This window comes from Cherax quadricarinatus, chromosome 38 (assembly GCF_038502225.1).
Source record: "Cherax quadricarinatus isolate ZL_2023a chromosome 38, ASM3850222v1, whole genome shotgun sequence".
In the NCBI taxonomy this organism is placed as follows: Eukaryota; Metazoa; Arthropoda; class Malacostraca; order Decapoda; family Parastacidae; genus Cherax; species Cherax quadricarinatus.
In genome coordinates this window covers 12,752,584-12,895,083 of record NC_091329.1, presented here as the reverse complement: position 1 = coordinate 12,895,083, position 142,500 = coordinate 12,752,584, and the positions used below count along the sequence as shown (strand labels likewise).

The 142,500-nt window shown below is 39.8% G+C and overlaps 3 protein-coding genes across 7 annotated transcripts in view; 1 reads left to right on the top strand and 2 right to left on the bottom strand.

The window, feature by feature from the left end:
• The window catches only part of LOC128693013 (serine-rich adhesin for platelets), a 118,238-nt gene extending 98,736 nt beyond the window's left edge, over positions 1-19,502 (bottom strand). Inside the window, exon 1 of the mRNA XM_053782460.2 lies at positions 19,078-19,502. The gene's annotated coding sequence lies outside the window, so the exon portion shown is untranslated. The remainder of the gene's footprint in view (positions 1-19,077) is intronic.
• A 35,707-nt stretch (positions 19,503-55,209) lies between these two features.
• Vha44 (V-type proton ATPase subunit Vha44) lies at positions 55,210-80,557 on the bottom strand. The gene is made up of 10 exons (XM_053782459.2): positions 80,432-80,557; positions 76,692-76,851; positions 74,764-74,917; positions 72,761-72,947; positions 70,120-70,218; positions 65,739-65,900; positions 63,447-63,540; positions 61,417-61,514; positions 57,609-57,738; positions 55,210-56,569 (listed from the first exon to the last, which is right to left on the bottom strand). Exons 2-10 carry the CDS (start codon positions 76,827-76,829, stop codon positions 56,471-56,473), a joined length of 1,161 nt encoding a protein of 386 aa, XP_053638434.1. The 5' UTR covers positions 76,830-76,851; positions 80,432-80,557; the 3' UTR covers positions 55,210-56,470.
• Positions 80,558-89,847: 9,290 nt separating this feature from the next.
• LOC128693011 (rhomboid-related protein 4) lies at positions 89,848-114,549 on the top strand. Of its 5 annotated transcripts, none has more exons than XM_070092107.1 (8): positions 89,848-89,926; positions 92,738-92,790; positions 94,924-95,074; positions 100,938-101,125; positions 101,296-101,435; positions 103,006-103,164; positions 106,123-106,272; positions 110,246-114,549. In XM_070092107.1, the coding sequence occupies exons 3-8, from the start codon at positions 94,958-94,960 to the stop codon at positions 110,320-110,322; spliced, it is 831 nt and encodes a 276-aa protein (XP_069948208.1). In that variant the 5' UTR covers positions 89,848-89,926; positions 92,738-92,790; positions 94,924-94,957; the 3' UTR covers positions 110,323-114,549. The 5 variants fall into 5 exon arrangements, with proteins under 5 accessions (XP_069948208.1, XP_069948207.1, XP_053638433.1 ...); XM_070092106.1 differs by having other exon boundaries at positions 89,856-90,081; XM_053782458.2 differs by lacking the exon at positions 92,738-92,790 and having other exon boundaries at positions 89,856-90,081.
• Positions 114,550-142,500: the final 27,951 nt, after the last annotated feature.

The window sequence follows — 142,500 nt, the reverse complement described above, 5'->3', positions numbered from 1 at the left end:
TGAACCTCATTCAGGAAGTTCCTCATTCCTGTGTAGTCCCCTTTCCTGTAGTTTGGTTTCATTTGTCCTGGCCTTCCTGCTTCCCCCTCCACTTGTAGCTCTACTGTGTATTCGAAGCTCAAAACCACACGATCGCTGGCCCCAAGGGGTCTTTCATATGTGATGTCCTCAATATCTGCACTACTCAAGGTGAATACTAAGTCCAGTCTTGCTGGTTCATCCTCTCCTCTCTCTCTTGTAGTGTCCCTTACGTGTTGGTACATGAAGTTTTCCAATACCACCTCCATCATCTTAGCCCTCCATGTATCTTGGCCCCCATGTGGCTCCAAGTTCTCCCAGTCGATCTCCTTGTGGTTAAAGTCACCCATGATCAGTAGCTTTGCCCTGCATGCATGAGCTCTTCTGGCCACTGCAGCCAGTGTGTCAACCATCGCTCTATTGCTCTCGTCATACTCTTGCCTTGGCCTCCTGCTGTTCTGTGGTGGGTTATACATCACTGCAATTATCACCTTGGGACCACCAGAGTGAAGCGTTCCCGCTATGTAATCACTTTCTTCTCCACTGTCTCCTCTCTCCAGCTCATCAAAATTCCATCGGTGTTTGATCAGCAATGCCACTCCTCCACCCCCCCTGTTCCTTCTGTCTTTTCTCAGGATCTGGTATCCCGCTGGAAAGATGGCATCTGTTATTATACCTGTAAGCTTGGTTTCTGTGATCGCTATGATGTCTGGTGATGCCTCTTTGACTTTCGTGCCACTCCTCCCACTTGTTTGTTATTCCATCAGCGTTTGTGTACCATACCTTCAGTTTCCTTTCCAACACTGTGGTTTGGGGGGCCTGTGGGGGTGGGAGACCTGGTAGCATACTGTGGGATTCTATGGTTGGGGGTTGGGTGGAAGCTGTGGGTATGGATTGTATTGTGTGTTGGGATGGTGTGATAGGTTGTGGGGTTCTGAGGATAGTTGTGTGTGTGCTTGCCCTTGCTGCTCTGTTCTGCTCTGACTGACCTCTGCTGGTTCCATCCTTGTCTCCTTTCCTAGCTCCTTTCGCTTTTTTGTCCTCTCCCTCAGCTGCTGTCTCTCTGTTCGTGTTCTGTCTCTATCTAGGAACACCTTCTTGTACTCTTCCGAGCTTTTCAACCGTGGTTTCTCTTGGAGGATCCTGTTCCGCACTGCTTCTGTCCTGAGAATCAGCTTGATCGGTCGGTTTCTCCCCTTCAAGTACCCCCCTATTCTCTGAAAATTTACAATCTCATCCATGTCTTCTCCCCCTATTTCCGTGATGATTTTCTCAATCTCCTTTCTTTCTTCCTGCCGTCTTTCAGTGTGTGTCCTTTCCTCTCTCTCCCGAAGCCCATGGATAATCACTGATTTTGCCCTTTCCTCCTCCCATTGCCTCTCCCTCTGTGACTCTGGTTCCTGTCTGTATGTGGTCATTTTCTCCCTTGATTTTTCCATTGGCTCTTGGTAGCATGGTTGTGCCTCAGCATTCAACCTATCTCCCTCTCCATCTGCACCCATCTGCTCTTCCCTTTCACTCCCTGGCCCTTCTTTGCAGGCTGATATGACCTTAGCATAATTCAAATCTCCTTCCTTCCTGTTCAGCCTCTCAGCTTCGTATGGTATGTCTTCTCTGGTTACTACCCCTGAGACTTGCTTCAGCCTGTTTACCTCAAATTCTAGAACCTTTACCCTGGCTACTGCAGTTTCAACTTGTGCCTCCCAATTCTTCGTCTCCTTGTCCAACCTCTTTTCCCATTTCACAGAGAGCTCTTTCTCCATTTTTTCAGAAAGCTCTCCTAATTTTCTCTCCCATTCTTGCTCTATCCTTTTCCACTGTTCCTCCATCCATTCCTCCCTACCAGTACCATTGTCATCTGATCCCTGATTCCTGCGAGTCCCAACTATTTTTTTGTTTTAGTGAAAGAGAGAGAGAAAGAAAAAAAGAAAAAGGGGGAGAGAGTGAGAGGGAGAGAGAGAAGGGGAGCCTAGAAGGAGGGGAAAAGAAGGGTAAAAAGGGGGAGAAAGTGAGAGAGAGGGAAAAGGTAAGAGAGAGGGGAAGAGTGACAAGGGAGGAGAGAGAGAAAAGAAGAGGAAGAGAGAGAGGGAGAGGGAGAGGAAGAGAGAGAAAGTGAGAGGAAGAGAGATTATGAGAGAAAGGGAGAGAGAGAGAGAGAGAGAGAGAGAGAGATAGATGAGGGAGAGAGATGGGGAGGAAAGGGTTATAGTGTCACTTCACAGGAAGGTGTGAAATCCTGTATATATGTGTTTGTGTGTGTGTGTGTGTGTGTGTGTGTGTGTGTGTGTGTGTGTGTGTGTGTGTGTGTGTGTGTGTGTGTGTGTGTGTGTGTGTGTATGTGTGTGTGTGTGCTACAGCTATTCAATTGCCTAACAGCAGAGTTGTTCTCACCAAGTGTGTGTGGATATGTTTATGTAAATAGTCCTTATTTCCCACGTATGTACTACATATGTATTGTATATGTACCCAATCTCTTGGTTCCCACTGTACTCTTATGCGTTTAAAATTACGTTCAAAAATAAATACACTAGGCTTCGCCTACATGCCGCTACCTCTAAATTCTATTATATACCAGTAAATGCTGCTTATTCTAATTCTGATAGCTCGAGGAGAGTGACCCCCAATTCCAGCTAGAGACAGGTACTATTGACCCCATGCAACTCAAACTAGGTGAATATTACTTGCGGCTGGCAGTGGAGTAACGTTGCTGGTCTGTCCTGTCTCCCAGAAGTTGAAGAAGTTTGATGCTTCTCGATAATTTTTCCACTAACTTCCTGTATGCACTATAGTCTCTACCTCTTCTAATTTTTTCACTCACTCACTGTATTTACTGACACATCTATACATATCTCTTATCTCCCTGGTCTTGAGTCGCACTTATTCTTCAAATACCCCACTGCGTTATTATGGCAACACTATTTAGGCCTGACACAACCGTTCACCCTTCCAACGGCCCCCAATAACACTCAGCCACTAATTTCCTTCGTTTTCTTTTCTGTGATCACTTATATTTCCTTTTTTCGGGGCTTAAGTGATTATATGCACTCTTATGCGTGCACACACCTATATCCCACACTCTATTCCTTACGGCACAGTCTGAAATTACCACCAAAACACGAGCTCAAACCGCGTGACTCCTCCACGAGTGTGTGTGTGTGTGTGTGTGTGTGTGTGTGTGTGTGTGAGAGAATGACTGAACGAAGTAAAATATATATCAGTGCAGGTATCTCCCCCGAGAATCATACAAGACAACCACTTGGGAAAATAACATTACTAGAACTACAATTTATCCGTGTCCCGTGTAGTGATTCCCAATAGTGTGCTCCTCGCAGGCTCTGGACAACCCAACAAGGTTGACATGTGGTTATGTTTCGGTTATTGCGCGGTCCACGCTCAGACCTTCCCCACAAACTGAAGGTAATTGTAGGTTTTGTGGGAACATTCTGAGCACTATGTGCACACACAACCAGGAATGACGAGATGGAGAACATGGATAAGCAAGGATAGTAAATGGCAGTAAGAGAAAATCGAAGAAAATAATTAAGGAACGTAATAAAACAGAAAAGTAAGAAAGAAGGAAGTACGAAGGTGGTAATGGAAGAGCTCACTGTTGAAATAAAAAAAAATATTTTTTAATATAACGGAGGATCTCGGCGAAAATGTATACCGTTTAAAAAAATATTCACACGTGGTGTAAAAGCTAACAGAACTTCACAGACAACGTAATAACTCAGTATCTAAGATATAACGTAATATTTACAACCTATATTTAAATAAAGGGAATTGGATAAATTCATCAAGACAGTTCCTTATCAGCCGAGTTGTGGTGCCTACGTTGGACTACTTGTGACCAAGCACCAATATCTTGATTATTTTAAGGCCGTCAACCGGGAGAAAAAATGGCACCGAGGAGACACGATTTTTTGGGGAGTGGTGAATCAGCAGGGTGAATTAAAAAAAAAAGGCGGCACTGTACTATATTTTGTGCTACAATCCTTAGAAATTAAAATTATATGATGAAATCAGTATGAAAGCAAAGTAGTAAAGAAAACTGCTTTGCCCCGTAGCTACAAATACGCACTCACTGTCAGGTAAAACTTGTCACAAGAGCAGGAGGAATAATACACAAGGATCCACGAAGGCCAATTACGAGGGAAGCAAAATCAAAGGCAGTCCTAGGGTTTCTCGATTTCCTTTATCTGTGACAATCCTAAGTTTTCTTCGATGGCTATTTTCCAATCCAAACATAATTTTTAAGTAAATGGACGCATACATTTTTAGAATCCACAGATTTGATCCTTTTCAAAAATAAAATCTCTAGATAATGAACCTGAGTAGAATTGTCTAGGATATCTTTTATGTTAACTTTGATATGTTCGGAATGGGTTTCTTGAAATCGCCTATGTATAAGTAGTTAATGTAAAAACAACGTTTTTTTCAAGAGTTACAAAAATCGTATATATACAAATGAATGTAGATATCGGCGCCTTTTAATACTGTTAATTAACATAATTTCAGATGAGGAACTGCAGTACGTGCTTCTCCCGAAGGCTGAGAATTAATAGTTGTGCAATATTAATCGCTTGATGAAAAGCCGCGAACCCTTCCAGACATAGAATAATAACAATCATAAATTTCCCACTTAGCGATACAGCATAAAGGGTGGTCAGGTAGCGACACTACATATAAGTTGGTCAGGTTCCTATGCTGCCCACACCGTCAAAAAACATAGAACTTCGAGAAGTTCCGTTAGAAAACGGTTTGGAAGTAACTCAGAAGAATTTGAATATGCAAGGTTCTGTCAACTACAAGCATGCTGCTCACAAAAGTACGATAACAGTACTGGAAAGTAATGTTTTAGATGCAACAGATTTCCAAGATCACTGCCAGATTGCCACCCTTAAATAAACTCAATGTCATATATATATAGGTATTGCAATGCCTACATATTTTAAATAAAATATATGAAGAATTGAAAACTTACAATCATACATATTAGTCATTGTGGATAAATATGAAATTTCACCATTACTTAACAATGGAATCTATTTAATTTTTTTAATGCATAGGCTCTCATTTATGATTATATGTTAATCTGAAACCTCGCAAATTAAATTACTGAGAAGAAAAACATTAATAGAGCAGGGCAAGTGAATGGCAGTCAGAGAAATGATAAGGAAATTATACGCTTAAAGTGAAAACAGACTTCAGTCTCTATAACAAATTATTGCTCATTGCGATTTATACCTACTGGTATAATCACAATGAAAAATATGTGAAATTGGAATAATTTTGTGAAAATATAGCAACGCAAGAGCAACGTCAAAAAGTACAAAACTAGTGGGTGGGGTTACACGAGCCGATGCACTTCGTGTTAATGCTGCAATATTTGATTATTTTGACGCTTCATGCAGCATGCTTGATGCCGTGGCGAGCACGGTTCTTGGGTAACACGGTGCCGTGGTGGGAGCAGTTCTTGGGTAACACGATGCTGTGGTGGGTACAGTTCTTGGGTAACACGATGCCGTGGTGGATGCAGTTCTTGGGTAACACGATGCCGTGGTAAATACAGTTCTTGGGTAACACGATGCCATAGTGGGTGTAGTTCTTGGGTAACATGATGCCGTGGTGGGTACAGTTCTTGGGTAACACGATGCCGTGGTGGGTGCAGTTCTTGGGTAACACGATGCCGTGGTGGGTACAGTTCTTGGGTAACACGATGCAGTGGTGGGTGCAGTTCTTGGGTAACACAATGCCATAGTGGGTACAATTCTTGGGTAACACGATGCCGTGGTGAGTATAGTTCTTGGGTAACACGATGCCGTGGTGGGTGCAGTTCTTGGGTAACACGATGCCGTAGTGGGTACAGTTCTTGGGTTACACGATGCCGTGGTGGGTACAGTTCCTGGGTAACACATTGCCGTGGTGGTAACAATCCTCTGTCATTATCACTATCACAACCCTTACAAATCACTGACTTTGTAGTATACACAAAATATTACTCGCGTTTGACTTTCCAAGGATCTTCCTTGAGACAAATAAATTTTTGCATTTTCTCTTAAAATATGGTTAAAAAGATATTAACAGTTTGTCCCAAAGCTCCTTCAGAAGGACAAAACTGCATAAGCAGCTATAGTCCGCACACGAAGGCGGAAGCTATAACACTTAAATGGCAAAATGATCCTGTGGTTTTCCTAAAGAATTTTTTTGATGAAAAGGTCTTGAGAACCTGTGAAAAAAAAGGACTTCCGGAAATATATAAATTAAAACACTATACATCATGCAATTTATCATAGGTAATCTACAAATAACCTAAACTTAGGAGACTGAAACTTATGGCGACGTTTGGATTCGTCTTGTTAATGGTCCAAGTCGGACCGAAACGTCGTCACAAAGTTTCAGTCTCCTAAGTGTGAGTTATTTGTACTTTGTTCCAGCCACGGTATTGTGACTTATTCTATATCACAGGTAATAAAATGTAAAATATATTCGTTGCATATTTGTTCATTTACCTAAACCTATTGTTGGTATATTTATATTTATCATGCTCATGCAGAGCTGCTCCGGTCTTCATTTTACAAAATGTATATTAATGCACTGGATAATATGCTACGAAAGATAACGACGTTAATCCACAGTTTATTAAAAAAGCATTAAATGTCGATAACCTTGACCACTTCAAACACATTAAAGTGATCAAGGTTCCAGAACCCAAACGCTTAATAAAGATGTCCTAAGTGTCCACTTCCTTTTAATCCACTGTATAAGAAATCCTTCATATGAAGATATACCAGATCCCTGAACATGTACTCTCTCTCTCTCTCTCTTTCTCTTGAAAGGCGTAGCATGAGAGTTATTACTGAGGTATACACACGGAAGACAAGTATAGACATAAACAAGGTGCTGAGGATATCTAAAAGAAAAGAAAAGAAAACTCGAAAAATTATCTTTAGTAGGATAAATTCAAATTTAGGAATGATATAAGAAAGTACTGGTTTAAAAATAGAGTTGCAGAAGAGTGGAACAATGTTTCAAATAAAGCCATTGAACCTAGCACGGTGGCTTTAAAAATACGTTTGACAAATATGAGTGAGAAGAATTAGATTGAAGGAGTTGCCTAGCGTGTACGAGTAGGACCACTACAGTATTCCTTTATTCTTATGATATTCCAGATCGAGGATCAAGCCTCCTTGCCCTAAATGACCCACATGATTTTAGCGCTTCTCGTAATATAATAATCATAGTAATGGGCAAATAAAATTACCCTTCATCAAGAATTTCACTAGGAAGCAGCCTACGATACACAAATATCCACTGCCTCCGTATACACAATCCAATATGATCATTGCGTTAAGAGACAGGCAGAAGTTTGTTATTTACAACAAACTTCTGTGTGCAGCATGGATGACCTTAACGCGTTCATGGTCCACTGGAACACGAGGGACACTTGATGAATTGGGCCAACGCACATATACTCATCAAAGAGATAGATCTCAACAGACGTCATTGTTTGGAAGCCTCTTTGACTACCATAAAAAACACGAGAGCAGGGAGTTACAATATCATTAACACTGTAGCACACATGATCATCGATCAGATGTCACCCCCGCCCACAATCAGATACGGCCGTCAGGTGAGACACCACTAAACCTCACGTACATGCATTTTCTTTCCTGATTATATAAGCTTATACTTTGTTACTTTGCACATCTGTTCTATAATGCTTGCATTTGTATGTTTTCCATTAATTATCGCGTGTTAGCCGCTATCAATAAAGCTAATTTGTGTGCGTTGGGAAATTGCAGCTTTTAATGTTTCTTTTCCAAATAAAATTTACATCAAAACACAACTGCCATAACACTTTTGACTATTTCGCTTGTAAAGGAACTTTCACTGTTGAGCATATGTGCATTATGTGTGTGTGAGCGTGAAGAGTCGGCGTTGCTTTCAGCCTCGTCAGCTGTGTGCTGCTGACGCTGACACTCTCAAGGTGTTTGAAAGCACAGTATATACACGAAGTGGTATACATGTATATATATATATATATATATATATATATATATATATATATATACATATATATATATATATATATATATATATATATATATATATATATATATATATATATTTGTATATATATATATATATATATATATATATATATATATATATATATATATATATATATATATATATATTTATATATATACATATATATATATCTAGGTAGTAGGTTGGTAGACAGCAACCGCCCAGGGAGGTACTACCGTCCTGCCAAGTGAGTGTAAAACGAAAGCCTGTAATTGTTTTACATGATGGTAGGATTGCTGGTGTCCATTTTTCTGTCTCATAAACATGCAAGGTTTCAGGTACGTCTTGCTACTTCTACTTACACTTAGGTCACACTACACATACATGTACAAGCATATATATACACACACCCCTCTGGGTTTTCTTCTATTTTCTTACTAGTTCTTGTTCTTGTTTATTTCCTCTTATCTCCATGGGGAAGTGGAACAGAATTCTTCCTCCGTAAGCCATGCGTGTTGTATGAGGCGACTAAAATGCCGGGAGCAAGGGGCTAGTAACCCCCTTCTCCTGTATGTATTACTAAATGTAAAAGGAGAAACTTTCGTTTTTCCTTTTGGGCCACCCTGCCTCGGTGGGATACGGCCGGTGTGTTGAAAGATATATATATATATATATATATATATATATATATATATATATATATATATATAGTATATATATATATATTGCAGAGAATTCGTAGTGTGGAAATCAGGTGTGGAGTTATTATAAGTATTAGTCAGAGGACTGAAGAGGGGCTGTTGAGGTGGTTTGGCCATTTAGAGAGAATGGAACAAAGCTGATTGATTTGGAGAGCGTATAGTGTTGGGGAAAGAAGGCGAGGTAGGGGTCGTCCCCCAGAAGGCTGTAGGGAGGGGGTAAAGGAGGTTTCGTGGGCGAGGGGCTTGGACTTCCAGCAAGCGTGCGTGAGTGTTAGATTGGAGTGGAGACGAATGTTTTTTGGAACCTGACGAGAGCTGTTGGAGTGTGAGCAGGGTAATATTTTGTGAAAGGATTCGGGGAAACCGGTTAGCCGGACTTGAGTCCTGGAAATGGAAAGTACCATGCCTGCACTTTAAAGGAAGGGTTTAGGATATCGGCAGTTTGGAGGAACGTCTAAACTGCCGTATCTGAGCGCCTCTGCCAAGACAGTGATTATGTATAAGTGACCAATTTTGACTTGCACCTCTAGGTGTATATGCTCTAGTTCCCAAGAGTGGGATGCATACATGATGTCAATCGCATCATGAACAGGTGGTAAGTACTGAAACCATTATTTCAGCTTAAACAACCATAATGCCGTATTCACACTGGCTGCCGCAAACTTTTTACTTAAAACTGTCTGTCACCCACCCGGGTGCCCGACACAATGCTCTATCCCCTACACCACTATCAATCAACTGAAATTTTACACTATCGTAAAATACAATTCCGGACTCATTATCAGCTGAAAATAACGAACACAAAATTATCTACAGATAAAATACCAGGTACCTGGTAAGAGGGCCAAGATTTTTAAATACCCTCCTTTCATACATATGGGAAATTACCAAGAGATTTCTGGCTATCTTCATGACGGAATTCGAGAAGTTCCTAAAGTCAATTTGTATGTTGCACTGAGTGCGGCCAACAGTAACAACCTGCGTGATTAGGCCTTGATTCACTAGGTCTGGTCTGGGACCGGACCGCGCGGACTTTGACACCTGATAACATCTTTCAGGTATCCTTCAGTTACACCTGATGAATGTCTCACAAGTCTAGCTGCACTTGGAGGTGTTGGTTACCTGAAGACAACCTGACAATGCACCGAGACGTGGGAACACACTCAGGAAACTGAGAAATAATCATAATCCAGGAAGGAAAGCAGAGTTGGGAGGGTGGAGCAGGGAATGAGGTCAGAGGTCACAAGATGGCCCGAGACTTGCTACCCTAATATTCGGGGCTCAGGATGAAGGGCCACTAGAACAAGAGGCCCAGCAGTTCTAGTGCCAGAGTATATATATATATATATATATATATATATATATATATATATATATATATATATATATATATATATATATATATATATATATATATATATACATGGAATTCGCAAGAGCAGGCGAAATATACACAAACACTGATCTCTGGCTGAAGGAGACTCGAACCTACGAACCTTGGGACAAGGTACGCAGTGCTTTACCAATCTACCCACACTGGACAATACCTTGGCGTGTAGCTAGCGCTACACGTTTGATCCAAGGCAGCCAGCTTTCAGGGAGAAGGCTTACAGCTTTTCATCTCATCCCCTGCATGCATCAGCCTTCCTAGAGATATTAACAATGCAAGGAATTCGCAAGAGCAGGCGAAATATACACAAACACTATATATATATATATATATATATATATATATATATATATATATATATATATATATATATATATATATATATATATATATATATATAGTGCATAATGCATTGCGTTCATGAAGTGCTAAACTCGTGTAGATTAAGAAAATAAAAAGAACATAATATGGCCAAGCCAGAAGGTGATCCCAACCAAGGATATATAATAATAGATTAACCACAATGTTCAAAGAATATATGAGCAAGGTTCACTGCGTGCCAACAGTAACAGTGAATTTTTAATTGAAAAATAGAGCAAGAAATTACTGAAAAAGAAAGAACGAATATAGCATGACTAATTTAGATAATACTATACATACCAAATGAATATTGCATAATTTTGGCTAAACTTGAAGGCGTTCGTCTAACGGGGTCACCTGTGGAAGGTTACCTGGAGACACCCCTGACAATGCACGGAGACGTGGGAAAAAACACTGAAGAAACAGAAATAATCATAATCCAGGAAGGAAAGCAGGGGTGTGGGGGAGGAGCGGGGGGGAGGAGGAGGTCCGTAAACATTGGTGTGGGTGACCCAGGGAATGAGGTCAGGGGTCACCTGGTGACCCAGGACTTGTCACTCTAAAATTCAGTGGCGGAGGACCAGGGCCACCAATGATATACCAAGTGTTCAAGACTTCAAGATGTGCCACGCTCACAAAAGATTTCTTTCGGGCATAAAAACGCTTCTTGCATTGACGGTAAACAGTGTTCACAGTCCTAATCTTACACAATGATTCAGCTTTGTTTAATTAAGAAAATAAGTATGACGTGGACACTACGCTTGATATCTCTGACAATCAAATTATCGAACCTGTAGGAACACTGCGGTTAATTCCTATAGAGCGTTTTTGTTTAAATAAAACTGACCTGAAAGACGAGATGGCAAATTACTGAAACTCGAGCATGGGCAGACGGAGAGAGACGTGATAGGCTTGTTATTATTATTAAAACCGCAAAACCTGTATGGGTTGTTCAGCATTGCACGGCAAGGGAAAAACGTGAAATAGGCGGACACATTTCTCAGCTTATATTATAATAATCTGAACATCCCTGACTCTTGATACACCATTCTATTGTCTTGCTCAGTGTCTGAGAGGATCTCTGATTATAAAAATTCAGAGCAGGAGATGCGACCGTGAACTTGATAACAGCCATGGAAATCATACAAGACATTTATCCATCACTGATGAGGCTTACATTACCCCCTCCTTCCTAAGGCTCTGAACAGAGAAGCCTAGCTGCGGGATTAACGTTTGTCTCATGATTCGGGGACGGAGGATCGAGTCGCCACTCCATGCGCTGAATGACCCCCACTGATTTAGCCTTTCACAGAAGCATAATATACTTGATCCTTACAGCCATGCAGACTGCTCACCATGCAGACCGTTGCCAGCCCAATTAACTGCAGTGGTGATACTGACAAAGACAACCCTCACCACTGCCGACACCGAACACTGCTATCACTTATAGATCTGTTCTCAGGGCTGTGTCTTGTGGAAAAATACTTGGTAGTGGTGGTATTTTATTCGTCAGGAAAAAGAGCAAGTACCTCCAGATACAGGTCTTTGTCAATACACATATAACCTGCGCATATGAGAGGAAACTTTATGACAACGTTTCGGTCCGACTTGGACCATGGCTCCTTAATCGGTTAAGCATCCACTGGCCTACCGAAAAAAGGTTTTCACCCAATAAAAGCAGTGACCTATGACAAGATTGGAAATCAATGCATAAAACTAAATAAACAAATATAGTACCCAAGGAAAATATATGCATGAATATCAAAATGCAAATTTGATATAAAGTCTTAAAATAACATTAACAAAAATAACTAGATATTTTTCGATGGGATTAAGGTGATGGTAGGGAGAGTGCTAGGTAGTCTATCCTAGTTTCTCACCCGAAAATATGTAACTATGAAAACTAAATGCGCCCCCCCCCCGAGTCCTTCAGCAACCCCGCACTCCAAGAATCCTTCACCAGCCCCCTCTCCACGAGTCCTTCACCAGCCCCCTCTCCACGAGTCCTTCACCAGCCCTCACTCCAAGAGTCCTTCACCAGCCCCGCTCCAAGAGTCCTTCACCAGCCCCCCCCCCCACCAAGAGTCCTTCACTGTTGCAACCCCTGAATGGGTTGCAATGATTATTATGTACATATATAATTATTATTTTTTCATTTAATTTTATATTGCTTATATTTGCGATAATAGCTAAATCGTAAATGTATTGCTTTATATTGTTATTTGACGTAGTTTCCTTTGTTAGATAGGATGTAACATATTATGTGCTCAGTTCAAGTCTTGATTGTCTAACTACTGTAATTATCGCTCTTTACTCGTTATTCTGCCGGCTTCTGTTGCTGGGCAGTACTGTCCACGGAGCTATCACGTGATCGAGGGGGAGTGTCCTCACCTCGCCTGAAGTATTCAGTCTGCTGTAGACTCGCTTGGTGGTTGGATAGATTGTCTGTCTCATTATTCTTGTTAGTTCTGTAGAACTCTGTTCACAGAACATTGTATAGACTTAGTGATTTTCGACGTTGTATTGAGGTTGTGTGTCGCATAGACACTCTAAACTCAGGTCCTGAACTATAGCTTATGACCTAATTTGTACTGGTTTCTGTGTATTATCACAGTCGGGGATTTTCTTATGCTGAACTTAGATTCAGTAGTATGGGAGCTTTGTAACTTTTGTGGAGGATCTGCTGATGGTCCCTACTTAGTGTCGTTATATTATCTCCTTGTTCCTGATTCTGTGTCGCAGTTGCTTGTTGTATTGCTATTGGGCTTTAGCATTCTTTTTGTTGTTCAAGCAGACTGTTCTGGTTGCCAGTCGGTCAAGAAGTTAGTTTATTAGAGGACTTTGTCAGTCACTTGTTTAAGTCTAGTCGAGTCGTGAGACATAACGAACTACTTAGAGCACTTACACGCATACACAAACTTACTTGTACATATTTGTAATATCTTATTAAATGTTAATGTACCAGACGGTACTTAAGAATTATAAATGTGATATGTGCTTTCAGCACAATAATATTGTATACGAGAGAGATTAATATTTTGATTACTGTGATTAATTTAATTTAATTTGATAATATACCTCTAGACTTAATAAATTTATTAAATTTTAATTTCTCAAGTTAGTAGCCTACCAGTTGTAATCTGAAGCACTATTGAATAATACTGAATTTTAATGGATAATTGGACAAGGATACTGACTACTTGTTACGAAAACCCAGTAACAGGCTGGATGCTAGAAGGGCGGTCCTTTCTAGTATTCACTGGAGATCTCGAAGCTTTTAGAATCGCGTTTTTTGTAACATTCACCAACCCCTCACTCCAAGAATCCTTCATCAGCCCCCTCTCCACGAGTCCTTCACCAGCCCTCACTCCAAGAGTCCTTCACCAGCCTCGCTCCAAGAGTCCTTCACCAGCCCCTCCCCTCAAGGAAGGTTCCTTGATGTTGGTGAGGGGCTCTTGATTTAGGGAATTGGATCTGTGCTCCAGTTCCCCAAATTAAGCCTGAATGCCTTCCACATCCCCCCCCCCAGGCGCTGTATAATCCTCCGGGTTTAGCGTTTCCCCCTTGATTGTAATAATAATAATAATTCACCAGCCCCTCCCCACCAAGAATCCTTCAGCAACCCCTCACTCCAAGAATCCTTCATCAGCCCCCTCTCCACGAGTCCTTCACCAGCCCTCACTCCAAGAGTCCTTCATCAGCCCTCACTCCAAGAGTCCTTCACCAGCCCCCGCTCCAAGAGTCCTTCACCAGCCCCCCACCCAGAGTCCTTCACCAACCCCTCACTCCAAGAATCATTCATCAGCCCCCTCTCCACGAGTCCTTCACCAGCCCTCACTCCAAGAGTCCTTCACCAGCCCCGCTCCAAGAGTCCTTCACCAGCCCCTCCCCACCAAGAGTCCTTCAGCATCCCCTCACTCCAAGAATCCTTCATCAGCCTCCTCTCCACGAGTCCTTCACCAGCCCTCACTCCAAGTCCTTCACCAGCCCCGCTCCAAGAGTCCTTCACCAGCCCCCCACCAAGAATCCTTCAGCAACCCCTCACTCCAAGAATCCTTCACCAGCCCCCTCTCCACGAGTCCTTCACCAGCCCTCACTCCAAGAGTCCTTCACCAGCCCCGCTCCAAGAGTCCTTCAACCCCCACTCCAAGAGTCCTTCATCAACCCCCACTCCAAAGAATTTCATTAGCACTAAATGTTTATCAATTAAAAAACACTGATCATGTGCTTCTTCAACTATTTGGTCGTGCTCGTTGATGTGTTATTCTGGTTTCTTGTGCTCTTGATCCAAGAAACTGGAGCTACTCTCTCCATGAATCAAATCTGACTGCCTCCCATTCCCAGTGATGTATGACTCTTACGAGTTTAAGGATCTCCCACGAGTGCAATAATTATCCTCAAATTATCGTCCGGAAATGGGTTTGTATTTTTTAATAAAGGGGCTAACACCTAAGATATTCCTGCCAATGATACCAAAGTAACTAATATTTTTCACTGGATGGAAGCGTTTGTATCGCGGTTAGCAGACGGAGGATCGAGCCTCTACTATTCCATGCGCTGTATGTAAAGATTACAGCATATGTACTTTACGAATAAATTTTTTAATACATTATAGAGTATTTATAATTCACAACGTAGTACATTATATAAAAGCTAACCGTTCAGCATAATTCATAATTTTTCTTACCATTACAATTTTTTATAGCTATGATTATGGTTGTATCACTTTTACTTACGTCAGAAGTACCATCTGTTTTTGGAAAGTTCATTACCCTCCCACCTGTGCTGCAAATGACCACATTTAATCTGAAATACAATGGAACTACTTTTTTTTTTTTTTACACACAGTTAATTCACAACTTAGGAGGTAAGAGCGAACTGTGGCGTTTCCTTCGTCACTACACGGGACTTTGACGATCACCTGAAGCCAGGCTTTTTTTTTATTCGCAGGTTTTCGCTGCATTTAAAATACTAAAGATCACTGCATAATAGATTCCTAGGAAAATTCCAGATCTCCAAAAGATGACAATCAGGAGGGTTTTGTCCCTAGTAAGCTGAAAGCATTAGCGATAGCAATGATTTCAGCTTAACCCTAAGGTGTATATGCTACCTTCAACAGGTGAAAAGGGAAAACAGGTGTCAACAAACTCCCATACCTCTCGCCCTGTCTGTGAATCAAACTGGGTCCCTTTCATTGTAGGCTGAGAGCTCTACCACTGAACTACAAACTACAGCCACTCTCATGATGAGATAACTTCAACTGCACATACTGTTATGATGTAAGATTCTTAAATGATGCAGGTGGCTTAAATAGCTGGTTATAACTCAGGCATTATGGTATTATGTCAATCATGTTATCTCTAGCCTGGCAATATCGTTATTTCTTGTGTACATTTTTATTTTGAGAGATAATAGCAAATAAATATATTTCTACAATAGCGGAACTTTAGAATTAATCAACCGTTAGTATCGAGTAGTGTAATGCGCCTGACAAATCACAGCAGCGTAAGCAGAAACACATCGAACGTAAACAGAGGCACGCCATTCCCATATCTACCGCTAGCGGAATAAGGTTAAGTTACGTTAGCTTATTCTAGGTTGGGTTTCCGCAGATTACGTTATGTTTCTTACCATTTTCACAAAATATAACTATGTCCATGCCATAATATTGGACATTGTAAGAAATTAATTACTGATCAACTCAGATCAGGACCTGAGCTCAATAAATTTATATCAATTGTTGTATTAAATTAACTATCACACATTATCTAATTAATAATTGCTCAACTTATGGATATCTAAACAAAAAAAGTAGGCTACATCAAAATTCAGCATGTGATATAGGTTGTTTCATACTGTTAAGAGGAATGTTTACATAACAATGAGAGAACATGACTGTCAAACACATGTATGTACCTAGTATACCCTCACTAACAGGCTGAAAGCATCAGAGGTTGAGCTGATTAATTAGGTTTAAAGCCTATCTGGCTGTAGGTCACCTACTCACCCTCAATCAACAATGCTTTAATTACTAAAGTAGGGATTAAAGCAAACTCTTAATGTATATACACTGAGAGACATATACCTCTCAGTGTATATACTTCTCGATGTACATATCCTGTAGACGAGGGTACAAACTTTTACTGGGACAGCGTTTCACTGTGCAGTTTTATAACTTGATCGAGCGAAACCTCAATAAAAAAGCTTGAATTGTATGTCTTCGTATGTGGGCAATATGCTATTTCGTCCACTATGGCTAGATAAATTAGTGACTAAAGAACGGAATGAAGTATCAGAACTGTTAGACCTTACGAGGTGGTACCTTGATGAAGGGCTCTGATCCAGGCAATTGGAGGTACCCTCTCTTTCAGTGGCGGCTCCAGACTTTCTCTACAGGAAGGGTTTAGTGGTGACCATTTGGTTCGAAAGGGAAACTAGAGGGCTTGGATTAAAGCTGAGTTTTTATTGTTTTTTACTTGGGGCATAAGGGGGATAATGGAGATTATGTAGGGGTTTCATAAACCTCCTTCCTTCTCGCCGCCGCTGCTTCCCTGTGGATCAAGATTGACTGCCTCCGATTCCCTAGAACCTGTACGACCCTTACGGTTTTAGCGTTTCTCCATGAATAATAATAATAATAAAAATAACAGTCGGCAGGTACAGATATTTAGGGGCTATCATAAAGTTCCCTTCTTGGTGGGAGGGTAGGGGGATGGGGAATGACCTGATGCTGCCGAGCAATGGAGCCAAATAATTGGACCTATTATCCCCTTTATTGGATCAAACCTGATTAACTCCCATTCACCACCCGTCATAAGACGCCTAATGGTTTAGCGCTTCCTCGTGAATAAAATTATAATAACAGCGTGACAAATACATGAGGTGTAGCAAGACACCGTGGATACACCTATGCAACAAGAATAACCAATTCAAAGTCTTATTGTGTCATCACAGCTAGGTGTTATGTAACGCTCTATGACCCATACGGATCTGGCGCTTACTTTTTTATATATAATAATGAAGGAAGGTATTAAAATATAATGAACAAAGGTGTTACAATACACACTAGTATCCATGACACGTTCTATGTTAAAAAAAAACGCATAAATTCAAAGTGAACAGCTCTGATGCTGGAGTAGAGCTCTTGATGTATGGAACTACATCGCCCCTTGTCTTCCTCATATAGTCTGATTATCCTTCATTTTCCCGGACTGTATGACCCCTCCCCTCAAGAGAGGTTCCTTGACGCTGGTGAGGGGCTCTTGATCTAGGGAATTGGATCTGTGCTCCAGTTCCCTGAATTAAGTCTGAATACCTTCCAGATCCCCCCCACATGCGCTGTATAATCCTACGGGTTTAGCGCTCCCCATGATTACAATAATAATAATAATGTATGACCCCTATGGGTTTAGTGTTTTCAAGCGACTATAATAATAAATAAAACTATATCACTACTAGTCATCCAAATCAAAATCAATGTCAAATTGTTGACATTGCAGGTCTAGCAATCACTCGCTCAAAGTCAAAGAAGTAGAAGTAAGACCCCTAAAGTCTCTATTATCATTATATTTGCGGGGAAGCACTAAACTCATAAATGTCATACAGCGCCTGAGGAACAGGAAATAAAATCTGTTCCATCCAATTCCTTGAATCAAGAACCTTCAGCAGCCGTATCAGGGCCGGATTTCTGAAGGGTTGGCATGAGCAACTAAACTGTTTTGAAGGAAAGTTGACAACCACTCACCCGATTAGACCTCAACGCTACCTAAGTAGCGACATCAACAACCTGTCTCAAAACTCCAGTGGCTAACGCGACGGTCTGGAGTTTTGAGACTCTCTGATCGCGGGTTCTATCCCCGCCCGTGGTATGGTTTGTTTGCAATCGTGTCATTACGATTTCGTGAATCACACGACTCGCTGGCTCAGTGAGATAAACAGTTCCTATAAAACCAATGTCTCCTGAGTGTACACTGGATTATGTTGAGTTATGTTGAGTGGGGCTAGGGTTGGCTGGTTGCAATAGTTAAACAAGTTTTTTTTTTCTAAATATTTCTATTAAGGACAAAAAAAAATAAAATTGTTTTTCCAAGTTGTACAAAATAAAATGAACTCCACTGCATAAACCCATCAATATTATACACATTTCATTATCAATTTTCGCAAAACTCAATATTTACCACATAAAACTTATTGTCCCAAGGTTACAAGGGATCACACTGGACAATGCATTGCGTTGTTTCCCTCAATAAAACTGTTACTGCCTTTTTCTGTTTGAGCCTGCCATTCCTCGCACACGCGCACACGCGCGCAACCCGGGGTTGTGGGTTGCAACTCTAAAATATAATAATAATAATAATAATAATAATAATAATAATAATAATAATAATAATAATAATAATAATAATAATATAAAAATTATTGGATGCCTTCTTGAGACATTATTATTATTCATAGGGAGTGAAAACCCGTAGAAATCATGAGGTAATCAGTTCCGATCCAAGGAAGGGGAGGTCATGGCCAGTTCTTTGGGCCAAGAGCCTCTCCTTCGAGGGTTCTCGAGATGGCAAAACTTACCAGTATTCCATAGGAAGTGAGAGTTGTGGTCATGTTAGAGTGGTGTATGGTTCTTATGCTCCCAGCCTGGTATACACATAAACACTTGCAAATACACTAATACTTCAAAAATCTCTACACCAGATACAAGTTCCCCTACGCCTCGTCACACTTTCCCCTCACTGTGGAGCTTGTCCAAGCATTGCGTCCTGGGATCCGTAACAGCGTTGTTCATATCACAACAGAACCAACGGTTGCAATATACGAAGTTTAGATGAGTAGTAATCACCTTCACTCCCAAGACCCGCCACTTCACTATAATAACCAAAGTTTGAGGGAGGCGAGCGAGCAGCTACGTATATATCTGAGCGTTCGCGCGAGAGGAGTGATCTCAACTAAACTTCTCTGTCTGGGTGTTGAAGACTGACTGGCGTGGGTGAGGTGGGGCCCGGGGTGGTGTCCCCAGAAAGCCAGCACCACCTTCCCCGGGGTGGTGTCCCCAGAAAGCCAGCACCACCTCCCCCGGGGTGGTATCCCCAGAAAGCCAGCACCACCTCCCCCGGGGTGGTGTCCCCAGAAAGCCAGCACCACCTCCCTCCCTCCAGCACCGGAAGCATCCTACTCCTGGCCTGGTCAATCCTCCTCTTAGGCTCCACCTCCAGTAGGATTTATCGATGCTGAGGTACACTTTTATTAAGGAACGAGCTATCGCAAACCTCGCTGAGACGCAGCAGTAAGCGTATTAACCACAAAAGTTTAACGTAAAAGTGAAATTATATGATTAACCACTACGCTTCATGGGGTCCCACTCACACATAAACACTCTTATCACAACAAACACCAAATTTAAAATTTCCACACAGTATAGTTTTTTTGTGATTTGTTCCAGTCACGCTATTGTGACTTATTCTCCATAAACAGTTTTGTGTGGTAATGAGATATTAATGCGGAATAAGTGTGTGTGTGTACTCACCTATTTGTGGTTGCAGGGGTCGATACTCAGCTCCTGACCCCGCCTCTTCACTGACCGCTACTGGGCCCTCCCTCTCCCTGCTCCATGAGCTTTATCATACCTCGTCTTAAAACTATGTATGGTTCCTGCTTCCACTACATCACTTACCAGACTATTCCACTTCCTGACAACTCTGTGCCTGAAGAAATACTTCCTAACATCGTGTGTGTGTGTGTGTGTGTGTGTGTGTGTGTGTGTGTGTGTGTGTGTGTGTGTGTGTGTGTGTGTGTGTGTGTGTGTGTGTGTGTGTGTGTGTGTGTGTGTGTGCGTCTGTGTGTGTGTGTGTGTGTGTGTGTGTGTGTGTGTGCGTGTGTGTGTGTGTGTGTGTGTGTGTGTGTGTGTGTGTGTGTGTGTGTGTGTGTGTGTGTGTGTGTGTGTGTGTGTGTCTCGTGCCGAATAAGCCAAACCGGCGAGTTAAACGTAAAACGCAAGGGTCTTATTTTGCCGAATAAGCAGAGTGAATACTTAACTTACGCCGTAAATCTCCGAAAATCAATCTGGGCATTCCAAAAATATATATATCATTGATTTTAAGTAATATTAAATTAATTTAATCTGACCTATGATATTAGTAGAATTTGGCTAAAAAAAAATTACGTTAGATTAAGTTACATTATATGAGGCTTCTAAGTTATGTTTGGTCCGAAAATCAACTTTTTTTTACATCAGTTTCAATGAATATATATATATATATATATATATATATATATATATATATATATATATATATATATATATATATATATATATATATATAAATGCTACAACTTTTTTTTATAATTTTTACTACTACTACTACTTATGTTACTAAAAAGTACTCTACACCTGAACACTCATAATAACTAATAAATATGAAAATATGACAATTGTTGAGCATAATAAAATACTAGATGCCCAGAATAAATAACTAGAAAGTGCAAGTAAGCTATATCAACTACCCTTAGCAGCACAATAAACACAGCCATTTAGATGCTTAAAAATGTGAAGTGGGAGGAAGACAGCCCCAGCTGGGTGTACGAGTCTATACGACCTCACTAACTACCATAGACACAACATTAACCCCCCACGGGCGATGACACAACCTCCCATAGACGACGCTACACTCCCATGAAATGCCACCGAACCTCCCACAGGCGATACTAAAACCTACGGACAAAGTCACCACACACTGGTGACGCCACAGACGCTATAACTTTTAAGACCCACTTTTCTTGTGCCTCTCATTTTTTGGTAATGAACGAATCAACCGAGAAATAAAACACTTGGTGAATAAGCGTTTCTCTCTCTCTCTCTCTCTCTCTCTCTCTCTCTCTCTCTCTCTCTCTCTCTCTCTCTCTCTCTCTCTCTCTCTCTCTCACACACAGGCTGGGGGGCAAAGACTGCAAACCTCACTCAAGGAAAAGGCTCTTGGGGTGAGTATCATACCTAGCACATCTCCTGAGGCGCACATGAACTAAATAACTGCTTCAGCATATAGGCGCCTGGCAAACCTAAGACATTCAAGACACTGTATACCGTGTACGTCAGGCCCATATTGGAGTATGCAGCACCAGTATGGAACCCACGCCTAGTCAAACACGTCAAAAAATTAGAGAATGTGCAAAGTTTGCAACAAGACTAGTTTCGGAGCTAAGGGGTATGTCCTACAAGGAGAAGTTAAGGGAAATCAACATGACTGAAGGACATGAGGGGTAGGGGGGCATAACGATTTAAAATACTGAGAGGAATTGACAAGGTGGACAAGGACAGGATGACTCAGAGATGGGACACAGCAGCAACAGGTCACAACGGGAAGTTGAAAACTCAGATGAGTCACAGGGATGTTAGGAAGTATTTCTTCAGTCATAGAGTTGTCAGGAAGTGGAAGAATCCGGAGAGTGATGGAGTGAAGGCAGGATCCATACATAGTTTTAAGCTGAGATACGATAAAGGGAGCAGGAAGAGAGTGGACCAAGTAGCGACAAGCGAGGAGGCGGGGCCAGGAGCTGTGAATCGACTCCTGCAACCATAATTGGTGAGACACACAAACACACACACACACACACACACACACACACACACACACACACACACACACACACACACACACACACACACACACACACACACACACACACATACACACACACACATGCAATCTACTGTATAAACGAGGCCCTCCTGTATGTAAATATATCTTCTCATAACAAACCAGTCGTATCCTACCGAGGCAGAGTGGCTCAAAAAGAAAAACAAACGTTTCTCTTTTTTTCATTTAGGGAATTATACAGGAGACGGGGTTACTAGCCCCTTGCTCCCAGCATTTTAGTCGCCTCTTACGACACGCATGGTTTGCGGAGGAAGAATTCTGTTCCACTTCCCTATATATATATATATTTTTTATTAACACATTGGCCGTTTCCCACCAAGGCAGGGTGGCCCGAAAAAGAAAAACTTTCATCATTCACTCCGTCACTGTCTTGCCAGAGGCGTGCCTACACTAGTTATAAAACTGCAACATTAACACCCCTCCTTCAGAGTGTAGACACTGTACTTCCCATCTTCAAGACTCAAGTCCGGCCTGCCGGTTTCCCCAAATCCCTTTATAAATGTTACCTTGCTCACACTCCAAGAGCACGTCAAGCCCTAAAAATCATTTGTCTCCATTCACTCCTATCAAATACCCTCATGCATGCTTGCTGAAAGTCCAAGCCCCTCACACACAAAATCTCCTTTACCCCCTCCCTCCAACTTTTCCTAGGCCGACCCGTACCCCGCCTTCCCTCCACTACAGATTTATACACTCTCGAAGTCACTCTATTTTGTTCCATATATCCTCTCTACGTGCTGAATAGGTAAAACTGGTCAATTAGCAAGAACTCATTTAAAATTAAGTCCTTTCTAAAAATCTTCTCTTATACGTTTAAAAATATATTTTTTTACTTATGTTAATGTAAAAGTTAATAATTTTGTACCAAAAGAACCTTAGAAAACTTACCTAACCTTATCATAACAAGCTCAATTTAATTTAGTCTAATCTAACTAAATACATTGTAGATAAGTTTACAATAATTTAATAATAAACAAACAGTGAAATGCATTTTTTTCACTAGGTTCAGAATGATTTTTGTGAAATTATTGCATACACAAATTTTTGCTTGCCTTATTCGGCCAGAAGAGCATTGCTATTTAAGCCAAAATCGCAAGTTTTACCTATTCGGCACGACATTATATATATAAATATATATAAATATATATATAAATATATATATATATATATATATATATATATATATATATATATATATATATATATATATATATATATAAACCATACCCCCGGCCGGGATTGAACCCGCGGTCATAGAGTCTCAAAACTCCAGCACTGGAGGTGCTGGAGGGAGGGTACGCCCGGGGCTGCTAGAATAATCCCCTGAGGCGTATCCCTTCTTACTACTACTACTCTCGTAATATCCCCCACCTGCACTAATATATATATATATATATATATATATATATATATACATATATATGTATATATTCATATTATATATATATACATATATATATATATACATATATATATATTATATATATATATAATACGTTTATTGTCTTCTCTGAGGATGAGGGTCCCCATTCCAGCTATAGAGGTGGTACTTCCCTATATATATATATATATATATATATATATATATATATATATATATATATATATATATATATATATATATATATAAAGATTATACACACACAACAGGCCAAGTATATATCTACAAATAACTCCGACATCCGGGTAACTAACACGCACACGCGCTAAAGCTTGTCACCCATGAACTTCGCAGTAAGCCTAGTACCAAGCTTGGATGCGCTTATCAACAGAATATCGACACCATGCCTAACCCTTCTAGGGTAGGGTAGGTGCCTGAGCCCGAGCCTTTAGCTCATAAGACTGTCATTCCCATTTGCCCCCTTGGGGCGGGGATGGCAGACCAGAGAGGCCTAGCTTGTGGCTAGGCCTGGGGACAGTTGGTCCCAAAGATGAGGAGGTACTTGTGCCTCCTCCCATGGGAGACTTAGGTCTCAGACACTCCCTAAAGAGGGAGCCAAGGCCGGGCCACCACTTGGAAAAGGCCCGAGCCGGGAGAATACCGGCTAATTTTTACCTAACCTATCAACAGAACATAGATTGTAGATGCTTAGTAAACTTAAAAATGGTTTTGTGTGTCTTATTGAATAATTTCTCTACATTGACAAAAGTCAGACCCGTCACTGAAAACACAGCAACTACCTGGCGTCTATACTTGATCACGTATGTACGATATTGTGACTTGAAGAAACTAGAGACAGCCCAGAGATTAATTAGTAACAAGACAGGTCCCGGGTAGATTTGATTACACAGACATGCTGTTTGAGACTCACAATATGAACAATTGCGCAAATAGAAAAAAATAAATGGTTATAATTGTCCATAATTTTTTAAAGAGGTGGACCGGTAAGCCAGGGGAAGGCCTCGGTCAGATGACCAAAAGCTCCAACGGCGGGTCATCAAATGACTAAGACCCACGACAGGAAACACTTAGAAGCGGAGGTCAAGAGATGATACTCGAACTCTATAACCCCAAGAAAGTGAAGTACTGGCGAACCTCAGTTGACCTCATGTAAACATAACATTCCTGACACAGCCATAACAAATGTACCCCTGGCTAGTCTGTACTATTATTATTCGCTATCGGCTGTTAAACTTATTTTGTCATGTTTAGACTGTCATAATACCGTATGACATTTTAAATTAATAATAAAATTCTGTTAAAGCTAATATCTATGTTCAATATACAGTAACAAACTTTTATTACTCAAAGTTAGTTTTTGAATTAGAAACTGTGATGAGATATTAGATTTTTCCTCTTGAGGATAAGAGGGGTAATAGTACCAGAGCGTAATATACTAATAAACTAATTATGATTTGGTTATTGCTTTAGGTTTAATTATACTAGAGGATATTTTGGAAAGTTTCAGACGCCGACACTCCTTGTTTCCGGTCCAATACCCTTTTTGTCGGGCCCACCCACTTACCTGTGTGCGACAGGAGCCTGCTGGCTAATGTTCTTACCTGTAGTTACTAGTTATATACAAAATACTTGACAAAGGTATAAATACGTAAAAAACAAAGTAATATAGTGATTATGAAAGCTAAAGAATCTTAAGGATAAATGTCGGAATCTTAAAGTACCGACAGGAAATTAGCTTAAAATCATATACCGTTTTCTGGCATGAAGATTCTCCTCGGGGATTGGTTGGGGGTTGCTGACGTCACGGTGATTTAGTGCAGGTGGGGGATATTACGAGAGTAGTAGTAGTAAGAAGGGATACGCCTCAGGGGATTGTTCTAGCAGCCCCGGGCGTACCCTCCCTCCAGCACCTCCAGTGCTGACGCCAACACTGCTATCACTATCCCCGTCGTTTTGACCATCTCTTAAATACATTCATCACTGCCATTATGATTGTAAGGTGAAGCCTGTGTAGATTCAGCCTGTGACAGAGAGGGGACACTAGGTGTAGGCTATCTGTGGCTCGCTGGTAGAGCACTTGACTGGCAACCGACAACACTATATGGGCAAGTCTCCTCACACCTGCTGTCCATGTTCACCTAGAGGAAAATAGGTACCTAAGGGTTAGTCGGCTGAAAGGTTCTTGATCCAGAGAAGTGGAGGTACTCTCTCTTTCCTTGGGTCGAATTTGTCTCCCATTCCCCAAAGCGCTGCATGACCTCTACGGGTTTAGTGCTCCTATAAAAATAAATGTGAGTGCACTGTACGGGAATACCCCATTATAAACTTTTCTTTATTGGGTTTTTCAAGGGTAAATAATTCTTGTTAAATACTTCGTCTCTCTACATATTTTTTCTTTTACTTTCCCTCCATCTTAAGAAAAGTTCAGTCATGTGGCTGCTGGTTGAGCATTATGAATGCAGGTTGAGTGTGGTTCAGGTACAAATAGAAGCCGCCGCCCACCTCACACCACACAAAAGAATTGTATATGAGGAAATCCAGACTTCTTTCCCTGGCAGAACAAGAGGTGCAGCAGCCCTATACCCCAGAGGCATGGCCGCCTTCCTGCTTACATCCTCTAGACCGCCCCCCTCCTTGCTGCCATCCCCTCCCCGCCCTACCTGCTTCTGCTGTTTATGTAATACCATCACCTGCTCCTCTTGTCTCCGTTATATCTACTACTTACTGTTGTTATGGTTAGGGTGCTGTAGGATCCATCGGGTATGGCGCTTGTTTTTGATAATGGTGATGGGTGGGGATACGCTACTGTTCTTCCACACCCCTCCCCTTTTACCTGCTGTTCTTCCACACCCCTCCCCTTCTACCTGCTATTCCTCCACACCCCTAATCTTTCTACCTGCTGTTCCGCCACATCTCTCCCCTTGCTACCTGATGTTTCTCCATGTCTCTCCTGCTACCTGCTGTTTTTCTATAACCCTTTCCCCTGTTATTTACTATTTCTCTACCTCCCCTGCTACCTGCTGTTCTTTTACACCTCCAGTTACTTTCTGTTCTTTTATACTCCCTGCCACCTGCTGTTCTTCTACAACCCCTGCTACCTGCTGTTGTGCATCCCTTCTCCTGTTGTTCCTCTATACCCTACCCGTCCTGGTGTTTCTTCAACCCCTTCCCTCGTTCCACCCGTTGAAATTATTGAAGAACAGAGTAGAAGGGTCCAGCTGATGCACTAACTTTTGCTTTAAAAATAGTCTCCTTTGCTACAAATCTTATAATGTCTGTTTCCGTTTTTTCTTCAGCTACGACAAGCTGTTGTTATTCCTGCCTAACACACTGTATCAACCATAACAGATGATGCACCAATAGACATGTTGAAGCAGGACACAATGAGGCGAGTCGCGAGCACCAGTGAGCCAGTGACTGATATTGAGTTCAGCAGGGGCCATGTCACAAATTTAGATTTAGATGGACAAATTTAGATTTAGAAATGATATAGGGAAGTGCTAGTTTGGCAATAGAGTAGTTGAGCGGGACAAACTTCCAGGCAGCGTTACTGAGGCAAGAATTTTGGATAGTTTTAAATGTAGGTTGGACAGGTACACGAGTGGGTGTACCTAGCATGGGTGGCCTAGCATGGGCCAATAGGCCTACCGCAGCGTTCCTTGTCTTATATTTTTATGTTAGGCAACCATCACCTTGTGAGAGTAAATTAAATATATATTCACATGAAAGAGTTAAACCAATAGGAACCGTACAGCACTTGGTGAACGAAACATAATCAGGTTTGATCAAGGAAAGGGGATTGTAGTTCCAGTTTATTGGAACTGTGAGAGTAGAGGGACAGGAGATGGTGAGTAGCGCTAGAAGACCACCAGTACTGATCCCGGCCGCACCTACACTCCGGGAACATCTTGGCCACCTGTCTAACAGCACAGCAAGTGCAACATATCTTTCCTCTGGTTCCTCATGAAAATCTCTTAACGAACATCCTCCAGAACGGCACACAAGAACCCACATGGAAACAATACAACTGAGTACTGTTATTATGTTTAGTCTTCACACTGAGGCCGTTTCCTGAAGAGGGTCTCAGTGTGAGGACTAAATACATAGCATTCATTTTATTTTCTGTTGTCGTCTCCATACAGGTTTCTTTGTGCCGCACTCGGTGTTTATTATACTTGGGCTCCGTAATATATTTATGCAAGGTGTTGAGCTGTCTTTCACTCGAGTCCACATTTTTCTCCCTCAAAGACAGCGCATTATTATTATTATTATTATTATTATTATTATTATTATTATTATTATTATTATTATTATTATTCATTGGGTTAGCATTACACCCCTAGGTGTCATACAGCGCCAGGGACAATGAGAGGCATTAAGTTTTGATCCAAGAAAGAGGAGCGCAGGTTCAATCCCTTGAATCAGAGTCCCTCTTCGACATTAAGGAGCCTCCCTTGATGGGGCCAAGACAAAATAGTCTATATGGATATAACATAATTTATGCAGGTTCAACAGTTAATTTTAATATTACATCATTGGTTGAAGTCTCTGCCTGGTCTGGGGAAGCTTCATCACTGTATAATTGGTTACCAATGGATGAAGGTTCTAACAGTTCAGTGAAAACTTTATCATTCTATCATTACATCTTCTACCCGTTCTAAGGTAAGTAAATTAGTAAAATGACAGACAGGGGGGGGGATCATAGCCAGGCCTTCCATGAGAGGAGGTAGACAGGTGACTCGCACCCAATCGGCGAAGGGACTCACGGAGATGCATGCGAGCAGAATGAAACCTGATGCAAGAAAGAAGAAAATGTTTCACCTTTATGAATTCGGCTGGTTGAGACGCCACCTACAGGTGGATTCAGCCATCCTAGCAACAGACTTGTCAAGGTCCCGCCACACTGCATGTAATACACTTTTCCTTGAGCAGACTTTCACAGCAAAAGCACGAAAGAGCATTTAAGAATCTTGCTCTTTTAAAAATGGATATTAATGTACAAATGTCACATGTGCACTGCAGTATATGCATATGTGACATTTCTCTACATTCACATATGCACTACAGTAAGTGCATATGTGACTGTAGGGAATCCCGACAATATCTGAGTTTGCAAAACATAGAACCGATATATAATAGCAAGTGGACTCCACAAATATTTACGTCAAAGCTTTAACAGTGATCAGTAACAAAGAACTAAATATGAGATGATCTAAATACTTGTATTGCAGTATAATGGCAGAGAAGGCCAATAAAGTGGTAGTGACAGAGTACACAGAGATGCAGACCTACATCAAATTATAGCAAAGATTTCAATTACTAGAACATGTAATGGAAAATAAAAAGCTACCAGGCACAGTACCAAGGTAAAAATCTTAAGCTTTTGCAGCTAACTTGCCTAAGCATAGTGTTAAGTGTTTATTCAACCATGCTTCTGAGTGCGATCCTGCAACAGTAGCAACAAAAAACTGTTTCAAGTACAGGAAACAGTAGATTGGATACATGCAGATTTATTCAACAGCGGTCGTAAAATGTGGGAGAGGTGCCTGGGGGAGGAACTACGAATGCCGAATTTGATATTCACTGCTCTTAGGTTCCTGACTCCTGGTCATCGCTTCAACACACCTGATCAAGTGTTTTCCTGCCACGCCTGACCTAAACACGGTTAATATGCGCTTTAATATCTCGAAACTCGTGAAATATTACGACACCCCTTCAAAATCTTTAGTTTGGCGAACAAGGGTAAAGTTGTAGAGGATATGTTCACATCCAAGACACAGAGGTGCGCCAGTGTTAACACACACACACACACAAACACACACACACACACACACACACACACACACACACACACACACACACACACACACACACACACACACACACACACACACACACACACACACACACACACACTTCAAGGTCCTAAACGGATCTGCATTGTACAAAACCTTGCTCGATCGTGAGCACATTATGCATTAAGAACATAAAGTGTACACCATGAACCCCGCACATCAACATACACGTCTCGGTGTTGCACGCTTCCAGAAGGGAGGGTACCTGCAGTTTCTTGGATGAAGAACCCATCACCAGCAACAAGGCACTTGCCTTAAGAGGAGTTACCAAGAGGACATGATAAACAAGGAGGGCTCCCCCCCCCCGGGCGGTGGTGTCCGGCACAAACCGGTTCAGTAACCCCAAGAATGGATCATTTCAACCCGGTATATTCACTCCAGAAGACAGTTGGTGCGGCGGAGTCCAGCTGGAACAGAGGCAGGCCAGCTGGTGCAGCGGTAAACTGACATTTTTTAGTGGCTTTAAAGCCTGTCGAGAGGGCGAGGGTCATTATTACCTGCACGTCATCAATCAAAATGCTTTAATCCCTTAAAATGAATTAAAGCTTGCGGTTTATATATACACTGAGATACATACACCTCTCTGTGTATCAACATATATACACCTGTGTAGAAATAAATATATATAGGCCGTGCCGAATAGGTAAAATTGGTCAATTAACAAGAACCCATTAAAATTAAGTCCTTTCTATAATTTTCTCTTATACGTTTAAAAATTATTTTTTTCATTTATGTTAAAGCAAAAATAATAATTTTGTGCCAAAAGAACCTTAGAAAATTTACCTAACCTTATTATTACAACCACAATTTAATTTAGCCTAATCCTACAAAAATATTTTAGATATGTTTACAATAATTTAATAATAAACAAACAATGAAATATATTTTTTTCGTTAGGTTCAAAATAAAATTCGCGAAATTATTGCACACACAAATTTTCGCTTGCCTTATTCGGCAACAAGAGCGTTGCTATTTAAGCCAAAATAGCAAGTTTTACCTATTTGGCATATATATATATACATGTATATATACATGTATATAATATATATGTCGTGCCGAATATGTAAAACTGGTCAATTAGCAAGAACTCATTTAAAATTAAGTCCTTTCTAAAATTTTCTCTTGTACGTTTAAAGATACATTTTTTTCGTTAATGTTAATGTAAATTTTTTTAATTTTGCACCAAAAGCAACTTAGAAAACTTGCCTAACCTTATTATAACAAGAACAATTTATTTTAGCCTAACCTAACTAAATATATTTTAGATTTGTTTACAATAATTTAATACTAAACAAACACAGTGAAATAAATTTTTTTCGTTAGGTTCAGAATGATTTTGGCGAAATTATTGCATACACAAATTTTCACTTGTCCTATATGGCAAGATGAGCGTTGCTATTTAAGCCAAGATCGCAAGTTCTGCCTATTCGGCACGACATATATATATATATATATATATATATATATATATATATATATATATATATATATACTGTATATATATATATATATATATATATATATATATATATATATATATATATATATATATATATATATATATATATATATATATATATATATATATATATATACTATATATATAATATATATATATGTATATATATATATATATATATATATATATATATATATATATATATATATATATATATATATATATATATATATATATATATATATATATATATATATATATATATATATATATATATAAATGTGTAAACACTGAGATACACAAAAAAAAACAGGCCAAGTATCTATAGGCAAATACCTTTGATAACTAGTATCACTTATCGTGGTTTCTAAGACCTTGTTGCACTGACTGGCTGCTGCTCCTCCACTCCATGACCCTCAGGGACCGCCGATACATCAATTATACTAGCGTAAAATTATTCCATCATTAATCAATATATATTTTTAAGAGATGTAGCAAAGAATCTCTTGGTGGTCCCTTTGGCCGAGGAGCTTATTTTTTTTTTACTTAACTTCAAGTACACTCGCAGTATGCGGCTGCCCTATTATATACCTGGAGTTTACCTGGAGAGAGTTCCGGGGGTCAACGCCCCCCGCGACCCGGTCTGTGACCAGGCCTCCTGGTGGATCAGAGCCTGCTCAACCAGGCTGTTGCTGCTGGCTGCACGCAAACCAACGTACGAGCCACAGCCCGGCTGGTCAGGAACCGACTTTAGGTGCTTGTCCAGTGCCAGCTTGAAGACTGCCAGGGGTCTGTTGGTAATCCCCCTTATGTATGCTGGGAGGCAGTTGAACAGTCTCGGGCCCCTGACACTTATTGTATGGTCTCTTAACGTGCTAGTGACACCCCTGGTCTTCATTGGGGGATGTTGCATCGTCTGCCAAGTCTTTTGCTTTCGTAGCGAGTGATTTTCGTGTGCAAGTTCGGTACTAGTCCCTCTAGGATTTTCCAGGTGTATATAATCATGTATCTCTCCCGCCTGCGTTCCAGGGAATACAGGCTCAGGAACCTCAAGCGCTCCCAGTAATTGAGGTGTTTTATCTCCGTTATGCGCGCCGTGAAGGTTCTCTGTACATTTTCTAGGTCAGCAATTTCACCTGCCTTGAAAGGTGCTGTTAGTGTGCAGCAATATTCCAGCCTAGATAGAACAAGTGACCTGAAGAGTGTCATCATGGGCTTGGCCTCCCTAGTTTTGAAGGTTCTCATTATCCATCCTGTCATTTTTCTAGCAGATGCGATTGATACAGTGTTATGGTCCTTGAAGGCGAGATCCTCCGACATGATCACTCCCAGGTCTTTGACGTTGGTGTTTCGCTCTATTTTGTGGCCAGAATTTGTTTTGTACTCTGATGAAGATTTAATTTCCTCGTGTTTACCATATCTGAGTAATTGAAATTTCTCATCGTTGAACTTCATATTGTTTTCTGCAGCCCACTGAAAGATTCGGTTGATGTCCGCCTGGAGCCTTGCAGTGTCTGCAATGGAAGACACTGTCATGCAGATTCGGGTGTCATCTGCAAAGGAAGACACGGTGCTGTGGCTGACATCCTTGTCTATGTCGGATATGAGGATGAGGAACAAGATGGGAGCGAGTGCTGTGCCTTGTGGAACAGAGCTTTTCACCGTAGCTGCCTCGGACTTTACTCTGTTGACGACTACTCTCTGTGTTCTGTTAGTGAGGAAATTATAGTTCCATCGACCGACTTTTCCTGTTATTCCTTTAGCAAGCATTTTGTGCGCTATTACGCCATGGTCACACTTGTCGAAGGCTTTTGCAAAGTCTGTATACATTACATCTGCATTCTTTTTATCTTCTAGTGCATTTAGGACCTTGTCGTAGTGATCCAATAGTTGAGACAGACAGGAGCGACCTGTTCTAAACCCATGTAGCCCTGGGTTGTGTAACTGATGGGTTTCTAGATGGGTGGTGATCTTGCTTCTTAGGACCCTTTCAAAGATTTTTATGATATGGGATGTTAGTGCTATCGGTCTGTAGTTTTTTGCTGTTGCTTTACTGCCCCCTTTGTGGAGTGGGGCTATGTCTGTTGTTTTTAGTAACTGTGGGACGACCCCCGTGTCCATGCTCCCTCTCCATAGGATGGAAAAGGCTCGTGATAGGGGCTTCTTGCAGTTCTTGATGAACACGGAGTTCCATGAGTCTGGCCCTGGGGCAGAGTGCATGGGCATGTCATTTATCGCCTGTTCGAAGTCATTTGGCGTCAGGATAACATCGGATAGGCTTGTGTTAACCAAATTTTGTGGCTCTCTCATAAAAAATTAATTTTGATCTTCGACTCTCAGTCTGGTTAGCGGCTTGCTAAAAACTGAGTCATATTGGGACTTGAGTAGCTCACTCATTTCCTTGCTGTCATCTGTGTAGGACCCATCTTGTTTAAGTAGGGGCCCAATACTGGATGTTGTTCTCGACTTTGATTTGGCATAGGAGAAGAAATACTTTGGGTTTCTTTCGATTTCATTTATGGCTTTTAGTTCTTCCCGCGATTCCTGACTCCTATAAGATTCCTTTAGCTTGAGTTCGATGCTTGCTATTTCTCTGACCAGTGTCTTCCTACGCATTTCAGATATATTGACCTCTTTTAGCCGCTCTGTTATTCTTTTCCGTCGCCTGTAAAGGGAGCGCCTGTCTCTTTCTATTTTACATCTACTCCTCCTTTTTCTTAGAGGAATAAGCCTTGTGCATACATCGAGTGCCACCAAGTTAATCTGTTCTAGGCATACGTTGGGGTCTGTGTTGCTTAGTATATCTTCCCAGCTTATATCGGTTAGGACTTGGTTTACTTGGTCCCACTTTATGTTTTTGTTATTGAAGTTGAATTTGGTGAATGCTCCCTCATGACTATTCTCATTATGTCGGTCTGGGGCTCCGCGCATACATGTCTGAACCTCAATTATGTTGTGATCTGAGTATATTGTTTTTGATATGGTGACATTTCTTATCAGATCATCATTGTTAGTGAAGATGAGGTCTAGTGTATTCTCCAGTCTAGTAGGCTCTATTATTTGCTGGTTTAAATTGAATTTTGTGCAGAGATTTAAAAGCTCGTGTGAGTGTGAGTTTTCATCAGAGCTGCCTCCTGGTGTTATTACTGCAACAATATTATTTGCTATATTCCTCCATTTTAGGTGCCTTAAGTTGAAATCCCCCAGGAGCAAGATGTTGGGTGCAGGAGCTGGAAGATTTTCCAGACAGTGGTCAATTTTTAACAGCTGTTCCTGGAATTGCTGGGATGTTGCATCCGGAGGCTTGTAGACTACCACAATGACTAGGTTTTGGTTCTCGACCTTTACTGCTAAAACTTCCACTACATCATTTGAGGCATTTAGCAGTTCTGTGCAAACAAGTGACTCTGCAATGTACAGGCCAACCCCCCCCCCTTTTGCCTGTTCACTCTGTCACATCTGTATAGGTTGTAACCTGGGATCCATATTTCGTTGTCCAAGTGATCCTTTATGTGGGTCTCAGTGAAAGCCGCGAACATTGCCTTTGCCTCTGCAAGCAGTCCACGGATGAAAGGTATTTTGTTGTTTGTTGCTGGCTTTAGACCCTGTACATTTGCAAAGAAGAATATATATGTTAGTTTCGCAGGGAACAAAGACTAATTTTTTTGTCATACTCCATCACACAAGATAAAAATTCATAGACGCCATCGAATACGATGGGTTGTATATATCAAGTCCTTACACAAATAACCCGTACATAGAAGAGAGGAGCTTACCACGACGTTTCGGTCCGACTTGGACCATTTACAAAGTCATTTACAAAGTTTGAGTGTGACTTTGTAAATGGTCCAAGTCGGACCGAAACGTCGTCGTAACCTCCTGTCTTCTATGTGCGGGTTATCTGTGTATCGTTCCAGTCACGGTATTGTGCCTTTTTTGTTATCAAGTCCTTTTCAAGCTACGTTACTGCATGCCTCAAACATCATTACTTTGTTCTCTAATCTATCCTTACCTTACCTATGATATTTGTATTTGGGAATGTACTACAGCAAATCACCTGAAGGAACTCAACAACAAGCTGCTGTACGACTGATCACTCTAAACAATCCCCAACTCTTCAAAAGCTTAAACTTAATCAACATACAGAACATTCAGTCTGCTGTACATACTATATATACAAGACAATCAACACAAATATAAGCCCAGCTCTGAGACGCTTTTTTTGGGGGGGAAGAGCTATACCAGAACTCATATAATATAAGACACAACCTGGATAAAAACTCTATGAACATAAAAGGTTCCAAAATTTGGAACTCCGCTAGATTATAAAGGTTCTCATATGCCAACCGCTTCAAGACTATTAAAAAATACACCTCTTTACCTTAATGCGATTCATAACACCGATATGCTATGTCAAACAAGTCTTGAAATCTGTTGTGTTCTTATCCATTATTCATCTCATTGTACTTCTTGTTTGTGCTGTTTTTATGCCCCTGTGTACTGTATATGCTACCATCTTTTCACTCTGACAGCTGATGTTACCACGCATCTATTTACAAATTGTCAGTTATTATATTTTATTCTTGGAAGAATATTTTAACATATATCTTAACTTTTTTTAAATCCTGTAAATTTTTTGTACAATACCCATTAGTAAAACTACGTAATCTTAGTTTTAGTCTAGATTGCCCCACAGGATGGATATGGCTTCATAATAAAGATACTGAACTGAAACTAATCTAGATTTGCCCGAAATGCTGCGCAAGATATGGACTTTTAAAATATTTTGTATGTTTTTACTTTAATTAGAAACAAAGTCTTTATCATTATAGTCATTACTGTGTGTACAGTCGGTACGGGAGTTTAAAGTTGGCTCCAGCTGAGGACGTTACACTACGAGGGACAGTGGAGTGGTGCATGATGGGGAGGATATAAGGACAGGGTGGATCGGGTGGATTATGGGTAGGGAATTCATGGGAGTGGCGTTCATTGCTGGGGTGTAGTTCCTTCCTACGATAGGCATTCGCTACTGTGCTGGCGTTCGTTCCTATGAGTGGCTTCTTTCCTGGGGTGGTGTTCGTTCCTGGGGTGGCATTCATTCTTAGGGATGGCGTTCGTTCTTGGGTTGGCAATCTTTTCTGGGCGATCGTTCCTGGTGTGGTGATCGTTCCTGGTGTGGCGATCGTTCCTGGTGTGGCGATCGTTCCTGGTGTGGCGATCGTTCCTGGGGTGGCTTTCATTCCTAGCGGTAGCGTGAGCGGCGTAAACTCCTCACGTCCGCCGGAAACATAAGAACATAAGAACATAAGAACGAAGGAACACTGCAGAAGGCCTACTGGCCCATGCGAGGCAGGTCCAAGTCCCTACCGGCTTAAGCCAATGCACCCAACCTAGTCAGGTCAGGTCACATTGACTTAAGGGAGGAACACGGCAACCGACCTGTTAGCACAAGCTATCAGGTCCAACTCACACCCACCCACATCTACTCATGTATTTATCCAACCTATTTTTAAAGCTACACAACGTTCTGGCCTCTATAACTGTACTTGGGAGTTTGTTCCACTCATCCACAACTCTATTACCAAACCAGTACTTTCCTATATCCCTCCTGAATCTGAATTTTTCCAACTTAAAACCATTGCTGCGAGTCCTGTCTAGGCTAGATATTTTCAGCACACTATTTACATCCCCTTTATTTATTCCTGTCTTCCACTTATAAACCTCAATCATATCCCCCCTAATTCTACGTCTTTCTAGAGAGTGCAGTTTCAGGGCCCTTAGTCTATCCTCATAGGGAAGGTTTCTGATACATGGGATCATCTTTGTCATCCTCCTTTGTACATTTTCCAGAGAATTTATATCCATTCTGTAATACGGTGACCAAAACTGTGCAGCATAATCTAAATGAGGCCTAACCAAGGATGTATAGAGTTGAAGAACAACCTGAGGACTCCTATTATTTATGCTTCTTGATATGAAGCCAAGGATTCTATTAGCTTTATTGCGAACACTTATGCACTGTTGTCTTGGTTTCAGATTACTGCTAACCAGAACTCCTAAATCTTTTTCGCAATCCGTAATATTAAGATCTACATTATTTAGTTTATATGTGGCATGGTTATTGTCCTGTCCAACATTTAGAACTTTGCATTTGTCTATATTAAACTGCATCTGCCACTTCTCCGACCACTGCATCAGTCTATTCAAATCTTCCTGGAGTGCTCGAATGTCCTCGTCAGAATGAATTCGACGGCCTATTTTGGTGTCATCGGCAAACTTGCCGATGTCGCTCTTTATGCCCTCATCTATGTCGTTTATGTAGATTGTGAACAGCAGGGGGCCCAACACTGACCCCTGTGGAACACCGCTCGTGACGCTTCCCCACTCTGATTTCTCCCCATTTATGCAAACTCTCTGCTGCCTATTTGTCAACCATGCCTCTATCCAGGAAAAAATTTCTCCTCCTATTCCATGTGCTTTAATTTTCCTCAATAGTCTCTGATGTGGGACCCTGTCAAAAGCCTTACTGAAGTCCATATACACAATATCATATTCATTACCATGATCTACCTCCTCAAATACCTTAGTGAAAAAAGTTAATAAATTCGTAAGGCAGGAACGCCCCTTTGTAAAACCATGCTGAGATTCGTTGATTAATTTATGCTTTTCAAGGTGGCTACGAACTGCCTCGGCAATTATTGATTCCATAAATTTTCCCACTATGGAGGTTAGGCTTATTGGTCTATAGTTCGAAGCTAAGGACCTGTCACCTGTTTTGAAAATAGGTATCACATTTGCCATTTTCCACTTATCTGGCACCATGCCAGTTTGTAGTGATATGTTGAAAAGATTAGCCAAAGGTGTGCTAAGCTCCTCTTTACATTCCTTTAGAACCCTTGCATACAGTTCATCAGGGCCTGGGGATTTGTTAGGTTTTAATTTATCTATTTGCCTAAGGACCATGTCACTTGTGACCCTAATAGTGCACAGTTTATTATCGTCCTGTTCTACATAATTTATCATTACTGGAATATCGCTGGTATCCTCCTGTGTAAAAACTGAGAGGAAGTATGTGTTAAAAATTCTACACATTTCCTTATCACTGTCAGTGAGCTGACCCGAGGAACTTTTGAGTGGGCCTATCTTGTCCCTGATCTTACTTCTGTATACCTGAAAGAATCCTTTTGGGTTAGTCTTCGATTCTCTTGCAACTTTAACCTCATAATCTCTATTTGCTTTTCTAATTCCCTTTTTTATTTCTCTCTTTAACTGAATATATCGATTTCTTAATTGCCCCTCTCCTCTTTTGATTTGCCTATATATGCCTCTCTTTTGACCAATCAGATATTTTAATCTATTGTTCATCCATTTAGGATCATTTTTGTTTGATCTGATTTCCCTATTTGGAACATAATTTGACTGAGCAGCTAGAACTATGCCCTGGAAAGCATCATATCGGCAACCATCACCACCTACCTGACCCCTAGTCAGGTCATTCCAGTTCAGCCCACCTAAGTAATTTTTCAGTCCTATGAAATCAGCCAAGCGAAAGTCAGGGACGGAGACTTGATTGCCATTATTAGGGGAATTCCATGATATGTTAAAACTGAGTGATTTGTGATCACTCTCCCCAAGCTCATCATTAACCTCAAGATTATTAATTAGTGTTTCCCTACTGGCAAGAACCAAGTCAAGGAGGTTATTTCCCCTAGTTGGCTCTGTCACAAACTGTTTTAAAAAACAATCCTGGATCGTATCAAGAAAGTCACCCGACTCTAAATTTCCTGTCAAATTGCTCCAGTCAATCTGTCTATAGTTGAAATCTCCCATTAGCACAACATTTTCGTATGTAGATGCCTTACGAATTTCGTCCCATAGAAGTTTACTGCACTCCCTATCAAGATTTGGGGCCCTGTAAATCACACCCAAAATTAGTTTTTCTCGGCCCTCGAGAAGCTGTAACCAAACAGATTCAGTGGCTGACGCTTCTAATTTAATATCTTGTCTAACACAACAATTTAAATTGTCTCTGACATACATCGCTACTCCACCACCTTTCCTGTTGACCCTGTCAGTGTGGAATAATTTATAGCCTTGTATGTGACATTCAGAGGGCATCTCTCTATCTTTCAGATTGAGCCAGGTCTCTGTTATAGCAATAATATCTATGTTTCCTGCACTTGCAATTAATCTTAGCTCATCTATCTTATTTCTAACACTCCTGCTATTAGTATAGTAAACCTTAAGGGAGCTAGTCCCTTGCTGCCCTCTGCTGTCCCCCTTAGTTTGCTGACCTGTTCTATTGTCTTTATTTATAACTTCATGCTGAATGCCTTTTATACATTTACTGTTTCCAACCCTAGTGTTGCAACCTGCTTGTTTCCCACACACACCCATACCTCTATCTTCCATCAGTTTAAAATCATAGGCATTTCACCAATGGCCTTCTCAATCGAGTCTGCAAGTGCTACCACCCCTGCCCCAGAGAGATGAACCCCATCCCTTGCATACATATCATGTTTGCCATAAAAGTTGTTCCAGTTGTCAATGAATGGGATTGCAAGTTCCTTGCAGTATCTGTCTAGCCAGCAATTTACACCAATTGCCCTAGACAACCATTCATTTCCTACTCCCCTTCTAGGCAAGATGCTACATATGATTGGGATCCCTCCCTTAGACTTAATGAAATCTATAGCTGACCTGTACTTATCTAGCAGCTCTTCTCTCCTACCCTTCCCAATATCATTTCCACCAGCACTGAGACAGATAATGGGCTTGTTCCCATTACCTGACATGATATTATCCAGTCTGTTGACAATGTCCCCAACACCAGCTCCAGGGAAGCACACTCTATCTCTCATCTTCTTATTCCTATTACAAAAAGCACGATCAACATATCTTACCTGAGAGTCACCAACCACAAGAATGCGCTTACCTTCATTAGCAGGGGCAGTAGTACCCTTACCTTCACTGGCCACTGAAGTACATTCATCCTGGAGAACAGAGAAGCGATTTCCTACCTTCAGATCTGCACTCTTAACTTTCCTTACTCTGATGCGCCTCCCATTACTGTGAACAACTCGCCACTTGTAGCAGGTGCTGGGCTGCACCTCACTGCTGGTAGCCGTTGCTACCACCCCACCAACAGCCTCCTCACAGTGAGAGACAGACTGCACCTCACTGCTAGAAGCCTCATTCCCCACATCTCCAACCACCTCACACTCTCTCCCAGGCCCATTGAGGTGGACCTTCAGCCTCCTAATCTCCTCCTGGAGAAGCAAGACCTCCTCCTTCAACTCTCCAACCTCAGCTTTTAAAACACTGTAGAAGCAAGCCATGCTTTGTAACCGTCCACGCTAATCCCCAAGCAGCTCAGGGTCTGTGACCTCACGTGACGACTGACTTGCTAAACTTTTTTTACGACGTAAAATACACACGAATGAGTTTCAGTTTTTACCGTAGAAGCCTCGCGTACTTAAGCAATAAAATAAGCAAATTATAATCGCTTTCAGACCAAAGGTTAGGAATCATGTCATCATTCTTCGTTTATAGTTTCTCGACGTGTTCACAATGAAAAAGATATTTTTTAATGTGAAATATTATTTTTGCAGTATTGTCGTTTTTTCCTCGTGTTTATCTCCCTAAAATGTTTTGCAGATTGTCAGAATTGCCAGTAAAAACCGAGTCAACATTAGTTGTTATACCGTAACAGAAAGCTTCCACCAAGTGACATGAAAGTGGAATGTGCAAATGTCGACAAGGTGGAGTAAATGGCTCCTTATATGCAGTGAATAGCTTTATTTATTAACAGGGCAAAAACATTGTCATTAACAAAGGTATTTACTGCGCTTCAGCTTTTTTTTACTCCACCAGGTACACGTACACATTAACCAAAAGCAAGCCATGGCAAAAAAAAAAAAAAAAAAAAAAAAACCTCACAGGCCTCTACAAATACGGCAAGCCTCTCAGCGCACCAAACTACACTTTTACAAAACTCTCATTCGTCCTCTAATCACTTACTGCCCTCTAGCTCTCTCTCTTGCAGCTAAAACTGACATCCTCAAACTGCAGCGCATCCAGAACAAGGCATTGCGATGGATGTTTGATGTCAGCTGGGATGACTTCATTACAAACGAGTCACTCCATGCCAAGCCAAACATCCCAGCACTGAACAGGTACTGGAAGATGCTCCAGCGACAGATAGATTGACAAACTAGAGACACTACATGACTATTGGACGTCTCTCCTTGACGAAGACATTCGCAGACCTGCCAACCCACACAATCTATTCTATTCCCTGCTAGCTCCTGATCCAAATCCCCTCTATAAGTAAATTTGCCTGCACTAGCCTGTCTTAACAGGCGTGGACCTTAAAAGACGCTGTTTTACTCAGACCCCACACTGGAGGTTCTCGCTGGAACCTTGCACAGTTGCGTATCGGCGTTCGCCTGCCCATACGCCTTATCAGTCATCCTCGCCAAGTCCAGCCTCCTGATCCACTATCGACCTAGCAACTGGGTTAAGTTCTGGTTCTATACCTCTCACTCTTCCTTTCGCCAGCCTATTCTTCCCCTATCCCCACTCACCCCACAAGGGTGAGTGGGAATAGGGGAAATTTATTGGGCAGATGACGGGTTAATGCTGGTAGGAGTATGTGACCTTAGTTTCGTGGCAACACACTTGCACCACCTCTCTCATGTGATCAATATTTAGAAAGCAATTTTATAAAAGAAATGAGAAAGAAGCATAAGGAACAAAATAAATTTGAAATTCTTGAAGTGTACATTGTGCAGCTATGTATAATCTAAAATTGTGTATGAAGTTTCACAAGCAAGATAATATGTTAACCTTAAATATTTTGTAAAGTTAAAGCTGAGGAATTTTTGGTAGTGAATTTGCGATATTTACGGTCGAGCGTTTGAAAGGCATCCATGACATGCCGTCTCACGCTCTATGGCGTCTGTATTGTTGTGATTATGTACCACTACAACAATGACTGTACCCTTTACAACAATCTTTCGTGAACCTTTATATATACGAGTACATTTGCTATTGAAATCTTACATCAATACCGAATATGTTGAAAGGGCCCTACAATGATATCTTCAGTGTATATAATACAATGATAGGTATTCAAACCTGAAACTAATTCCGTGTCTTTCTTATCTGTTTCCCATTTGTGAGAATATTTTCTTGGATAGTAAAATTCGTCATAAAAGCTAAATGTCATCTGCATAACGGTATCTATCATGAGAGATAGATAACCAACAACAAGCGATATTGTCATTCTTTGAGGGCCATGAGTGCATTTTTTTGTCAAGTGCAAGAAAAAGAAAATGCTTCCTCTTGCATCTTCGTATGGCTGCCTAGCTTGAAGAGTATCCTAAAATGTGGGATCAAATTTGATAACTCAAGAAGCACCAGTTGTATGGTACGGAAGATCTCTACTTACCCAATTATCACCGCAGATTATATAGATACTGAGTGATCTACCAGGAGATAACTGCAGATTGGATTACACCTGAACCAGTCTATGTACAAAATAAATAAATCCATTATTACAAAAACCTGAACCCGTCAACACCATCAAGACAACGTTTAGCAGGACACCAAGCCAGCAGCGAGCCAGTTGAATGTAGACTACCATGTTCAGCAAATAGCAAACAGTAAGCCTCTTGCGCCCATAAGCCTTTTGAGCTGCGAGCTTTCAATACTTCGTAAAAACAAAAAAAAAAAGCCATGCCTACTGCACGAACGTACATGTATATTGGTGCTAGGCAGTGCGGTATTCATGCTCTTCAAACTTCTCAATCACGAAATATGTATAGAACACACCTATTATCAAGTAAAAATCGAAGGTAGCTGGGCCACTTACATTTACTTGTCTCCAGTCCCCTACACCTTCATCCGTGTCCAACCTTCTTCCCCCTTTCTTACCAGGGTTCTGGTCCTAAGTTCCGGTTTATTAAAACTAATATAAGGATAATTATTACATGAATGTTAACGTGATTAACCTCTTGAATGGCAATTTCAAAGTATGCACCAGCTCCTATATTACATGTATTATTATAATCATGGGGAGCGCTAAACCCGTAGGATTATACAGCGCATGTGGGGGATGGAAGGTATTCAGGTTCAATTCAGGGAACCGGAGCACAGATCCAATTCCCTAGATCAAGAGCCCCTCACCAACGTCAAGGAACCTCCCTTGAGGGGCACCAGCTCCTAAATAATATAATGAATGATTATTATAATCAAGGGGGAAGCGCTAAACCCATAGAATTATACACCGCCTGTGGGGGAGGGATGTGGAAGGTATTCAGGCTTAAAGTGAATTCCATAGATCGGCATCAGGGAGTAACAGTTTGGTCTCTGATCTCCATAAGAGATGAAGATAATACATTGAAATAATAATTACTTACATCATTTAGTAAAGTTACCTGTTGACTTCATACATTTGGTACCTTTGTCTCCCAATATGATTTATCACTTGTTCATGTGCGTGTCAAAGGTGCAGGAGTAATAGTAGACTGTAACCACTTAACTGTCACATATAGCGGAGTGGTGTCTCACCTTTAGACATCTGATGCACATCGTTAATTTTGCTCGACAAATGTCAGTTCCGTGTCTCAAAACACTTGGTTTTTATTATTATTATAATCAAAAAGAAGCGCTAAGCCACAAAAAAAAAAAAAAAAAAAAAAAAAAAAAAAAAAAAAAAAAAAAAAAAAAAAAACTTGGTTTACAAATCGAATACTGTCTTTTGTTTCACGTGAATGTACAAACTTAGAGATTAAAGTTTATTTACTCTTTCCGAGTCTCCCAAATTTGGTTGCAGGGTATCTAAAATGTTTCAAATTCGATTGTATTTTATAATTTATAATAAGCTCTCACGCCTTACTGGTCAGATGACCATCATGGCCTGGGTGAGACAGTAATTTGGCCATATCTAGTAACTGGTCTACCTGGGTTCTCTTGCTATATGACCCTTGTGGGTTTAGCGCTTACGTTTGATTGTAATAATACCTGGGCTAAGTAGAAACTTTACATAAAAGACCCAAAAAATGGTCATCAGTATCAGTAGTTTCTAAACTGAATGTCCATGGTTTGATCCCCGGCATGAGTGGAAACATTTGGCAAATTTTCTTACATCTGCTTCTCCTGTTCACCGAGCAGTAAGTACTTGGGTGTTAGTTGACTGTTGTGGGTCGCATCCTGGAAAGGAAGGGGTAGTATACTAAATTATTATGGGGCTGGGCTTTTAAATGAGCTGAGGTATGATATTATTATTATTATAATCAAGGGGGGAAGCACTAAACCCGGAGGATTATACAGCGCCTGGGGGAGGATGTGGAAGGCATTCAGGCTTAATTCGGGGAACTGGAGCACAGATCCAATTTCCTAAATCAAGAGCCCCTCACCAACATGAGGTATGATAACAGCTCTTAGCCTGTGCTACTGAGGGTGAAACAGTTGTCAACAAGGGTATTATTTAGCATCCATCCCATTGTTTTTTCTTCCTCCAAGGTTTCTGTGCAATAACTTAAATTATTATTATAATCAAGGGGAAGCACTAAACCCATAGGATTATACAGCTCCTGTGAATGGGGGGGGGGGGGAGGAATGGAAAGCATTCAGGTTAATTCAGGGAATTGGAGCACATATCCAATTCCCTAGATCAAGAGCCCTTCACCAGGATCAAGGAACCTTCCTTGAGAGGCACTAACTTAAAAAGGCCCCTTCCGAATGGCTTCAAACTTCCAGCATTTGTGCATCTTACTTAGAGGAAGAGTCAGACAATTAGTAAGCTGTGTAGATATCAGTCTTATATAAGTAAATTACACAGTGGTTTTCATGTATTAACATGAAAACACCTTCCTTGATCAACCTCAAATGTTCAGCGCTGGTATAGCCTATTTAAAAAGTTCAAATTGTTATTGGAGGAGTGTCTTCTGACTGGATGCAACCTTTATTGGCTGATGCATCTAAGGGTTATTGGTATCCAGGTCATACAACTGAGAATGCCTCAGCTGATGTGCTTCACTGTCTCAGCACTGGTGTATTATGCTCAACCTAAGATTTTTATTGTTGTTGGGTTGTGAGAGCATAAATTTGTCAATTTTATTAGAAAAATTGGGGTACTGTACAGGTTTCCTTGCAATAACTGGAGAATACCTGTTCTGATCTAAATCAAACTTTCAACACTAGTATACCCTATATCAATAAAAGCTCATATTAAATTAAGTTTGGAGTTGTGCAAGTGCAAAATTGCTAATTCTTAAGAAGTAAATGGGATATTGGTTTCCATGTGATAACTACTGAATGGCTCTTCTGATTGGCTTCAAGCTTTCAGTGTAGAAATATCTTAAGAGGAAGGTTTTTTTTTTTTTTATTCAGTTGTGTAGATAACAATTTGCCTCATACCTTTGTCAATTTCATTAAAATTAAAATACAATTTTTTCTTACAAAATTGTAAAAAATTTAAATAGACTATTATGGTAATAAGTGCTAAACCCAAAAGGGTCACACTACACTGCAGAGAAGGATGTGCAAAAGCAGGGATGTTCGATGCGGGTGAGAGACGGGTGTGCAAGGGCATGGGTGAGTGGAGGGTGTAAAAGTAAAATTTAAAAGTTGGTGCAATAGGGTAGTTTCCATTAAAAACTCCAGAGTCTGCATAAAAGATGGGAGTTATAATAGAATACATTTGTGAAATAAGGAATTATAAAAATGAAATCTTACCTTTTTTTTTTTAACGCGTTGGCCGTCTTTCACCGAGGCAGGGTGATCTAAAAGACACATGCACACTTTCACCATCATTCACACAATCACTATCTTTGCAGAGGCACTCAGATAAGACAGTTTAGATGTCACTCCAAACAGCCAATATAGTTTAAAATACTGCAAAAAATTAATACATTCCTTTCATAAATTACCCCCCAAAAAATTAATATCCTTTTTTTTTATTTTACCATTCTGCTGATAAGTTTTAATTATAAGTTTCATTTGGTATCTCATGAGTTTTGGCCCTTATTCAACAAAATATGGACGCATGTAATATTTGTCTTCCTGCTGTTATGACTGAGGAGTGATACTGCATAAATATTGTGTTTAATTATGTCAAGTTCCTGGCCCGTTTAGGTGTTAGCAGCTCCTGGGCCTTGTTGAGTATATATTAACCTAATGGTGCTAACTTCTTAATTGCTATTATAATAATGAGGGGGTATCGCTTAACCTGTATAGGTCATACAGCACCTGAGAAATGAGAGGCAATCAGGTCTGATCTGAAGAAAGTAAAGATAGGTAAAGTTCCTTGGATCACGAGCCATTCAGATATATTTTTGATTTTGGCCTATTTTTGTTTCAATTTATAATGCATATCAGAGTCTGCATCATGATAAAAGAAATTTCTGTGCTCAACACTGGTCATTTGCACAGAATACTAAGGGTCTAGGAAGAGCAAACAATACCAAGACCAAGAATCTAACAGTCTACAAGTGTATTAATTTCTTAACCCTAATTCTAATGATAATGACACCCAATAACTGCCTATTTCACCCTGAAAACTACCTTGTCAGCACCCAAGTCAGCAATTTGGCCAATTCAGCAAATTCCAGTTTAAAAATGAAGCCCAAAATAAACATTTTAAACATTCTAGCCCCTAAAGCAACTTTTCTTCTGCTCATAAATCATATCTCCAGTCTTCTCCTTGCCCTCCATTTTAAATCCAGCAAACAACTGAAATTTTTATCCTATTTCCTGCCTAATAAAACCTAACCAAGAATGACTGATCTCTGTTCAGGCCATCTCAAAAAATGATGCAACCTAGAAAAACCAAGAAAATAAATTGGAGGGGGCTGAGGGGCTCCTACTCTCCCTCTGGAAAACTACTAAAAATTTAATACTTCCGTTACAGAGGCTTGTTTCAGGCCACTTCTTGTCTGAAACTGAAAAAAAAATAAGCTAGGATGTCTTCTGGTCTATCAACTGACACCAAGAATATCAAAACCAAGTGCTAAACCCGCTAGTGCTGCTGGGCAGGGGGTGTTACTGGATCAAAGAGTAGCAAGGGTAGAGGATAACAGAGGTAGAGATAGAAAGGTTTGTGAGGAGTGCTAAAGGGAGTATTGTCAAAGTTTGTGTAATAAATCGGTAAACAACATGAAAAGGCACAATACTGTGACTGGAACAACATAAATAACTGGCAAATGGAAATGGTCCAAGTTGGACCGAAATGTCATGTGCAGGTTGTGTGTGTATATTATTATTATAATCAAAAAGAAGCGCTAAGCCACAAGGGCTATACAGCGCTGCAGGGTAGGGAAGGAAGCGAGGGTATTGGATGGCAGAAGGGAGGAGGGATGATCAGTAGGTTACAGAAAACAGCGAGGCAGGGGATAGTACGGGGGTAGAGGGTAGCAAGAGATTGAAGTAGAAAGGGCTGAAGGTATCAGAATTTGTGAAGTAAATCGGTTGTTGTCAAAAAGTCAATGAGAGAGTCTGGATGAAAGGTGGGTCCATCAGCGAGAAGGGAAGGTAGAGAGAGAACAGCAGAGCGAAGACGACGATGGAGGTAAATTCTGCGTGCTCGTTGATAAAGTGGGCAGTCCAACAGAATGTGGTTGACTGATAATGGAACTTGGCAATTCTCACAGAGAGGAGCAGGGCTCCTCTCCATGAGATATCCATGAGTAAGACGAGTATGGCCAATGCGAAGACAGGAGAGAGTAGTCTCCCAACCTCGACACTGGTGATAAGAAGACGGCCAGTAACCTATACTCGGTTTAATAGATTGAAGTTTGTTGCCGAGCATAGTAGACCAACGTTGTTGCCAACGGGTGTGAAGTTGGGAAGATATTGCAGCAAAATAGTCCGTAAATGGAATACCTCTACATGAAACTGGTAGGTCATGTACTGCTGACCGCGCAGCAGTGTCTGCCTGTTCATTGCCCTGTACGTCAACACGACCAGGGACCCAACAAAAAACAATATCTTCATGCTTGGTAAAGATACGGAGTAGCCAAAGTTGGATACGGAGGACTAAGGGGTGAGGTGTATCAAATTTCTGTATAGCCTGTAAAGCACTAAGAGAGTCTGAGACAACCACAAATGATGACACAGGCATAGATGCAATACGGATAAGTGCTGTAAGGATGGCATACAATTCAGCAGTAAAAATACTAGCCGAAGATAGTAAATGCCCTTGTACGACGCTGTCCGAAAACACTGCTGTGAATCCTACGCCGTCAGAAAACTTAGAGCCATCTGTGTACACAGCAATGGAATGAGAATGAGAGTGAAAGTGGTCAAGAAAAAGAGAGCGGGAAGCGACCGTAGACAGTTGGGCTTTCGAGTAAGGGAGAGAGAAAGAACAGACTCGAACAGCTGGAACTTCCCAGGAGGGTAGGGAAAAGTGAGATGCTACATGTACATAGAAAGGTGGTAATTGAAGAGAAGACAAGAGCGGATGAAGGTGAAGAGAGAAGGGACGGAGTAAACAGCGGTGACGAACAAATAAAGAATGTCTACTAATATCAGTGACCATTCTATAAATGGAAGGATTGCGGAGATCATGAGAGCGTACATAGTAGCGAAGGCAATGGGCATCACGGCGATCGGATAAGGATGGAACGTTCGCTTCTGCATAGAGGCTCTCGACAGGGGAAGAGTGAAAAGCACCAAGGCATAAACGTAATCCTTGGTGATGAATGGGGTTAAGGCTAGAGAGAGTAGCAGGAGATGCCGCTGAATAGATCTGGTCACCATAATCAAGTTTCGATAAGATAAGAGTGGAATGTAGGCGAAGGAGGGTTCGACGATCAGCTCCCCATGAAAGATGAGCAAGGGTTTTAAGAAGGTTCAGCCGGCTGTGACAAGTTGCCTTCAGAAAGGTAATGTGAGGTTTCCAGGATAACCTACGATCAAAGAGTAGGCCCAGAAACTTGACTGTATCACGTTCAGGGATACGGGAGCCATAGAGGTACAAAGGATGATCGGAGATGATAGAGAGTCTAGTGAAAGTACAGTGGACCCCCGCTTAACGATCACCTCCAAATGCGACCAATTATGTAAGTGTATTTATGTAAGTGCGTTTGTACGTGTATGTTTGGGGGTCTGAAATGGACTAATCTACTTCACAATATTCCTTATGGGAAAAAATTCGGTCAGTACTGGCACCTAAACATACTACTGGAATGAAAAAAGTTCGTTAACCGGGGGTCCACTGTAATTTGGTGGGTTTTAGTGCTGGAAAATTTAAACCCACATGTGGTGGCCCAATTGGAAACACGGTCGACTGCATGCTGGAGAGAAACTGTAATAAGGTGACAGTCAGCGCCTGCACAGGCAATAGCGAAGTCATCAACATAGAGTGATGACCAAATATTTGACGGAAGACTAGAGGCCAAATCATTAATAGCAAGGAGAAAAAGTGTTGTGCTCAGAACACATCCCTGGGGGACACCTTCAGCTTGGATAAAGTCCGGGGAGAGCACATTATTAACCCGAACACGGAAATGCCTGTTAGTTAAAAAGTTCTTAAGGAAGGATGGTAGATTGCCTCGAAGGCCTAAGGAGTGGGCTTGGGCTAAAATATTTTACCTCCAAGATGTGTCATATGCCTTCTCAAGGTCAAAAAATATGGCAATAACTGAGTGGTTATTCGCAAAGGCATTACGAACATACGTATCCAAGCGTAGTAAGGGGTCTATGGTAGAACGTCCCTTACGAAAGCCATATTGACGAGTGGAGAGACTGTTGTGTGTCTCTAAATACCACACTAAACGTTTATTTACTAGGCGTTCCATCACTTTGCAAACTGCACTGGTAAGAGCAATGGGACGATAGTGGGAGGTTTCATGTCCCGTAGTGCCTGGTTTGCAGAAAGGGAGAACAATGGCGGATTTCCACAGCTGTGGAAGAACTCCTTGTGACCAAATAAGATTGTAAAGGCGTAATAGGACTGCAAGGGCTGACTGATGTAAATGTTGTAGCATACGAATATGAATGTCGTTGGGCCCAGCTGCCGATGATCGGCAAGCTGAGAGTGTTGCCTCCAGTTCTTGAAGTGTAAAAGGCACATTATACTGTTCTTCTCTGAGAGAAGAAAAGTCCAAGGGTGCTAACTCTCTGGCAGACTTTGAGGAAAGAAATGAGGGGCATAGATGGAGTCCCTGAGAAATACGGACCACATGATTGCCAATTTCATTGGCAACATCTAGTGGGTTTGCTATATCAACACCAGCAACCCGCAGAACAGGAGCCGGGTCAGGAGAATATTTACCACTCAGTTTTCATACTTTTTTCCAGACTGCACTCATAGAGGAAGCAGAGGTGATGGTGGAGACATAATCTCGCCAGCAAGTGCGTTTAGCGTCACGGATGACACGGCGAGCGATCACACGCTTCTGCTTAAAATCAAGAAGTCTCTCTGTGGTTCTATTGTACCGGTACCTGCCCCATGCAGCGCGTTTCAAACGTACTACATGAGCACAAGCAGGAGACCACCAAGGCACGCATTTCTGAGAATGCCTGCCCGAAGTTTGGGGTATAGAATGAGAAGCTGCGGTTAAAACGGAGGACGAGAAGAGGTGTAAAAGCTCATCGATGGAGGACGAAGAAGGAACCTCTCTAAAAACAGTTAGGTGTGAGTAAAGGTTCCAATTTGCCTGATCAAATTGCCAGCATGGGATGCGAAGAGGTGTTGAATATGAAGGGGAAGTAAGAATGATTGGGAAATGATCGCTGTCATGTAAGTCCGGAAGAACAGACCAAGTGAAGTCTAATGCGGCGGAGGAAGAGCAGACTGAGAGATCGATGCAAGAGAGAGTGTGAGTCCGAGGATCAAAATGGGTGTGAGTACCTGTATTTAAAACATGGAGGGGGTGGGTGGCAAGAAAAGCCTCTAACTGAATGCCACGGGAATCACAGTGAGACCCCCCCCCAGAGGAAATGGTGGGCATTAAAATCACCAAGTAACAGAATCAGTGGTGGTAATGACGAAACAAGAAAGGCAATATCCGGAATAGATAATGCCCGAGAAGGAGAGAGATATAAAGAACAGAGCGTATACCACCTATGCAAGTGGATACGGGCTGCTGTGTAATGTAGCGAAGTACGAACAAATAGCTGATGGTATGGAATATCAGTGCGTAGAAGAAGGGCACTTTCATTAAAGGTCCCATCAGGAAAAGGATCTGAAGAATACAATAAATTATAGCCTGAGATGGGAGAGATAACAGCAGAGTGTAATTTTGGTTCCTGTAAGCAAACACCAACAGGGGAAAACTGGGAGAGTAACATCTGAAGCTCACCCCGATTACCCCTGAGGCCGCGTATATTCCACTGTAAATAGGCCATGATTGGCAATGATAAAGATACCTGAAATCTGCAGGTAAGGGTTCCTACGGACTAGAGGGGTTAGAAAAGTCCACATGCGGAGGCAGTGGAAAACGTTCAAGCAGCGAAGGAACGGTGCGCTGTGAAGAAAGGAGTTGCGCAGATGGAGTAGAGGAGAGAGAAGGAGCGGAGGGTGGATCAGTGTCCATTGATGGTTTGGTCTCTGCAATATATTCAGAGATTGCTTCATGTGTTTCAGAATTCAGAGACGTCGTATGGGAGACAATATTGGAAATGGTAGGGGGAGGATGAGTAAAGATTGGAACTGTAATGGACTGTACCAAGGTAGGGGGGGGCGAAAGGGTGGAGGGAACTGGAGAAGCGTGGAAGGGGACAGAAGAAGCAGAAACCTGGGAGGTGGCAGAAGAGGAAGAAACTTAGGAGGGAACAGGGGAGGAAGGTACAGTACGAGGAGGAGGGTGAACCTCTACACTTGTAACAGAGCCAGTGAGAGGGGGAGAACCAGGTACAGAGACAGGGAAGGGAAAATGAGGAGGTGGAAGATGGGTAGGAGGTGTTAACGGACCTTTTTCGACTTTTGAGAAGTAGAGGGACGATTGGGAGGAGGTGTCATACGAGATCTCGTCGCTACTGAGGCTTGTGAGAGAGAACACGAAGAAGCAAGATCAGACTGAGACGTTGAAGTAGGGACGTCTGAGCCGAGGACAGCAAAAGAATTAGCTACAGGAGTGACTATGGGAGAGGTAACCACAGAGGTGGGTGCAGGGTGCAGAAGATGGGATACCAGAAGTGGGGGGACGTTTTGAAACACGGGAATAAGAAACACGAGGTAGTCTCCCTTGGAGGCGGAGATGAGAAACTGCCATGGCATAAGGGAGACCTGCCTCTTTGAGGTAACGGATTTCCCGCTCGTTTAAGTAGACTTGACAACGGCGAGAGTACGAAGGGTGAGCCTCATGACAATTAAGGCAAGAGAGAGGTCGATTGCAAGACGTATTAGAATGATCATCGGCACCACAGACTGGGCATTCGGCGATCGATCTGCAATATTTCGCTGGATGGCCAAATCGCCAGCAATTTCTACACTGTTGCGGTGTAGGGATCACCTTTCGAACTTGTAACCGATGTCCTGCTACATAAACTGAGGATGGGAGTTCACGGCTGTCAAAAGTTAAACGAGCCACATTGCTAGGGTATCGTCTCCGCCCACGGGCAGGAAGAACGTAAGTGTCTACCTTGAGGATTGGAAGATCTTGGAGTTCCAGCTGTTCAAGAATGTCAGTGCCACATGTCTGGAAATTTTGTTGAACTATGGTATGGGGGCAGAATGACGGTACCACTACAAGAATTGAGGGAATGATGCTTTTCAATAGTTACAGGAACAGTATTGATGTGGGAAAGACGAGAAAGCTCATGAGCCTGGGCAGCATTCTGTACGGTGACGATGCGCGTACCGCTCTTAAGAGCATGAAAAGAAATATCTTTACCAACATGGCGTAGGAGTGCCTTGCCAATACTGTGGTCAGAAAGATAGGCAGTAGAGGAAGTCGGTCGTAAAGTGAAGAATTTAGTCCATTGTGCAGTCTGAAACTGAGCGTGGAAAGGTAGTGAAGGACGTGTCGATCTTTTCTGAGAAGAACGAGAAGGTGGAGAAGTATCATCAGCAGGTAATTGTCGTTGTCGTTTAGGCGTGGGACCAGAGTTGGTCCGACGTGGAACGGGCCGGCGATTCGAAAATTGCCGCACCGTAGAGGGAGAGGCCGGAAGCATAGTCAGAGGAGAGCGAAGGTCAGATAAATCGAAGGAGTCAGTCGAGGCCTCAGTACCTGAAGCGGGTGAGGAAACAGCACCGGCAAGAGGTACAGAGGCATGAGGAGTGTCCGAAGAGTGGTCCAAAGACGAGGCGGGGTCAGAACAGGGTGCAGTATCAAGAAGGGGCCCGGGGGTAGCAGGTTCATGGACTAGGGCTGCCATGGTTAGGTTACTTCTTTCTTTTTGTTTTTAAGAAAAAAAAAGAAAGAAGAAAAGAAAATAAAAATAAAAAAAAGAATAAAAAAAGGGGGGACTGGGGAGGGATAGTTCCTAGGAGGAATGAAAGGGCCAGAAATCTCCCTCCGCGCCCAAGAGGACCTCAGCGCCGCAAGTAGTGCAGATGCAGCATGGAACCCGTGCCATACCCTACCCATCATACCAGTAAACCGGCAATCCGGGATAGCAACCTCACATCTGCCGAGCTACCTCGGTGGACAAAAGAGAGGGCGGCCAGAAATCCGCCACAAAGCATACCTCCTTCGGCCACCACCCCCGGAATCCGAAAGGTGGCTTCCAGAGATACACCCGTCGCCCGAGAGACACCCAAAGCCACCCTCCGGGATACCGGAGAGGGATCAGGGCATCCCCAGGCAATCCAGATTCCACGGCAAACTGCGCCACCGCCAAGAACCTCAACGGAATGGGATGGACCCCGGTATCCTTTCCCCTACCTAGGAACTAGCGTGCCTGTGGGGAAAAAAAAAAAAAAAAAAAAAAAAGGAAGGGCAAAAGGGAGGGGTGGGGAGGAGGAGGAGGAAAGGAAAAAGGGGAGGATGGGATAGGGAACGGGGGATTGGGGGGTAATTAGGTTCGGTCTGAGGAAGTAGACCGACAGGTCTAATTCCTCAGACCAAGAGCCTCTTCACCACGCCAAGGAGCCCCCCTTGAAGAGGTGGGTGTATAATAATTTGGTTGCTGTCAAAAAATAGAAAGTCAATGCAAGGGATTAGCTGTTTCCATCATGCAGTGTGTGAGGCCAGATTAGTTTTATACTGTGCACATCCACTGCACAGACCCATCCTCTCATGCTTAGGCCAAAATTTACCACAGCATTTTTGAGGACTCTGATAAAGTAGATCCAAGTGACACTGGCCTTAATGGCATAGATCACTGCAAGTGATCATGGACGATAAGGCACCTTCATGCCAGTGATGGGCTCTTGATCCAAAAAATTGGAGCAGTCTTCCCATTCCATGGATCAAAGCTGATTGCCTCCCATTTCCTGGATGCTGAATGATAGCTAAGGGTTTACAGCTTCTCCATGACAATAATAAAATATAATAATAAGTTTTGTCAAGAATAACTGCTCATTCTTAGTTGAATAAAATGAAAACAAAATGTGTACTATTTATTCACATGAAAATTATTTACCAATCTGTACATCAGTCAACAGACACTGTCACCCAACATTAAATATAACACCTGAAGCTTGTTAATTTACATATAAAATTCTAGTTATTGTTAAAGTGTGTATTATATCATATATTCAGAGCTCTACTTATGTGAGGTCAATATTTAGAAATGTCAGACTCACTATTTGTGTCAAATGCAGAGCCATTTACAATGCAAATACAGTCAAAGGCCTCCAGTCTGGCATTTCATATTACAACACCCACAATTAACTGTAAGGAGATATTAAGTTCATCAACTCATGGCACCAGTGTTTTGCCAAATTATATGAAAAATTACCCTTGCAATAATTAACTGTTGTTTCATATTATTATAATTAAAAGCTAGTGTTAAACCTGCAAGGATCATATAGCACTGTAGGGTGGGATGTACTCAAGAAGGAACACATAAAAGATCGAAGACCAGTGGGGGGTAGGCATGTGCAAGAGGCAGACTTAGTAAGGGTAGTGAAGAGTGCTAAAGGGAAAATATAATCAATGTTGGTGTAATGAGGCAGTTTATGAAAGTCAAAAAGGCAGTGTGCATAAAAGGTGAGGCTGTCAATGAGGTCAGTTAAAATAAGTATGTTAGGGTGGTGACAACGTTGGAAGAAAATTCTGTATGCCTGCTGATAGACAGGACAACCTAAGAGATGGTGAACTGACAGTGGAATGTTGTTTCATAGCACTGTACAGTTACAGAATTGACACCACCATCCACTACAAGCCTATCTTATGATTCTATGAGCTGAGTTTTGGTGATCCACCATAGTTCTACAACAGCTCCCTCAAGGGAACATGCCCAGAGAGGACAAAATAGGGAGATGGGGAGAAATAGGGGAAAAGAGTAGCAAGGGGAGGACAAAGATAACATTTCAGGTACAGTATACTATACTGTATGGTGTACTCTTACATATTCAGATTGTGCACGACACAAGTATGCCTTGCCAAAAGGCAACACTGTTTTCAGCTCATGCATTTCATTGGTACATGCAGAGATCAGGTGATTATAATTATAACCAAGCACTAAACCCATAAGGGTCTGCAGAGAGAGGAGTGAGATATATTGAGAGAAATAGAGAATGGAGAGAGGGAAAAGGAGACAAATATAAGTACTGTACATAATATGTATGATATATATTAACAAGTTTAAAGAAAAGTAGATTCTGATGTCAACTGTTAACTTTGAGTATCAAGGGGCACGTAAAAAAGATCAGGTTTTTCAAACTACATGTATATAATATCTAATCTGAAAATCCTGAGTTCTACTTTTTTTTTTTTTGGCACCATAATTTCCAGGCTGGAGAAATTCAGCTGTATATATCTATATATATATATAGATCTATCTAGATATATATATATATATATATATATAATCTAGTGAGGAATTCAGGTTAAACCCAAAAAAGTCATACACTGCCATGAAAATATCAAAAAATAAAATCTTATAATTTTGTGCCATTAGGGAAGAATATTCTCATCTATAATATAAAGTAAAAAGAATGGTTTAGCTGTCAGTATCTGGCTTCGCACATTTCACTACATGTAGTGAACTATTTTACACAACATTTATTACCATCTAATTGTTCAATGTAGCTCACACATTTAAAAATAAATGTTGGAATGAAAGAGTATCAGGAATGTGACTGTTTCCTCCAGAAACCTAAAACCCAGATGTACAAATTGAACTAATCTATTAAAAGAAAATGTACAAATGAAATATACAGTATTACGTTTCTTTCACTATCAATAAATAAATAAAAATTTGTCTCTAAAATAGGAATTCATAAACATGGAATATACTTTTACAACTTTACATCTGCATAAAGAGTTAATGAATTCAATGTCTTTGTGCATTACTATAACAAAATTCTTTTTTAACATGCATCTCATATATACACTATTTTATTTTTCAAATATTCTCGCCAACATATAGGTTTAACTATTATTAAAAAAAAAAAAAAAAAAATTTACTCTGACTATATATTACTCTGAGTTTTTCAATTTGGCAAATAACATCAAAAGCACTTGGAAATGATCTAAGCCCTATGATCGCCAATCATGTCCGTGTTGATCTTAAAATACACATAAGGAAAATATTCACTTGTATTGAAACCTAAGCCAGGGATGTCCACGATCTGAAAAAGAAAAAAAAAATTATTAGCAGGGTTCAAATCAATAACTTAGAAATAACTCACCTAGACAAATAAATTTTCTTTCACATGTTATCAATACAAGTGTGTCCAATAAGACTGCCAATTACTAAAATACTGTATATGTAATCCCATCTAGGATCTATCTTAAAACATTTCTAACAAGTTTGGTCCAGAATGTTTTAAAAATAGTGGACTCATTGTCCTCTAGCATAAATATCTAATGCATTTTGATCATATAATTTTACCATTTCATGCTAAGCAAAATGCAGTATCAGGTAAGGCTACTAAAGACGACCAAGTAAACAAAAATTTGCTAAGAATGGCATTAAGTACTGCATGAATGCCTTCATGTAAAAGAAAACTAAAATGGACAAGAGCAAAATGATAAGAATAAAAAAAAGTCTAAGCAATGAAAGATTTGATGACATTGAAGGGAGGGCATACAAAAGAAGTAAATGTACTCAGATACTTGAAAGTGGACATGTTGGAAGATGGATGTACGCAAGACAAGGTGGACCATAATATAGGAAAAACATGGTAGGTGGTGTGCTAAGCTGTGAAAAAACATTTATCCATGGAGGTAAAAAGAGGAATGTACTAGAGCACAGTGGTACCAACACTTTTAAATGGGTATGAGGAGGCCAGAGGTCAATGATGCCATGTTTGAAAGCAATGTATGATGTAAGTATTATGGAAAGAATCCAAAGCATAAAAGTTATTAGAGGGTGTGAGTTCACCAAAGATATAAATCAGACTGAGGTGGTGGTGTTGAGGTGGTTTGGACATTTATACGAGGATGGAAGGGACAGTATAAATCTGGGGTGGATGGGAGAGGGGCAGGGGGGTAAAGGAGGTTTTCAGTGCTAGGCTTTAGCATACAGCAGACTTGTATGGTTGTATTAGAATGAGTCTCTCCACCCTTAATGTTTACTTTGTAATATTTAGTCCTTGTGCAAAAATTTATAGAGTTAATCTCACCAATGTGGATGGACAGAACTCAGAATCCTTAAACTGTACTCACATCTCCTGCTCCTCCTGTTGCAGAGGAGTCCAGGTGAGAATACAGCTGATTGAGTGTATCACGCAGCCTTTTAACACTCTTTTTATTTGGGTGAAGAAGCATGGCTTGGAAGTTCACTGGTAACCCATATCTTGGATAAAAAATATATTTATCATTAAATAAATACTTAAAGTAAATGAAGACATTCCTGATCCAGAAAATATGAAACATCAGTATGATCACACAATGCTTAGACAATTTTACCAGCAAAGAGTATAGCAGTATATAGACAAATTTGAAAATGTGAGAAAGATAAAAGCAGGCTATTAAAATTAACAGTGAAGTCAAGCATATGGATTTTGAAAAAAGATTCACTGGCACAAAGAATGATGATGACTATGGTCATGTAAATTAGACAAGACTTATTAAATTAAACAAATAGTGTGATAACGTTGATTCCAAAACAGGAGTATGTTATTCTGTGGAGGAAGTTGTGACAACTTTGTGATGGGAAACAGAGCGAGACAAACATGAGGGTCAACTGCCGAGTAAGACGCATGTGCAATAGTAGGAGAGGTTTTGCCACAGTGGCTTTATCAATCCTAGGAAAGGTTGGAAGGAGGGGGTAAAGTAAGTTTTGAGTGCTAGGGGATTGGACATCCAACAGGTTTGAGCATGTGTGTTAGATAGGATTGATTGGAGGCAAGTGGTTTATATTATTTGACGTGCTGTTGGAGTGTGAACAAGGGAACATTTAAAAGGGATTCAGGGCAGCTGGTTAACCAGACCCGAGTCCTGGAAGAGAGAAGTACAGTGAGGACAAAACTGTCACAAATAGAAAAGATAATGAATGAGATTTTTTTATCAGGTTTCTTAAAGTGTATTTACAGCAATACAGCCCCATTGTAGCAACAAAAGAAACCAAGCTTAATGATGGCATAAAATGCTGGCATATAAATTTCAACATCAACTTCACTAGTACAATGCCTGCACTTTTAAGGAGGGGCTTGGGATATTGGCAGTTTGGAGGGATATGTTGTGTATCTTTATACGTACATGCTTCTAAACTGTTGTATTCTGAGCACCTCTGCAAAAATAGTGATTATGTGTGAGTGAGGTGAAAGTGTTGAATGATGATGAAAGTATTTTCTTTTTGGGGATTTTCTTTCTTTTTGGGTCACCCTGCTTCGGTGGGAAACGGCCGGCTTGTTAAAAAAAAAAAAAAAACTTCACTAGATGAGGATGAAGGTTAGATACTACAAAATAATGCTTGAGTATGTCATTATATACTGAATATTTTCTTCACCATAAGTTAATGTTAAATTTATTTTAACATATCAATTGTCTTCTACTGAAGTAGTGTGACCCCAGAATAAGAAATACATTCACTATGATTCATTCAGTTGTTGTCCTGCCACAAGTGTGCCAACAGCATTGTTCAGATGACCCTCTGAACTACACAAACTTCACCCCTCCTTTCGAGTGCAGGCAGCGTGCTACCCAACTCTAAGACTCGAGTCTAGCAAACTGGTTTCCCTGAATCCCTTTATAAATGTTATCCTGCTCGCCCCAACATGTCAAGCCATAAAAAAAAAAAACACTTGTCTCCACTCAGATCTTACACACACTCAAGTTTTTTTGATGTACAAGTCCCTAGGTCTCAAATCCTTCTCAACCCTCCTCCCTCCTTTCAGATCTTCACAGAACCCCTCCTTTCCCTTCTTTCTGCTCCAGGTTTATATTCAGTACCTTCTTAGTTATCCTACATATTCTACTCCATCCTTTCTAAATGCCTAAACCACCTCAACTCCTCCCCAGCCAGAATTACACCTTGATAACTACACATCTCCCTGCCTCGGTGGGATACAGTTCCGAATTCCCTGCACAATACAGCCTCTCCTCACTTAGCTACGTACTCATTTACCAACGACTCAGACTTATGATGGGCTCTCTGACCAGTATGCATACCTAAATAATGTATATTAGAGTAGATTTCCACTATTCTGTTTATTACAATATACAGTACAATACAGTGGACCCCCGGTTAACGATATTTTTTCACTCCAGAAGTATGTTCAGGTGCCAGTACTGACCGAATTTGTTCCCATAAGGAATATTGTGAAGTAGATTAGTCCATTTCAGACCCCCAAACATACAAACGCACTTACATAAATACACTTACATAATTGGTCGCATTCGGAGGTGATCGTTATGCGGGGGTTCACTGTACTGTATAAACAATTAAAAATATACCAGAAATGTTATAAATGGTGCAAAAGTGACATTAACCCCTTGACTGTCGCAACCCCAATCCTGAAGTGTCTCCTGGTGTCACAAAATTTAAAAAAAAAAAAAAAAAAAAATCTTGTGAAATGATAGAGAATCTTTTCCCGATTGTAATGACACCAAAAAAAACAAATTTGATGGAAAACTGACGGAATTACACTCTCCCAAAGTTAGCGACCTTGGCGATATTTACAAATCGGCAATTTCGCCCACTTTGAGCCCTATTTTCAGCTAATTCGATTGTTCCAGTCGACCAAACTCATAGCTATTTCTTTAGAACTCCGTTTTTTCTATCGATTGAGTACAAGAAACTGCCCATTTACCAATTTCAACTACCCAATAACGTGGTCAGAAATTTGCAATTTAGCCAATTTCACGAAAATTAAAAAATATGACAATTTCAAAATAATCTCCAGAATGAACAATGCAGACATTCCTGGCTCTAAAATAACATTTTCTTTGTTCATCAGTCATGTCTCCAGGCCCCTCTGATATTACTCTTGCTTTCTATTTTGAATTTTTATTCAAACAAAAAATAGATTTACTATTATGCAGACTACTCCAATACTGTAATAATTGTATAAATAACATCAACCCATTCATGACTGCATATCAGAATGGCTAGTTGGACACATATTGGACAATGATGTCATTTGTTTATTTTTGAACACAGGCAAAAATCAAACATTTCCCCCACTTTGAGCTCCATTTCCAGGTTCTTTTTATAGTAAAATCAATTAAAATCATCTCTTTTTCTATAATATGCTTTCCATTCTATCAAATGAGACCAAGAAAACGAGAATACAACCATAAATACTATACGAAAATAGACCACAAAGTCAGCATTTTAATTAAAAAAAAAAAAAAAAAACGGTCGGAGTTTTTTTTTTCTCATTATGCACTGCGTGCTCCAGGATTTTTTTTATGTGGTGCACACTGACCACACAGACCCATTTTCTCACATGTGGGCCTTCCAGCTTTCTCCTCCTTGATTTGAAGCCGCTAGAATTTATGAGTATATATACGTCAAACACGGTACCTCGTAAGACGTATATATACGGCCGCGACAGTCAAAGGGTTAAAACAATATCAAAGATGGTTGACACCAACCCACTACCAATATAGTATGCTCCTCACTTAGTGACAAATTCGTTTACTGACGTGGTCTTAGGAACGGAACTCTGTCATTAAGTGAGGAGAGGCTGTATTGATAATACGCATTGCTCTCAAACATGGCATTTTCCATGCCTTCTTTTCACTAAAACATTTAAAGCCCACACCTCACACCCATACAAAAGTGTTGACACCACTATACTGTGGTACATTACCACTCTTGGCTCTCTTTCCACAAATGCCTATCCATTTTTCATCATCTATTCTATAGTTAACATAGTTCAGAAGCCCAACTGTTGACACATTCACTCTAAAATGCCTGAATAGATTCATGCTAAAAATACAAGCTTTCAATTTATTACAATGTCATGCTTTTTCTAAATCCATTACTACAGCACTTTCATGGAGGTAAAATAAAATGGCAACCTACCTGAGTACTGACTCTACAAATACTCTTATTGCCTTTACGTGTATCCAGCATATGAAACATTCACTGAAGTTGACTTTCAGCCAGCGTACCAAAGGACCCTGTAATATATGATGAGCATCAGATATCATTATAAATATGAGTATGCATAATAATTTTAAGTGTCATTATCATTTTTATTATTACATTTAGGGGGAATATGATAAACCTGTAGGGGGTCACACAAAGCTGGGGACTGGGAGTTAATCAAGTCCAAACCAAGTTAAGAAGGATAAGTGACATTCCTTGGATCAAAAGCTCCTCACCAGCTCTGAGGAACCTTCACTGACTGTTTGCTGTCATTCGAGCATGTTCATGAGGAAAAATTATACAAAAGTTATATTTTCCCTGTTTTCTCTTAAATAATTCATTGATATTTTATAGTGGCTAATTAAATGACCATCAAACTATACATAGCCTCTGGCTTGCCAAAAGGAAGCTTGGAAAACTGGCACCCAGTCTCTCATTTCTACTTCATGTGATTGCTATGCGAGATAATCTTAGGTGTTTAACTATAGAATTTGGGGAAAGAAATCCTAAAGAAAATTTTTCCTCAGCTGCCTATGTATGCTGAAATAAATCTGATCACATCTATATTACATGATGCATGGAAGAACTGGCCCTAAAATAACCGTGAAGTAAGATCAAAATAGAGGGTTAAAAAATATTCATAGTTGCACACATCTGGTCATATCCTCCACATTTAGATGCACTGCAGGAACTTGTTCCATCATAACAAGACAGTATTAGAGTGAATGATGGTGAAGTGTTTCTTCTTTTGGGTTACCCCACCTCAGAGGGAGACAGATGGTGTTAAAAAAAGAAAAAAAACTTTTTATTGCAGATAATAACTTAAATATTAAAAAAAAAAATTTTTTTATCATGCTGTCAGTCTCCCACCTAGGCAGGGTGACCCAAAAAAGAAACAAATTCACCATCATTTACACTATCACTATCTTGCCAGAGGCGTGAAGATACGACAGTTTAGATGTCCCTCTAAACAGCAAATATCCCAAATCCTTTCTTTAGTGCAGGCACCGTACAAATATTTTTTTTTTTTCAACAAGTCAGCCGTTTCCCACCGAGGCAGGGTGACCCAAAAAAGAAAGAAAATCCCCAAAAAGAAAATACTTTCATCATCATTCAACACTTTCACCACACTCACACATTATCACTGCTTTTGCAGAGGTGCTCAGAATACAACAGTTTAGAAGCATATACGTATAAAGATACACAACATATCCCTAAAAACTGCCAATATCCCAAACCCCTCCTTTAAAGTGCAGGCATTGTACTTCCCATTTCCAGGACTCAAGTCCGACTATATGAAAATAATCGGTTTCCCTGAATCCCTTCACTAAATATTACCCTGCTCACACTCCAACAGATCGTCAGGTCCCAAGTATCATTCATCTCCTTTCACTCCTATCTAACACGCTCATGCACGCTTGCTGGAAGTCCAAGCCCCTTGCCCACAAAACCTCCTTTACCCCCTCTTTCCAACCCTTTTGAGGACGACCCCTACCCGTCCTTCCTTCCCCTATAGATTTATATGCTTTCCATGTCATTCTACTTTGATCCATTCTCTCTAAATGACCAAACCACCTCAACAACCCCTCTTCTGCCCTCTGACTAATGCTTTTATTAACTCCACACCTCCTAATTTCCACACTCCGAATTTTCTGCATATACTTGATAAATATACAAACAGGAACACATTAAGGAACAATTACACACACACAAAAAAAGTAAATCAAAAGGAAAGCCATCATTTCACAGTTTCCACACTGTAACATCACCAAAAATAGTGCCACCAAAACTAACAAAACAACATCTAAAAATATTTTGAAGTGCAAAGTGCTTCATGTGAATAGTCATAAACTTATAATTTACTTCCTCTCAAACTGTGTCCAGTCTAGTTCCCAAGGCCAACATATCACCAAATCTTTTGTAAGAAGAAGCTATACTAAATCAATTTAATATGCAAGACTTACAAAATGCCTCTTCTTGTCATTGATGAGCTTAGAGAGTTCATTCTTTCCAGCTGTAAGCTCTTCTTCATTGTATGTAAATTCCCGCACAACAAATCTAAATGAAGAAGCAGAATATTACAAAAGGATGGAGGCAAGATTAAGTACAACTATAAATTCATGATTCAAATCACTTAAAAAAAAAAAAAAAAAAAAAAAACTGGAAATCCATTCAATTTAAAAGATTTAATAATTATTTTTTTTTAACAAGTCGGCCATCTCCCACCGAGGCAGGGTGACCCAAAAAGAAAGAAAATCCCCAAAAAGAAAATACTTTCATCATCATTCAACACTTTCACCACACTCACACATTATCACTGCTTTTGCAGAGGTGCTCAGAATACAACAGTTTAGAAGCATATACGTATAAAGATACACAACATATCCCTAAAAACTGCCAATATCCCAAACCTCTCCTTTAAAGTGCAGGCATTGTACTTCCCATTTCCAGGACTCAAGTCCGGCTATATAAAAATAACCGGTTTCCCTGAATCCCTTCACTAAATATTACCCTGCTCACACTCCAACAGATCGTCAGGTCCCAAATACCATTCGTCTCCATTCACTCCTATCGAACACGCTCGTGCACGCCTGCTGGAAGTCCAAGCCCCTCGCCCACAAAACCTCCCTTACCCCTTCCTTCCAACCTTTTCGAGGACTACCCCTACCCCGCCTTCCTTTCCCTACAGATTTATACGCTCTCCATGTCATTCTACTTTGATCCATTCTCTCTAAATGACCAAACCACCTCAACAACCCCTCTTCAGCCCTCTGACTAATACTTTTATTAACTCCACACCTTCTCCTAATTTCCACACTCCAAATTTTCTGCATAATATTTACACCACACATTGCCCTTAGACAGGACATCTCCACTGCCTCCAACCGCCTCCTCGCTGCTGCATTCACAACCCAAGCTTCACACCCATATAAGAGTGTTGGTACTACTATACTTTCATACATTCCCTTCTTTGCCTCCATAGATAGCATTTTTTGTCTCCACATTTACCTCAACGCACCACTCACCGTTTTTCTCTCATCAATTCTATGATTAACCTCATCCTTCATAAATCCATCTGCCGACACATCAACTCCCAAGTATCTGAAAACATTCACTTCTTTCATACTCCTCCTCCCCAATTTGATATCCAATTTTTCTTTATCTAAATCATTTGATACCTTCATCTTTTCTATGTTCACTTTCAACTTTCTACCTTTACACACACTCCCAAACTCATCCACTAACCTTTGTAATTTTTTTTAGAATCTCTCATAAGCACAGTATCATCAGCAAAAAGCAACTGTGTCAATTCCCATTTTGTATTTAATTCCCCATAATTTAATCCCCCCCCTCTCCCCAACACCCTAGCATTTACTTCTTTTACAACCTCATCTATAAATATATTAAACAACCATGGTGACATTACACATCCCTGTCTAAGACCTACTTTTACTGGGAAGTAGTCTCCCTCTCTTCTACACACCCTAACCTGAGTCTCACTATCCTCATAAAAACTCTTTACAGCATTTAGTAACTTACCACCTATTCCATATACTTGCAACATCTGCCATGTAACTCCCCTATCCACTCTATCATATGCCTTTTCTAAATCCACAAATGCAATAAAAACTTCCCTACTTTTATCTAAATACTGTTCACATATATGCTTCAATGTAAACACTTGATCTACACATCCCCTACCCACTCTGAAACCTCCTTGCTCATCTGCAATCCTACATTCTGTCTTACCTCTAATTCTTTCAATTATAACCTTACCATACACTTTTCCTGGTGTACCCAGTAAACTTATTCCTCTATAATTTTTACAATCTCTTTTGTCCCCCTTCCCTTTATATAAAGGGACAAATTATCTACTTCCTAAATGTAAAATCATACAGAATCCAAGTCATCACCCAAAACAATAAAACAAAATGAATAAGTAAAATCTACAGTAAATCATGTATACAGTAAATTATTTGTCCACCCATCTTGTTTGAGTATGCTTAACTTCTTATTTAAGTTTGCTCAAAATACTCTGCAAAAAACCAGGAACCTTTCAAAATGTGTAAAATGTCACCTAATTTTGTAAAAATTTATATTTTCAAAATAAAATGCTTGTTTGTAAGTTTAGTTTTAAGAAAATCTATCCAACCATTGACAAAGCTTTTAACACAACTGGTATTTGTGATGCCAATTAAGAAAAACAGTTTGCTTAAAGCTTATCAAATATAAAAGCAAAGACTAATATAACTTACTTGTTCTCTCGAGCATGGAGTTTATATTCATCAACTACCTTCGAGAAAAGTGTGACAGTAAACAGACCATGGTCATGGTCTTCAAAGATCATGCGGGAGGATCGGGGCACAACCATATCAGACAGATGTTCATATTTTGTTTGCCAATCTGGATAATACATTCTGCAAAATAAATGCTGTATTACATTTATACACAGGAATGCACAAATGGGAAAAAAACATTTCGTAAATTTAATTTCCGTGTTTTTGTATGGTTTTTACTTTCTATATACATACCAAACTGTGTAGTCTAACAATTACACTACACATTTATAGCATTTAAATCAGTAGGTAGTGCTTAACCTGTAAGGGTCCTATAACATCTTACACTGTACAGATATTGAACAAATGCCAGAAGTGACTTGATAATTATCCAAGATGTACCAATTATCTAAAACTGATTATAAACTCCAATTTGGGGATTCATTATGAATTTAAAAATTATGCAAACATCCATGACTGGCCTACCACATATGTCCCCCTGGTTTAAGGATCAAATTTTCAAGATAAAAAAAAAAAAGTTAGAGAGGCAAACTTAGTCATGGTCAATACTTTCCAGGGATTTAAATCCTTGTAGTATATTGTGGCCTTGAAAGTCCAGTAGATTTGTGTGTGAGAGCACTTTAAATTGGAATGAGTGTTTTTGTGACCTTGATATGCTGTTGAGTGTAAGCAAAGTAACTTTTGAATAGAATCAGGGAAACATTAGCCAGACAAGTCCTGGAGATGAGAAGTACAGTGTCTGCACTTTAACAGAAGGGTGAGGATATTGCAGCTCAGAAGATCATCTCAACTCTGATGTCAGCATACTTGTAGCAAAACAGCAACTGAATAAGTGATGATCAATACATTTTCTTTTTTTCTGGGGTCACCCTATCTCAGTGTGAGAAGGCCAGCATGTTAAAAAAAAAAAAAAAAAAAAATAAATGTTATGGGCCTGGATTCCCATACCTTGGGTGCATCAAGGGCAAAACTACACATGGTAGCCACATTCTTTTTTTTTTTTTACATGTTAGCCATCTCCCACTGAGGCAGGGTGACCCAAAAAGGAAATACTTCCATGATCATTCATATTAACATTGTTTACCATAGGCATGTAGATACAACAGTTTAGATGTCACTCTAAACACTCCTGGAGATGGGAGTACAGTACAGGTGCTATACTCCTATCTCCAGGACAAGTCTGGCTAACCAGTTTCCCTGAATCCCTTAACATATTACCCTGCTCACACTCCAACAGCTTGTCAAGTCCCAAAAACCACTAGTCTCCACTCACTCCTAACTAACACACTTAACACATGTTATGTCAAAGTCCTTTGCACAAAAAAACCTCCTTTACCCCCTCCCTCTATCTGATAATATCCAGTACATAGTTTCATTTGCATCAGCTTCTTACCTCTCACTGTTCATCATGGCAGCTGAACAGTGCAGATTTACTAAACTGGCCACTGTCCCCATCTTTAAGACTAACCAATATGGTATTTTCTCCTTTCAAACAGTATTACAATACAGCCTCTCCTCACTTAACGACGGAGTTCTGTTCCTAAGACCATGTCGGTAAACGAATTTGTTGCTAAGTGAGGAGTATACTATAATGGTAGTGGGTTTATGTCAACCATCTTTGATATTCTTTTAATGTCACCTTTGCACCATTTATAAAATTTCTGGTATATTTTTAAATGTTTATACAGTAGTGTACTGAATACTGTAATAAAAAGAATAGAGGAAATCAGCTCTAATATACATTAGAAAGTTTTAGGAATGCATACTGGTCAGGGAGCCCGTCGTACGTCCGAGTTGTCAGTAAATGAGTACATCGCTAAGTGAGGAGAGGCCGTACAAAATGCAAATCGTGGTTGCAAAGGATAAACAAATATTACTATTCAGTATATTAAACCCATCAAAATCTTCAACACCAAATAATTCATCCCAATCTTTCTCATGCCTGCAGAGGAGGGGTTGTTGAGGTGGTTTGGTCATTTAGAGAGAATGGATCAAAGTAGAATGACATGGAAAGCATATAAATCTATAGGGGAAGGAAGGAGGGGTAGGGGTCGTCCTCGAAAGGGTTGGAAAGAGGGGGTAAAGGTTTTTTTGGGCAAGGGGCTTGGACTTCCAGCAAGCGTGCATGAGCGTGTTAGATAGAGGAGTGAATGGAGACGAATGATACTTGGGACCTGACGATCTGTTGGAGTGTGAGCAGGGTAATATTTAGTGAAGGGATTCAGGGAAACCGGTTATTTTCATATAGTCGGACTTGAGTCCTGGAAATGGGAAGTACAATGCCTGCAGTTTAAAGGAGGGGTTTGGGATATTGGCAGTTTGGAGGGATATGTTGTGTATCTTTATACGTATATGCTTCTAAACTGTTGTATTCCGAGCACCTCTGCAAAAGCAGTGATAATGTGTGAGTGTGGTGAAAGTGTTGAATGATGATGAAAGTATTTTCTTTTTGGGGATTTTCTTTCTTTTTTGGGTCACCCTGCCTCGGTGGGAGACGGCCGACTGTTGGGTAAAAAAAAAAAAAAAAAAAAAAAAGTGAAAAATCTTTCTTCTTTTTCAGGTCACCCTACATCAATGGAAAATGGCTGGTGTTAAAAAAATGCACTATATGCTGTAATCGCTTCTTTCAGACACAGCTAATGTATTAATGATCTTACACAATAAGAAGGGAAAAAGGTGAGTGGTGCACTGAGGAGTCTGTAGAGACAAAGAACTTTGTCCATGAAAGCAAAGAGGGGAATGTATGAGAGTATAGTTATACCAATGCTCTTATATGGGTGGTGAATGTTGCAACAAGAAGGCTGGAGGGAGTGGAGATGTCAAGTCAGGTGGGGGATTACCAAAACTATTATCCAGAGGGCTGAGGAGGGGTTGTTGAGGTGGTTTGGACATGCAGAGAGGATGCAGGGAACAAAACAGAATGACTTCAAATGTGTATATCTGTAGTGGAGGGAAGGTGGGGTAGGGGTCAGCTGAGGAAAGGTTGGAGGGAGGGGGTAAAGGAGGTTTTGTGTGTGAGGGGCTTGGACTTCCAGCATGCGTGAGCATGTTAGATAGAAGCGAATGGAGAAAAATGATTTTTAGGACTTATGTGCTGTTGGAGTGTGAGCAAGGTAACATTTGTGAAGGGATTCAGGGAAACCGGCAGGCCAGACTTGAGCCCTGGAGATGGGAAGTACAGTGCCTGCACTCTGAAGGAGGGGTGTTAATGTTGCAGTTTTATAATTGTAGTGTAAGCGTGCCTCTGGCAAGACAGTGATGGAGTGAATGATGATGAAAGTTTTTCTTTTTCAGGCCACCCTACATTGGTGGGAAACGGCTGACGTGTTAATAACAATAAACTTCATTTATCCATGTCCGCAGAAATAATTCTGAGAAAACTTATATTTCATTATATTGTTTATAATTTTAATTAATTAATACCACTTACCCTGTTAGAACTAGACATTTATATGCTATGCTGTATCTTAGGAATTAATTTGCAGTCTACCTATTTTTAAGTTTCCTTTTAACCCTTAAACTCTCTAAACAAATTTATGTTCACATGCGTAGTGCTCCAAAAGTAGATCTACGTTTTTTACATATTTTCAAATAGTATAACAAAAAAAAAGTAGATCAGTGTTTTTTACATGTTTTCAAATGTAAAAAAAAGAAAAGAAGATCTACTTTTTTTACATACTTTCAAATGATGAAAAAACGTAGACCTACGTTTGGACAGTTTAAGGGTTAATATCACGTATTAGACCCTTAAAAAATAAACTACATGTATATGCAGTAAATTTTAACTACAGTCTAAGTTTTACCCAAAATGCTATGTATCCTATGGGCCTTCAGATTACTGTACGTTTTGTACAGTAGTGTCGAAAGATTTGTACAGTACAATATTTGTATTTGTGTGAATTTGGTCTTCATTTTCTGCTCTGCAATGCTTCACATATATTACAAATTATATGATTAAGTTTAATAGGAAGTTTTAATGATCATATGAGTGCGACATTTAAACTGTTGCATCTGCACACCTTTGCAAAGACAGTAATTGTGTGTGAATGCTGGTGAGTGTGTTTCTTTTTAGGTCATCCTGGTTCGGTAGGAGACGGCCAGTGTGTTAAAAAAAAAAAGTGTTTTAAGGCTGAATACAATGCAAATAGATGTTTTCTAGATATTATTTGGAAAATACATGCAGGACAAAACAAAGAAAACCAAATTATGTCAATCATGAAATGGGCGAGTATACAACTCCCAGACTTTAATTCTGTATGTAATTCCTTAGGAGATATTCTCTGATACTGAGGAGTAAGAAAAGTGTGAATACCAATGACACTGTTTTAAAAATAATTACTTGGGCACTACCACCAACAAGGTGACAAGGTATTCACTATTCTGAACAAAATCTTCTTTCTTCACCAGTTCGCCAAGGTTTCTTGTCAACAGGCTTCCACTGAAACAGACAAAATTATTAAATTAGTAAAGTGCTGTATATATTAAACATCACTACTGAAAAAGAAAATTTCTCTCCTATAAAAACATTTATTTACATCAAAACTACGTTTTTTCCCACAGCTGATGGCATAATGTTTTTCATTAAGAATCTATAACTCAACCTTTTTTAAACTTTTACAAATTTAAATTCATGAAGTACACCACATAAAAAAGCAGAACTCTACTTATTCTTAATTAGTGATGAATGCTATACAGCAACCACTCTAACTGCCCTCTTGTTAAATGGAAACAATTATCATTCCCAGTTGCCCAGTGGGAGGGAAAAACAGCTGAAAAAACTTGAGCCCAACAATCATGTGCATGTTTATGAAAAAGTATACCCCAAATTATAAACCGAGGAATTTAACAATTACAGTGGTACCTTGAATTTCGAACAACTCCCAACTTGAACAATTATTTAAGTGTATTTTTGTAAGTGCTTTTGTAAGCGTAGTTTTTGGGGTCTGAAACGGACTAATCTAATTTACATTATTCGTTATGGGAACAAATTTGTGGCCGAAATTCGGGGTACCGCTGTACTTAAATTATCTATCCGCTCATTTAGGTTGGATAAGAGAGAAATGCTGCAAGAATATGTAATAGGTGGTAAATTATTGAAAGCAGTTAGGTTTTAACGAGGACAGCAAGGCTCTGATTAGGGTATGTAGGAGAGGGAGATTATTTTCCAGTTAGAGTAGTCCTTAGACAGGGAAGAGCAATGCTACCATGGTTGTTTAACATGCTATAAATGAGGCTGTAAAAGAAGTGAATGCTGGGTGGTGGGGAGAGGTGAACGACTAAAAGAAAATCTCTCACAAACGAGTTGTTGTCAGTTGCTTTTTACCGATGATAAGGTGCTTTTGGGAGATTCTGAAGAGAAGTTACAAAGGTTGGTAGACAAGTTTAGGAGGGTTTGTGAAAGGAGGTATAATTAAAAGTAAACATAATTAAGAGCAAGGTGATAAGAGTAGCAAAAACTTTAGATAGTGAAAGACTGGATATCAGATTTAAAGGAGAGATTACAGACGAAGTGAATGTGGATTTGTCGGCAGACTGGGTTATGAAGGATGGGTTGAGCAATAGCAATAACGAGGAAAAAAAAATGTGGGCAGTCCAATGAGGCATCTGTGCAAATAACATTATTCATGGAAAAAAAGGGAAGGGGGGTAATGCATCAGTTTAATAGTACCAACACTCTTATATGAATGTGAAGCACGATTTTTAAACATTACAACAAGGAGGAGGTTGGAAGCAGTGGAAATATATTGTCTGAGAGCAATGTGTGGTTTCAATACTGTGCAGAGAATTCACAGCTTGGAAGAGGAGGAGCTGGATTACTAAAAGCATTATCCAGAAGGCTGAGAAGAGATTATCGAGGTAGTATGGACATTCAGAGGAATGAGCAAAATAGCATGACTCAGAGGGTGTGTAAATCTGTAATGGAGGAAAGGATGGGTAGGGGTAGTCCTCTGAAAGGTTGGTGAGAAGGGAGAGGGGGAAGGTGTGTGAGGGGCTTGGACATTCAACGAACGTGTGAGAGCATCTTAAGAGTGGAGGCAAGTGACTTTTATAACGATGTGCTGGGTGTGAGCAAAGTAACATTTGTGAAGGGATTCAGAGAAATTGGTTAACCAGACTTGAGTCCTGGAGGTGGGTAGTACAATGCCTGCACTCTTGAGGAGGGGTTGGGATACTGCAGATTGGAGGGGCATGTAAGCTGCAATATCAGAACACCTCTGGCAAGACAGTGATGCCAAGCGTTTCTTCTTTTTCAGGTCCCCCTACCTTGGTGGGAGACGGCCAGTGTTAAAAAATGAAAAGTGTGATTACTGTAATATAAATTAAACAGAAACTAGTTGTCCATTTCTATTAACTGTTTCCATGTAAAAAATTTTTATAACAATGTTGTAATTTTTTTTTAACACACTGGCTGTCACCCATCATGGTAGTCTGAAAAAAAAAAAAACTAACTTTCATTGTTATTCATTCACTGTCTGCCAAAAGGATGCTGACAGCACAGCTCAGATGTTTCCAAACTGCAACATTCTCCTCCCTCCTTCAAAGTGCATGCACTATACTTATTATTATTACAGTGTATTAATGTGGAAATACTGAACTCATAGGAATTATACTACACCAAGGAAATGGAGATTAACAGATTTGATCCAGGGATAGAATAAATTCAATTCTTGTATCAAGAGCCCTTAGGAATGGTAGTCAAACTTGATCCAAGGAAGGGGAGTGTACCTCTAATTCCTCAAATCAAGGGCCCTTCACTAGCATCAAGGCACTCTGCCTTGAAGGGAACCATGTTGTAATAATGTACATTTCCTAGTGCTAAGTAAATGAAGACTCACAAATAACAAAACCAAAGTAATCCTTGACAAAAATATATGAATACACACTGCAGCTTTTGTGTATTTTGTTTTCTCACAAAAATGATTGGTTTAATCATCGTATACTCAAAGTGATACAGCAAGACTTGTTAACTTTGTACATACGTTTGTTTCCTCTCCATATTGGCAAGATTTGACTTCAGGTTGTTATAATTTGAAGATTTGGATTTGAGGTCATTTTCAATCTGAGTGACCTGGTTATTGATGGCATCCACAATACCTCGTAATGATTGTTTGATTGGAAATTTAGCCATTTCCCACTGGAACTTTGTCAAGTAGGTAGCTAGGTCCACTGTAGTACAGCAAATGGGGAAAAAGATGATTATTACATGGGTTTTTATATAAACTGATTAAAATTCTACAAACACACATTCATACTCAGAAAAATATTTCTTAAAATCTGTGAATGAAAACTTAATTAAAATGAACTTGTGCAAATTATTAATGAAGCTAAGTAAATACTTTAAGAAAATGTAGCAAAAATGTATGAGAGGCTACCTACAGAATGAACCGTATCGTAAAAATGGTAGAGAGAGAATGTTGCCACTCTTACTATTGGTTTTCCTTGTAACTAATGCTTTTATGCTTAGTAGCTCTTCTCCCCAATCCTATACCTTGGCTGTTTTTTGCATTCTATAACTGCATGTTTTTCTCATTCTATAACTATGGATGTTTTTCCCATTATATAACTATGGCTGTCTCTCTCATTAGCTTGAATTATATTTTCAGTATAATTATATAAATTGTAACATACTGTATTCAATATTGTAGTAAAAGTCAATGATTGGCACAGCAAAATTATTATAACATGGAGAAGTGCTAAACCCTTAGGTTCATAGAGCTCTTGTTGGGGGGGAGGGGGATGGAAGGTATTCAGGCTTAATTTAACCCTCTGACTGTTTTCAGTCGTATATATACGTCTCACGAGCCACCGTGTTGGACGTATATATATACTAACAAATTCTAGCGGCTTCAAATCAAGCAGGAGAAAGCTGGTAGTACTCCCTCGTATGAGAGAATGGGTCTTTGTGGTCAGTGTGCACCATATAAAAAATCCTGCAGCATGCAGTGCATAATGAGAAAAAAAAAAAACTCCAACTGTGTTTTTGGATTAAAACACCGACTTTGTGGTGTATTTTCGTATAGTATTTATGGTTGTATTCTCATTTTCTTGGTCTCATTTGATAGAATGGAAAACACATTATAGAAGTAGAGGTGATTTTGATTGGTTTTACTATGAACAGAACCTTGAAATGGAGCTCAAAGTAGGGGAAATGTTTGATTTTTGCCGATGTTCAAAATTAAACAAATGATGTCATTGCCTAATCAATGTCCAACTAGCCATTCTAATATGCAGTCACGAATGAGTTGACATTATTTATACAATTATTACAATATTGCAGTAGTCAGCAAAACAGTAAATCTTCTATTTTTTGTTTGAATAAAAATTCAAAATAGAAAGCAAGAGTAATATCAGAGGGGCCTGGAGACATGACCGATGAACAAAGAAAATGTTATTTTAGAGCCAGGAATGTCTGCATTGTTCATTCTGGACCCTATTTTGAAATTGGCATATTTTTTAATTTGCGTGAAATTGGCTAAATTGCAAATTTCTCACCACGTTATTGGGTATTTGAAATCAGTAAATGGGCAGCTTATTGTACTCAATCGATAGAACAAATGGAGTTCTAAAGAAATAGCTATGAGTTTCGTCGACTGGAACAATAGAATTAGCCGAAAATAGGGCTCAAAGTGGGCAAAATCGCAGATTCGTAAATATCACCGAGGTCGCTAACTTCACAAGGGCGTAATTCCGCAAGTCTTCAATCAAATTTCATTCTTTTGTGTCATTACCATCGGGAAAAGATTCTCTACCATTTCATAAGAAAAAATAATTTTTATTTTTTTCAAAAATTTTTCAACACCAGGAGACACCTCAGGATTTGGGGTTGCGCCAGTCAAAGGGTTAAGGAACTGGAGCACAGATCCAATTCCCTAGATCAAGAGCCCCTCACCAGTATCAAGGAACCTCCCTTGAGGGGGCCCAGCAAAAGATTATCATAGGATATATAATCTTCATGTATTTACACTTTCCTCAGAATCCTTACTTTGGTTAGCAAGAAGATTTTCTGGTAGTTTATCACGTTGATCTTCTAGCACTTCTCCCAAGTAACCGGCCATCTTGCGGGTCACTGTCTCTACATAGGTGTCCAATTTAGCCAAATCATCACTCAGGCCAACCAGTTGATCCAAAGTACCAACCTGAGCAAAGATATTTACAATGCAGACTAAATCAGGCAAATGAGAGATCACAGGTTACTCAGTCTGTTCATTATAAACAAAAATTTCAACGTTTCATCTTCATCTGATTTTTAGATTAAAGCAACACGTTTAATGTTCTCATTTATCTGATGTGTTGCATTAATAGTTGGATTAAAGGAAAAAAAAAAAAAAAAAAAAAAAAAAAAAACTTAGGAGTTATATTTCCACTTCTAACCTTTCAATAAATTATGGTTACAGTAGGACCCCCGTATCTATGGATTTGTTTTTTACTTAGGAGTCATATTTTCTCTTCTAGCATTTTAATACATTATGCTTACAGTAGGACCCGTATCCATGGATTTGTTTTCCACGGTTCACCGTGGCCGTAAAACAAGCCTGAATTTTGCTTAATTGTGGCACCAAAACACAAAAGCAGCGATGGTGGCCGTTCTTCAAAGCCTAAGAGAAGCCATGTAATTTACTAATTAAACTTTATCATAGGTATGTATGTAAATGAAAAACAACTTGTATGTAGGGTTTGCTACTATCCATGGTAGGTTTTGTAATATATCACCTGTGGTTATGGGGGGACTACTGTACAGCCTCTCCTTACTTACCGACGTACTCATTTACCGACGACTCTGACTTACGACAGGCTCTCTGACCAGTATTCATACCTAAACAATGTATATTAGAGCTGATTTCCTCCATCCTGTTTATTTCAATATACAGTACGTATAGTACACTACTGTATAAACATTTAAAAATATACCAGAAATGTTATAAATAGTGCAAGGGTGACATTAAAACAATATCAAAGATGGTTGACACAAACTGACTACCATTATAGTATGCTCCTTACTTAGCGACAAATTCGTTTAATGACGTGGTTTAAGGAGCAGAACTCCATCATTAAGTGCGGAGAGGCTGTATTTGCATTTCAGTGGTTTTAACACTGCTATACCATCTTCCCTTCTTTTCCAGTCCTGGCTCCTGAAGTCAAAATAATCTATTAACTAGCATTACATAATAACACAAGAACACTGCAGCAGGCCTACTGGCTCATGCTATGCAGGTCCTACTTTCAGCCACTTGTACACAAATATTGCTAAAAAGCTGTATCCCTAAACAAGAACAAAGGAGTACTGAACAGTAAACCTACTGGCTCATTCTATTTAGGCCCTACTCTCTGCTACTCAAATATATGAAAGAGGAGTACTGCAGCAGATATAATGGCTCATGCTAGGTAGGTCCTTCTCAAACCAAACCCATCTCACTCGTACATTTCCCTAGCCTATTTTAAGACTATCCCAGCTCTTAGCTTACGATTCTACCTGGCAGTTGTTTCACTCATCCATAACTATTGCTAAACCAGTATTTTTCTAAATCATTTTGAAATTTAAATATATCCAACTTGAATAAATTATCTTGGGTACCTTCTTGGTTAAGACATCCTCAGTACTTTTGTATCTCCCATATTTATGCCTATTTTTCACTCGTATACATCAGTCATATTTCCTTTCATTCTACATCATTCTAGAGTGTAGGTTCATGTTTCTAAATCTATCTTTGTAAGAAAGAATCCTTATAATGTAAATTAATTTTATTCCTATGTTCTCCAATTCATTTATATCCATTCTGTAGTATGAAGACCAGAACTTTACTACAATGTGGTTGTACTAATAACCAGAACTTTGCCACCATCTAAATATGACTCGTTTATTGCTATTTTCAAAAGTATTTCGTGTAAATGCTAACCAGAATATTTTTCTACCTTGAGATCTGGGAGGTGAAATTTGTGATTAACACTTAGTTGGTTTTGAACAGCTGTGAGATTGTTCATCTTCTCCCATGTCTGTTGACATGTCTTATCTCCTGGAGCAGAGATCAGCCAGTATTCAGTATATGACATTTTGGTAAGCTGCTCACACTATCTGCAAGAAATAAACAATGCAGGATGAAACACTAAACACATTATGGTAATGTATATTTAACAGTAAGTTACTATGTACCCAATATTCTAGTTCTTGCATCCTGCATTAAGATTGTTTTCTATTGGGCTACAATGTATGGTATGTGTGGTTACTTCCAAAAAATTGGTGAAACCAATAAATAAACTTTGGGTACTTTCTATCTTAAAATTCTTTTTAGCAGCTCAGTACAGTATAATAAAATCTAAATTTATATCCAGTGCCATTTTAAAATAATTGAAATAAACAAATCTTCAAGTCAATATATGCGATACTGACAAGTTATTAGAAAACGATACAAAATGCAAACAAATTCTTAAAAAAATGAGAACTGCAGTACTGTATATTCCAAAGCATATACCCTACTCTGAATATAAAAAATGATATATTCATAATTACCAGTACATACTCATTTGCAGTTATTGTACCCATCGGCAGCTAAAGCAACTGAGCTATACTTGTCCTATTCTCAATAATTTGTGCATCATATTTTTTAAAATTTCCAAGGGGTGTAGCACTTTAAGAGTGCCTCTTGATCTATGCCACTGGTCTACCACTATTTCTGAAGAAAATTTTTCTAATATTGCTTCTAATCCACCTCTTCCTCAATATACAACCATGGCCACTTGCTGTCCATACTGTAGAAACTAAGAAATAATTTTTATCTACTCTCGTGTCCTTTACTACCTGCCAGCATGGGCATCTTTTAGAGAAATATACATGCACAAAACAAACCATGCTTTAAATTCTCATAACCTTTCCTCTAAAATCTTAGAAATGAAAGACAGACAATTTTTTAATAAAAAATGCATCATTTGGGCAATCAGACTAAAGAGAAATGATTTTTGTTTAACTATAACTGTACAGCAGGAAAGACTAAAAGAGTGATTAACATTTATAAAGATGCAATAAACTTAAATGAAAAAATAATATAAAATTTAGTTACAGCATCTGCATGATTAATTGATCAGGGTGAGAAAGTGTGTGGCAGTTCACACCAGGATCCTACAAACAAGTGATTGGTAAAATTTCCAAAGACAGTGGTAGCAATGGCTTAACCCTTTGAGGGTTTCGGACGTACTAGTAAGGCTTACGACCCAGGGTTTTTGACGTACTAGTACGCCTAAATTCTAGCGCCCTCAAATCTAGTGGGAGAAAGCTGGTAGGCCTTCATATGAAAGAATAGGTCTATGTGGTCAGTGTGCACAGTCTAAAAAAAGTCCTGCAGCACACAGTGAATAATGAGAAAAAAAAAAACTTTTACCGTTTTTTTTTGGAATAAAACAGCGACTTTGCACTGTATTTTCGTATGGTATTTATTGTTGTATTCTAGTTTTCGTGGTCTCATTTTATAGAATGGAAGACATATTACAGAAATTGAGATGATTTTGACTGGTTTTACAATGAAAAGTACCTTGAAATTGAGCTCAAAGTACCAGAAATGTTCGATTTTTTCCAAATTTCAAAAGTAAACAAATCATGCCAAGCGTCCAATACACGTCAACTGGCGAGTCTAATATTCTTTCACAAGTGCGCCAATAATATTTATACCATTTTTTACACTAATGCAGTAGTCTGCATAACAGTAAATCTTATATTTTTTGTGAGAATAAAAATTCAAAGTGGAAAGCAAAAGAATATAAGAGAGGCCTTGAGACGTGACTAATGACCAGAGGAAATGTCATTTTAGTGCCAGGAATGTCTTTGTTTATTCTGGACCCTATTCGGAAATTGGCATCTTTTGAAATTTGTGTGAAATTGGCAAAATTGCTAAATTCTGACCATTGTACTGGATAGTTGAATTTCATAAATGGGTGGTTTCTTGCACCCATTCGATAGAAAAAATGGAGTTCTAGCGAAATATTCATGTTTTTTGTCGACTAGTACAGTGGAATTGGCCGAAAATGGGGCTCAAAGTGGGCAAAATCGCCGATGCGTAAACATCGCCGAGGCCGCTAACTTTGCGAGAGCATAATTCCGTAAGTTTTCCATCAAATTTCAAACTTTTGGTGTCCTTATGATCGGGAAAAGATTCTCTATCTTTTCAAAGGAGAAAATTATTTTTTTTTTTTAAATTTGGCCGACCCTGAGAAAGAGTTTCGGAGAGGGCCTGTCGACCCTCAAAGAGTTAAAAAGTGAGTACTGATATAGGTGAGAAGTAACTAATTTTGATGGTATTGGGAAATTTTGAAGGTACTGTTTATGTCTAAATTTGAGTACTGGCATTAGTATTGGCAAAATTTCTTATATCATCTCGTCATTTTATTGCAGTATTTAAAATGAAATTACTGAATTTTCTAGGTAACAGGAAGTCAAGCAGCATTAAGTGCCTGGGGTGCACCCCAAGAATAAGAAGTACAACACACTATAAAATTCCTTTCAGGAGATTTAGCAAATGAAATAAGTGTCTAGGTTCTGTAATTTTTTTTATATTAACCTTTGAAAGAAATACTGGAAACCCCACTATACAGAGAGCTAATGGGCCATATAAATTCACTGGTCAACTTTTAGAACGTAAGAGCTTATCCCACATTGTGGTACAAACTGGCCAGGAAACTGCTACCAGTAAATTTTGTTCTACAAGTTAACTGTAAATGACAGGTTTTGCACACAAATAACTTCACTATAGCCTTCCAAAAAGCAACCAAAAATAAGATTTGTTTGGATTTTTAACCTAGAGGGTTAGCCACCCAGGTTAACCTAAGAAAGCCAGTGCATCATCTAGGACTGTCTGTCTTATTTCCATGGAATGGGGGGGGGGTGTCCTTCAGTCTTGTCTCCCAGGATGCGACCCACACCAGTCGACTAACGCCCAGTTAAGCCAGGTACCTACCTACTTCTAGGTGAACAGGGACAGCAGGGGTAAGGAAACGCCCTGCATTTCTACCTATACTGGTGATCGAACCACGGACACATTGTGCGAGGCAAGAACGTTGCCATCCGAACCACGGTACACTATATGTAGTGTCCTCAACTAACACACTAGGACTCTGCGATTCGATCCCCAGCACGAGTGGGCAAATTACCTTACACCAATTGCCCCTGTTCACCTGTAAGTAAGCATCTGGGTGTTATTCAACTGCTGTGAGGTCATTAAGGACCCCAATGGAAATAAGCCAGTTTTAAGACCAGGCTTTTTAAGCATATTGTTACTAATTCTCCGGATTAATAATCCAAACAAAAGCTTCTTCTTTCTTCTTTACACATTCTATATGAATTATAATCCTACATTACCCCAAAAATGAAGTGCTTCAGATGAACTGTTTTAATAAATGAAAAGTAAAATGGCAACTAATGTGGCATAATTATACTTTTTACTTATACCTTAATTAGTGTACAAACTGACTTAACTCTCAGTAATGGTAATGAAATTTATAGATTTCCCACAAACATAAAACCAGGTAATTAAAAAAAAGTGACATATTTCAGTTACATATAAAATCAGATACAACTCTACTACAAAAAATCAATACGTTTAAAAGAACAATTTACAAAGCACTGAAAAGACTGGCAGAGCTTCCAAGTGACGGGCAGACCTAGTTACCTTAATGAAGTGTAGAAATGAAGGTGTTGGGTTGAGTTAGGTGAGGGTGACAGTTGTTCTCAGTTCGATCCCATCACATGATCTGACAGAGCCACCTAGCGGCGCCACCACACACTACCACCTGACGTCACTCACCGCTAAACTCAACTTCATTCATGGATGTGTAGATGGTTCATTATTTTTGTAACTTGCCATGATTGTGACCTGATCTACCTGGAGTTCATTACTTTTGTAACTTGTCATGATTGTGACCTGATCTACCTGGAGTTCATTACCTTTGTAACTTGTCATGATTGTGACCTGATCTACCTGGAGTTCATTACTTTTGTAACTTGTCATGATTGTGACCTGATCTACCTGGAGTTCATTATTTTTGTAACTTGTCATGATTGTGACCTGATCTACCTGGAGTTCATTATTTTTGTAACTTGTCATGATTGTGACCTGATTTACCTGGAGTTCATTATTTTTGTAACTTGTCATGATTGTGACCTGATCTACCTGGAGTTCATTATTTTTGTAACTTGTCATGATTGTGACCTGATCTACCTGGAGTTCATTATTTTTATAACTTGTCATGATTGTGACCTGATTTACCTGGAGTTCATTATTTTTGTAACTTGTCATGATTGTGACCTGATCTACCTGGAGTTCATTATTTTTGTAACTTGTCATGATTGTGACCTGATCTACCTGGAGTTCATTATTTTTGTAACTTGTCATGATTGTGACCTGATTTACCTGGAGTTCATTATTTTTGTAACTTGTCATGATTGTGACCTGATCTACCTGGAGTTCATTATTTTTGTAACTTGTCATGATTGTGACCTGATCTACCTGGAGTTCATTATTTTTGTAACTTGTCATGATTGTGACCTGATTTACCTGGAGTTCATTATTTTTGTAACTTGTCATGATTGTGACCTGATCTACCTGGAGTTCATTATTTTTGTAACTTGTCATGATTGTGACCTGATCTACCTGGAGTTCATTACTTTTGTAACTTGTCATGATTGTGACCTGATCTACCTGGAGTTCATTATTTTTGTAACTTGTCATGATTGTGACCTGATCTACCTGGAGTTCATTATTTTTGTAACTTGTCATGATTGTGACCTGATCTACCTGGAGTTCATTACTTTTGTAACTTGTCATGATTGTGACCAGATCTACCTGGAGTTCATTACCTTTGTAACTTGTTCAGCGTCTATCAAATTTTTGGGGTCCAGTCCCTGGACCCATTATGTACCTCTGTAATCTTTTGACTACCGCCCATAGGATGGATATGGGGTTCATAATATATTAAACTAAAACTAACGACACATGAACGAGGTAACACTACTGTAGGCCTACTTGGTACTGGCCTATACCGTGGTTAGGTAGGTTTATCTCACACCACCCACTCATGTACACACGTGTAACAGTTTGGTAGATTTGTTTCCGAAGCATTTCCCTTGCACAACAACAATAAAAAATAATAAGAATAACAATCTTTATTTCTATAAGTACATGGTACAACTATCATAGACCTAGCCGATATCATTGGCATAATATATAGAAAGCATACCATGTTGTACATAAATACCATTCATGTACAACATAAGAAAGCCCCTGACTTTCTATATACAGTAACACGGTGACCAGAACTGTGCAGTATATTCTAAATGAGGCCTAACCAAAGCTATTAGATAAGTAAGTTTATTCAGGTACAGGTACACATAAATACAGTTACATAAATTATCATGCATAACAGCATATGTATAGATTATGGTGCACAGTTCTGGTTACCATATTACAACCAGATCTCTAGACATTAGGATCAGAGGACACAAAAATCCTTGCAGCAATGATGACCGTAAAATCAAGTGTGTTCAACATAGGGACGATGTTGGACACCTCATGAAATTCACTGAGGCTAAACTAGTGATTAAAGTAGACGATTTAAGACGACGAAAGTGAACAGAAGCTGCCCTAATTTCTGTCAGTAGCACTATCCATCAAAAGCCCGGTAGTTGCATTATCTCAAAATTGCTAATCAACGGGATATTACCCATTAAGATTTGGGAGTCTGGAAATATATTATGAAACAGAATGGGTATGATAATCAATATAACTGCATTTGTGTATATCTGAATGAACTTAGGTACTTACCTACCAAGGCGAGAGAACGAGTTGCGAAGAGTGGAAATTTCCGAGTCAAGAAACTGAGGGTAATTTGTGTAGTGTTCAAGTCACAGTATTGTGCGTCTTTTATTCGTTAACATTTTTTGGTTAGTAAAAGTTGCATCAAATACCTTTAACACAGACTCTCATAAGTTTAAAACATACTATACCAATAAAGGGGTAACCCCAAACAGTTGTCAACTAGTAAGTGTATCTCATGACTTCGTGCAAAAACAACTAAGCAAACAACTAAGAGCACCGGCCCAGATAACATCCTGTCTAAGTTCCTAAAAGATGGTGCTTCTGAATTGGCAATCCCCATTGCTCACAAAATAAATTTGTCCATAACCACTAATACAGTACCAGAAGGAATTAAGGAGGCCAGAGTTAATCCTATCTTCAAGAAAAATAGTAGGTCTGATGTCAGCAACTATAGGCCTGTTAGTATACTCAGTAAAATACTCAAAATTCTAGAGAGGGCGGTGTACTGTCAAGTAATTAAGTACCTTAATGACAACAACATTCTTCATAGTTACCAATCAGGCTTCAGGAGCTATTACTCAACCGACACCTCCCTAATTAATCTGATGGATTACATGAGAACTGAAATGTCGACAGGGAACCTCATAGGAATGGTAACAGACTTGCAAAAGGCTTTCGATACTGTCAACCACAATATATTATGTAAGATACTTCAAGCTATCGGCATAAGTTCCACAGACTGGTTTAAGTCCTACCTTAACAATAGGGAACAAATTGTCAAAATCAACAAAATAGAAAAAAAAACCTTGCCGATAGCATGTGGAGTTCCCCAAGGTAGTATTCTGGGTCCCTTATTATTTTTGTTATGTAAATGATACGCCCATCAGTGTCAAGTGCAAACTTCTACTGTATGCGGATGAGTGTTCTGTTAGTGTCAGGTAAAGACCCACAAGAACTGGAGTCCTGCAGAAAGTGGTTCGTAGACACAAACTATCGTTGCACCTCGGGAAAACGGCAGCCATACTCTTGGTACGAAACAAACTGAGAAGGGTAAATAATTTTAATGTCCAGTGTAATGGGGAACCCATCACTTCAGTTTCCTCAGTAAAATACCTGGGAATCCCCTTTGACCCATGCATGTCAGGATAATTGATAGGGAACAGTGTAGTAAAGAAAGCGAATGCCAGACTGAAGTTCCTCTATAGACAAGTACAGTGTCCACCTACTGAGGCTCGCAGGACCCTATGTCTAGCCCTTATGTAGTATCATATGGACTACGCTTGCTCTTCATGGTACTCTGCCTTGACAAAAAAAAAAAAAAACTGAAAGATAAACTGCAAATCACCCAGAACAAAATAGTAAGATTCATCCTGGACCTGGGTCCAAGAGAGCATGTAGGCCAGGATGAATTACAATTGGATATAGTGAATACTGAAGACAGAGTAAAACAACTGAAGTTAAATCAAGTTTATAAAACTGCTCACAAACAGTGTCCAGAATAACTTGCTGCTCATTTTGTCAAGGTTGGGAACCGAAGAACTCACAGTACTAGGGGGAGAGCACAACTTTGTAGTACCCACAGTCAGTGGCCAGGCTTCAAACACCTTTTATTGTACAGCAATAAAGGAATGGAACAGACTGCCCGCACAGGTAAAGCCAGTCATAGCATGAACCAGGTCAAGAAGAGAGCCAAAAGGTACCTATTGAATGTAGCAACAAAAAGGGAGAATGATTTTTTATTTTATTAGCTAACAAGCATGTAGATGTAAATAACTCTATTTACCTTATTCCCAGTATATCCTTTATAGTATAATAATAAGATATCTCCTACACTGTATAATAAGGTATTAAAAGGACCCCAATGGAAATAAGTCACTCTGACTTTTTTGGGGTTATCCTAGGTTCTCTATATATATGCTGCTATGTGGTCTGGTGGCTAAAGCTCCCGCTTCACACACGGAGGGCCCGGGTTCGATTCCCGGCGGGTGGAAACATTTCGACACGTTTCCTTACACCTGTTGTCCTGTTCACCTAGCAGCAAATAGGTACTTGGGTGTTAGTCGACTGGTGTGGGTCGCATCCTGGGGGACAAGATTAAGGACCCCAATGGAAATAAGTTAGACAGTCCTCGATGACGCACTGACTTTCTTGGGTTATCCTGGGTGGCTAACCCTCCGGGGTTAAAAATCCGAACGAAATCTTATCTCTTATCTTATCTTATTGTATATACCTGAATAAACTTAGTAAATGAATATTATGGAAAATTTTCTAGGGTGCTTACCTGTATGTACCTCAACATTATATACATACCAGTAATCTCATTGGGAGACAATCATATTGTTTACCGTAGTCACCCCGTGTAGACATGTGAGAAAACTTAACCACCCCTGGTCGCACCAAGTGGTCCCCTCGACCTCACAATCTTATCCATATCTATCCGAGACCAGTATGGATTGGGTAGCACCCACAAGTACGGTGCTACTAATTAATTGTGGACTGTATAGATTATATTAGTTTAACTGAATGAAGGGGGGGGGGGGGGGTAGGACACACATGGATACATCCGTCAAGGAAAACATTTGTACATAATCCCACTACTTACCAGATGTTCTCTGGTGGTCACTTGATGTAGCTGGATCACTCGTAACCTATCTAATTATAACATACCACTACTGGCCAGTCTAAGGTTGCTATAACTAGAAGGGTTACTTAACTGTGGGTGATTGATATTCCTCATTTCTTGATTCACCATCTCATTTTCGATGTCCTGCTACACCGACACGATTCTCATTCCAGCAGGACGAGGTATCCGCTGGTTTGTCCTGCTTTAGACGTCGTGACTCAAGGAGTTTCCCTTTCCTCGTCTCGTTAACAACGAGGTCTAGCGTGTTCACTCGGAGCAAACGACTTATTTCACTTCACATATTCTCTTAACTTAGCGTTATTATCATTAATTACATTACAATTCACAAGCCGATTTAACGTCTCATAACTATTATACAAATTAGAGGTCACTCCATTAAGATCTGAGACCGATGAGTGATGATTAATCCAAGGGTAATTTTCCCCAGGACACAGTCCATTGTGGCGCGTCAGTCACCCGCTCCTTCTCTTATCACACTTTTACCACTCTATTACTGTGGTCCCGTAAATCCCGTTCCCTCACTCTCCACCAGGAACAATTACGACACTTCTTATTATGAAATGAGGCCTATATTAATCCTTAGGCCACCGTGAACGTCAATTTCGTGGTTCCATGTTTTCTCAGCTTCCTCACCACCATTCAAAACAATACGCGCCCACCCCCCCGCACATCCGCGCATGCGCAAAGGGAACTCTTGGTTCTACTCTTATTTTCAAATACATTTTTGACCCATATAGACACATTAAACACCTATTAGGCACTATAGTTTCGGAAAATCAAAAAATTTTCCACACTGCGGCCGGGCGGAGGTCGTTGCTAGACGACTTACATAATGTGGAGTACAATTTTCCCATCTTCACTGGCCACCCATATTTATTGAACTCTCAAAATGGACTAATTGGTGTTCCATTCTCTCAGGGGCATAAGCCTATGCTCCCTGGATTAAGTTATTGGGCATACTGGAATTTTGAGACTTTACCAATAACAAGTCTCTCAGTATCCCAAGTCAGCCCCAGCACATTACTGCATATAGGCACCAACTCCATGGCCATCCATATTTATTGAACCCTCAAAATGGACTAATTGGTGTTCCATTCTCTCAGGGGCATAAGCCTATGCTCCCTGGATTAAGTTATTGGGCATACTGGAATTTTGAGACTTTACCAATAACAAGTCTCTCAGTATCCCAAGTCAGCCCCAGCACATTACTGCATATAGGCACCAACTCCATGGCCATCTGTATTTATTGATCCCTCAAAATGGACTAATTAGTGTTCCATTCTCTCAGGGGCATAAGCCTATGCTCCCTGGATTAATTTATTGGGCATACTGGAATTTTGAGACTTTAACAATAACAAGTCTCTCAGTATCCCAAGTCAGTCCCAGCACATTTCTTCATTATTTCATTAACCCCTTCACATATCCTCATTAGTTCCTCTTCAGTTGACGTCACACCCGGAAATTGTCCACATAAGATTATTTACCCAATTACTTTGCTCAGTGGACCGCCTGTGCATTTAAGGTGTGCATTTATCGTCGCCTGAAGTAAGAACAATTTATTATTTAACTGCTTATTAATTATATCATTATAAGCAGTCAACAATTTTGGTGTCTTGCTCAGTTCGCAGAGCTGGGCCCTTTAACTGTCCATACGCCATCCTATAATTAGTAGGTAATTCTGGACGGTCAAGCTTCCACGGAAGTCGCACCCAGTAATGTCCAGATTCACATTTAACATCCTTCAGGTATTGTTCCTGAGTAAAGGAATCATTTGGACTTTCCTCATTTACATTAATCCCTATGCTGTCCAGCTCCCACAAATTAGACTGGTTCAACATCATTCTCGATAGAAGAATACTTGTACTGGGTTGACCTTTCATGAGTAAGACACCGTGACCGTATTCACTACTTCCTCTAGTCATTATTACTAGGCGGTAGTCTGCCATATATTACATGGCCCGTACCAGTGTTGAGGAGAGTGACGCCGTATGGTTTTGGATTTATGCCCTTTATCCTGAATTTTTACATCCAACACCGTCAAGGCTACCTCAGCTAGGCCATCATTATTGCCATTAGCTGCAACCTTTACATCAGTCACTGTAGTGTCAGGGTTATTAACATTATCATTATTGTCACCATTATTATAAGAATCACATACAACCCTGCACATAACTGTATGGTGCTTTCCCTTGTTGCATTGATAGCAACTGTTCAATTTGGTATGACAATCCTTTACATTATGATTGTCTAGACATCTGATAAATCTGTCAAGTTCTTTCATTCTTTCCACTTTAATATCCCATGAATTACAGGCATTACAATTTTTAGTGAAATGAGTACCCTGGCAGAAGAGGCAGTCTCTCTTTTCCTTGCCTGACCTCTTATTAACTGGGTTACACTTACTGAGGTACTTATTCCTCTTACCTTGATGTGAGGAACCACTATTACTGATTCCTGACTTGATATGTGCCTATTTAACTCTTAACTATGATTATTACCACTGGGATTATTTTTCCCTTTTGAGGCTTGACAGATACTTCAGAGTCATTATGTGTTATATCCTTAGAACTGTTTGGCTGACTGGTCTGCAATTGAACAATTAATTCCTGCCGACCTAGTCTGATTTCCTCCAGACCGTACTACGGAGGTTTTGGCAAACACACCCTTTGCATTAATAGGTTGATCAACTGCCTGGCTTACACCCTTTAATTTATTCAAAGCCTTACTTTTACAAGACAGTTTTTCTTCCAATTCGTAATGTTGATTAATTAAAACATTCATTTCCATTCCATCTGCACAATTCTCTAGCAGATCTCTTTCACAGTCTTTAAACCACAATTTGTACCAATCAAATCTACTCTCTAAAGCATCTAAATATAACTTTAATTCATTAGGGTTCACGGTTCTTTGATTCACTAAATCAAATGCCTTCGTCACATGGCTTTTAATAGCCTGTAATGATGCTTTCATTACTCTAAAATTCACGGACTTGTCAGCCACATTAACTCCATTAGATCCAGTCATGGTTAGAGAATTATTAATCACTGATTATACAACTTAAGTAGGCGCCTTATAAGAGTAATTCTTGCACTTTACTCTTGTATAAATCCTAGCCACACATGTGCTAGCAATTAATTGGGCTAATTGTCATCCATCACACGATCGATTAAACTTGTGCACCCTACACCCACTTCCTTCAATCAGTCACTTAATTATTAAGTAATTAATTCAATTAATTTTTTCACTGATTGCATCCGGTTCGAAGGACCAACGGGCAGATATGGAAAATTTTCTAGGGTGCTTACCTGTATGTACCTCAACATTATATACATACCAGTAATCTCATTGGGAGACAATCATATTGTTTACCGTAGTCACCCCGTGTAGACATGTGAGAAAACTTAACCACCCCTGGTCGCACCAAGTGGTCCCCTCGACCTCACAATCTTATCCATATCTATCCGAGACCAGTATGGATTGGGTAGCACCCACAAGTACGGTGCTACTAATTAATTGTGGACTGTATAGATTATATTAGTTTAACTGAATGAAGGGGGGGGGTAGGACACACATGGATACATCCGTCAAGGAAAACATTTGTACATAATCCCACTACTTACCAGATGTTCTCTGGTGGTCACTTGATGTAGCTGGATCACTCGTAACCTATCTAATTATAACATACCACTACTGGCCAGTCTAAGGTTGCTATAACTAGAAGGGTTACTTAACTGTGGGTGATTGATATTCCTCATTTCTTGATTCACCATCTCATTTTCGATGTCCTGCTACACCGACACGATTCTCATTCCAGCAGGACGAGGTATCCGCTGGTTTGTCCTGCTTTAGACGTCGTGACTCAAGGAGTTTCCCTTTCCTCGTCTCGTTAACAACGAGGTCTAGCGTGTTCACTCGGAGCAAACGACTTATTTCACTTCACATATTCTCTTAACTTAGCGTTATTATCATTAATTACATTACAATTCACAAGCCGATTTAACGTCTCATAACTATTATACAAATTAGAGGTCACTCCATTAAGATCTGAGACCGATGAGTGATGATTAATCCAAGGGTAATTTTCCCCAGGACACAGTCCATTGTGGCGCGTCAGTCACCCGCTCCTTCTCTTATCACACTTTTACCATTCTATTACTGTGGTCCCGTAAATCCCGTTCCCTCACTCTCCACCAGGAACAATTACGACACTTCTTATTATGAAATGAGGCCTATATTAATCCTTAGGCCACCGTGAACGTCAATTTCGTGGTTCCATGTTTTCTCAGCTTCCTCACCACCATTCAAAACAATACGCGCCCACCCCCCCGCACATCCGCGCATGCGCAAAGGGAACTCTTGGTTCTACTCTTATTTTCAAATACATTTTTGACCCATATAGACACATTAAACACCTATTAGGCACTATAGTTTCGGAAAATCAAAAAATTTTCCACAAATATAAAGGACCCCAACAGAAGTAAGTCACTCTGACTTTTTTGGGTTATCCTAGGTTCTCTACACATATGCTGCTATGTATGATAATTCTATGTAACTGTATTTGTGTATACCTGAATAAACTTACTTAATGAAAATCGGTGGGTGGATTTGTGATGCCGTTCAGGAGGGAAAAAAAAACATTATGGCCAGACATGTCAACAAACAGAAGACATACACAGTAGATGAGATTCCAAGACTTGAACAATGGTGTTGGTAGTGCCCACGTCTCGTAGCTCTTCCAGCAGGCTGTGGCTTAGCGCTTCTTTTTGATTATAATAATAATAATCTTCCAGCAGGCCTCTCCATAAATGACAGATTTATCCATAGTTTTTAGCCATTATCACTACATACACGCACTGTTTAGGTAACTTTTACTGTTTATTCAACATTGTCCAATAAGTACTGTGTTTGTTTTTATTTAGATTTTGCGTACATACAACACACTTATTTTTACAGTGGCTTACATGACACAGGTGTTAATAGCACATAAAGAGCACACTGTGTAGGTTGATACAACAGGTCTCTTCAACAGCTTATAAGAGTGTATTAGCGTTGGTAAAATTCCCAACAATGTTAGGTAAAAGGACACTAAGTGCAGTTAATGTGACGGCTTGACAAACCTCCTGGAGAGCGAAACGCTGCCACAATAAAATTTCACGTTAGTTGCACTTGTGTCCTTTTACCTAGCACTCTCCTGTATTTATTCTTGGTATTAGATTTAAAGAGCCACTGGTTGGGGAAACTTCACTAATAAAACTGTATGACCATTGAGGGTTTAACACTTAGTTTTGATTGTATGTTGACCCTTGTAGGTTTAGCATTTCTTTTTGATTATATATTATATATATGCAAAACAACCACTGTGAAAGAATAGAGAAATTCCACAGTAGTTGTTTTGCATATTCTGAAAACACCTGTTTACTGTGACCTTATTGCATATTATATATATATATATATATATATATATATATATATATATATATATATATATATATATATATATATATATATATATATATATATAAATATACATATATATTACATATGTATATATATATATATATATATATATATATATATATATATATATATATTTTTTTTTTTTTTTTTTTTTATTATCACACCGGCCGATTCCCACCAAGGCAGGGTGGCCCGAAAAAGAAAAACTTTCACCATCATTCACTCCATCACTGTCTTGCCAGAAGGGTGCTTTACACTACAGTTTTTAAACTGCAACATTAACACCCCTCCTTCAGAGTGCAGGCACTGTACTTCCCATCTCCAGGACTCAAGTCCGGCCTGCCGGTTTCCCTGAATCCCTTCATAAATGTTACTTTGCTCACACTCCAACAGCACGTCAAGTATTAAAAACCATTTGTCTCCATTCACTCCTATCAAACACGCTCACGCATGCCTGCTGGAAGTCCAAGCCCCTCGCACACAAAACCTCCTTTACCCCCTCCCTCCAACCCTTCCTAGGCCGACCCCTACCCCGCCTTCCTTCCACTACAGACTGATACACTCTTGAAGTCATTCTGTTTCGCTCCATTCTCTCTACATGTCCGAACCACCTCAACAACCCTTCCTCAGCCCTCTGGACAACAGTTTTGGTAATCCCGCACCTCCTCCTAACTTCCAAACTACGAATTCTCTGCATTATATTCACACCACACATTGCCCTCAGACATGACATCTCCACTGCCTCCAGCCTTCTCCTCGCTGCAACATTCATCACCCACGCTTCACACCCATATAAGAGCGTTGGTAAAACTATACTCTCATACATTCCCCTCTTTGCCTCCAAGGACAAAGTTCTTTGTCTCCACAGACTCCTAAGTGCACCACTCACTCTTTTTCCCTCATCAATTCTATGATTCACCTCATCTTTCATAGACCCATCCGCTGACACGTCCACTCCCAAATATCTGAATACGTTCACCTCCTCCATACTCTCTCCCTCCAATCTGATATTCAATCTTTCATCACCTAATCTTTTTGTTATCCTCATAACCTTACTCTTTCCTGTATTCACCTTTAATTTTCTTCTTTTGCACACCCTACCAAATTCATCCACCAATCTCTGCAACTTCTCTTCAGAATCTCCCAAGAGCACAGTGTCATCAGCAAAGAGCAGCTGTGACAACTCCCACTTTGTGTGTGATTCTTTATCTTTTAACTCCACGCCTCTTGCCAAGACCCTCGCATTTACTTCTCTTACAACCCCATCTATAAATATATTAAACAACCACGGTGACATCACACATCCTTGTCTAAGGCCTACTTTTACTGGGAAAAAATTTCCCTCTTTCCTACATACTCTAACTTGAGCCTCACTATCCTCGTAAAAACTCTTCACTGCTTTCAGTAACCTACCTCCTACACCATACACATATATATATATATATATATATATATATATATATATATATATATATATATATATATATATATATATATATATATATATATATGTATATATATATATATATATATATATATATATATATATATATATATATATATATATATATATATATATATATGTGTGTGTGTTTGTATTTATTTATATGTGTATACAAATGTATTTATTTATTTTTACCTCATTGGGCAGCCCCCACCAAGGTAGGGCAACCACCTGCAATAAAAATCTCTATCATTCATTCATTGACTATCATGCCAAAAGTGTACTAACATCACAGTTTGGATAACCCTCCAATTGTGATATTCACAGTGCACCTTCAGAGGGTTGGGATGCTCACACAATCTTTCTCTAAGGGCAGCCTCTACCATTCCTAACCTATACCACCTCCCTCTTACCATTCCTGGGTCTTACTTCCCAGATTTATACACCTTTTTTGTCATCGTATCCCTCTGTCCTCTCTAACTGCCCAAACCACCTCAACAATCCCTCCTCATCTCTTTGATACTTTTGGTAACCTTACTGTCTTTAAATTTCTATGCTCTCACTTCTCTGCATAATATTCACACATTGATCTCAAGCGTAATATTTCCATCACCAGGCACCTCATCGTTGCTGCAGTGTTCAGAACCCATGGATCGTACCCATATAAGTGTTAGTACCACTATATACTCTGGTGCATTCTTTTTTTTTTTTTTTTTGCTTCCAGGTGTAAACTTTCCACAGATATCTTGTCACACCACCAAGTTTTTTCCCCTCATCAGTTTTATGGTTCACCTCATTTTTCATAGACCTCTCTGCTGATATATCAACTCCCAAATATCTAAATACAGTGGTCCCTCGTTTATTGTATTTAATCCGTTCCTGGAGGTGCTACTATTATCGAAATCTATGATTTTCAAATCAATTTTCCTTTATTGGCAATTCTTCTTAGTGTATGGAAGACTGGAGGAGGAGAGAGATTGAATTACTGTTTGGAAGGGGAATCCCCTTCGATGAAAATGTCCCTCGTGACCCATGCCTTATTATTAGATCTCCAAAACACACACAATTTACTCTTCATAACATTGTTTTTCTTGAACACACTGGGACTTTCAGAATGGTACACTAGTAACAGCTTCACTTTGAAATCCCCACTAGCATTAGCACAGAACATGAGCGTCAGCCTGTCTTTCATAGGCTTGTGTCCTGGCAGTGCCTTTTCCTCCTGTGTAATGTAGGTCCTCTTTGGCATTTTCTTCCAAAAGGCCTGTTTTGTCACAATTGAACACTTGTTCAGGTTTCAGTCCTTCAGCCTCTATGTACTCCTTGAATTCTTGCACATATTTTTCAGCTGCTTTGGGGTCCGAACTGGCAGCCTCACCATGCCTTACCACACTGTGTATGCCACTACGGTTGTTAAATCTCTCAAACCAACCTTTGCTGGCCTTAAATTCACTCACATCACCACAAGTTGCAGGCAATTTCTTTACCAGATCGTCGTGCAACTGCCTAGCCTTTTCACAAATAATCGCCGTTATAATACTATCTCCTGCTAATTGTTTCTCATTTATCCACACCAATAATAACTTCTCAACCTCTTCGAGTACTGGTGATCTCATTTTTGTCAGCATATTTACCCTCTTTGCAACAACAGCGTCCTTGATTTCCTTTTTCTTGGCCACGATGGGACATATGGTTGTATAGGGTTTGTTATACATCCTGGCCAGTTTGGCCGCACTTAAGCCACTTTCATATTGTTCAATGATGTTTTTCTTAAATTCAATCGTATTTCTCACCTTCTTTACCAAAGGCTTGGCACTAGGAGCTTTCTTTGGAGCCATAGTAGCTTATTTAGTACTTGCAAGCACTAAAATGAATGGAATATTATGAAATATTTCGTAGGAGCAAGTGAGGGGACCGTTGCTCACTGGTAAACAATGCCACACTGGCTGGGAAGGGAGGCCGCCCCGGCTCGCAGCGTGCGTACGCATCCCGGACGAACTACTATTCGCAAGTCAATCTACGATTAGCGAGCCCATGTTAATATGAAAATATCGCTATGATTTCCGAAATCTACGACTCTCGAGCCCTACGATTATCGAGGGACCACTGTACATCTATTTCCCTGATACTCCCTCTCTACACTAATATTAAATCTTTTATTACCTAGACTTTTTTTTTTTTTTGTTAATTTCATCACCATGCTTTTTCTATATTTGCTTTTGATTTCCTCCTTTTACATAGCCTCCCAAGTTCATAAACCAACCTTTGCAACTTCATTTAGAATTCCCCAGAAGAACTATGTTTTTGGCAGAGACCAACCATGATAACTCCCACTTTGTATCAAAGTCTTTGTTTTTTAATCCCGCATTATAGTAGTTCTATCTCCTAACTGTACTCGAGCTCAATGAATGATTTCACAGGTCACAGTGCACCTCATAACTCACATTGTCCTTCACACTTACTCTTCTTATACGTATCCATTTATATTGTAACCGTACTCCTGTTAGCATTTACCCTTTCCTTTTTTTTAGCACTGTTGATTGATGGCAGTGTATGTAACAGTTTTATTGTATGGTTAGTCATATGTACTATATAGAAATTTATTATCTTATATGTTAAAGATTGTAAATAAAAACTTATATGCTCAACTGTACTGTAATAGCTGTTGAAAATTAAATTATTGTTGAATCCAAATAATCTCTCAGTTTTTATGATCAAAATAATGAATCTGTATTTGTTTTAACTTTTAGCTAATATTTAAAAAATTATAGTTTGAATTCTGATATTAGATATATTCTTCAGAAAAATATACACAGACTACGATTCAAAGTTGAAGATGGCTCGAGAGCGACGCCCAGTAGTGGGAATGGGAATGCTGCTCCTTGCCCACAAACTTTACAATGTTGGCATGGATACCTTACCTCCTGTTACACTGCTTGCCATTGTTGGCCAGGTGAGATTATGATTTTATTAATAATGTACAATGAAAACCCCCTGATTTAACCCTTTGAGGGTCGACAGGCCCTCCGAAACTCGTTCTCAGGGTCGGCCAAATTTAAAAAAAAAAATAATTTTCTCTTACGAAAAGATAGAGAATCTTTTCTCGATCATAAGGACACCAAAAGTTTGAAATTTGATGGAAAACTTACGGAATTATGCTCTCGCGAAGTTAGCGGTCTCGGCGATGTTTACGCATCAGCGATTTTGCCCACCTTGAGCCCCATTTTCGGCCAATTCCACTGTACTAGTCGACAAAAAACTTGAATATTTCGCTAGAACTCCATTTTTTCTATCGAATGGGTGCGAGAAACCACCCATTTATGAAATTCAACTATCCAGTACAGTGGTCAGAATTTAGCAATTTTGCCAATTTCACACAAATTTCAAAAGATGCCAGTTTCCGAATAGGGTCCAGAATAAACAAGAAAGACATTCCTGGCACTAAAATGATATTTCCTCTGGTCATTAGTCACGTCTCAAGGCCCCTCTTATATTCTTTTGCTTTCCACTTTGAATTTTTATTCTCACAAAAAATATAAGATTTACTATTATGCAGTCTACTGCATTAGTGTAAAAAATGGTATAAATATTATTGGCGCACTTGTGAAAGAATATTAGACTCACCAGTTGACGTGTATTGGACGCTTGGCACGATTTGTTTACTTTTGAAATTTGGTAAAAATCGAACATTTCTGCTACTTTGAGCTCAATTTCAAGGTACCTTTCATTGTAAAACCAGTCAAAATCACCTCAATTTCTGTAATATGTCTTCCATTCTATAAAATGAGACTAAGAAAACTAGAATACAATAATAAATACCATACGAAAATACAGTGCAAAGTCACTGTTTTATTCCAAAAAAACGGTCAGTTTTTTTTTCTCATTATGCACTGTGTGCTGCAGGATTTTTTTTAGACTGTGCACACTGACCACATAGACCCATTCTTTCATATGAAGGCCTACCAGCTTTCTCCCACTAGATTTGAGGGCGCTAGAATTTAGGCGTACTAGTACGTCAAAAACCCTGGGTCGTAAGCCTTACTAGTACGTCCGAAACCCTCAAAGGGTTAACAGGCTAATAGGTAGGAGCAAGTGGCTCGTAATGATGACTGTGAATACGGATGAAATTGTTTTGTCATGATCATAACAATAATGAACAATTGTTTAACTAATGTACTCTGTTGTTTAAGAATTAACTAATCCAGATTTTATCCAGTACAGTGGAACCTTGGGTTATGAATGCCCCACCATGCGAATTTTTCAGGATACGAATCATCATTCGGTCGATCTTTAGCTTCAGGATACGAAAGAAATTTCAGGATGTGAACTTCCCCCTCAAGGGAGGTTTCTTAACCTTTTGAGGGTTTCGGCCGTACTAGTACGGCTTACGACCCAGGGTTTTTGACGTACTAGTACGCCTAAATTCTAGTGCCCTCAAATCTAGTGGGAGAAAGCTGGTAGGCATACATATGAAAGAATGGGTCTGTGTGGTCAGTGTGCGCAGTATAAAAATAATCCTGCAGCACACAGTGCATAATGAGAAAAAAAACTTTGACCGTGTTTTTGGAATAGAACAGCGACTTTGCACTGTATTTTCGTATAGTATTTATTGTTGTATTCTAGTTTTCTTGGTCTCATTTTATAGAATGGAAGACATTACAGAAATTGAGATGATTTTGACTGGTTTTACAATGAAAGGTACCTTGAAATTGAGCTCAAAGTAGCAGAAATGTTCTATTTTTACCAAAGTTCAAAAATAAACAAATCATGCCAAGCGTCCAATACACGTCAACTGGTGAGTCAAATATTCTTTCACAAGTGTGCTGATATTATTTATATCATTTCTACACTAATGCAGCAGTCTGCATAACAGTAAATCTTCTATTTTTTGTAAGAATAAAAATTGAAAGTGGAAAGCCAAAGAAATATAAGAGGGGCCTGGGGATGTGACTAACGAACAGAGGAAATGTTATTTTAGTGCCAGGAATGTCTTTCTTGTTTATTCTGGACCCTATTTGGAAATTGACATATTTTGAAATTTGTATGAAATTGGCAAAATTACTAAATTCTGACCACTGTATTGGATAGTTGAAATCAGTAAATGGGTGGTTTCTTGTACTCAATCAATAGAAAAAATGGAGTTCTAGAGAAATAGTTATGATTTTTGTTGACTAGTACACTGGAATTGGCCGAAAATAGGGCTCAAAGTGGGCAAAATCGCCAATGCGTAAACATCGTCAAGACCGCTAACTTCGTGAGAGCATAATTCCGTAAGTTTTCCATCAAATTTCATACTTTTGGTGTCCTTATGATCGGGAAAAGATTCTCTTATCTTTTCATAACAAAAAATATTTCTTTTTTTTAAATTTGGCTGACCCTGAGAATAAGTCTCGGAGAGAGCCTGTCGACCCTCAAAGGGTTAAATAAATAAATAAATAAATAACTGTATTTCTTTGCAAAGGTTACAGTGTGTGTTTACATATCATAATATGATTGGAGCCAAGAAAGCCACTATCATGCCTAGGTATTTTGGGCAGAAATGCCTACTTAAGACTACTTAAGTCTAGACAGGTGAAAAGTGTACTAGTAGTGGTTACCAATGTTTTGCTGATGGTGGTGCCAACTACTGGCAGCCTTTTTGAAGTTTCTCCTTACTGTTATTATTATTACTATTATATTGTATTATTATTACTATTATTGTTATAATAATAGTGATTATTATTATTATTGCAGTGGACCCCCACGTAATGATCAGCTCCCAACTAGACCAATTATGTAAGTGTATTTTTGTAAGTGCTTTTGTAGGTGTATTTTTGGGGGTCTGAAGCGGACTAATATAATTCACAATATTTCTTATGAGAACAAATTCGGTCTATAACGGCACCCAAACAGACTTCTGAATTGAAATAATATCGTTATGCGGGGGTCCACTGTATTATTATTATTATTAGTAGTAGTAGTAGTACGTATGTGGTGAGGAACTCTTGATCTAGGGAATTGGATCTGTGCTCCAGGTCCCTAAATTAATAATAATAATAATGTAACACCCTTGACGTTTTCATAGCGAGAATGCGCGACCACTCCTGACCACAATCCTCCTCCCTCCGCCGTCCATGTAATGACATATTTTATTCATTCTAGAGTGTGTATCAGGTTTCTATGTTATTTATTTTATTTATTATGTCATATTAGATGAATTGTGACAGATAAATCAGTTGTAAAGTTGATATTAGGGTTATTTTGTCATGCCTCCTGAGAGCAGGAATTCAGTTGGAACGAATTAATTGCATTTCAATTAATTTAAATAGGGAAAAATGACCCAACATACGAACAAATCAGGATACGAACAAGTTCACTGAATGGATTAAATTTATAACCTGAGGTTCCACTGTATTTCTGATTTCCATTAAAGCGAGGTCCACTAAAGCGAGAGCACACTGTAGATCACTATAAAAAATATATTTATTAAAACCTTGTATCGAATGTAATTGTGCACAGACTGCTGTGCCAGTTATATATGAGCCTTTCAGGTATAAGAGTGACAAAATTTTAATCTTACACAAATTTACATATCACTGTACTATGGTATAATTACACAAATTTATGTAGCACTGTACTATAGTATCATTTATATGTTAATTTTTATAATAACCTTGTACATTATGTTATTCTGCTAGAATCCTCACTACCTAATATAATCATAATCAGTTCTGTAATTCTTTAAACAATCTAACTTGATTAAAGCCATATAGCATGTACTAATAGGATATTTAGTTCTCTTGTATTCTTTGTAACTCCTAAATTTATATTTACAACCATCTAAGAGACTCGGTAAAACAACTCAATTTGTCATTACTCTATTTATCTTAAGTTAGTCTTAAGTTTGCCCGAAATGCTCTGCATATTAAGGGACTTTTTGCATGCACACCTAAATGTCATTCACCTCTGTACAAACATTATGTCATGCTGAAATAAATATCTTATCTTACAATCATAAGTACGTACTTGAAATGTTAAGTACATTATGTGTTTCACCAAAGATGCTGTCATCCCATTGTAGTTTCCTTGGAAGAATTCTGCAGCAGTTCACTACTAATTTACAATATGTTGAGAGAACTTTGGACAAAACACAGCAATGCAGTAATAATTATTTTTGTTTTTTAATTACGTATTTGCTTATTAATATTTGTTTATTTTTTATATATATTTTTAACACACTGGCCATCTCCCACCAAGGCAGAGTGACCAGAAAAAGAAGAAACATACTTTGATGAGATTTGAGAGTCTCACTACTCTTGGAGCCTGGCCATGGGCCAGGCTCTTCTGGTACTTGCCTGGTCAACCAAGCTGTTGCTGCTGGAGGCCTGGTTGATCTGACACTTTGTGAAGATACTTGTCCTGTTTCCTCTTGAAGGCTTTTACACTTGTTCCAACTGTGTTTCTGATATCTTCTGGTAAGGTGTTGAATAGTCTAGGGCCACGAATGTTGATACAGTGTTCCCTTATTGTGTCCACTGCACCCCTGCTCCTCACTGGGTTTATTTTACACTCTCTCCCATTTCTCTCACTCCAGTATGTTGTTATGGCAGATGTTCAGGTTTGGAGCCAGGCCTTTGAGTATATTCCAGGTAGTGTATATATTATCATGTGTATCTCTGTCTGCTTCAGTGAGTACATGTTTAAGATTAAGGCATTCCCAGTAATTTAAGCGCTTTACTGGCTCTGTGTGCCATAAATGATCTCTGTAATTTTTTCAGCTCTGATATTTCTCCTGCTTTGAATAGAGCTATCAGCTCTGAGCAATATTCCAAATGAAGGAGCAATAGCAATTTGAAGAGTGTCACCATTGGCATTATTTCCCTTGTTTTAAAAATTCTTAATATTCACCCCGTCATCCTCCAGGATGTTGTGATCTTTGTCTTGTTATGTTCTTTGAAAGAAAGGTCAGCTGACATAATTATTCCCAAATTTTTTATGTGTTCCTTGCATTCTATTTGGTGATCCTCTTAAGTTCTGTATACAGTGTTCCTTTTGAGTTCTTTTTTCTTTCAGTACCTAAGCAGTTGGAACTTATCACCATTGAATGTCTTGTTGTTTTCCACTGCTCACTAGAAAACCCTGCTTATGTCTTCCTGTAATTTTTCTGTCTTCTACCATAGTGACTTTCATGCTTATTTTAATGTCATCTGCAAATGATGATACAAAACTGTGATAGGTGTTTTTATCTATGTCTACTATGAGGATGAAAAACAGCAAAGGTGCCAGTACAGTGCCCTGAGAACTGAGCTTTTTACATTGCTGATGCTGGATTTTGCTTTGTTTACTACTACTACTACTTTTTGTGTTGTGTGTGTTAGGAACCTTAAAATCCATCTGCCTACCTTCCCCATAATGCCTATGGCCCTCATTTTGTGAACTATCACTCCATGATCACATTTGTCAAATGCTTTTGCAAAATCTGTGTAAATCACATCTGCGTTTTGGTCTTGCCAGAGGCATGCCAATACTACAGTTCAAAATTGCAAATTATCCCCGCCCCTCCAACTGTTGTTATTATTAGTCTAGCAGACTAACACTTTGTACAGAAATATTATTCTCAGTTTATAGTTATGACTTGTTCTGTTGATGGTGCTTTTGAAATCCTTTGTATGGTATATAAATTTATGACAAATTCCATGATATATGGTTATGTCTCTTTTTTTATACTCCTGTCAACAAACTCTCTTACATTAGTGTTTCTAATCATTCTTTGTACAATTGCTGGTGATTTACAATTTATTTTTTAATACATATTTATATTATAATTATTTTTTCAGACACTTCTTTTCCTAGGAATTATAAATCCTCCATGGGATAGGTATGATGTCTGTCTTAGTGGAGAATCCATCTTATATTATAAAGATTATCGCAGACTTATCTTGTCTGCTATTGAACATGCTGATGATATACATCTCTATTATAATATGGCATCCTTAATTCTTAAGGGTCAGTCACTAGAGAGAAGGTAAGAATTATGTAAGTTATTTCCCTTTTTCTTTTTTTTTCTGTATTGAATACCTTTGATTTGTCATTAATATTATTAATAGATTATAAATACTGTATATTACTCTTATATGTATCTGTTAATGGTTGATTTATGTAAGTTAATCATATTCACATTTTTTATAATTTCAGATTTGGTTCTTTGAAATTCTTCATTCTTTTAGTAATTTTCACATTAGCAACAAGTTTGACGTATGTTGGCCTTGCCTGGGTAGCTGCAGAAGCATTGGACACCTATTCATATATGAGGCAGTGTGCCATTGGATTTTCAGGTGAGATTTTGCATTTCCTGATTAGTGACCAATTAAGAGTACAGTACAGTACGTATATGAATATAGTATGGTCAGTATAAAAGGAAGAAATTGCCTCAAAACACAGCATAAACCCCAATGGCAGCCAACTATAGCTGTGAGTTTGATAATGTTCACCTCAGTGCTACTGTGTATCTATGTACTGTTGTGGAAAACGTGCTGAAATATTTTAAGCTTACTCACATTTCAGAGAGGACTCACTGGTACCTTGGTCCTCAGTCAGGTACCTTCCCTGAATTGCTCCTCTGCAATGGTGCATGCCAGAAGGGGACCCTCCTTGAAAAGGTTTTAGAGTTACTATGTGACATTATAAAAACTGATTTACACACAACTCCAAGCCTCCATTTGAGAAAAACCTATTCAATAATGATTAGTGTAATATCAATTTTGCATTGGGTGACATAATGTTTTGTTACATTAAAAGCATTAGTAACTTGACAATAGGTAATTCTAACATGATAATCTAGCCATCCTAACTCTGATTAGCTGGAAATAATACTACTGTACTCATATGATAGTAATTTTTATCAGCCAATGACAGTATGTCTTGTAGCAGAACTATTTTAATGGTTCTGTAGTATAATGTAATTTGATTTATCATAAATCTCGATAATATTAAACATTTTACAATAATTTTTTTTTTAACTGTCCATCTCCCACCAAAGCTAGGTGACCTGAAAAAGAACCACTGTCACCATCATTCACTACTTCATTGTCTTGCCAGAGGAGTGCTGATACAACAATTCAGATGTCCCTCCAAACTGCAAATATCTCCAACCCTCTTTCAGAGTGCAGGCACTGTACTATAAGCTTTACCTGTTATACTCAGCAGTCTTATCCCTTAAAATTCTTACATTATCTTTCTTGTCCTCTTTTCACTTATACAAGGGAGTTATGTATATGCTCTCTGCTGATCCTTTGGTACCTTCCCTTCTTTCATGCATATATTGAACAAATACACCAACCACTCCAACACTGTATTCCACCTGTTTCTACCATCTGTGTCTTAACCTCATCTTTCCCAGATGCTTTACACCCTTTCATTCCACTCACTGCCTCACACTTTTCCCGCATCCACCTGAGGCTCCTCCTCACTCTTAAACAATGTTATTCCTCCCTGTCCCATGCATGAAATCACAGCTTCTCCTTCATCACTAACATTCACCAACTCTTCAAAATGCCTTCATCATCTTTCCAGTACCTCCTCCTTCAACTCAAACAACTCTCTTCTTGTTCTTAACTGCTAAGTACATTTACACTCTTGCTTCCTCACGATATTGATCTCTCTTCAAAACAGTTTATTTTCAGCAAAATTTGCTAATAGACTTTCCCATTCTCTTATTGACTTCATTTGCACTCCCTCACCATTCTTTTAACCTTGCTTTTTTCTTCCATATACTCTGTTTTCCAACTACAATTTTTACATTACAGAAACCTCTCATATACTGTATACATTTATGTACAGTATTGTCATTTTATTTATATCTCAGGGTCCTTTGTTCATACTCATTTTTTTTTTGTTTTGTTTTAGGTGTACTCTTTGCACTGAAAGTATTAACAACATTCTTTGAAAGTGGTGCAACTCATTATGTACATGGATTTGTGGTACCAGCAAAGTATGCAGTTTGGGCAGAACTTATTATTATACAAATTATTGTTCCCAAGGCATCTTTTGTTGGCCACTTGTCAGGTGAGTATTTTAAGATTGAACAAAGTTTGCTTAAAAATGCCTCATATATTTTAAGAACACTTGTAGAAGTAGATTAATTACCAGTATATTTGTAAAAAATCTAATTTTTATGTTTTTTATTTGTTTCACTGCTGTGAGCATTACAAATATTGTCTTTCATGTGGTCATTACATATCTCTTTCTGCATGATTTCTTTGAAGTTCATTAGACTTAATATTCAATTTTTACATTACAGAAACCTCTCACATGCTGTATACATTTATGTATTGTAATTTTATTTGAAGGTACACAACCACAATGTTAGATCCACCACTGGAAACCTGATGGTCACCAGATCAAACACTATCTTCCTTTCTATTCTGAATTTTGTCTGGTTAGCCAGACTTGAGTCCTGGAAATGAGAAGTACAATACTTGCACTTTAAAGGAAGGGTTTGGGATATTGGCAATTTGGAGGAGGCGGAACAGAGTTCTTCCTCCGTAAGCCATGCGTGTTGTAAGAGGCGACTAAAATGCCGGGAGCAAGGGGCTCGTAATCCCTTCTCCTGTATACATTACTAAAGTTAAAAAGAGAAACTTTTGTTTTTCTTTTTGGGCTACCCTGCCTTGGTGGGATACGGCCGGTTTGTTGAAAGAAGATTTAAACTGTTGTATCTGAGAGCCTCTGCAAAGACAGTGATTATGTATGAATGATGGTGAAAGTGCTGAATGAAAGTTTTTTTCTCTCTTAGGAAACGGCCGACGTGTTAATTTTTTTTTATTTATATCTAAGGGTCCTTTGTTCATACTCAAAATCACCAAATAGAATGAAAGGAACACGTAATAGACTTGGGAATAATTATGTCAGCTGACCTTTCTTTCAAAGAACATAATAAGACAAAGATCACGATAGCCAGGAGGATGACAGGGTGGGTATTGAGAACTTTCAAAACAAGGGAAATAATGCCAGTGGTGACACTCTTCAAATTGCTATTGCTCCCTCATTTGGAATATTGCTCAGTGCTGATGGCCCCATTCAAGGCAGGTGAAATATCAGAGCTGGAACATATACAGAAATCATTTATGGAACACATAAAGCCAGTAAAGCATTTAAATTACTGGGAATGCTTTAAAGTTTTGAACATGTACTCACTGGAGCAGAGGAGAGAGAGATACATGATAATATATACCTGGGAAGTACTCGAGGGCCTGGCCCGAAATCTGCATACTACCATAACAGCATTCTAGAGTGAGAGATATGGGAGGAACTGCAAAATAAACTCGGTGAGGAGCAAGGGTGCGGTGGGCACAATAAGGGAACGTTCATGACCCCAGACTATTCAACATCTTACCAGAAGATATCAGAAACACAGCTGAAACAAGTGTAGAAATCTTCAAGAGAAAACTGGACAAGTACCTTCACCAGGTGCCAGATCAACCAGGCTGTGATGGATATGTGGGGCAGCGAGCCTCCAGCAGCAACAGGCTGGTTGACCAGGCAAGCACTAAATGAGTCTGGCCCATGGCCGGGCTCCGAGAGAAGGGAAACTCTTGAAACTTATCGAAAGTATATTAAATGCGTTTCAGTCTTTATGACAAAGAGGTCCAAGAGGACTCTTAGTTTGAAATCCATGCTGAGATCCTAGGCAATGTTTTAAAGATAAAACATAAAATGCATTGAGTATTTCAGTGGAGTAGCAGCAAATATGGTAGTACCTCGGAACTCGAACAACTCCCAACTCGAACAATCTCAAACAATTTGATAGTCGACCTTTTGCTTGGTACTCGACCAAACAATGTGCGTCAGTCTCCCCGCAGCTGTCGCTTAGTCTAAAACTCCTCTGAACTTTGCTGTAAACGATTTTGTGTTTCTTCGCATTTTTTGGTGTTTTTTTTATATTATTTGGATAAATAAGTCACCATAGGGCCTAAGAAGATTAGCGATAAAAGCCAACCAGAAAGAAAATTGGTTTGTGTCACAATAGAGGGAAAAATTCAATCGGCACTCGAACAGATCGGTACTTGAACAGCCTTCTGGAACGAATTAAGTTCGAGTACCAAAGTACCACTGAATTTGTCTACCTATTGTGAACTTAGGTTTTCGTTGAATAAATTTATGCTTACCGTGTGTTATACTGAGTTACCAATGTTTTTGTTTTTATTCATTCAGCCATTGCTCATCCTGAAATCTTTCTGCAATTAATTTATTTAGATAAGGCTAGCTGGTTTCTCTGTATCCAATGAAAGATACTACCATATAATCCACCAGCAAAAAAATATATAAATATAAACTTGCTTTCACTGCAGTCTGTTGTGCTTCACATGCTTCCTAGATGCTCAAGTTTCTACCTCTCAAAATCTCCTCCACACCCTTCTTCTAACTTTTCCTTTATATTTCTTCATTTGGCCTAGATGTATATACCTTCACAATTATTCTTTTTTTTTTCCTATTAACAAATCAATTTATCATGGCCTCTTATGCTCTTTCAGTTATACCCTTCATACCACCAAATCATATTTTAATTTATTCATTCTTTTCTCTGCATAACATTCACACTACACATTTATCCTAGACATGACATTTCCATTGCCTCCAGTCTCCATGCTGTAACATTCAAAGACATTTACGTTCATACAAAAACTTTGTCAACATTAAACTCTGGTATATTGTTCCCCCCCCCCTCCCTTTTTTTTCCATTAAATCATCAGCTTTCTCTTCATGGGTTCCTCAACACTCCTGCTACATTCTTAGCCTTATTTATTCCGTGATTTATATATATCTTCATAGACCCATATGCTAGTACTTTTATTCCCATTCACAACTGTTTCCTAATCTGACCTAATCTTTCATTTCCCATACTCCTACTTGCTTGCATTTCCTAACTCTTTTTCTTTGTTCACTCTTAGTTTCCTTTGCAGAAAGTTGTTTTTCATTTCCCTGAATGTTATATGTATATTTATAGACTTGCATTGTCCACAGGTATATTGGTGGGGCTTGCCTATGTTTTGGGGCCACTGAAGCATATAATTGATGTCATTTGTGGCATGGTGCCAGTGATGGAACTTCCTACAGCTTATAGACCATCATATACTTACACACACAGCACAGTTGGCTCAAATTCCCAGCAAGGTAAAAATGTCTTTACTGTATTAAAAATAGAAACTTGGAGTACAGATGACATATTAAAGTCTAAATAAAGAGTGAGGATTTGTTCTCAGCCTTTATAAAAATATTTGGTAATTCTCCTGTTATCTAAAGATGATGAGACTTGGACTGATTGTTAACTGGAAAAGTCAATTACTTGGAGGGAATGCTGTTGCGTAGTGTACCGTACAGTGAGCTAGTGTGCTATACACGGAAATTATATTAAAATTTTCCCAAATAACTAGCAAGTTTTTTCCTTCTCTGCAGATGTGATCTTGAAGATTGTTTTGCTCACTGCATTCTATAATTTCCACTTTCTTCTCAGTATCAAAGTATTTGCCAATATATGAGTAGCAGCCTCCACGTGGGGAGTTTTGGGTATTTTGTAGGACTGTTAGTAGACACTCATTTATACAAAACATCTAGAGCTGCTTACACTCTTCAGGCAGTTGATGTGAGCATTTTCAAGGCCAGATGCCCAGTAGAAAGCCATGAAGAAAGTTTCATTGAATAATTCACATATGCACCACCTGTGTATCTTTATTGGCAAGACATTTTACCTATGCAGTAAGCTGTTTCAGTCAAGTACACTGATGACTCTCATGCTCAAGACAGTGAAAAACATGGAGAGTTAATTTAAGGTGTTCATTCCTTTACCTTGATAAAGGTTGTGCCATCCCTAGTCTTCATATATCTAAAGAAAAGTCATGAGGAAGGAGATTTGTGTGTCTGCTATAGATAAATGATGGGAAAGAGACTGAGTCATTTCTTTCAAGGTTAAACTTGGAAAATTTTGCTGGTTTTACAGCTGGAAAACTACTGTTTTCCAACTATTATATAAATTTTGAAATAATACAGGCCCTTTCAGTGGCTGTCACATAGAACTGTCATTGATGTCAGGGTCCCCGTGTCCTGGTGTCTAAAGCCCTTGCTTCACATGGTGAGGGTCTGCGTTCAATTCCCAGCAAGGGTAGAAACATTGGGCGTGTTTCTTTACACTGGTTGTCTATGTTCACCCATCAGTAAAATGGGTACCTGGGTGTTAGTTGACTGGTGTGGGTCACACCCTGGGACAAAACTGACCTAATTTGCATGAAATGCTCTGCATAATAAGCATTTTTTTATATAGTAGTAGTATGTCATTGATGTCAGTTAGGCCTGTATACCTTGTACATGTACTTGTAGTAAATAAAGACATTATTATTATTATTATTATTATTATTATTAATATTATTATTATTACAGTGGTCCCTCATTTATCGTCATTAATCTGTTCCTGGAAGTGCGACGATTATCGAAATAGACGATTTTTGAATCAATTTTCTCCATAAGAAATAATGTAAATACAATTAATCTGTTCCTCACACCCAGAAGTATTAAAACAAAAAATTTTTTTACATGAAATATAGATGTAGTATGTAAACAATACAACGGGACATGATGAATGAAACATTAACAGCATAACACTTACCTTTATTGGTGATTCTTCTTAGATTATAGAAGACTGGAGGAGGAGAGAGATTGGATTAGTTACTGTTTAGAAGGGGAATCCCCTTCCATCAACACCTACATACTTCTCTTCTCTGTTTCTTAATGCCACTAGGACCAGCTTGAGAGTCACTGGAGTCCTGTCTCCCACAAAAAAAGTGTCCAGAGAGCTCTGTTACTGGCGTCTCTTTAAAACTTCCCTAAAATGGGCGAAGACTCTGTCACTGTACAAGTTGCCGATATGGCTTGCAACATCCTTCTCAGGGTGATGTTTCTCCATAAATCTTTTCATCCTACCCCACATTTCAAAAATCATAATTTCTGAAGAAGGCACCTTCATCCATCTCTCTTCCTCCTCTGCAGCAAGATTCTGAGCTGTGATCTGTTGCTGTTCCTGCTGAAGCTCTTGCAGCTCCTCAGTGGCTAGCTCTTTGTTGTGGTTCTCCACCAACTCTTCCACATCCTCCAAACTCACATCCAACCCCATGGAACTCCCCAATGCCACAATAGATTTCACAACTGACATAGGCTCATCAGGGTCAGCCACAAACCCTTCAAAATCCCTCTTGTGGACACAGTCTGGCCACAATTTTCTCCAAGCAACAACAGCTTCCTTGATTTCCTTTTTCTTTGCCACAATGGAAGAGATGGTTGTATGGGGTTTGTTATACATCCTGGCCAGTTTGGCCACAGGTATGTCACTTTCATATTGTTCAATGATGTTTTTCTTAAATTCAATTGTATTTCTCACCTTCTTTACCAAAGGCGTGGCACTAGGAGCTTTCTTTGGAGCCATGGTAGCTTATTTAGCACTTGCAAGCACTAAAATTATTATTATAATCAAAAAGAAGCGCTAAGCCACAAGGGCTAAGCACTAAAATGAATAGAATATTATGAAATATTTCGTATGAACAAGTGAGTGGACCGTCGCTCACTGGTAAACAATGGCACACTGGCTGGGAAGGGAGGCTGAGGCGGCTCAGAGCCGTGAGTACACGTCCAGGACGAATGACGATTAGCGAGTCAACTGACCATTTGCGAGCCAATGTTTGGACGAAAATAACGCGACGATTTCCGAAAAGGTCGACTATCGAGCCCGACGATTATCGAGGGACCACTGTATTATTATTATTATTATAGATCTGTGTGTGTGTTAGGAATGATTAGAGACGAACAGTTTTTGGGACCTGATGAGGTGTTGGAGTGTGAGCAGGGAAACCAGTTAGCTGGACTTGAGTCTTGGAGGTGGGAAGTACAATGCCTGCACTTTAAAGGAGGGCTGTTTGGAGTGACATCTTAACTGTCATATCTGAGTGCCTCTGCAAAGACAGTGATTATGTATGAATGATGATGAAAGTTTTTTCTTTTTGGGTTTTTCTTTCTTTTTGGGTCACCTTGCCTCGGTAGGAAATGGCCAGTGTGTTAAAAAAAAATTATAATTTCCTCTGTTAAAATTATTATTATTATTATCACACTGGCCGATTCCCACCAAGGCAGGGTGGCCCGAAAAAGAAAAACTTTCACCATCATTCACTCCATCACTGTCTTGCCAGAAGGGTGCTTTACACTACAGTTTTTAAACTGCAACATTAACACCCCTCCTTCAGAGTGCAGGCACTGTACTTCCCATCTCCAGGACTCAAGTCCGGCCTGCCGGTTTCCCTGAACCCCTTCATAAATGTTACTTTGCTCACACTCCAACAGCACGTCAAGTATTAAAAACCATTTGTCTCCATTCACTCCTATCAAACACGCTCACGCATGCCTGCTGGAAGTCCAAGCCCCTCGCACACAAAACCTCCTTTACCCCCTCTCTCCAACCTTTCCTAGGCCGACCCCTACCCCGCCTTCCTTCCACTACAGACTGATACACTCTTGAAGTCATTCTGTTTCGCTCCATTCTCTCTACATGTCCGAACCACCTCAACAACCCTTCCTCAGCCCTCTGGACAACAGTTTTGGTAATCCCGCACCTCCTCCTAACTTCCAAACTACGAATTCTCTGCATTATATTCACACCACACATTGCCCTCAGACATGACATCTCCACTGCCTCCAGCCTTCTCCTCGCTGCAACATTCATCACCCATGCTTCACACCCATATAAGAGCGTTGGTAAAACTATACTCTCATACATTCCCCTCTTTGCCTCCAAGGACAAAGTTCTTTGTCTCCACAGACTCCTAAGTGCACCACTCACTCTTCTGGGAAATATTGATTTTTTTATTGTAACTGTAATTGTCATTATTCCATTATTATTCTACAGTTTTTACAATATTTTTATTTATTGAAAGTATATTTAAATGAGACTATAGGGGAGGGGTGAAAACATTGAGTGGGTAGAAATGTAAGACTGGAATAATTATAGAAATGTGAAGAAATCCTCTAATGGAGTATAGATGCCAGCCTAAGCTTACCCTACCAGAAAAATATATATATGAAAGTTACTCATCATTTATCTGTATTTCAGATGGTTCTGGAATGTCGTATCCACAACCTAGTGCGGAGGAGGTTCGACAACGCAGATTACATCGATATCAGTACTGAACTTTAAAAAATGAATGACTGCGAGAAAGTAACTTCATGATCAGATATATTTTCCATTATTAAGGCTGCATATCACCTATTAACCACCAGTCAAGAATAGTTTAATCCTTAAAAGAGGGATTTAAGTAAACTCAGCATGTACACGAGAGATATACATCTCACAGTGTATGTACTTGTGTGTAATATAATACGACTAAAGACTTCTTATACATGTACAGTAAATAAATGACTGCCACCTCAAATTTTTGGTATGCTGTGCTTATTTATTCTTATTTTACTAAATTTCACACTTAATTTATTGGCATGTAATAAAAATAATGGCACTTTCACAGCAATGCAATAGTAAAAATTAATTGTGCATTGTCTGTGATATAAATAATAACATAAGCGGTTGAATAAATACTGGGCAAGATATTCAATTACAGTAGCAATGCAGTACCTTGCCTGTTCTGTAATGATTATGAAAGCAAACATTTCTCCGTGTTTAGTATTCTGAAGACGTGTATTTCCTCCTTGTCCTTAAGTAAAGATAAACATTCAGTCTCTAATGCATATAATTGGCCAAGTTTCTCTCCTTATAGCGTACTAAATGGCATGATGGAGACTTTTTTTAGTGTAGCCAGTGGAAGAAATAGAGATGCAGGAGATGTAGACTGACTTACTCGTGGAAGTAAGTCAGTCCATAAAGGTAGACACTTCATACATATTCTAATAAATATATCACCTTTATGTATATACTTTTTTTTTTTTCTTTTTTTTTTTTTCAACAAGTCGGCCGTCTCCCACCGAGGCAGGGTGACCCAAAAAAAGAAAGAAAATCCCCAAAAAGAAAATACTTTCATCATCATTCAACACTTTCACCACACTCGCACATTATCACTGTTTTTGCAGAGGTGCTCAGAATACAACAGTCTAGAAGCATAAACATATAAAGATACACAACATATCCCTCCAAACTGCCAATATCCCAAACCCCTCCTTTAAAGTGCAGGCATTGTACTTCCCATTTCCAGGACTCAAGTCCGACTATATGAAAATAACCGGTTTCCCTGAATCCCTTCACTAAATATTACCCTGCTCACACTCCAACAGATCGTCAGGTCCCAAGTACCATTCGTCTCCATTCACTCCTATCTAACACGCTCACGCACGCTTGCTGGAAGTCCAAGCCCCTTACCCACAAAACCTCCTTTACCCCCTCTCTCCAACCCTTTCGAGGACGACCCCTACCCCGCCTTCCTTCCCCTATAGATTTATATGCTTTCCATGTCATTCTACTGTGATCCATTCTCTCTAAATGACCAAACCACCTCAACAACCCCTCTTCTGCCCTCTGACTAATACTTTTATTAACTCCACACCTTCTCCTAATTTCCACACTCCGAATTTTCTGCATAATATTTACACCACACATTGCCCTTAAACAGGACATCTCCGCTGCCTCCAACCGTCTCCTCGCTGCTGCATTTACCACCCAAGCTTCACACCCATATAAGAGTGTTGGTACTACTATACTTTCATACATTCCCTTCTTTGCCTCCATAGATAACGTTTTTTGACTCCACATATACCTCAACGCACCACTCACCTTTTTTCCCTCATCAATTCTATGATTAACCTCATCCTTCATAAATCCATCCGCCGACACGTCAACTCCCAAGTATCTGAAAACATTCACTTCTTCCATACTCCTCCTCCCCAATTTGATATCCAATTTTTCTTTATCTAAATCATTTGACACCCTCATCACCTTACTCTTTTCTATGTTCACTTTCAACTTTCTACCTTTACACACATTCCCAAACTCATCCACTAACCTTTGCAATTTTTCTTTAGAATCTCCCATAAGCACAGTATCATCAGCAAAAAGTAACTGTGTCAATTCCCATTTTGAATTTGATTCCCCATAATTTAATCCCACCCCTCTCCCAAACACCCTAGCATTTACTTCCTTTACAACCCCATCTATAAATATATTAAACAACCATGGTGACATTACACATCCCTGTCTAAGACCTACTTTTACCGGGAAGTAGTCTCCCTCTCTTTTACACACCCTAACCTGAGCCTCACTATCCTCATAAAAACTCTTTACAGCATTTAATAACTTACCACCTATTCCATATACTTGCAACATCTGCCACATTGCTCCTCTATCCACTCTATCATATGCCTTTTCTAAATCCATAAATGCAATAAAAACTTCCCTATCTTTATCTAAATACTGTTCACATATATGCTTCAATGTAAACACCTGATCTACACATCCCCTACCCACTCTAAAACCTCCTTGCTCATCCGCAATCCTACATTCTGTCTTACCTCTAATTCTTTCAATTATAACCCTACCGTACACTTTTCCTGGTATACTCAGTAAGCTTATTCCTCTATAATTTTTACAGTCTCTTTTGTCCCCTTTCCCTTTATATAAAGGGACTATACATGCTCTCTGCCAATCCCTAGGTACCTTCCCCTCTTTCATACATTTATTAAACAAAAGTACCAACCACTCCAACACTATATCCCCCCCTGCTTTTAACATTTCTGTCATGATCCCATCATTTCCAGCTGCTTTACCCCCTTTCATTTTACGTAATGCCTCACGTACCTCCCCCACACTTACATTCTGCTCTTCTTCACTCCTAAAAGATGGTATACCTCCCTGACCAGTGCATGAAATTACTGCCTCTGTTTCTTCCTTAACATTTAAAAGTTCCTCAAAATATTCTCGCCATCTACCCAATACCTCCATCTCCCCATCTACTAACTCCCCTACTCTGTTTTTAACTGACAAATCCATATTTTCCCTAGGCTTTCTTAACTTGTTTAACTCACTCCAAAATTTTTTCTTATTTTCATTAAAATTTATATATACATACACTGATAATAAAAATTCATACACACTTCAGAAGGTGTATTTCTCAGCATGTATACACAAGTTTAATTTAATCCCTACAGTATCCTTGACTGGTAGTGTGCAGGTATCATACAGCCTTAATGACCTTTTGGATTGTCAACAGGCTCTAACCCTAGTGAGCCAACAAACCATTAACATAGGGCTGTGAAAATATTTGACTATCAAAAATGGTTACATGAACTCATTCTGGAATACATGACAATATCATCACCCTACTAGCAGTCTCCTAGCTTAGTCCGATAGTTTAAACTAGGAGGCGTTATACAGCACCTGAGGAATGGGTAGCAGTCACGTTCAGTCCAAGGAAGGGAAGGACAAGTCAATTTTTGGATCAAGAGCCTGTTACCTGCATCAAAGAACCTCCTTGAGGAGTTAAATTCTCTAATTTTCAGAACTTGCATACCTTGACTGTCTCTGGATCTCTTCACCTGACTAAATGAACTTTATGCTTTCTACCCTTTTCTCTGTCAGTCACAATGTAATAATTTTTCAGGACCAACAGGAATATTAAGGTTATTACATTCATGGGGAGAATCACTAAACCCGCAGGAATCACACAGGACCTGGAGAATCATAATCAGATTTGATCTGAGGAAAGGTAGGGTAGTTCAAGTTCTTGCTCTGTCAGCCCAGTCTTAAGAATTTAATATTGTGTATGAAATGACTGTGAGAATGTGAAATATGAAATGACTTTAATATCTCAATGTCATAAGTAACTATGCCCTGTGAATCTGGCAAGACCCATCATGGCTTCTATAATCCTGTTTTTCACACTATAACTCAGACAGGATAAGCTAAAGGTGCATAAAAAACTAGCTGCTTAGAATGGCACAAAGAAAGGTAAAGAAATATGTTAAGTTTCACCTCCAATTTGTAGATTAATTGTGAATTGTTGCTAGATCATTACAGACACACACAATAGATGGCAGAATTCTTCTTCATTTCAGCCGCTTCAACTACTTTCACTCCTTCATTATCATCATTTTCAGGGTTAGACTGGATACTATAAATCAAGACCCCTCAAGGAAGGTTCCTTGATGCTGGTGAGGGGCTCTTGATCTAGGGAATTGGATCTGTGCTCCAGTTCCCTGAATTAAACCTGAATGCCTTCCACATCCCCCCACAGGCGCTGTATAATCCTATGGGTTTCGCGCTTCCCCCTGGATTATAATAATAATAATATAAATCAAGAATATTGTACAATTGACTGTTGGATAACATAGTAGTTAAGTTCCTGAAAGCAGCATGTAATAAAAAAAAATGTGTGTAAATTTCCAAGTTATTACAATAATGTATGTTTTTTTTTTTTTTTTTTTTTTTTTTTTTTTTGAAATGATTTTTAAAATTTTAAATAAACAATATTATGTGAGTATTAGATGTTTTAGTTTCATGTTTAATATATAGTAACAGCATTACATCAAGATAACTTGTACATAATGTGTGTTTGTATTGTGGGGTAAATGCTTCAGAAACTCGTGCTACTGTATGTGTTTGAACCAAAACTGGACAGGTATCTATAGCGTTTATTCTGACCCAGTGACTGCTAATTGTCTGACTTCTGCGTTAGTACAGGTACACAAAAATACAGTTGCTTAAATTATCATACATAGCAACATGTGTAGATTACCTAGGATAACCCAAAAAAGTCAGACAAAATTACTTATTTCCATTAGCATCTAAGGCATGTCGATGGTAATAATACTAATAATAATAAATATAATAGTTGTGCTGGGGCGCTTTAAATTTAAGTATAGGTGTGGTAGGTGGCAAGCTACTACACCTGACTTTCTACAATAAATACCTCTCACTCTGCATTGAGACTACAAATATTTTAATGCAACTAATGAGTGTACTGTGTATGGATTTTACTTTTTATTGTTTTAATGCCTGGTTCTATTGCTAACTTAATATATGTTAGTGTAACTTGTCATCTGGCATTTATAAGTGGAAAAAAATGGTATTCTGCTGTATGATGATTTCCTCTTTATGGTGGCCCATGGCCTGGTTGCAAAAGCTCTCACTTCACATGCTGATGTCCAGGTTTGATCCCCAGCCAGGTGAAAACATTGGGCATGTTTCCTTACACTGGTTGTACATGTTCACATATCAGTACAATGGGTACCTTGGTGTTAGTCGACTGGTGTGGGTTGCATCCTGGGACAAAATTGACCTAATTTTTCCCGAAATGCTCTGCATAACAAGCGGCTTTCTATGCAGTAGTATGCCACTGATGTCAGCTAGGTCTGTAAACCTTGTAGAAATAAATCTTTGAAAGGGTTCTAAGAGGCATGATTGCCACTCATCTACTCATCAGCTACATATCTCAGGGCAACATGGATTTAAAGCAAGTCGCTTCTGCCTGTCCCAACTACTGGACCACTATGACAATGTCCTAGATGCTCTAGAGGACAAACAAAATGCAGATGTATTATACACAGACTTTACGAAAGCTTTTGACAAGTGCAAGCATGCGTAATAAAAGAATAACAGGTGAAGTTGGTAGATGAATCTATAACCTCCTAACAAATAAAATACAGAGTAAAGTCTGCAGCGGGTACAATGAAAAGCTCTTCCACAAGGCACAATACTCGCCCCCATCCTCCCCTCAAGGAAGGTTCCTTGATGCTGGTGAGGAGCTCTTGACCTAGGAAATTGGGTCTGTGCTACAGTTCCCTGAATTAAGCCTGAATACCTTCCACATCCCCCCACAGGCGCTGTATAATCCTGCAGGTTTAGCGCTTCTCCCTTGATAATACGTACAACCTTCGCCCCTATTCTGTTTCTCATCCTCATATCTGACAGACAGGGATGTAAGCCACAGTACGATGCCTTCTTTGTGGATGACACCCAAATCTGCATGACAGTGTACTCCATTGAAGACACTGCAAGACTCCAAGTGGATATCAACTAAATCTTTAAATGGGCCGTAGAAAACTATGAAGTTCAATGAAGAGAAATTTCAATTACTCCAATGTGGAAAACTTGAATAAATTAAAACTATATCGGAGTATAAAACTAATTCCAACCCCACAATAGGGCGAAAAATTAATTTAAGGGACCTGGGAGAGAGAATGTCAGAGGATTTCACTTTCAAAGATCACAACAATGTATTTACCACAATTGCTAGAAAAATGATAGGATAGATGATGAGGACATTCAAAACTAGGGATGCCAAGGCTATGATAATTTTCTTCCAATCACTTGTTTTCTCTAGGCTGGAATATTGCTTGGTTTAGCACTTCTTTTTGATTATAATAATAATAATGGAATATTGCTGTATGCTAACAGTGCCTTTTAAGGCAGGGAAAATTGCTGACCTGGAGAGTGTACAGAGAACCTTCACTGCACACATAAGTAAGATAAAATGCCTGAATTACTGGTAACGGTTGAAATCTTTTGATTTGTATTCCTTGGAATGCAGGCGAGAGAAATACATGATAATATACACTTGGAAAATCCTACAGGTATTAGTACCAAATTTGCACACGAAAATCACTACCTGTGAAAGCAAAAGACTTGACAGGTGGTGCAACATTCCCCCAATGATAAGCAGGGGCGCCACTAGCACGATAAAAGACCACACAATAAGTGTAAGGGGTCCAAGACTGTTCAACTGCCTCCCAACATACAAAAGGGGGATTAACAATAGACCCCTGATTGCCTTCAAGAAGGCACTTAAGAGGCACCTAAAGTCAGTACCTGAACCATCTGGTCTGTAGTTTGTACGTCGGTTTGCGTGCGGCCAGCAGTAACAGCCTGGTTGATCATGTTCTGATCCACCGTGAGGCCTGGTCACAGACCGGGCCGTGGGGGCGTAGACCCCGGAAACCCTCTCCAGGTATACTCCAGTGATTTTTTTTAAGGAGAAAAATCCTTTTCTCTAAAATGGAAATGATGAAACTATTTATTAAATCCATTACTTCTACAAAAGTCAAAAAAAATCCTGTATATATAGCTTTAATGGAAGGTTAGAACAGTTTTGATAAAATGAGCTATAAAAGAGCTTCAAACATTTAAGAAATCTGAGAAAAAAAACAGTCTTGTCATGCTAAAACTCTCTCATGGTATTTAAAAATAGTTTAACTGGAGTGATTTTAAGCATTTTTTCAATCCAGCTGATAGTGTATAAATGCGGAAGTTTTGTCCAGTGACTGGAGGGGGCGGGGGGGGGGATGATTTAAAAAAGAATATATTCATCATGGAACTGCTTGTTGGATCAGTAATTTCCCACAAACATAATACATTTTTGAAGGGTTGAATAACTTGAACGAAAACACTGGCACCCTCTGTTAAGGCTTCATAATACAGTGGACCCCCGGTTAACGAACTTTTTTCATTCCAGTAGTATGTTCAGGTGCCAGTACTGACCGAATTTTTTCCCATAAGGAATATTGTGAAGTAGATTAGTCCATTTCAGACCCCCAAACATACACGTACAAACGCACTTACATAAATACACTTACATAATTGGTCGCATTTGGAGGTGATCGTTAAGCGGGGGTCCACTGTATAATAATAATATCTTTATTTCTACAAGCAAACATCAAACTTAAGCTAAAGGAATCTTATAGGAGTCAGGAATCGCGACTAAAGTCATAAATGAAATCGAAAGAAACCCAAAGTATTTCTTTTCTTATGCCAAATCAAAGTCGAGAACAACATCTAGTATTGGGCCCCTACTAAACAAGATGGGTCCTACACAGATGACAGCAAGGAAATGAGTGAGCTACTCAAGTCCCCTTGTGGCTTAGCGCTTCTTTTTGATTATAATAATAATAATAATACTCAAGTCCCAATATGACTCGGCTTTTAGCAAGCCGCTAACCAGACTGAGAGTCGAAAATCAAAATGAATTTTTTATGAGAGAGCCACAGAATTTGGTAAACACAAGCCTATCTGATGTTATCCTGACGCCAAATGACTTCGAACAGGCGATAAATGACATGCCCATGCACTCTGCCCCAGGGCCAGACTCGTGGAACTCCGTGTTCATCAAGAACTTCAAGAAGCCCTTATCACGATCTTTTACCATCCTATGGAGAGGGAGCATGGACACGGGGGTCGTCCCACAGTTACTAAAAACAACAGACATAGCCCCACTCCACAAAGGTGGCAGTAAAGCAATAGCAAAGAACTACAGACCAATAGCACTAACATCCCATATCATAAAATTCTTTGAAAGGGTCCTAAGAAGCAAGATAGCCATCCATCTAGATACCCATCAATTACACAACCCAGGGCAACATGGGTTTAGAGTAGGTCGCTCCTGTCTGTCTCAACTACTGCATCACTACGACAAGGTCCTAGATGCACTAGAAGACAAAAAGAATGCAGATGTAATATATACAGACTTTGCAAAAGCCTTCGACAAGTGTGACCATGGCGTAATAGCGCACAAAATGCGTGCTAAAGGAATAACAGGAAAAGTTGGTAGATGGATCTATAATTTCCTCACAAACAGAACACAAAGAGTAGTAGTCAACAGAGTAAAATCTGAGGCGGCTACAGTGAAAAGCTCTGTTCCACAAGGCACAGTACTCGCTCCCATCTTGTTTCTCATCCTCATATCTGACATTGACAAGGATGTCAGCCGCAGCACCGTGTCTTCCTTTGCAGATGACACCCGAATCTGCATGACAGTGTCTTCCATTGCAGACACTGCAAGGCTCCAGGCGGACATCAACGCCCCCACGGCCCGGTCTGTGACCAGGCCTCCTGGTGGATCAGAGCCTGATCAACCAGGCTGCTACTGCTGGCTGCACGCAATCCAACGTACGAGCCACAGCCCGGCTGGTCAGGTACCGACTTTAGGTGCTTGTCCAGTGCCTGCTTGAAGACAGCCAGGGGTCTATTGGTAATCCCCCTTATGTATGCTGGGAGGCAGTTGAACAGTCTTGGGCCCCTGACACTTATTGTATGGTCTCTTAACGTGCTAGTGACACCCCTGCTTTTCATTGGGGGGATGTTGCATCGTATGCCAAGTCTTTTGCTTTCGTTGTAAGTGATTTTCGTGTGCAAGTTCGGGACTAGTCCCTCTAGGATTTTCCAGGTGTATATAATCATGTATCTCTCCTGCCTGCGTTCCAGGGAATACAGGTTCAGGAACTTCAAGCGTTCCCAGTAATTGAGGTGTTTTATCTCCGTTATGTGCGCCGTGAAGGTTCTCTGTACATTTTCTAGGTCAGCAATTTCACCTGCCTTGAAAGGTGCTGTTAGTGTGCAGCAATATTCCAGCCTGGATAGAACAAGTGACCTGAAGAGTGTCATCATGGGCTTGGCCTCCCTAGTTTTGAAGGTTCTCATTATCCATCCTGTCATTTTTCTAGCAGATGCGATTGATACAATGTTATGGTCCTTGAAGGCGAGATCCTCTGACATGATCACTCCCAGGTCTTTGACGTTGGTGTTTCGCTCTATTTTGTGGCCAGAATTTGTTTTGTACTCTGATGAAGATTTAATTTCCTCGTGTTTACCATATCTGAGTAATTGAAATTTCTCATCGTTGAACTTCATATTGTTTTCTGCAGCCCACTGAAAGATTTGGTTGATGTCCGCCTGGAGCCTTGCAGTGTCTGCAATGGAAGACACTGTCATGCAGATTCGGGTGTCATCTGCAAAGGAAGACACGGTGCTGTGGCTGACATCCTTGTCTATGTCGGATATGAGGATGAGGAACAAGATGGGAGCGAGTACTGTGCCTTGTGGAACAGAGGTTTCACTGTAGCTGCCTCAGACGACTGTTGACGACTACTCTCTGTGTTCTATTAGTGAGGAAATTATAGATCCATCTACCAACTTTTCCTGTTATTCCTTTAGCACGCATTTTGTGCGCTATTACGCCATGGTCACACTTGTCGAAGGCTTTTGCAAAGTCTGTATATATTACATCTGCATTCTTTTTGTCTTCTAGTGCATCTAGGACCTTGTCGTAGTGATCCAATAGTTGAGACAGACAGGAGCGACCTGTTCTAAACTCATGTTGCCCTGGGTTGTGTAACTGATGGGTTTCTAGATGGGTGGTGATCTTGCTTCTTAGGACCCTTTCAAAGATTTTTATGATATGGGATGTTAGTGCTATTGGTCTGTAGTTCTTTGCTGTTGCTTTACTGCCCCCTTTGTGGAGTGGGGCTATGTCTGTTGTTTTTAGTAACTGTGGGACGACCCCCGTGTCCATGCTCCCTCTCCATAGGATGGAAAAGGCTCGTGATAGGGACTTCTTGCAGTTCTTGATGAACATGGAGTTCCACGAGTCTGGCCCTGGGGCAGAGTGCATGGGCATGTCATTTATCGCCTGTTTGAAGTCATTTGGCTTCAGGATAACATCGGATAGGCTTGTGTTAACCAAATTTTGTGGCTCTCATAAAAAATTAATTTTGATCTTCGACTCTCAGTCTGGTTAGCGGCTTGCTAAAAACTGAGTCATATTGGGACTTGAGTAGCTCACTCATTTCCTTGCTGTCATCTGTGTAGGACCCATCTTGTTTAAGTAGGGGCCCAATACTGGACGTTGTTCTCGACTTCGATTTGGCATAGGAGAAGAAATACTTTGGGTTTCTTTCGATTTCATTTATGGCTTTTAGTTCTTCCCGCGATTCCTGACTCCTATAAGATTCCTTTAGCTTAAGTTCGATGCTTGCTATTTCTCTGACCAGTGTCTCCCTACGCATTTCAGATATATTGACCTCTTTTAGCCGCTCTGTTATTCTTTTCCGTCGCCTGTAAAGGGAGCGCCTGTCTCTTTCTATTTTATATCTACTCCACCTTTTTCTTGGAGGAATAAGCCTTGTGCATACATCGAGTGCCACCAAGTTAATCTGTTCTAGGCATAAGTTGGGGTCTGTGTTGCTTAGTATATTTTCCCAGCTTATATCGGTTAGGACTTGGTTTACTTGGTCCCACTTTATGTTTTTGTTATTGAAGTTGAATTTGGTGAATGCTCCCTCGTGACTAATCTCATTATGTCGGTCTGGGGCTCCACACATACATGTCTGAACCTCAATTATGTTGTGATCTGAGTATATTGTTTTTGATATGGTGACATTTCTTATCAGATCATCATTGTTCGTGAAGATGAGGTCTAGTGTATTCTCCAGTCTAGTAGGCTCTATTATTTGCTGGTTTAAATTGAATTTTGTGCAGAGATTTAAAAGCTCGTGTGAGTGTGAGTTTTCATCAGAGCTGCCTCCTGGTGTTATTACTGCAACAATATTATTTGCTATATTCCTCCATTTTAGGTGCCTTAAGTTGAAATCTCCCAGGAGCAAGATGTTGGGTGCAGGAGCTGGAAGATTTTCCAGACAGTGGTCAATTTTTAACAGCTGTTCCTGGAATTGCTGGGATGTTGCATCCGGAGGCTTGTAGACTACCACAATGACTAGGTTTTGGTTCTCGACCTTTACTGCTAAAACTTCCACTACATCATTTGAGGCATTAAGCAGTTCTGTGCAAACAAGTGACTCTGCAATGTACAGACCAACCCCCCCCCTTTTGCCTGTTCACTCTGTCACATCTGTATGGGTTGTAACCTGGGATCCATATTTCGTTGTCCAAGTGATCCTTTATGTGGGTCTCAGTGAAAGCCGCAAACATTGCCTTTGCCTCTGCAAGCAGTCCACGGATGAAAGGTATTTTGTTGTTTGTTGCTGGCTTTAGACCCTATATATTTGCAAAGAAGAATGTCATCGGACTGGTGGTATTGTTGGTACTGGGGGGGGGATTTTTTTTTCCGGCATTAGTACGTATCTGTATCTGTTGGTTTGGAGTGGAGGCCATCGACTGTGGTTCCACTCCAGGAATGACTGGATTTGGTGTACGATTTCTGCCATTTCCTGCCAGTTTTTTTTCCTTCCTGGCACTAAAAAACCTCTCCCTCTGGAGTGGCTGTTACGTTGGTTTGTTCCTTATTACTTTGATAGTAAGGTTCTCACTACATGTTCTAGTGTGGGGTAGCTTTTTACTTAATGGTCTTATCTGTCTAGGGGTAATACATCATGGCTGATCATCTTGAGTGTCTGATATCCTCTCACCAGCCCTCTTCACAGGTTATGTAAACTACTACTATAAAAATATAACTGTATTCTCAATAGATATGTACAGAATATACAATTACAGCCTCACACTTTAAAAACAAAGATCTACACACTCCATAGCTGTTCTCCCACGTGGTGTATTCCAACAACTTTTGTCCTTCTTTCTTCTTCACATAACTCTGGGCTAATCAGTGTTTTGACACACTTTAGTCACCCTGGGTATGGTGGCCACAACTTAAATTATAAAAACTCACCCCTGGAGCACACATAATGCCCCAAAAGATAGAAGAAGGACCCAGAGATCCTGCCAGGTTGAAGGTCAGCCACAGAGAGAGAGAGTCAGAGAGAGGGAGAGAGAGAGAGAAGCCTAGCTAAGCTCCTCCCACCAAAACAAAAGACTGTTGCCAAGCACAATTCTCCAGTTACCACAATTCTACCACACCTTAATTTTACTTTTACAAAAAGAAATACAACTTTATAAACTACTTATTTAAATTGTGTGTTTATGTGTCTATAGTATTACCTATTATATTGAGAAAAATAGGCTTGACCCAGCTGCCTCTCAGTCATAAGGTTGATCAGCCCTTATGACATTTAGAACTGAGTCCCCATCAATTCATTATAATTAGGTATTCCAGAGTAACTGTTACTTATAAATACATGTTGGGTCCTATAGCCCCTTAACACCCCCACCTCCAGACGAAGTCTCACAAAAGCTAGCCGTGTCCCTCAGGATATGGCTAGTAAAAAGTATATTGCTTAAGTCTGAAGGCGGTAAACAAGACTACTAGAAATGCTACATATTTCCCAGCACCATAACTACTCTTCACTTTACTGTTATTTACAACAGATTGCAGAATTTTTTATAGAAAAGCATTTTAACCATACCCATATACTCAAGGGTGTAACTATTTACAATTTTAGTGGCTTTTAAAACAATACACATTACAATGCAAGAATTGCACACAATGTCCACTGTGAAAGCCCGCACCAACAGGTCTGTGCCTCTGCTGCGGTAATCCAGCAAGCAACTGGTACTCCAGGGTGGCATCTTCCTGATCAGGAGACGAGAGTAGAGCCAAACCCAGAGCAGTCAGGTGTACACCAGGCAGGAAACTTCACAAAACATGTCAAGGTGTCTCTCACTTGGTGGCCGAACCAAACAGTGAGACTTCCAGTCAACACTCACGATCCTTAACATGGTCAGGAACTCAAGCCCATCTTCCGAAGTCCCACTCCACACAGATCCTCCAAACTTATGAAGAGGAGGCTGACATAGAACATGGAGGGGTCCAAGGGACCACAAAGGCAAATCGTCAGGCCGTTTTGTATATAGAGCACACCAAGACACAACATCACATACCTTCCTGAACGTCTCATGTTACTGAAGGTTGTCAACCACTGCCTCAACTCACATTTACGTACACCCTGACCCTCGTCACACTTTTGGCTCCGACTCGACTCCTTCACAGTCAGATGGCTGGTAGAGAGTACTCAGGCTCACCGAGAGTTCACTGCAAAAACAACAAGGTCAGCACAAGACAAACACTATGTACAAAGTACGCACCATGCATCTACATGAAACATCTAGAGAGAGCATCAGCAACCACATTCTCTGAGCCTTTTATATATTTGACTTCCAAATTAAAAGGCTGTAGGAACAAAGCCCATCTTAAGAGTCTTTGATTGTGGTTTCTCATTCTTTGCAAAAACCTCAGAGGGTTATGGTCACAATACACTATTACAGGATGTGGGGATGCACTGATATAAACTTCAAATTTCTGCACAGCCAACACCAAAGCCAAAGCCTCTTTCTCTACAGTTGCATAACCACGTTGATGCTTTTTTAATTTGGCTGAATGGTAACAAACTGGCTGAAGGCTATCTCTCTCATCACCCTGCAACAACACTGCACCTACCCCTACATCACTAGCATCCACTTGTAGAGAGAAGGGGCATTCAAACTCAGGACTTTTCAAGATAGGAGCATTCCCTAATAACATTTTCACATTTTCAAAAGCCCTGTCACACTTGCTGTCCCAGCTGAATTGAACTTTGGGACTGGTCAAAGTTGTCAGTGGTGACGTTACCTGGGAGAGGTTGGGGCAGAACCGTCTGTAATAACCCACCATGCCCAGGAACCTCATCACTGCCTTCCAATTCTGTGGTCTAGGAAAATTTATAATGGCCTCCACCTTAGCATTAATTGGGGCAACTTTCCCCTGACCAACTACATATCCTAAGAATTGTACACTGGCTTGGCCAAACTCACTTTTGCTCAGATTGATGGTTAGTTTGGCTTGGGCTAGACGTTCAAACAACTTTTGTAATCTTACCAAGTGAGTTTCCCACTGGTTACTGAATACCACAATATCATCTAGATAGGCCCGTACACCATCCAATCCCCTTATGACAGTATTTATACGATGCTGGAAGGTGGCAGGAGCATTTTTTAACCCAAAAGGAAGAACATTATATTGAAATAACCCATCTGGAGTGACGAAGGCTGAAATTTCCTTGGCTCGCTGGGTGAGGGGTATCTGATAATAACCTTTAAGTAAGTCCAGTTTGCTCACAAACTTTGCCCCTCCCACAGCATCAATCACATCATCCATACGTGGCAAAGGGTAACAGTCAGCCTTCGTTACTTCATTTACTCTGCTATAGTCAGTGCACATACGCATAGATCCATCAGGTTTGGGAACCATCAGGCATGGAGATGCCCACTGACTCTCGCTAGGCACTACAAACTGGTTTTGAAGGAGGAATTTCACTTCTTCCTCCATGTGAAGTTGTTTTGTTGGGTTCATACGGTAAGGAGCCTGCTTTATTGGAACAGCTTCCCCGACATCCACATCATGGGGAGACAATTTACTTACTTTAGGTACATCCCCAAACAAATCTGGAAATTTTTGGAGTAACTGAACCAAGTCACAGGCTCCCTGTACACTGAGTCCCTTCATGTGTGCCAAGGGATTTTGCAAGATGGCTGAATTGCACAGCCTTACCTCTGTTGTTACAGGAAGTTTTTCAGTATCGTCACACTCAACTTGAATAACGGCAACTCCTGCCCTAGAATGGTATTTTTTCAACCTGTTAATGTGCACAGTCCTTTCTGATTTGCGACGGCCAGGCATCTTAATTACATAATTGGGGCCAGACCTGCCTGTGATGACAAAGGGTCCATCAAATCGTGCAGCCAAGGCATGTCCCGGAACCGGCTCCAAAGCTAACACTTCCTCTCCAACACTGAAGGAGCGAGGGGCTGCCCTTTGGTCGTACCGCTGCTTCATGGCCCTCTGACTAGCTTTGAGGTTGTCTGCTGCCATCTGTCTCGCCTGGTCCAATCGTTTCCTGAAAAAGAGAACATCTTCTGGCGGGGAAGCCTCATTTTAACCACCCAGCCAATGCTCCTTGAGAATAGTCAGTGGTCCCCTCACTGGATGACCATAGACAAGCTCGAAAGGGCTGAAACTGAGAGATTCTTGGGTGCTTTCCCGCACGGCAAACAAGAGAAAGGGGATACCCTCATCCCAATCACTAGTATTATTCACACAATAAGCTCGCATCATTGTCTTAAGAGTTTGATGAAATCTCTCTACTACTCCCTGAGACTGAGGGTGATAGGCAGTTGAAAATTTGGGCTGTACATCTAACCCCTTTAACACATTCCTAAATAATTTCGAGGTAAAGTTAGACCCTTGATCTGTTTGTACCTCCCGAGGAAAGCCAACATGGGAAAAGAACTTCATCAAAGCCCTTAAGACCACTCGAGCTGTTATCTTGCATAGAGGGATTGCTTCTGGGTACCTGGTAGTGGAGCAAATTATTGTTAGTAAATAATTATTTCCCATTCTGGTCCTTGGGTGTGGGCCAACGACATCCACTACCAGCTTGCTGAAGGGTTTACCTGGTGCTGAAATCGGCTGAAGGGGAACAGGTTTAATGCTTTGATTAGGTTTCCCTATAATTTGGCAGGCATGACAGGTCTTTATATAATCTCCCACCGTCTCCCACAGCCGAGGCCAGAAGAAGTGCCTGGAAACCCTGGATACTGTTTTAGCAATACCTAGGTGTCCACCTAGAGGTGTGTCATGCACTAAGCTAAGAACATGGTTTCTATAAGGCTCAGGCACCACGACCTGGTGACAAAAGCTTGGCTCTCCTTCTACTGGTACTGCAACCAAAGGTGCCTTCTTCATTAGTATACCTTTCCTGAAATAGAAGCATTTATTTAAACGTAAAGATTCCTCCTCAGTCACAGCTGAGGCTCTGATCGACTTAAGTGTGTCATCACACCCCTGTGCAGCAATTAACTGCATCATAGTAGGCCCAATCTCCCTCACACTACTTCCTTGATCTCTGCACTGATTAGGCTCAACTCGGGTTGTGGTATCCTTTTCTTTAGTTGACTGCAGTTCAACATCAGAAAATAGAGTTTCCAAACCTAAGTCCTCACCATCCTCATGAGAAATATAAGGATTACCCTTGGTATCCTGGTCACGAGACATACTTCTTGTGATGGCACCAACAGGGTAAAGATCTGGCAGGGTCTCCCTAGCCTTCTTCTCCCAAACTTTGGGGCCTGGTTGCCCCCATACTAGTGGTTCTTCACTGTCTAACAGACCCATAACGTTGTTTCCCAACAAGAGGTTAACCCCTTCGAAGGGAATTTCATCTGAAATACCTACGGGGAGATAGCCAACTTGGTATGCAGATTCTACCCATAATTTGTGTACAGGTGTTCTTATGGGTGAACCTGTAATACCCTTCAATAATATATCTACTCCGGTATAGGTATCCTTAGACACTGGCAGCACTCCAGCACGTAGCAAGGAGTAGGTGCTACATCCATCTCTCAAGGACAGTATGTTCTCAACCCTACCCACATCCTTACGCAAAGCAACTGTGGACTTACTAGAAAATACCTGCATCCTGGGGTCTAGACCCAAAGGTACCTCCCCACCTTGCTTTGAAGACCCAATACAGGCAACTGGATGTGTGTCTGCAGTTAGAGTCCTCTGGGGTGGTTCCTCCCTTTCTTGATCTCGCTGCCTTGACCAGCAAAACTTTTGTGTGTCCAGTTTTGTTACAGTAGTAACAGGCATAACTCTTAAAGGTATTTTTACCATTTGGTGTAGGACTGGTACTGTTTAATCGAGGACCTGAAAAATTATCTGATTGTCTAGGTAAACTTTGAGCTCCAGCTGACTTACCTTTTCTTTCTATTTTTAGAGGGTGCCTCAGCCTTCATTTGTCCCTGAAAATTCTTGTCCCACTTACCTTTATGACCATAGGACTTGGAATAAGGTTTAGAATGAGTGGGGAAATTTTCAGAAGCAGCATGACTGTTTTTACTTACCAATTCCCTGCGAGCCAAGAATCGGTCACCTAGATCCAGTGCTTCTGAAAGATTATCTGGGTTTTTGTCCTCCAAATATTCTCTGAGGTCAACAGGGATTGTATTGTACAATTCCTCATGAACCATCAGATCTACTAATTTGTTATAGTCTTTATTAACTCCTTTGGAACAAACCCATTTCTTGAAAAGGAACAGTTTCTCATTCCCAAACTCAGTTAAGGTCTGCCCATCCTGAAATTTTTGATTCCTGAACTTTTGTCTATATTTCTCAGGTATCATTTGGTATGCAAGCAATACTTCCTCTTTAATCTTATCATAATCAGAAAAATTTTGCCCCTCCAGAGTCTCTACTCTCTGGAATCCTTTACCCACAAGTTGTGTGCGAACTAGGGTAGCCCACTTCTGTTTGGGCCATCCTTGCTCCAGAGCAGTCTTCTCAAAAAAAAGAAAAATATCTATCTGGGTCACTCTCTGTAAACTTAGGGACAAAATTTGCAGCTTTAGTTATGTTAAAGTACTGCTCAGGCTCTTGTTCTGAATCTCCTAACCTTTGAAGTTCTTCCTCCTTAGCTTTCATTAAGTCCATTTGAGCCTCTAGTACTGCTAATTTAAGTCTCATTCTCTCCATTTCCATATCACTTTGGAGTAGGTGATCCCTCATGTTCACTGTTAACCGGCATGTTTACTGATGAATTATTACCTTCTTCCCTGAAGCCTAAAAAGTTTAAAGACTCATCTTCTGACATAGTTTTATCTTTAAACACTTGCTTCCCTCTTACAGTATCAGTGGACAAAGTTTTCCCACAGGCACATAAAATAACACAAATTGAATGTAAACTATGCACATAGCACTTACCATAACCACAACAAAAATGTGTAACTCAACCTTTCTCCCACTTTAGGAGAAAAACAACCTGTAAACTAATATATGAAAACAACACTTCCACTGACACCACCTTGGTAAATTTTCTACCAGAAACATGCAACTGTTATTACCCCATACCAGCACATATAGTTCAAAGAATGTTTTGAGTTATTTTAGCAGTCAAATAACTCTCCCGGTCAAGCTCCCATGTTACGTTGGTTTATCCCTTATTACTTTGATAGTAAGGTTCTCACTACATGTTCTAGTGTGGGTTAGCTTTTTACTTAATGGTCTTATCTGTCTAGGGGTAATACTTACATCATGGCTGATCATCTTGAGTGTCTGATATCCTCTCACCAGCCATCTTCACAGGTTATGTAAACTACTACTATAAAAATATAACTGTATTCTCAATAGATATGTACAGAATATACAATTACAGCCTCACACTTTAAAAACAAAGATCTACACACTCCATAGCTGTTCTCCCACGTGGTGTATTCCAACAACTTTTGTCCTTTCTTCTTCACATAACTCTGGGCTAATCAGTGTTTTGACACACTTTAGTCACCCTGGGTATGGTGGCCACAACTTAAATTATAAAAACTCACCCCTGGAGCACATATAATGCCCCAAAAGATAGAAGAAGGACCCAGAGATCCTGCCAGGTTGAAGGTCAGCCACAGAGAGAGAGAGTCAGAGAGAGGGAGAGAGAGAGAGAAGCCTAGCTAAGCTCCTCCCACCAAAACAAAAGACTGTTGCCAAGCACAATTCTCCAGTTACCACAATTCTACCACACCTTAATTTTACTTTTACAAAAAAGAAATACAACTTTATAAACTACTTATTTAAATTGTGTGTTTATGTGTCTATAGTATAACCTATTATAGTGAGAAAAATAGGCTTGACCCAGCTGCCTCTCAGTCATAAGGTTGATCAGCCCTTATGACATTTAGAACTGAGTCCCCATCAATTCAATATAATTAGGTATTCCAGAGTAACCGTTACTTATAAATACATGTTGGGTCCTATAGCCCCATAACAGTGGCTGTGGCTACCCAGGTTTTCCCATGGCCTGGATGTTTTGTACCTTTTTGTCCCCTTTAGATGGTGTGCCTGGAAATTTAAGTTATAGCACAGTCTTTCCTGTACTGAAGAGGTACACATGTCAGGGTGAAAAAGCTTACAGGAAGGGAGTTTGCATTTTCCTGTTGTCATATGGGCACGGCATTTTCTAGGGTGGTCATAGTTGCACGTCCCGTCCCGTTTCTTCAAATGTTTAACGACGTACGCATACAAGCTTGTATATGAGAACAAGAGTTTATCTGATGTGAGGCATTGAACTCATGAGGTTATGTACTCATGAGTAAGTTCCATTGTTTATTTCAAGTAGGCGCATGTCACCACTTGCACACATAAGTGTGTGTATGTATATGTACACTTAGCTCTCCCTGAGAACGTATAATCTAAATGAACTTTGCACGTAAATTAGCGCGTCATTGGGAAACCAGACGATAACGCGGAAACGAGCGTATATACACATAAATTTAATGCAGAGGGAACCAATACATAAAGTAATCTGCATCTCTTTACGCGAGGCAGTAAATTTAAACACCCAATTTCCTGGGGACGATGGCAGGCCAATTCATCTTATCCGGTTGTATCCAGGGAGGTAAACCCCATCTTGAGTCCCTCCTGGATACCCTTGAGCCAAGAGGGTTTTTCCTCGCACCATAAGTTCTTGTGATGAAGCTGATATTTTTATGATTCACTAAAATGCAAACTGCTTAGTGAAGTGTGCTAATGATGCGAGGACGAGCATGGTAATGATGTGAGAATGGCCATGATAATGTGAGGACGGTCATGAGAGTACACGGGAAAGACAAACAGAAAACTTGCAAGTCAACACCACTGTATAGCCCTTGTGGCTTAGCGCTTCTTTTTGATTATAATAACAATGTAAGTCAACACCGCGGCTATCTGCTGAGAAATGGTAATCAAATGAGGTCGGTTATGGGAATGAGGTGAGGAAGGTCATGATAATGAGGCTAGGATGGGAAAGGTCATGGTAATGGTAATCAAAGATGTTAATTTACTTTATCTTAAATGTAAAATTTATTAACGATTCATTGGGACGACAGGGCTCGCTTAGCTATATTCATCTAGCTATATTCATCTAGCTGTACTCATCTAGCTGTACTCATCTAGCTGTACTCATCTAGCTGTACTCATCTAGCTGTACTCACCTAGCTGTACTCACCGAGTTGCACTCGCCGATTTACATTCGCCTAGTTGTACTCTCCTAGTTGTGATGGCGGGGCGTGGAGTCTTGCTCTGGTCCCGCCAGCAGTTACTGACGGATCGTAACACTAAACTTAGTCTAAACTCCTGGATCCTGCCATGTCGTGTGTTTACTGGAGAATGTTATTTCATATTTGTAATTACCTGTTTTTGGGTCATACAAAATTACGGTTGTGATGTCCCTTTTTCCATGTATTATTTTTTCGTATAATTTCTTAAGAATTCCAGCGATTATAGCATATTCTTCATTATATTTTATTATTTTCCAGTGGTTCATTACTTTGTGAAAAAATATGTTATAGCATCCTCTTGGCATTACTTTTTTTCCCAGTATGCGACTGGGAACATTGATTGCGAAAATATAATTTTCTAGCAATTATCGGACGAAGTATCGAGCGTTCACTAGCGCATCACTAGCGATCATTGTGTGTGTGTGGGTGTTGGTGTGTGTGTGTGTGGGTGTGTGTGTGTGGGTGTGCGTCCTTGTGTGTATGCATATATTTGTACGCTCGTGTGCACATGTCCGTGCGTGCGCCCTCGTGTGTGTATGTGCGCGCGCGCGCTAGTGTGGGTGTATGATCCACTTAATATTTGTATTTATAACTCATTACAATTGTGACCAGGTGTGGACGTATCAGTGGTTCATTACTTTGTAATTTGTTCATGAATGTAACCATGTATAGGAGTGAAGCTGATTCATTACCTCTGTAACTTGCCATGATTAGTGACCAGATCTACCTGGAGTTCATTGCCTTTGTAACTAGTTCAGCTATCATAACTTTGGGGTCCAGTCACTGGACCCATTATGTACCTTTGTAATCTTTTGACTACCGCCCACAGGATGGGTATGGGGTGCATAAAGATATTAAACTAAAGTGTGTGTGTGTGTGTGTGTGTGTGTGTGTGTGTGTGTGTGTGTGTGTGTGTGTGTGTGTGTGTGTGTGTGTGTGTGGTGTGTGTGTGTGACTCAACAATCAATATTTGCACCAATAACTCATTACAGTTGTGACCGGGTGTGGAAGTGTGAATTGCTCATTACTCTATAATTTGTTCATGATTGTAGCCAAAGTATAAACGTAAGTAACCATTCTACAGAATTCATTACCTTTGTAACTTCTGAGCTCATTACCTTTGTACCTAGTTCAGCTATTAAAACTTTGGGGGCCCAGTCCCTGGACCCATTACGTACCTCTGTAATCTGTAAATACCTTTGTAACTTGTCATGATTGTGACCAGACTTACCTGGAGTTCATTACCTTTGTAAATTGTGAGTTCATTACCTTTGTAAATTGTGAGTTCATTACCTTTGTAAATTGTGAGTTCGTTGCCTCTGTAACTTGCTCAGCTATCAAAACTTTGGAGTCCAGTCCCTGGACCAATTATGTACCTCTGTAATCTTTTGACTACCGCCCACAGGATGGGTATGGGGTGCATAATAAACATATTAAACTAACTAGCGATCATTAACTCACTCAGCTCACACACTGAGGTCCGGGGTTCGAATCTCCTCCGGTACGGCTGGAAAAACATTAGGGATGTGTTTCCATAAGACACCTGCTGTCCCTGTCCCTGTTCACCCATCAGTTCAAAATGGGCACCTGGGTGTTAATCAACTGGTGTGGGTCGCATCCTGGGACAAAACTGACCTAATTTGCCCGAAATGCTCTGCATAACAAGCGGCTTTCTATATGGTAATATGTCACTAATGTCACATAGGCCTGTATATCTTGTACATGTACTTGTAGTAAACAAAGATATAAGCCATACCTAATTATTGTCTCCACGAAGAAAATTAAAACAATGTTGTAACTACTTGCTCTCCCTTATAATGGTGCTGAACATGTGTGTGTTAAAGTTTGAGCGTAAGTTCTTGCCTGCGTATGTCTGCGTGTGAGTAAGACTGAGCAAACAACATGCAAGTGTTGCACAAGCACTTGCATGCGCCAGTAAAATAAAGCGGGTAGCTCCTCGCAGGCGCACTCTCGGGTCATTCAATTTATCCACCATCGTCTGGTGTCGTAAAGGGTCCTCAATGAAAATCCTCCAAAGTCGTAAAGCATCAACTATTTCACTCTACTAGACAATACTCAAATGGTCTTCCAGGTACCCGGAATCTTCCGAAGAATGAGTCCGGTGGATCCTACGTCTGGACAGAGTTTTCCAGGAGAAAAGAACGGTCTCTGTAGAGAATAAAACTACAATAAGAAAAAAAAAGAAAGAAAAAAAAACTAGATTCTGAGTTATAAGAAAATACGCAGGTTTTATGAGATTAGAGTCCACTTTTAAACAAGTCACAAACATTCATGATGAAGTTACAAGAGTGATGTTATATGCATTATTATTATTATTATTATTATTATTATTATTATTGCAATATAGCCGTTTGAATAGGAAAGCCTCATAGGCTACTGATGAAACTGAAAGCAAACTAAACGTTTCTGTCACTACAGCGATCACACAATCTTGACGTTAGGAAGTAGTCTCTATAGAGGACAAATTAAAATGTTCTTTGAACACTAGGCTCAGTCCAGTTTTCTTGAAGCATAGAGTTCACAATTAAATGTTATTAGAACACTACTTTCATGATATATTCCTAAGAAAATGAAGTTAAGAGCATTTTAAGAATTACCCATTTGTTTTTTAATAAAACAAGATTTAATTCAAAGTTCCGATCCCAGTTACTCGGCGTAAAGAGTTCAGATCCTAAAAGGTTTCCAAGGAAATGCTTCATTGGATCCTTCAGCAACACAAAGATTAACCGAGAACTGCATCACAAAGGACACAACTAGTCGGGACAATTTCCCATTGAGACAAGCCTTCACACGATTTTATAACAAGCGGCGTATCCATTGGAATTAAAAACGTTATTTTATTTTTACAATATATTTTAACGGCGTACAGAAAAAATATTAATAATATTCCTGGAGATATCGACAATGGCACTCTCAAATACCGTCTGCTTGGAGTTTACTCGTGCCGTTGACCCATCCTTTATGGCATTTAACATAAAACAAACAAGATAAATAGCAATAACAAACACTAATGGAACTTGTGAGTGACAAAAGGCTCACATACAAGTCTTCGATCCAAGACATCTACGAAATAAGCTTGGTTTTACAATGCAGGCAGACACGGACAATGTTTGCAAGTTCTAGTGAAGTTCTACAGGCACAGAAGCGAGCACAAACAAGCAAAACGGGCAATTTCTGGACAAACTGCCGGGTTTAGCAACTTTACACGGAGAAAAATTCCTGAGTATTAGTCTTATAAAGTTGTAGGATTTACCAAGTCGCGGAGCTAGGCGAGAGACGAAAAGAGACAGAAAGACAGAAACTGACAGATACTGACAAAAACATTGTGACAGAAAGACACTGACAGACTTTTACAAAATACGACATCTATTAAGTGAGGATATCTCCAGAGAATACAAGATGGTTAACGTATTGATCCCCTCTAGTATCTAGCCTGTTTCTGGTTTCGTAAGTTTGTCAGAGTGTATTCTAGTCCAGTTGTCCCGTAAATCATGTGACTTCTCAATAGCGCTTTTTTTGGAGTGCAACTGGATGAATATAAACTAACCAAATAAAAGCTGAAATCTTCAATAACAAAAGTGTCTAGGTGGTAACTATAGTTAATGTAGTTTGAATAATAAAAGAGATAAGCTCGTAGATAAATCTTAGTATACTTAAATATCGTAAGTATTCTGTACATAAAGTCATATGGTGCTATGAGCACATTTGATAGAATACAGTACTACTCTTAATATGTACCGACTGGTACGTTGCTATGATGAGATGTACTCATAAGCACAAGAATAATATTGAATAAGTGTGTATTAGTAAGTCTCGGAATGGGCTCAATAAGACTCGACTCGACTTAGAATGTGACTGACAGCAACAAGTCCCTAAATAGGCAAACTTCTGGACCATCGAGGCAAACAAACAGCTTGCTTGAACAGTATGACGATCCATTCGAATCAGCAGTGAACAGCACAGCGTCAGGCAAGGAATCAAGGAGACCAAAATTATTATAAAAAAAAGTGCTGAACCTACAAGGGTCTTACAGCAAGATCAAAAACTACCCTAACTGGGGACCTTCAACAGATCCTACACCAAACGCATAAAACACCCCTATTACTGAAATTGATTTCAACAATTCCAATTTCCCGACTACGACAGTGAGTAGATGCCAGAACAACATAGGTCGAGAGTTGAACTTGAGACCAGAGATATCGTGTCACCCAACACAACCTCTGAAAGCATCAAATATCACTAAGTCTAAATAGTGCTCTGTGAACAGAGTTGCACACAGGAGAAGTATGTCCCAGGTCACCAATGCAGACATCCTCTAAATAACATGAGCTAACAGAACAGAGAGAGATGTTTCCTCCACCAGCAGCAGCGAGAGAGAGTGAAGCAAAGCGTGCAGATCCAACGTCAAGTGTGGTGCCAGCTTGAGTCTGGCACAAACTGCTAAACAAGCAGGCAGGTAGTTTGCAAATGCTGCCAGCCAATCAAAACTCTCCAACAACGAGCACAATGAGTGGTGTAGTTCTTACATCCTACCTACGAGAAAGAGAAATGGTTATAACTATGACCATAATTTTTAAAGGGGTGGACGGGTAAGCCAACAGAAGGCCTCAGTCAGATGACTGAAAGCTCCAACGGCAGGTCATCGTATGACTAAGACTCGCGTCAGGAAACACAAACCTTACCCAACCTCCTACCTACGTACATAAGCTAATAATACAAGTCAAATAATGATATAAACCATGAAATTTTAATTTTAGCTATTAATGAAAACATCAGCAATATAAAATTATGTGAAAAAACAATATATTAATTGCGTCCTTTTCATAGGGTGCAACACAGACACTCTGTGTGAGAGATAGCGACACTGACATATACACTTTGAGGAACTAAAACGAAGAGAAAATAACTTAGAAGTGTAGTTTGACAAAGACTCAGACACACAGAGACGGAAATACCTAAAATCAACAGGGGCAGAAAGAGAGACATAGCGAGTGAGAGATATAACACGCAGTGTCAGTAAAGAAGACAAATTGACACTCGCCCCTCTCTCTCTCTTCCACTCCTCCTTAACTCCCCCCGTCCCTCTCTCTTCTTCTCCCTCTCCCTCTTTAATCCTTCATCCCTTTTCCTCACTTCCCTTACTTTTTTCATTCAGCTGATAAAGAGTTTACGATAAGAGTAATCAAGGCACTACGTGAAGGCAGGATTGGTTAAGCAATATATCTTATGCACTTTTCGTCTTGATTAAACTTACTTAATTAACGTGAAGAGCAAGAGAGTCACTAAGGACCATATTAGGATACTGTTGACGTGTTTACATAGCTCTTTTGACTGAGAGAATTACATAATGGTTAATGAAGTTAGTTGATGATTTGTTAATGATGATACATATTAAGTAATGATGACAAGAAATATGAATTATTAGTGAATGATGACACATTGTAGTGAATGAAGACACATACATTCTGACTCGCGGATATGCGAAAGATTAGATTTAGATTTTGCCACCGAAGTGGCTAGTTTATTGTGCACCCCATATCCATCCTGTGGACGGTAGCACAAGAGCATATGGATACACAAAAGGCCCAGGAACTAGGCCCCAAAAGGGTTAACAAGGGTACATATAGATTTATATCTACATATCTACGGTTCGCTTATCTGTTATAAGCAAATTTAGGAAATTTGCTTAGTATATCAGGTATCTATTTTCATTAATAAGATATCTTGACATGTCACATAGGTTATTATACTGTCTGTCTCCGTATTCCTCAATAAGTGGACAATTAAGCACATAGTGTTCAAGACAGTGACCATATGCCTGAGCACATAATTTACATTTAGTTTGATCATCATCTGTGTGTCTCCCAAACTGCCAGAAGTACTTGTAACCAAGCCCAAGCCTGGCCACTACAACATCAGTCAGTACTTGTAACCAAGCCTAAGCCTGGCCACTACAACATCAGTCAGTACTTGTAACCAAGCCTAAGCCTGGCCACTACAACATCAGTCAGTACTTGTAACCAAGCCTAAGTCTGGCCACTACAACATCAGTCAGTCTGTTCACATTGCAAGTTGCTCCATAAACATACTTATCTACGTTCATCTTATCATAGTGGGTATGCGAAAGAGATGCAGGAATGATACATTTCGGATGGTGTATGATAATTGTATTCTTACTTTCGAGGTAGCTAGTTACATATTTTATGTAAAATACGTATATTTTTATTAGTCATTATAGCTTTCTGTCTTAGAAAACCTTACAGGAAGACTCACCCGGGTAAAAAATTAATCACATATGCTAGTTATATATGAGACATCAGACAAAAAAATTATGAGCTCTCTTGCGAGGTCATTAAATGAGACCTTAGTTGAGAAGGCCCCGTCATGAGACAAAATGATACTGAAAAATTTCTCTCTCTCTCTCTCTCTCTTTCTCTCTCTCTCTCTCCAGCTTCCCACTGACCATTATCACGGGGTCTTCCATCTCCCCAGCCACAGATCCATTACTCCTCCTCTCTCAAACTTGTGAAACGAGACACTGAATTATTTTTCAGCGAACGACTCAGACGCACGACAATACTTTGTTGTGGTAGAAAGGAAAAATAATGCATTTGTGAAATATATCTAAAGGTACATAAACTCACTTTTATAAGCCAGGTGGCATTCTAACTACTTCTGGTTAAGTGTTTATAGAATACCAAGAATGCTCTTGGTGTTTGTACTCTTACTCCAGTGTGTATTTGGTGTTTGTACTCTAAATTACATGTAAACCTGCCGTTCGAACTCCACTTGAGTGTACACTTTGCTTTCAGGTTGCACTTAAGTATGAACTTGGGTTTCGTACTTCTAGTGAAGCACCAGCTTAGTGATTGCACATTAGCTAGTAATGGCCTAATGTTGATATTCACAGCATCACTCGTAACGACCATTGACGATCATATTGTTCTCCAATCGTTCAGGAGCCAAACAAATTGATCAAAATATCACAGCTTACTTACATGGTTCTCGCTTATCTTTCACCTTACTTTTTACTTTATACAACGTTATTTAACATTGCATAGAGGAATATATGAGCAGAACGTTAATATTGACGGGAAAAATATGCAATGTCTTCAAATTGTTGTATTGAGTTGGCTGCTTACCGTGGAGTCTTGATCCTGTAAAAATTAATGATTACACACACACACACATACATACATATAATGGCACAATGTACAGGTTATAGTTAAGTGTTAAGAAAATGTTTCTGCTAGATTCTTTTTCTATTCATACAGAAACAAAAGATACACGAGGCAATATTACGGTAGAAGTGAGATCCGTGAAGTATAGGAAGGAGGACCATGGAGTAGGGTGACAACTTAGGTGAAGGTAGTGTTAGTTTAATCTCGTAGATATTGAATAGTTCATAATTTTTTTTAAAGTATCGATGATCAAAGCCATTGCCAAAGAGTCTGCTTCGTCATGAATGACTTGTGAATTCATAATGACACGATTGTTAACAACTCATCAAGCAGAGGGTTCGAACCAACAGTAAGCCAGTCCTGAAACTAGTTGGCCAGTGCATGATGCATGGTACAGTATACAGGGCGCTAGTCTGCTAGTTTTAGGAGTGGCTTACCATGAATTCTAACCGTCCGTGACGAGCCCTGCTGCTCGAGTAATTAACCTGACTCTAGGGAAGTTCATAAGGCAACTATCAGTATTACGAAATAGAGTGTACGTGTTGTGTGTGTCCTCTCTGTAGTGTTTACATCCCTGGGAGCCTCATCTACGTAGTTCTCTCAGCCACCGCAAGATATATAGACTGTAATAAAATTAGCTTGTTTAGATATCCTATTTTCTAGTTCCTAATGGTTCTAGAGGCTATATTTGCGATTTTGATGCTGATTTTGGTTAAGCTGTTGGGTAAATTGCTGGTAATTTTATTAAATGACTGGACTATGTATTAATCATTGATATCATAACTTGTACTGCAGTCTAGCCTATCTTCAACACCATTTACTATTAATTTTACAAAAGTAAAATTATTGTTTATGACGTTACTAGTAACTATGACAGTCATTCATAGCTCAGCCAACGATCAACTCTGATTATTATTACTGTATTTATGTGGAATCTCTATCATGTGGGAGTTCGAACACGTGGATTGGGTAAAGTAATACTCACGTAGGTTGGTAGTACGTATAATTACAGATAATGTGGAGAGCGCCCTTACAGCCGTAACCTATCTCTCTTGCTCACTCTCGTCCACTGACTGGCCGCCCACAGTACCCATATGTGAGGGGGTCTTTGAATACTGCTAGGTCAGCACAGTATGAATAGACAGTGACTCAGGCAGAGACGGTTGGTAGCGAGTCAACTACTGGTACTGGTTACTGGTAACTGGTTACTACTACTGAGATCTCTTAGTCCATAAGGATCACACGGCGCCTGGAGAATAGGAGGTAATCTGGTTCGCTCCAAGGAAGGGAAAAATATATCTTTACTTCCTGGGATTAAGAGGTCTTCACCAGTATCAAGGCACCATCCCTCAATGGTCATTTAAGTGAAATAGCTTAACAAAAAGTAAAATATTTAACTAAAACTCTTCTTTCACTACCTGCTGGTCCCTGGCCTCTTAAACAGACACCTTTATTCACAATAAGAGTTGAATTTCGGCCAACAATACAGTTGTCATGGTAACGTCAAGTAAAGCGCCTGCTGCCTGATTAACCATTGGGGATATTATATTTGGGCATTTTACTGTGTTGTTTAATAATAACAAAAACTGTTTACTTTAACGAGACCTTTGTTGGACGGCTAATGCTGCTGCTTTTTCCCTAGTGAGATTAAACCATCCACCAATATATACTGAGACATGAAAGTTAAAATAAATATTTAAACATCAAGGCTCTTTATGAACTGAACCTTTCTACTTCTTTCATCTTGTAACTCCATCGTCCTACCTCCGTCATTATCTTGTCACTCCATCTTGCTGCCTCTTTCATCATCTTGTAACTCCATCTTGCTGCTTCCCTCGTCACGTTGTCACCCCATCTTGCCGCTTCATTCATTATCTTTCAGTTGGTTCTTGCTGTCTCTATCATCATCTTGCAGCTGAGTCTTGCTGCCTCTATCATCTTGCAACTGAGTCTTGCTGCCTCTATCATCATCTTGCAACTGAGTCTTGCTGCCTCTATCATCATCTTGCAACTGAGTCTTGCTGCCTCTATCATCATCTTGCAACTGAGTCTTGCTGCCTCTATCATCTTGCAACTGAGTCTTGCTGCCTCTATCATCATCTTGCAACTGAGTCTTGCTGCCTCTATCATCATCTTGCAGCTGAGTCTTGCTGCCTCTATCATCATCTTGCAACTGAGTTTTGCTGCCTCTATCATCATCTTGCAACTGAGTCTTGCTGCCTCTATCATCATCTTGCAACTGAGTCTTGCTGCCTCTATCATCATCTTGCAACTGAGTCTTGCTGCCTCTATCATCATCTTGCAACTGAGTCTTGCTGCCTCTATCATCATCTCCTCACATCAACACAAACTAATTTATGATATGTTTATCATCTTTCCTTCCGTTGCTCTCTTGCTTTTCCCTTCACAAAAATTTCCTGATACAGCGGAGACTGAAGTTTTGATGACTACTGCCACCATGGGGAAGTGGAAAAGAATTCTTCCTCTGTAAGCCATACGTATCGTAAGAGGCGACTAAAATGCCGAGAGCAAGGGGCTAGTAACCCCTTCCCCTGTATAAATTACTAAGTTTAAAAAAAAAAAACTTAATTTTTCGTTTTAGGTCACCCTGCCTCAGTGGGATATGGCCCGTTTGTTGATATAAATATATATATATATATATATATATATATATATATATATATATATATATATATATATATATATATATATATATATATATATATATATTAGTCGTAAATGTAGCTCTACACTCACGAACTATCAATTGCTGCTCCTAATTAACCGTATGGATAAATCAGAGTTTACCTGAGTGTGCATTGGGCCAGCCTCTGGAAATAGGAAGGGTTTACCATTTTTGTTGCTTCCTCACTCTCTTTATATGGATGGAATTTTTCCTACTGATAGATGCTTCGCTTCGCGAGCCCTGAGCTCTAACTCTTGAGTCTGTCTGTTAATTAACATATGGATGACAATTTATCTCCGTATATAAGGAAACATATTACAGGGGGATCTTCACTGCTACAAAGTGTGGTCCAGGGCTCAGTTTTATTAGGTATACGCGAAGCACAAAGAAACACTGCTTTATAAGGCAAACGAGCACACTGAGGTCAAGCTCGAGAGAGGTTACAGAAGAGGTCTAAGGTGGCGTAAAGGAAAAGGTGCAGAGGTGAGTTCAGGAAGAAGTATGGTAGATGGTGTTAGCAATGTGTCCAGCCAGCATTAAATATTTACAGTAAGACGAGCTATTGACGCTCCAGAATCCTATGTTTGGTTCTGTCGTTTCCTGAAGGAGTTGTCGTGATGCTCCCCAGTTCAAGCCCCTCAAGGAAGGTTCCTTGATGCTGGTGAGGGGTTCTTGATCTAGGGAATTAGGTCTGTGCTCCAGTTCCCCGAATTAAGCCTGAATACCTTCCACATCCCCCCACCCCCTCACAGGCGCTGTATAATCCTACGGGTTTAGTGCTTCCCCCTTGATAATAATAATAATCCCCAGTTCACGATGTAGGAACATATCCTGCAGTAAATGACGGATACGTTGTTGGCATCACCCATCCTACAAGCGTCCTTGTGTTCTTGATTATGAGTCCTAAGGTCACATCCTGTCTCACCAACTAAAATTATTATTATAATCATAATTAAGCGCTAAACCCACTAAAACCTTATTGCATTCCCTGTATGGAATACTGCGAGGTCTGGTGATTTCTTTTATGATTTTTGTATAAACAAGAGTAACGTTCATGTTGGCCTTACGAGAAAGGGGGCTGATAGATACATCTACTTGTTCTGTGGGGAAATGAAGACGAAGGTTGATGTTTGGGCATTCGCTAGGCTAGATGTTTGGGCACTCGCTAGACTAGATGTTGGGCACTCGCTAGGCTAGATGTTGGGGCACTTCTTCGGCTAGATGTTTGGGCACTCGCTAGGCTAGATGTTGGGGCACTTGCTAGGCTAGATGTTGGGGCACTTCCTCGGCTAGATGTTTGGGCACTCGCTAGGCTAGATGTTGGGGCACTTGCTAGACTAGATGTTGGGGCACTCGCTAGGCTAGATGTTGGGACACTCGCTAGGCTAGATATTGGGGCACTCGCTAGGCTAGATGTTGGGGCACTTGCTAGGCTAGATGTTGGGACACTTCCTCGGCTAGATGTTTGGGCACTCGCTAGGCTAGATGTTGGGGGCACTCGCTAGGCTAGATGTTGGGGGCACTCGCTAGGCTAGATGTTGGGGCACTCGCAGGCTTCGATTATACATACGTATGTCAGTGGTTTGTGTGAGAATGACGAAAGCGTCATCGATGTACTTTTGATCACCTGCGATGCATTCATCAACATAGCTCCTGAGGGCTCAAGGGACGAAACTTATGATGGTACCAAACTTTGTCTTATGTCGTGGTGGAAAAATAAATGAAGCAGATCATCCTTATTAGTAGGTTTCTTGTGCAACTCCAAATCATTAAACTTTTACAATTGTTAATTTTTATTAGTGTAT

What these genes read in the sequence shown, in the direction of transcription:
- Vha44 (XM_053782459.2), bottom strand. Translation starts at nt 76,829, where the DNA reads ATGTCATATACTGAATACTGGCTGATCTCTGCTCCAGGAGATAAGACA. An exon ending in CTCCATGCTCGAGAGAACAA is followed by an intron (nt 63,541 to 65,738) that starts GTAAGTTATATT and finishes TTCTTCATTTAG; the next exon opens with ATTTGTTGTGCGGGAATTTA. An exon ending in CAACAGGAGGAGCAGGAGAT is followed by an intron (nt 56,570 to 57,608) that starts GTGAGTACAGTT and finishes TTTCTTTTTCAG; the next exon opens with ATCGTGGACATCCCTGGCTT.
- LOC128693011 (XM_053782458.2), top strand. Translation starts at nt 90,026, where the DNA reads ATGACAGATTTATCCATAGTTTTTAGCCATTATCACTACATACACGCA. An exon ending in TGCTTGCCATTGTTGGCCAG is followed by an intron (nt 95,075 to 100,937) that starts GTGAGATTATGA and finishes TTATTTTTTCAG; the next exon opens with ACACTTCTTTTCCTAGGAAT. An exon ending in GGTCAGTCACTAGAGAGAAG is followed by an intron (nt 101,126 to 101,295) that starts GTAAGAATTATG and finishes TTATAATTTCAG; the next exon opens with ATTTGGTTCTTTGAAATTCT.